Here is a 127,916-nt window from a genome sequence, read left to right on the forward strand (position 1 = left end):
CAAATGTGACTGAAAATATTGTTGGTCAAATTAAATCAATATATTATGTCTGTCCAGCAACCAGATCCAGAACATTTCAGCAAAGAAAGCGTTAGAAGCTGTAACTAGTTAAAAATATAACTTCAAGTGCAATCCTGCTTTACTTGGATTCTGGTTAGCAATTGGGATCAAAGGGGCAAACTCTTATCACTAGAAAGCAAGAAGAATTTTTCTTTTCTAGGCAGCATTCCACTTGAGGATCTAATCAATCATCAGCTTATACTCACCACTTGCCCTTAACAAATCTGGGCAGACTTACAGACAACCTTAGTATAGATAAATCTATAGGGGAGTCCATGACAGAGACAAAAAGCAAAGCAAGTTTTTTAAATCTAAAAATACTAGAACAGCATTCTTGGAGCTAAAGGCATGATTTAAAATAGGATGATGCCTATCTCTTTGGTGTCTTGCCACACTATCAAACACAGAAATGCAAGTCAGATGTTCTTCCTCCTTCTTCCACTCTAACCCCATACTAATTGGCACAGCAGATGTTAACATTCACATGAGATGTGGCAGAACCTGGCTGGAATCCCCTTTTCTGGTCTGGAGCAGAAAATTGCATGCAAGTCTCCCACCTCCCAGAAGCATCAGTCTGAGCTATTTGAGGACATCGCTTTCCTGATCACTCCTGTTGAAGCAGTTCCACTGTGTGTAATTAAATATTCATTGCTGTGTAAGTTTGAAATTGATGGTCTCTGTTCCAGGGGATTCTAAACTATTAGGTTATTTGCAGTAGTCATCTAGTGGACTGCATGGCACAGGAAAGGCAGTCAAGGAATTGTCCAGTTTGTGGACCCAGCTAAAGCACAGGGGCTCAGCAGCTCAGCACTGAGAACTCACTTGCAGTCACTGGCATCTACTGAGATATTAGGTGCCTAAATTCTTCTGAGGGACTAATTTGGGTTAGATTCCAGGAGGCAGCAAGAATAAATAACACGCTGTGAAGGCAGTGTTACACTATAAAGTTTTTTACTTAGTCACACGACACTGTCCTTTGGGACTTTTTTTGGTTTTGTTCTTTTTTCCTAATAAGGTATGTGGGACTTTCTTCTTTGAGAATACAGTACTGTTTAGGATATCAAACAGGAAATTAAGTCTTCTAGTTAAGGTGAAACCAAAGAATTTTTCCTGTTGACCAATGGACTCCAGAGAGAGTTTCTATTTAAAAAGAAAGGGCTGGAAATTCCGGCCACCTTAAAATAGATGCACACGGTCCTTCTGCTTTAAAAGCTACTGGTTACTCTCTGAGACTTTTAAGACTAGAAAGGACTTTGAAAGGTCATTTGCTGCAGTCCTTTGCCCTGAGGCAGGACTAACTAAAATGTTTTTGTTCTACCTCCAGAGATGGAGACTCCAAAACTCTCTGGGTAACTCAGGCTGATGCTTCACAATCTCTACTCTTAAGAAGTTTGTCTTAATATCAAAATGAACCCTTGGTGTATTTTCAGTCCTCTACATCTTGCCGTACCCACTATGACCTGGAGAAGAGATTGTTCTCTCTCTTTTTACAACAGCTTTTTACATATTTGAACATCGTTATCATGCTTCCCACCTCATCTGGTTTGCTCCTTTAGGCTACACAGCACCAGTTTTTTCAGCCTTTCATTGAAGGGCACATATTCTGCACAATGACAGGGACACAAAAATGAAAAGAACGTTTTTTTCCTGCTTTTCTGCATGATCACATTAGCATGATTAAGCATGCCAGTTCAGTTACCCTTGAATTTCCCTTTGGTTATCTATCTTTGAAACTTGCTAATTCGTCTCCAAAGTAGGAGTATATTTAAAGATCCATACATTTCTGTGTACGTTGCAATCCAGAGTTAAACAAGTAGGGACTTCTGACTCTCCCTCACATAGCAGTATCTATGCTTAGGGGTATAAAATGTCTAGTACAGGATTCTTTTTGAAAATCTTATGCTCAAAATATTTCAATCTAATTTGGCTAAATCTCCTGTGTTCTTTACCACCTCAGCAAAAGAAGCAGAATTTATGCAGTTAGTGCTTTAGTTCCACAAAGAGTTGGCAAAAACATAATGGCCGAAATGAATTTCCACGGCCCCTAACCAGGCACCTTTTGCAAGTATGAAGATATTTTACACATGACCAAGTTTGCTGTCATAACCAGAACGTGACCTATTCTGGCTCATTTTCACATACCCTCTAAAATTTTGCTATGTGAGGAGCCCCATGGAGTTGGGCTCTGTACAAAATTGTTGGGTATTACAATGCTTTGGATTTCATTTCCAGGGGAAACATTGCTTTCATCAGGATGAAATCTGTATTCACCTAGTTTAGATATATGATCTCTGTGCATCTGTTTCCTTTATTCTGCTGTCATGCTAAGGGTCTGCTGAGGAATTCTCTCTTTCCTGCCTCATCCTTATTGTAACACGGCAACAAACATGCAGCTTATTTCTCTAAATGGATGCCCTTTTCTGTTACCAGGTCAGGTCCCAAATGCAGTTATTAACTTTTACGGGATCATTAAATCACTGAAAATGTTAGGAGTTATGACTTCAAAAATCACAAGAAGATGTTAACATTAGATGTCAACTAAGCAGAGTGCTTGCCATGACAGCTTTGCCACTTTACCCATTTTCTCATATTTTGTTACAAGATACAGCCAAGCCATTACCAGAAAAATTAATCTAATTGTGACTTGTTTAAAATCAGTTCTTTCCTGGAATTAGTCTTTAAAAATTTTATTTCAACATAACTCTTATGCTCTTTGTGACTTCCTCTTTCTGAATCATTTAATGACTTTCTGAATCATTAATCAGCTCCTCCACTGTTGGGACATTGTAGGCAGTCAAAAAAGGTGCTGACCCATTCTTTCAAGGCATAACTCCTGGTATGCCCTACCACTGCTGCCATCCTCACAGGGTAGCCAACACACCATGCTCCACTAGATATCATTACTCTGCTGGCAACAGCACAGCTACAGTAGTTATAGAAAATAATAACAAATAAGACAGAGAAACAAATGAAATAGAAATATCTTTAGACTCAAAATTAAAGTTTTCTCTTGAAGATCAGTTACAAATGGTCGACCTCCTAGGAAAGAACCCCTTCGCTAAACACACAAATTGAGACACTGTTGTTCAAAGCAGGTTTCAGGATGTGTACAGATGGGAACTCCAGCATGAACACTGCTCAGTGCCAGAGGAAACTCTTTATAAAATATCTTATCACTAAAATAAAAACTTAATCTAAATTAGATAATTAGATATCCATAATACTAAACACCTTAAACTAAGCAACATAAGTACTTCTATCCCTAACTCCAGGGCATTGTTTTGTACGTAAATATATTCTAAATGGGTTATGAGAGTGAATCCCACTGTGCGATAATCTAGATGAACAAAATAAAGGAGGAGGTGGCTACTGGGAAACAGGCATCACATTCTCTAAATCTCACATACCCGTATGTCCTGCATGCCATTCATTACTGGTGGGATTCCTTTCACGTCAGAGGCTTGTCAACATCGTTCATGTATTGATCCCACAACTAAGACCCTACAGATGTAATTATTTTGTGGTCTATCTCTGCCCTGAAGATGATCAGCATCAGTTGTCAGATGACACTGGTGAACCAGTTTGTTACCAGTATAACTTTGGATTCCAAACAATTTTTGGACCTTAAGCCTAGACAGGGATCTAATCTGCCATTTGTATCCGCATCATTTGAGATGCCATGTGACTCATCAACTTGGAGGTAAGCTCTGTGACCCAAACTGGGCACTGGTTCCTTTGGTACCTTTACCTACACCAGTAGTCAGCCTTGCTGCATTCTGATTAATTAAGGAAAAAAGAAAAAGAAAATAAAAATGGAAAACGTTTAACAGAAAGCCCATTTGTATGTAAATAAAGCAAACAGCATGTGCCACAGTAATGGAAAAATGTTTGTAAGAGCACAGTGCTAGAGGGCTGCCAGTGGTCACATAGCTAAAACGCTTCCAGGACCTGGCACGTCAGTGACAATGTTTATCATAAACCAAAAAAACAGCCCAGTTCATCAGAACAGTCAATCACTGAACATGACCAACATCTAGAAAGTCATTCTGAGGACGCACAGGTATGTTGCAGTTTTAGATATGGTGGCATTTGACATAAGTTCATCTCAGCTACCTCTCTGCACACCCACTAACCTGCCAAAGCTCTACTTTTGTAGTGGCATTTAAACAGCCACGTTAAAATACGCAGAGCACTGCTGTAAATGCACTGTAACTCCAGACTTATAGATATGTCATATTTTGTCCTTTACATGCAATGGCTTTACGTGGACACAGTGGTACAGATGTCCGGAACATCAGCAACACATGTCAAAATTAACTGTGCTTCTAGAAACCTGTTTTTCTTTTTCCATCTGCACATCTGTTACTCCAGAGTGAAAGCAACTAAAGATGATGCTGCATCACAAACACCGCCACTGGTACCACAACACTGACCTAATGCCTTCCCACCTGCCCCTGGGATTAGCAGGGCTGGTGACAGCCAGGCAGACAGACAGCAGGTTTCTCTCTGGGTGTTCAGGATTACATCATCATAGAGCAGATATAGGATAGACTGTAGGGAGACAATCCTAATAATTAGGAAGAATTGTAAATACATGGCAGGGACACAGCTAGAAATCACAGCTGATTACATATGGGATGCAAGTAGGAATCTAAGATGAAGCAGGAAAGGACCTGACCAGAAACCAGTCTGAGAAGACGACTGATACAGGAGAGGGGAGTCCCAACAGATTCGCAAAAAAGGCCTGTATTTTCATGGGAACATGCACTGCTATCACTTGAAGATTGAAAATGCTGACTAAACAGAACCATGAGGAGATTGTGCAGGCACCACACTACAGCTCCACCCCAGTCCAGCACCCCAAATTCACTGATGGACACTTCTCAACTTTGCCTTAATGTCAGAGCCAGACAACAGCACTTTGACCTCCTCTGGGAAAGTCTCCTGTATATCTACACAACCACCCTCCCTGAGGCCAGTATAAGGATTGCCTTGAGCATAGTGGCATTTGGCTCTTTTCAACTAAGTGACAGATTTCAGGATTTCAAGGCCCTGTTCATCAGTGCACTGGACAAGTACCCAGAGCACTGCTGTAACTGCACTGTAACTGCTGATACCATCAGGTTTACTCTGCACTGCGGTGGACTTTTCAGCATCCTAATTGTGGCAGCCTTACATGCACAAGTCTCATTACACTTTCATATGTCCTAGAGTGGCTCCACGTGGAGTGCCTAGAGGCTGAAGAGGGGTAGTTACCCTGCCACGAGGAGTTAGAGACAAGTGGGTGATCTGGATAGCGAAGCAGGTCCAGGACCAGAGCCTGCAGCTTCAAGATGTGGCAGAAAATTGCAGATATTGATGGAGGCTCCATGGGCTGGTATCTGATCCATGGCAATATGGAGGCCGTATGAGAAAAAAAGCATAAGTAAGTAGGTAATGTATTAAAAATATATATATATATGTAAATTAATGGATGAAAGTAAGGGATGCTACTGCAGCACAAAACGCAACAGGTCTTACAGCTGCCTGTATGTTTGATGGTCAGTTTTCTGCCTTAGTCTGACCAATGTCAGTATAAGGTATTTCCCATGCCATTCCTTTAGGTAATACAGCTAAACACAGATAATTCTGGATATCTAGCTATAGTAAAAAAAAAAAAGGCGCTTCCTTGTTTACAACAGGCACTAAATCAAGCCTTAGCTTATAAAAGGGAAGAGTCCCTTGGAAACTAATATATTGAATTTTCCTCACATTTAGATGGCTGGCATAACTCATTCATTTCAACAGAGTTACTTTTAATTTCTACCAGTGTATGTGTAGTCGAGTTGTAATAGGATGACGTCTTCTTACCACAGGACTCAAACTAGATCTTCCAGACAGCTGGTAGCATCTAATGGCTGCCTGTGGCATTATGCAATGGCTGCAGTAACTTTCGGTTCCATCGGTGTGTGGAAAGAATGAAAATAGAGAACTGAAGATGACTCTGGTTTTGACATGTATAGGAAGAAGCCCAAACCACAGGCTACGGTGTGTTGCATGGTGGTAAATCTCAGGAAAAGAACTTCCTATTATCTAATATGGAAGGAGAATGGAAAAGGAAATATAATACAAACAAGTTTGATACTTTATGAGGTGTTGACCTGAAATAATTCCAGGACCTAAATTTAAATTGAAAGGTATATTTGGGATTTGCTTTTATTAATTGGATAAATATCAATATTCAGTTTTCCCATTTTTTAAGTTTAAAAAAAAAAATGAAACAGCACAAAGATTTTACTGTCTTTCAGAAAGCTAGACTGTTTAAACAGCTGCAGCCGTACCACTTCAAATAGAAGATAAAATTTTTGCATGATAAACAAAGTGACAGTGGCTTCACATAGGCTACAGCTGCAAAAATTTGGGTTTCCTCCTTCACTGTTAAATGAAGGTGTCAAAAATAATAGCCAAACTGCATATACGGACACAAGTCTTTCTCCCTATCCTTCACCTGCCTATTAAACCTCAGGCTATCTCTTTTCTTGGGTTATACTTAAATTTCTGTCATGGCCTCCAGCATCCTTGGTGTTGAGGACAGAAATACATCAGAACATCTAAGCTTTTTTTGGTCAATGTTACTTAGGGCTCATCAATTCAGTTGTACCTTTAAGCCCCCAAAGTCCTATGCTAGCCTTGTGCCTTTTCCCTAAGGTGCAGCTGTCTAGCCCTCAGTTTCCTTGCCACTCCTCTCCTGGAAGAGCAGGACCAACAGCCCTGTACATCCCTGTGTAGCACAGCTGTGCCCAACCCTTAGCCCCCTCTGGTAAGCCACCTATGCCGCTCTGCTTTGTCACACGACTGCATCAGCTGCCCTTGGAACAGCACAGCCTATTTCTGCAAGAACAGTGGGTCTGCTGCTGTTGTAGAAAATCGGATTTGTTGCATGCACACACACAGTCTGGGTGTGCAATGCACACACAGTCAATGTGATACTCCTTGAAAGCACTGGAGCTACTGTTCAGGCCTGCTGTGGCCACCCAGTGAAGCATGTGCATGCTTGAGGAGGACACCAGCAAGGAACAGGCTGCCACTTCCAGAAAAATTGGTGCAAGCTACTGCCAGCCACCTTCTTCCTCAGGAGTAACCTGAGAGCACACAGGGACTGAGACAAAGAATTTTTCTGGCAGCAGAAATAGCTTGAACCTGGCCACCTTGAGCTCCTCAGCCTCTCCTATCTGATGTGTGCCCATCTTTTTCTATCTCGGAAACCACCGTGTGCAGTTCTGGATGACAGTCAAGGAGACAGCAGGTTGTGTGAACGAAGCTGTGAACTGAGATATACCTGCGGCAAACAGGAAGAAGAACGTTGGATGCTTTGCCTGGTCTTGAGGGCATCTGCTTCTCACCTGGCAGCAGTGCATCCTTGCCAAGGACCCTGTTTTGCACAGAAACTTTCCACTGATCCTGCAGGACTGCCCCTGGAAGAAGAGGAATTTTACCAGCCTTTCCTTGAAGTTCTTCATTTTCTCTTCTATGTCACAGGTATATTCTAGGACAGAAAAGCTGTGGGCTTGGTAGAAAATATACTTGTACCAAGCCCACAGATTTTCTGTCCTAGTAAGCAGAAGGGATCAGCAGAAGTCCTGCCTTTCAGGACGCATTGCTTACAGCACTTGGTTCCTCACATAGCATCCACCTTTACCCAAGGGAAATAGCCCAGATATCAAGCACCTTTATGAAGCACATCTAGATGTTTGCTTCTCCACTGTGACAGCCTGGCATGCATCTCTGCTCTCTCCCCACAGGGAAAGGCAGTGACTCTCTGTGCCTGCCAAATCTACCATGATATATGCCACCAATGCATCTCCTAAAAAGTGCTCCACAAAAAGAGCTTATCCCCCGCACTGCTGCACAGAGGGAGTTTGCTGGAGAGGAAACAATAGGCTGTTTCCATAACTGTTGGAAACTGTTCCATATGGCTTTTGCCATAACTATCTTGTTCCCTGCCTTCTCAGTAAAATGGTCTCAAGAGGTCTACGCTAGAGTGGGAGCAACAAGGCTAACACCAGTGAGATGAAATATAGACAGGGTATGTCTGGGGAGCAGCTGAAGTTGATGGTATCAGGTGAAACAGGGTCAGAGCAAGCATTCTGGAGAGACATGGGGAGAAAGTGAGTTGAGTAAACAGCAAAAGATGACAACTGATTGTGTCATGTTTCTGTGGCAATAGCTAACAGAGACGCTGTAGAAATGGACAGACCGTTGCAAAAAAGGAGAATCAGCTATACCCCTTGACTGGGACAATTTTAGAGGATGTAGACTGCCCTGCCATCCTGACAAAAAGCCCTGGGATTTTGTGTCTTCTCATCTTACCAACAAGATGCAGTGTTCACCCATTAAGCAGCAGTGCCAGGCGTGTTTACCCTGCTTCCACCATTTCATGACGGGGAGATTCAGATCTCAGTTCAGGCTCCTCCACTGCTCCTCTGACCCAGCAGCATATCTTCCTCTTCCTTAAAAAGATGTAAGAACGATTTTCCCCCTTCTGCCCCTTAAAAACCACACATCTGGTCCCTCTAACCAGAGCTAGCAAAGTCCCTCCATCTTCCCACTCCACCAGTTTTCACTTCCCCTCCAGGGCAGGGTTTTTTAATCGTCTCCCTGTTCCCTCAGCACTGGTGGTACAGGCTCTTCTACCCCCAGATATTCCACTCGATGTGGCTGAAAAGGAAAGAGAAGTAAGACACTGTGCATGGAATCAGTCTGTGAAGCTCTCACATGCTGCCTCTTCCTCCAAAATTGGCATGACATACTGGCCACAGTTTCCAGGAGTGTTTATATGGAAGTGGTTTGGTTTTGTCTGGCTACTTGCTTGTCATTTTCTTGCTCTGTTTGTCTGTTTTCTCCACTCTAAATTGTCATCCTAAGCAGAGGTTTTACTGTAGTGATGCGCACATCTTTTTCTGACCACTATAAAGCCATGCACAAGCTGTATCCCTTTCCTCCCCAGTCTGAGCTCTCTTAAGGCCAGGTGCAAACACGAACATTAACACACTGCAGCAGAGTCATCTTAGTGTTACAGGAAGTTAATGTTTGGGTTGGTTTGTTTGGGTTTTTTTGGGTTTTTTTTTTTGTTGTTTTTTTTTTTTAAGCTGACCTTGCATAAGGCCCTTCAAAATCAGGGAACAGTTGCTTTATTTCCTCTCACCACAAGCTAAGCAAGACTTCTTCTTTCATCTTCTTGCAGGATATGCCAGCTCCCTGCCCCTGGATGCCATGCACCCAGAGATGCTGCTGAAGCCCCTGGCATGGCAAGGCACCACAAAGTCACTGGGCACTGGCCTGGCACTGCAGCTCTGGTTCACTGACTTCACAAGAAGCTGCCAACAAACACCCTCACCACAGATGCCATTTCCACCAAGTCCCTCTTGCTTTCTTTGCACTTCAGGTTGGAGTTGTCCTCCCACCAGAAACTGGGGTACCAACACCTCCCCAGGGTTCACCACCAGCCGCTGCGTGTTTCAAAGTGCAGCTTTTCCCCTCACTGACCCAGAGGGCCTGTGGCTGCCTACAGGGCAGTGGACCTACATCTGTACATATAGAATGTGGAGGAACAAAACTATGTAGACATTGCCAAAAAAAAAATTTCAGAATACCAAAACATACTAAGCTATTATAAAAGCAATTACTTATACGCAAATTTTACTTTCATTTGTAGTTTGAACTCACAGTGAAGTCACTAAGACTTTCCCAGCAATCAAGAGCAGAAGTAAGCCCAAAAATAATTTAAAGTTTTCAAAATTCAGAAGAATCTAAATTCCCAATGGATTAAACAGGAGAAGCTCCACTGAATTCAACGCTTACGCACTGATGCATGAGAAAACTTGCTGCCCATATTGCTTAAACCTGTGGGCTGGCACTTATCTGAATCATCAGAATCTAAATGTAAATTTTCTGTCCGGCCACTACTGAGAACATTCTAGTTCTTAACACCATGATAAACAGATCTAACCCAGTGATCTCTCCAAAAGCTGCAACGAGGAGCCACAGAGGCTCGGGCCTCCGCACTGTAGAGATGTTTTCCCACCTCAGAGACTCTCTTAGGAACAATTTTTGATGGCACATTAACATCATGATTTTTCTTTATTGATTAATGTATCAATTCATCTTCTGTGCTATTTTTTTTCTCTCATATGAAACTCATACAGAGTAAGAACGGTCCCTGAGGGGGAAAAAAAATAAAGCAACCAAACAACAAAAACACCCCCAAACGTAATCCTTGTTGCCAAGTTAGTACCTTTAGAAATTCTGCGTCTGCTTACTGTTAATAGGGAAACTATTAAAACATTTAGTCAAAGATCAGGAAGCAGCAGTGGCTACTTATGAACTTTGCCATAGCAAACTAATAGATTTAAATGAAAATGTGACTGGAAGGTATGTTTTCTATCTCAAGTGAAATGACCTGACCAGGAAGTCTCATCAGAAACAAAAGTATTCTACTCTCTGGAACAGTCAGGCGAGTCTGATCTTGTATACACTGAATTCAGTGGTAATAATTCCAGTATGTTCCCTGGAAGCAGAAATAGACCAAATCTACTCTCCCTAACTGTAAGCAAAAATAAAACCTTTTTAGTGAAGAATCATTGTTTTAATAGAATGCCTTAAATTCTACTGTTGTGCACAAAACATTAAAAAGCCTGTGGAAGAGAAATTTTCATCTCCCCTACCTTGCCAAAAGGCAAAAAAAAATTCCCAATTTTGGATTGGTGAGGATTGCCTCAGCGCTGGCTCTAGGGAGCACAGCCATAGGGTAGGAAAGTCCATTTGCACAGCAGACAATACAATGAAATGCCCAGGTTTTATTCTGAACCATAAATCACCACTTACATAAACACGCAATTTTACTGAATTACACCCAGGTCTCCTCCAGCTCCCAGAAGAATATGAATGAGGCTTACACAGCTCAGTCAGCCTGAAGTTTTGTATTGCATACCAGAGAGGCACAGCCCAAAACTTTACCTTTAGACCTTCCTGAAGCTATTGTGCTGCCAGGATCCTTTAAGAGTCTGCAAATGCTAGCACAGGTGCCCATAAGTTGTCAGGCTGCTTAGTTTTTAATCTTGCATACTTTTTTTTTTTCCAAAACGTTGTCTCAGCAAGTCATTGTGGACATACCATTCAAATTATAGGAAGAGCCACAAGTATTTGTCTTCAAATATGCCCTTAATTCTGTCCAATTTAGCTGGCAATAACATCAACAATATTATGTAAGGGTAATACGGCAGCCTATTTCATAGAATCATAGAATGGTCTGGGTTGGAAGGGACCTTTAAAGACCATCTAGTTCCAACCCCCCTGCCCTGGGCAGGGACACCTTCCACTAGACCAGGCTGCTCAAAGCCCCATCCAGCCTGGCCTTGAACACTTCCAGGGATGGGCCAGCCACAGCTTCTCTGGGCAACCTGTTCCAGTGCCTCACCATCCTCACGGCAAAGAATTTCTTCCTAATATCTAAGCTAAATCTCCCCTCTTTCAGTTTAAAACCATTGCCCCTCGTCCTATCACTACACTTTGTGATAAAGAGTCCCTCCTCATCTTTCCTGTAGGCCTCCTTTAGGTACCGGAAGGCCGCTATAAGCTCTCCCCAGAGCCTTCTCTTCTCCAGGCTGAACAACTCCAATTCTCTCAGCCTGTCCTCACAGGAGAGATGCTCTAGCCCTCTGATCATCTTCATGGCCGTCCTCTGGACCCGTTCCAACAGGTCCATGTCCTTCTTATGTTGGGGGCTCCAGAGCTGACGCAGTACTCCAGGCGGGGTCCCACCAGAGGAGAGTAGAGGGGCAGAATCACCTCCCTCAACCTGCTGGCCACACTTTTGATGCAGCCCAGGGTACCGTTGGCTTTCTGGCCTGCAAGCGCACATTGATGGCTCATGTTGAACTTCTTATCAACCAACACCCCCAAGTGCTTCTCCTCAACCCGTTCTCTGGCCAGCCTGTATTTTGTGCTTGGGATTGCCCTGACCCAACTGCAGGACCTTGCACTTTGCTTGGTTGAACTTCACGAGGTTTGCACGGGCCCACCTCTCAAGCCTGTCCAGGTCCCTCTGGATGGAATCCCTTCCCTCCAGTGTGTCAACCGCACCACACAGCTTGGCGTCATTGGCAAACTTGCTGAGAGTACACTCAATCCCACTGTCCACATCACAAACAAAGATGTTAGACGGCACTAGTCCCAGTACCAACCCCTGAGGAACACCACTTGTCACTGGTCACCACTTGGACATCAAGTAGTCCAGTTTTGTTTAATATCTTTATCAATGGTCTGGATGAGGGGATTGAGTGCACCCTCAATAAGTTTGCAGACGACACCAAGCTAGGTGGGAGTGTTGATCTGCTTGAGGGTAGGAAGGCTCTACAGAGGGACCTGGACAGGCTGGATCAATGGGCCAAGGCCAACTGTATGAGGTTTAATAAGGCCAAGTGCCGGGTCCTGCACTTGGGTCACAACAACCCCAAGCAACGCTACAGGCTTGGGGAAAGAGTGGCTGGAAAGCTGCCCAGCCGAAAAGGACCTGGGGATGCTGGTGGATGGCCAGCTTAACATAAGCCAGCAGTGTGCCCAGGTGGCCAAGAAGGCCAACAGCATTCTGGCTTGTATCAGGAATAATGTGGCCAGCAGGAGTAGGGAAGTGATCATGCCTCTGTACTTGGCACTGGTGAGGCCTCACCTCGAGTACTGTGTTCAGTTCTGGGCCCCTCTGTACAAGAGGGACATTGAGGTGCTGGAGCGCGTCCAGAGGAGAGCTACCAGGCTGGTGATGGGCCCGAAGACCAGGTCACATAAGGAGAGGCTGAGGGAACTGGGCACGTTTAGTTTGGAGAAGAGGAGGCTGAAGGGAGACCTCATTGCCCTCTACAACTACCTGAAAGGAGGTTGGAGAGAGGTGGGTGTTGGCCTCTTCTTCCAAGTGAATAATGACAGGACCAGAGGAAATGGTCTGAAGCTGCGGCAGGGGAGGTTTAGGTTAGATATTAGGAAGAATTACTTTACTGAAAGAGTGGTCAGGCACTCTAACAGCCTGCCCAGGGAGGTGGTTGAGTCACCATCCCTAGAGGTATTTAAGAAACATGTAGATTTGGCACTTCAGGGCATGCTCTAGTGGCAGAGATTGTATGGGTTTGGGTTTTTTTGTGTGTGTATGGTTGGACTCGATGATCTCAAAGGTCCTTTCCAACCATGAAGATTCTATGATCTAGCCAATTCCTTATCCACCAAGTAGATCCAGTTCTCTCCAATTTTAAAGACCAGGATGTCATGTGGGACAGTGTCAAATAGTCCAGGTAGATGGCATCAGTTGCTCTTCCCTTATCCACCAACACTGTAATGCCATCATAGAAGGCCACCAAATTTGTCAGGCATGATTTGCCCTTAGCGAAGCCATTGCCAACAGGAAATTCATTAGGCACTAGCTATTGTTCTAACACCAAATGATGAAACTTTTCCTCAATTCCTATTCAGCCTTTACGAAGGGAATGCGTCTGTGGTCTTGGCAGGTGCTGTGTGTGCTGTTCCTGGTCCATGGAGATCTCCATGGATCTGCTGTGCATATAAATTCACGTTTATAAGACAAGGAGCTATAGATCGTATGGCAGAGAAGCAAACTGATACTAATACCCAAAAAAATGTGTGAAATAGGAAATAATTCCTACACATCACATTGCCTTTTCAGTTACCACCATCAGAAAACTTGTAATCAGTGTTTCATTTTTACTAATCTCACACATGCACAACAAGAAACGCAGAGGATTGGAACCAGTTATGAAGAGAAGCCAGCAGAGTCCCTAAGGATTCAGAGTTATCCTCAGGGCTAGGCTAGAGTTATATGAAAGGATAAAGTCTGGCTTCTTCCACTCTACCCAAATTAAATCCATCCAAATACCAGTAATAGGCTATTTAATCTCAAAGGAAAACATCGAGAGATAAGAGAGAACAGACGTTCAGAATGACCGTGCTTACGCTGCTCATGAAGGGATCAATCCTGTGGCTGCATTCCCAAGGCAAGGGCTTCTGGGGATGAAGGAATTCCATGGAGTGACCTTTAGCTTCTTGATTCCTGAAAGAGATAGAGGGAAAAGTCAGCAGACTCTTCCAACACCAGTGTTCCCTCCTCTTTATAGCAACAAAGATTTAAGGGTTCCTGCCCTCCTGCAGATGAGAGCTCCTCAGTACTCAGAAGCCTCCCCACAAGCAGAAAGGCAGAATTTCCTGTGCCACCTGCATAGCCAGGGCAGCTGTTCCTGCAGCAACCCCCCCCCCGCCCTCCACTCTGCCTCCCTTTCCTCCCATCACAGGGCAGTAAAACTGTCACATTCAACACAAAGGTTTATAGGATCACTCTACCAGCGTATGGCGGTTGGTCTGTCTTTCATGCGGTTGGCTCTCTGACCAATTTCAAGCAAATCTGACAATAGCATACCAGCCAAAGAAAAGACGTTCTCCAGGTTGAAGAAAAGCAGACAAGGAGAAGGGAGATTTTATAATGAAGAAAGGGCTACAAGTGTGGATGCCACTTAGACATTGGGGAATCCAGGCACAAGTCATGACTCAGCGAGACCGGCATGCCATTAACTCTGCTGCTTGTGCAACACTTGACAGACATGCCTGCAGGAGCACTCAGCCCTTTGGTTATTTATCTGGGGAAAGTGGGCACATCACCAGTACAGGAAGTCAAAATCAGTTATTAACTGCATGGTGTTTTCACACCTGGAGAAACTTGCTGTCATCTTTAAGATTACTATGCCACCATCAGATTGGCTTGAAAATGCCCAAAGGCTGGGTAGGAAGCTGTTGGGAAAAGGGGGCGAGTAAATAGCAAACTGTATTAGTCACTAACCTAATTCTGTTTAGACAAAAATTACCAAAATATAACAAAAGTAACTGGTAAAAAGTAAAACTACTTCTAGAAGTGTTTACTTATGAAGCAGCTTCTGTAAACACAGAGCTTTCTCTGAATCCAAACATAACTAAAATTTTTTCAGGGCAGTACAAGGTTCTTACGCAAGCAGAAGATTGTTCAAGAGTTCTCCGTTTAAAACATGACAGCATCAGGGAAAGTCATACATTGTACGGTAAATATTGGATTGCACTCTGTAGAAAACTTCTTTCTGTTTGTCAGGCTCCTGCCTTCCTCTACTTTTTCTGCTCAGACATGCAGTAAATAATCAAACATATAATCAGCTCTTTTGAGCCTTTAAGGAAGTTTATGTGAAGGAGAAAGGTTATTATAATGAATCAGTAAAAACAGAGAAGCAGTGTGGTTATCCACCATCACGTCATGGCCATTCCAGCATCTGTAGGAAAATTCATATTATGGTTTTGTAACATAAGGCTTTGGTAGCAACAGTGCCTTAAAGTAGCCCTGCTCAGGCCTGCCAGCTGCTTACTCCTGGCACAATGGCCCCCGTCACCATGCCAGACCATATCAAGGAACAGCTTTGACTTTAAAAAAACAAAAAAAAACAAAAGGTAAACCAAAGATGACCTTTTCTCTTTTTTCCCCAGAGTTGTTTTTCCAGGGCAGATCAACTTCCTGAGGTGGCTTGCAGGATAGCTGGGAAAACACATGGACCAGCGCTCCTGAAAGAGCAGCAACATGCCCCAGTTGCCTGGGGCCTGGAGCAAGAACATCTTCACTGATATGACATTCAGGGCTCTTCCTGCTGTAAAGCTACAGCCTTGGGCTCCTGCTTGAATATATGCAAAAGCCAGCTGTGGCCTTCTATTGTCAGATCGAGCATTCCACTGGTGGATCAAACAAACTGTTGATCCTTTCTAGAAGCATCCCAACATCTCCAAAAAGTTTTGCTGGTTTGCAGCTGTACCCCAGGATTTATGAAAGTAGGTGCTGCCCAAGTGACCAGGGGCTCCCCTGCGTGTGTTTCCATCAACCCATTCTTTCCCTCTGGTGCCTTCTGCTCTTCTTTAAACACAAGTTTATGCCCTGTGCTTTCCATTTCAATTTTTCATGCAATTTCTAGTCATTTACATCCAGATCTTGACCTCAGATTTCTTCTATGACTATTGCTTGCCTCAGTCCCTCTCCAGCCCCTGGTTTTGCATCCAGCATGCCATGTGACAGCATAACCATCAGCTCCAAGCTAGAACCTCTCCCTCTGCCCTGCAGAGGCTTATCCTTCTTCTGGATCTCATCCCACACCATGAGCCCCACATGGGAACCCAGTGGAGCTGACAGACCTTGTTAGCAATATGGCAGGACACCTCCAGGTGTCTGGGGGCCTCAACAAGTTGTAGTGTCACACAGTTGGCTCAGCATGTGGGCCAAAGGGGGTTGGCAGAGAGCAGAGCCCAAGGTGGGATCAGGGTCTAGGACAGCATGGGACACCAAGGATGGCTGCACACAAGGGGAAGGCATCTTGCCTGCACTCCTGGGAGCTTAACCACATCCTGAGTGGGACCATGGGTCCTGAAGAGGCCCCAAGGACTTCATGAGAGAATTTGAGGGCTTTCAGGGATAGTTTGTCTACCTAGGAGGAGGGGGAAGGATTTATGGGGGAGAACTGTAAGGAAGGGAGGAAGAAATCCCTCATAGATAAAGGCTGGGCTTTTGGGAATCAGAATAACCTCAGTTCCCCAGTAACCCCAGGAGATAACTGAAGGGCAATATAAGCTGCTACATGACTAACAAAAAGATTGTCCTTCCACCTATTTATCTTTCTCATTACTTTCTAGCCTCACAGCTGGAAAAGGTTCACACAAAAGAGTGCTGCTGCTCCCCTCTCCTAGCCAGCTCTGGCCTGAGCCTCTTTGCCTCTGTGCCTGCTCAGCCTCTGGAGCAGTGCTGCATCCTCCATGACAACTTCCAGCCTGGCCTCACAATACACTCTGGTCCCAGACTTCATTTCTGCCCCACCACTGGAGCAGGTCCCAGGGCTCTACCTCTCACCATGCCTTCCCAGCAGCCTTCCTCCCTGCCACACATACTCTAGTTGCATGCTACTGGCTTCCACTGCCAGCTGGATGGTCTTTGTTGGGAAGAGATGCAGACACAACACAGGCACAGCCCCACCAATAGCTTAATGAGCAGTGGTTTATGACAAGGATGCAGTATATACCAGGACAGAAAGCATCCTCATTAACCCTCTGGGGACACTTTTCCCTGTCCATGTAGCCATGACCCATCTGCTCTTGTCTTGGGCAAGTCCTGCCTGCAAAAAGATACTTGTGGAACCTTCTTTCTCCATTGCATCTGACTCCTCTGCTCCTTGGATCCCGTGTTATCAGTCCATCTTGCTCACACAAGAGGTCCAGCCCAAGGATCACAGTACCACTAAAGCTACAATGAAACTGTGCACGTTCCAGAAAAGCAGCATTCACTTTCCCCCAGACATACTCTGCACAGAATCAGCACTGGTCAGGACCGATCAGTAAGTGCCAACCACCTCAAAAGATGGCCCAAGCAGAGAACTGCAGCACTTCGAGCAAAAGTAGCAGAATGACGTGCTTTATTTCTCACTTCAGGAGTATTGTCAGCCTCAGCCAAAGCTGGATGACCACTAGCAGCTGATCTACGGCCACAGAGCCCAGGCACAGAGAATTGACTGGAAGCCACTCTCTCAGACCACGACGTGGATTGAATGATTCTGTGGCTGCCATGAACCAGAACACATGACAAGCGCCCCGAGGTCTTGCACACAAGCATTAATGGGAGCACCATGGGGCGAGACAATGTTGAAGACTGTGTGAGATGCAGTGCAGTGATAATAAGACCCCTGGAGCAGTCATCTCTTCACCTCTCCAAGATCTGTACTTATCTCTGCTAAAACCTCCAGCACACACTCTAACACAATAGGATCCATGATCTAGTGGACCAACAGCAGGCTGCAAGACATACCTCGTGCCTGAGCATCGGCAAGACTCCATCTATGATTTAAACCAACACTGTAGCTCTGCAATCTTTCTGTATTGCATACAGCCTAACACTGGCCAGCAACATATTTTGCTCTGCGCAAGATCCATGATCCATGCTGCAAGGGTTGCTGCAGCATTCCGTGGTAGTTCTTGGTAGGAGGTTAAAGGGGAACATTACTTTCACAATGACAAGATGCAAATTATGACTAGCTCTGACATTGCTTAGAAAAGCTACTTCCTGAGACAGTAACTGATCTGAGAAAGAGAAGGCTGAACCATCAAGAAAACTGCCCCAAAATCCCCGCAAGGGAACAGACTGAACACCAGGAAATCTATGATATAATACATTCCTAACTTATCCCAACGCAAAATCATTGTCATATGTTCTTGTTTACTGGGACAAAAGGAGTCAAATTCAACTACAACCACACCTTAAACTGTCTCAAAACTTTTCAACTGGCAGGTCTGCCATGCACGCTTTATAAGTGCTCGTAAGAGCACATCCTCACTGATCTCTGGACTTTCACATGGTATGCAGATCCTGCCATATCTTCTTCTAGCTACCCATTCTCAACTGTGGCAAGCCACTCAATCATTCAGTGAGCATTCTGTTTATCCCTCCAGGAACTGAGTTGCAGATCAGATCTTGGGTACTTTACGCTTATTCAGCCTGCATTAACAGGCAGGAATTCCAAAAGGGAATGCCTGGGTTTGCCAGGAACGCTGCCACAGGCATCAGAACAGTCACTGTTCTTGTACTGTGACACTTCTGCCCTGCACACATATGTCTCAAAGCCATAGAGCCTCACAAACAGGATGTTCCTGGTTGATGTCCTCTCTTGGTCGAGTAGGAGGGCTTGTTCTTCTACCTTATCCAGCCTTAGAAAGGTATTTGTATTGTTTCAACTCTCTGAAACAACACAACAAAGCAGATGGATGACCAAACCCATGGTTTTTAATTAATTAATTGGTCAGTATATCTCCTGGTATTGTCACTGGAGCATTACCACAACATCTTCATCTGTCTTCTGCCATAGTCCCATTTTGCGACACAGAGAATGGTGACTTGTGGTAGTTGCCCCAGAACTAATCTTTTATATTTTTATATAATTTTGGGACAATGAGAGGATCTAGGTAGGGAGCAGAGATAGTGAAAATGTATTCCACCTATTATACTTCACTGGCACTCAAGTATCAAGTCCACAGACATATTTAAATAAACATCAAATTACTATTTAGCTACCAAACATCTAAATTATTTCAGTGAAGGTCTAGGTGCCTAAGTTCCTCTGTGTGTCTCAATTAAGCTTTTTGAGACAGACCAAACTTATTATTTTACCAAAAAATAAAAGAATAAGGCTACAGATTTGTGTTGGGGGAGAACAAGAAAAGGCAATGAGACCAGAAAGAGGATATAATTTATAACTAGATGCTCTTATCAAAGCAAAGAAAGATGACTTAGACTGTGACACGCGGGTCTAAAACAAGTATTGGGATTGCTAAATCAGGAACTTAAAAGTTCAGAAATTGTCGGTCTAGCTCATCTACATGTGGGCCAGCGGCATTGGGAAGGGCTCTGCAACCCTTGCTGTTCAAGCACACGCACCAGCACCGAGCTGCATGCTGGAGAGTTTCTGGGATATCCCAGGCCACCAGCTAGCCACAAGGCTAACAAGGGTGCACTGCTCGCCCTTTGGCTAGGTGGGAGAATGCGCTAGAGAAAGCAGGTTAGATGTTGTGCCAAGGCCATGTCCCAGCTCATCAGTTCCCTAAATAGATGGATGAGGAAAGCCTCACTGTTGGATAAACCCTAGACCCCAAGACACCTTAAACCAACACCAAACTCAGGTCAGACTAAAGGTAAAATGGAGGTAAAAGAGCATTTGTTCATCGCATCCAAGATAGACAGAAATCTGTAGATTTTACAGAAATTACTGAGGGAATCAGAAAATCCTTGTTCCGATATCCAGATGATTTGGTTTTTAAATGTGATTAAAGTATATTGCCCCTGACTGAGTCCAGATGCACCCAACCAGTTCAGCATGATCATTAGTTTGGGGTGACTGTTCCCAAAAATCTTTAAAACATGCTGAGCGTATTTAATGACGTAAACTCCACACCATAGTTTTCACAGGCCGGTGGAAAACACCCAGGTTCTCTCAGGACATACCAAGACATGTTTCAGAGACAGGAGGGTTAAAAAAAAGAAAAAAAAGGCAAAAGAAAGGCACATTTTCTCTTCTTCCCACCAACCACAGCATTAAAGTCTCTTCATCTCACTCCTGTGTCTTTTTCCTCCCTGCCATCTCATCTGACTCTTGACTCCTCAACATTCAAATCAAGCTTGGGGAACCAGCTCACAGTCCCTTTGCCCTTATGAGTCAGAAAGGACCGAGCATGCTTGGCCACAAGAGACCTTCAGAAAATTTTGATCTATTTTAACAAGCTAGAGCTGAGCTACTTGTCAGTGGCCCAAACGTGGGACACTTTTCTAATGAAAAAAGCAACATGCTTGTCACAGATTCAAAGGTCACCCTCTGCTGATATTTGAGGCCCTAGTCTGACACACAAGGGCAAGAGACCACCTGAAAGAAGGTATCATCAAAATAGTTTTAGCATTGCAAACAAACTCATTCTCAATCTGTAAACTTATCCCTTTTGTTTATCTGTTATAGGACTTAATCCACTGTCCTTAACTATTCTCAGTTTTATCCTCCAAATCTTAGGGAACAATTAAGATTAAGGTATTTGGAGCATTGTATTTTGTGCAATGACTTTATAAGGGATTAGCTCATGACTTTTACTGTTTAAGGTTTATACCAAAAACAAAGCCATCAATTTTGCAGTGCTGCATAGTTTGGCAAGAAATCACGTGTCCTATGTAAAGCTGTGTACAAAGTGTACAACATTTTGGATGTCATTTCTGACTAGGCTCTTGATGTCCTTAATAACGTCATGCATGTTTGCACAGATATGTATATATTCTATGTGTATATTCTTGCTGAAGTACAATTGCTTTTGGTGTGTGGTCTGCAGAGCAGAACTGTTGAAGTTTGGCCTCAGTGCACGCTGTAAAAGCTTCATGTCACAGAGCAACTACGACGGTAAATGGTCGTCTACACAGTCCTTCTTGACATCGAAGTGTAGAACCCCTAATAATTTTCTCAAACGAAATCTGAAGACATTTCCAGCTTTCAGCAGAGACAGTTTACAGTATTTAAGCAAGAGGAAGGTCAGACAGATTACACTTGACACTGCTGGGAAGTGACAGATGTTTTTGAGAAGAAACAAAAAAGGTCACTTAAAAAGCCGCTGAAAGATTCCCATTTCTTTACTACATTGGTAATAAAATGAGGTTTCAGAAACAGTCACAAAATAGAACAAGGAATTTCCCAAGATTTTAGGACGTCTTGTCCATCTCTCTCCCTGTTCATATTCAAAAGCAAATATACGTTATGTAACAGAAGGGAGACAGTTATAATATATATCATTAGCCAGCAGCACATTTTTAGCAACCGAGTAAGAAATTGTAAGTGCAGAGGAATAGCACAAGAAACCTGCAAAATCCAGTCAGTAGAGAAAGTGACTTAAATTCACAAGAGACTATTGTTTCCATCTTTCCAAACTACATCAAATCTGTTTGCCTAAATCACATCAGCACTCACATAACACAGTTGGGCTCTCTTCCAGCCCACTTGGTTTTTCCTTATCTGAAATGGAACTACTAGCTTTCCTGGTTTACTAGTAATTCTATCTATAGTTTACACATGTTTTCCCTTCACATAGAGGCACAGTGAGCAGTTCACCAGGAACTGAACTGAAAGTGGCCATGAGATAAAAGGAGGGAGGTAAACGTGTGGACATGGTAGAGAGTGGGAGTTCAAGCACAGGTTAACAGTGAGCTGCTGACAGGGCAGAAAGATGCTCCACGCAGCATACAACAGATCTGTGCCACTGGCTCAAATCAGGCACGAGCTTCTGTTTTTTCCCAGGACTTTACAGAATTGAGCAAGAGGAGAACCCTGTTAACATATGCCTGTTAACACTCACTGTTTTAGCGTAGAATCATGAACCCATATGGATCCTAATGGGTGTCTCTGAACTGCTGTTTCTGATGATGGTGACTGAAAACCCTCCTGAGAATCATCTTCCAGCCTTTCATGATACTTACCCTCACACATTTTACTAATACTTTACATTTCCCTAATGTCTAACTGCATCTTCCTTCATTGCAGTTGAAACTTACTATTTCTATCCAACTTAGGGTAAGTATACAGAAAACAAAAAGCTATTGCTTCTGTCTTTGAAGCAGCCCTTTATGCATTTGAAAATCAGTATGTCTCCCCTTAGTCTTCCTTCTTGATTAAGCAACTCCAGAGTGCCATTTTTTTCCACCTTTCCTCATAGATCTTGTACCCTAAAAGGCTCCATATTGCTATTCCTTTTCTCTGAATTATTTCCAATCAGTCTACATTCTTCTAAAGCCATGCTGCTTCAACTTGACATCATGATGCAGCTAACATTTTGCTAGTGTCAAGTGGAAGACGTTGATCTATGCTGCAAGCTATGCTCTGTGTTTATATGACCCAGCACTTGTTATTTGCAAAGTAGCCGCACTGTTGAGGCATTTTCATGTTTCCGCCTACTCAGTCCTTTTTCTGCCATTTAACCACTTGTTCCCCACCAAAACCTGCGACAGACTGGTTGACTTGTTATAAAATCATGTCCTATTTTTACCAGATTAATTCTTCAATTTGTCAAGATCATTTTGAATTCTACTGTCCTTCAATTTACTGAAAATATTACCGGACACAAGACATGCTCTTGAAGCACCTGTTTCTTCCACTTTATCCATCCTGTAGTAGATTAATCTAAACCACGTTTCCCTGATTTGCTGGTCTGAACGGCATCAAAAGCCTCAGTAGAATCAAAAACATCTGAAACTTACCCCTTCCTCCATACTCACAAGGCCAGTTACACAAAGTCTTAGAAGGGAAATACACTGATCTTCTTAGAAATAGTTTCATAGCTTATTAGGACTTGAATTTAAACTAAGCTGACGACTCTTAGTCTTCGGTTCTTCTTTCCTACTTTTCTTCTCACTGATGTGGAGAAAATGCATAACGAGGGTCTGAGCAGTGGCTACAAGTGTGTATTTGGCTCAGCTCGGAAGAATTTTGCAGATGAAGTCACTGAAATCAGCAGTATACAAGGAGATACCAGGAAAAAAAAATGGTTATAGAATTAAAAGTAACACCGTGGTCAGTTTACTGCAGCAACACATGATCTACTGGAAGGTCAGATACTTTACAGGTAAGCAGTTAATAGTTAGTGTTCAAAAGGAAATAGTAGAAAGTGTCATTCAAAAGCGCATGAATATTGTTAAAACAATGTGAAAGATGTTTCTAAACTATAGTCTAGAAGTGAGTTTAACAATTGGAGGACATCCTGTCATTTCCAGGAAAACAGAAAAGCCTACTTTATCTTTTTTACATATTCCTGGCAAGAAAAAAATAAATCATATTCCAAACTTGTTTTCAATTTAAGTAACTAGAGAATCCTAAGTAGATACACAGAAAGAAAAAAAAAAAGGGGGGGAGGGGAGGGGAGAAAAAGGAGCAAGTGCCTTTTTAATCAAGAAAATTATTGGCTAGTTATACCTGTTCTGAAAGGTGATTTTAGTGGGCTGAAAAGGATCCCCTTCAACTACCTATAAAAGTGCTTCAGTCATTACAGTTAAGTATGCTTATGACATGTTTTTTTTCATCCAGACAACCCTCTCTAGCTTCCTGCTATTATGACAATGGAATATTTCCATTTTCATCCATCAGTTCTCATGAAATCATTGAAGAAGTTAATCAGTTAAAAGATCAGTTAATGTACAGTTAGAATCACCAAAGTTGGAGAGGACCTCTGGAAGTCACCTGCTCAGGCCAGGGTCAGCTTCCAAGTCAGATCAAATTGCTCAGGGCCTTGTCCAGTCGAGTCCTGAAAATCTCTGGTTCATATTATTATTCCAGTAGTTATCCACATGACAGCATTTCTTGAGGAATGGCTGTTGCAATCTCATGTCAGTTGGCTTTACCATGCATACTGCATGTGGTACAGCCCTGGTCCTCTCACACTAAATGCGACCAAAGCCATGACTGCAGCATCAGCACTCTATTTACCATGTACTTTTATATTTTATTCAAATAGGCACTGCTAAAAGAAATGCTGCCAGTATATATGACATGAACTGAAATGGTTAAGTAGCAACCAATTAATTTGCGGAGTTTCTTGTCCCATAGTATCTTATTGCTTACAGAATCATCCATAAAAACCTTCCAAATGGTATAAGAACTACAGCTTCCACACATATTTATGGTACTATTTAGTGAAAAAAAGAAACCTGTGGGGGATAATGTAGAACAAGGAAGGCGAGATTTGGCATCAGTAAACTATTTCAAAAGCTTTGTAATTTTTCATAAAGAGCAAGGAGAATTTTGCAGCACGGTTATTTGGCAGACATGTGCCCCCCGGGGGGAAGGATAGGTTCTGGAGCACCTCACTGGTGGAATGGAAAGTATGAATGCCTCCGAATGCTGACAAAGTACACGTAGGAGTGCAAAACAATTATATGTCACTTAGTGAAAGTCCACAGGCCTACTTCAGTTTCAATCACCTGACGTCAGCTAGTAGAAACAAGTCTAACACGCAGGTCTTCCGGTGACTTTAATGGCACTGCTGGGTGGAAGCGTGGGTAGATAACTATTCTCGTTAGTAAAATTTCCATTCATCTATTCAGCTTCAAGAAATGGGAATCCCTTATAAATTGAGAGGAATGCTCCCACATTCTTTCCCTTGTGTTAGGACATGCAGGCATAAGGCTCAGAGCTCTTAGATTTGGTTTATTTAAATTCTTTCTTCTCTGTTGGTCCCTGTGTAGGAGGGAGAACCTGACACGTATAGTATTGATGTATATGTTTCTTGGAAAAAAAATTATGAATGGAGACACACTACAGCTAATCTTACCACTATTTTCAGCCAACTTGTTTTATCTGATACAGATTCATAACAAAAAAGAAACCTTTCAAATAAAATAAAATTTAATAGAAAGAAAAATGCAGAACTAATTTCAACATTCAAAAACCATTATATTAATTTAGACTCTTTTGAGAAACAATCCTATTCTTAATATATTCACTCCTGTTTGATTCTGTTACCACTTCACATGTTTAAAAACAAACACCCTGAAAATAAAACGTACCACAAAGTAAATAATCTCATGGAAGTGTTTCCTGCAAGAAGACGAAGAGTTACAGCCTGCTTCAGCTCATCCAATTCCCACTTGCAGCCATGCTAATTATTCTTTTTATGTCTAAAAATTGCTTTGTTGTCACCACTGAACACCTCTGCCATTACTAAAACCAAAAATGCATGCAGTGCAATGAAGCATCCAGCTAGGTTTACCATGGCCCAGCTTCCCCTAAAGAGTAAAATGAACCTGCTGATCCTGCTTCCAGCCATCCATGTCTGCTTCTTGCTCTTGCTGTTCCCAGGAGTCCAGTTAGATGGATGCGCACTGGAATCCCTGAACTGAGTTCTCTCCCTCTTTGCCAGTGCTTACTGGCTGACAAAATATCCCATCATTCCACATTCATAGCATAATCCTTACCAGTATTGCAATCGTGTTAGTCCTCAGCTTGTATTTGCAGCGAGACAGACTCTACGGAGGCTTTCAGCCTTACAGCTCGCTCCCAACCATAAGGCATGGGGAAGAATATGGGAGGATTGCATGCCATTTTAGGAGGGATTACCATTTATTAAAAGCTCAGCGGGAGAGTGGTACTGTCCTGGTGACATGTTTTCACTGCCATCATATACCAAGGTAATATTCCTTTCCCAAAACAGCAACACTGGCATTTTCTGTAACATCAAGGTGCTATTTCGAGATGGTAGGTGGACGCTCCACCTCCAAAATTATCCCATAATGAACTTCAAATTTTTTACCAGGCACTGGTTCTCAGTGAATGCTACAGACAATCATACACAGATACAAGAACTACCAAAGCCTAGCTCAAGGTGACAGTTATGTTCTTGTTATATGATGGGGCTAGCTCCGCAGTAATTCAATTTTCCCCAAAAGATTTTGTATAAGTACATCAGATGGTCTTGTTTGGCCCCCATTTATCTCAGCCACTATTAAAGTGATGTTCTGTGACTGACATCAAAGAGGAGAGCTCAGGATCATTCCTACACAATTCCTAGAAATGCCTCAGCATTGGCTGCCATGCAGGTACATGTTTTGCAACATCAATAATGGGCATAGTGCAAACTGCCTAAAGGAGCAATATGGAAATGAAGCACCAGTCTCAAGATCACCCAAAGATTTTGGCTGCTCTGGGGCTGGCCAGCTCAGGTAGGACATAGGTCTTCGGCAATTTGGACCTACACAATGGAAGGAAAATGCCCGTAGAGACCACCTAAGGAATGGAGAAATCCTGTTTCTCTGGGAAACTGCTCTGAAGGGAAGGGTAGAAGAGGAGTTAAAGCATTTTAAGGGGAAAAAAACCATAGAGTATTAGTTTCTGGGATAAAACTTGTAATGTTTATATGCATTTTAGCTGTAGAAGTTGAAAGAAGAGGAAAAGAGAAAAACCTAAAAGCTTAATGCTAGACACAAAACCTAACACCTGAGAAGTGGTTTGAGTCCTGAAAGTAGGTGTCAGAAGCACAGATGGTGAATACCTCAGCTAAGGAAATGCTACATGGCTAATACAGGAATCAGGAAATATCTAATTAATAACCTTATGAGAATAAACACTTATCCTGACTTCAAAAGATACTTTCCTCTGTACATTCCAGTTACTCAGCTCTCACCAAAAAGGAAACCTTTAATAGTTTAACAAAGGCATGAACACTGAAAGAGACAACTTAATGACTCACCAAACACTTTGAGATCCCAGAGAAGGGCATGTCCCTAGAGGAAACATCTGGACAGATCAAGGGCTTTTTACCTTGTTTGGTTCTGGAAAACAACCTTTCAAGCCTAGCTTCTTCCCGTAAGAAGACAAAAGTCTTCTTAGCAAAAGACTAATTTTCCCAAGAAGTATTAGCTTAGTTATATTTGGTGAAGAAAATAAATATACGTGTTACAATATGTGAGTAATACAGAGAATCTGTCAGAGATAAACATATGCCAGGGAAACTTCTTTATTATTATTTTTTTTTATTATCAGAATTACTTAATCTTAAGAACAAAGGGAGTTGGTTTTGTACAGTGAAAACTGAAACAAAATTATTCTCACTTTCTAAATCTCAAGACTTACTGGCCAAATTGCTCTGTCTCAGCTCAGACTTGATAACATTTAATACTGTTACCAAGAAGAAATAGCTGAGTGCACCATGAATCTTTGAAAGCTACAAATGAAGCAAATGCACACAGATTTCTCTGATTTCACAGTCTTCACTTCTCAAATGAAATTTAGTTCAGCACTGACTTACAGCTCTCCCCAAATGTTGTTTATACTGGACTGACCACTCTGCAAATATTTTCTGTGATTTGGTCCCACTTATTTTGCTGTTTCTCACAAAAGAACACTAACATTTCAGTTGTCCCTGCTGTCCCTGCACCAGGAGATGTCCACTGCTGTCAGAGTGGAACTGGCTGACACATCAGGAGAGCACCTGCACCACCTTTCTCATCATATCAATGGGTATCACTATAGAAAAAAAACCCACTTTATTCTTGCGCTCAACTTGCTTGATAAATGGCACCATGGATTTTTCAGCACACTGTGATGAACACCTGGCAAATCTCAGGCCCCCCTGCAAGCTGATAGCAATGCAGACCAATTATTCTTTTAAAATTTCTCCCTGGCTCCCTCTTCTCGCTCCTGAGTTTACCCTGTAGTTTGCTTTGAGAGAGAGCATAACCATTCAAAAGAGCACTTCAAACTTGAAACCAGTCATCTCTACTGTATACACTGCACGGGCATACATTCATATGAGTAGGAGAAAGTCTGGAAATGAAGCAACTGTTCTAATGAGTTGGAAACTATGGGTTATTGAACTGGATAATAAAAGAACATCATTTCCGAAAAAGCAGCTTTGAAATACACAGTTGGAGTTCACACATGGAGTCGGCTACAACTTCCCCAAGCACTTGCTGTGCTCTGGGGAAAGCTTCGTCACAGAAACAGGAACTTATATGGTATTTAGTAAGTTAAAATATTTAGTCACAATACAGGTCGCTGTTTCATGCAGGACTTGCTCAAAAATATTGTGTTCATTTACAGTCCATATACTTTATTATTTAAATAAAGGCATCCAGTTTGTCAGTAAACATTGCCTTTATAGGAAAATGCAGTAAAGTTTAGCTTTTCCTGTATTTACATAACAGCCTGTCCACTGAGACTTGTTATTGGCTTGCGTGAAACCATTAATAGCATAAATCATCCTCTACTTAAAAAAACCACATATTAGCCTTGAATACACTCATCGTTCTTGCAACAACACTATCACCAGGGAGCCAACCTACAGAAAATGAGCTTCCAAAATGGGCCTGCAAGGACCACAAGAAAATGAATACAAGATTTTGCATCGCCAAATAAAATTAAACAACACTGTAGGGAACTTTGTTAATCAAATAACATTATAGTCTGACAGTATATATTTCTGAGTAAAAGTGGCATACTGCATCAATGTTTTGCCAAGAGGAAAGCAAATAGAAGAAAGACGCTACTAAAACATACCTGAGACTATGAGCCTGGATCCAATGGTCTCATATATATCCTACATGTCAGCAGCCTTGGAATTTCCTTAAGAAACAGAATAGGGAAGTAAAACTCTGACAAAAAGCATGCTTTTGTGATCATGTCTAGAATGTCACCTGGAAGTCAGACAGACATCTGCTGTGTCTTCTGCAATTGTGAGACCCTTAAATGGAATATCAATGCCAAAAGCTTTTGATGTCACTAAGTAGGAAAAAATGGGACATGCTAAAAATTTAAGAATAAATGTGTGCTATCGGTACTTATGCTTTTCGTTTTCCTTGACACCCATTCTGATGGCCAGTGATGGAGTCTGCAGAGTCCTTATGTCCATGAGATAACCTTGTTTAGGGGTAGAGGAAATTCTACAGAATTACACACGAATTCTATGCAAATACACACAAATAATATTTTAATTGAGATTAAGCATATGAAAACAATGCCTTCAGGAAGCAATTGCTAATAAAATAGTGATAGCAATAGTGGTGACAAATTCATTGCTAGGAAATCATTATGGCAAAACTAATGAACCGTTTACCATACAAGATTGTTTTCTAATAAATTGTTCTCTCCACAGACAATTATTTTGAAGTAATTGTTACTCCAGAAACAAGAGGGGGGAAAGCTTGCTGCCCTCACTACACTTTGCCTTTCCTTTCAAATGAACATATTAATAAAACTTTGCTTACTCTTAATTTCATAAAACCACACAATTTGAATAGCCTTTTGCACAGGTCCCAGAGTAGAAATCTTTTATGGCAGTAGGGTGTTCAGAACACCTCTTGTACTTCTCTCAAAGCCAAGAATAAAAACATTAAAAAGACAGGAACCAATCTGTATGACAGTGCCAAATGTAGTCGTAGTATAAATCAGTAGTATTGTTCTGTCTTTTATACCCAGACTAATATACCTCTAAATCAAGCTCATGTGAGTTATTTTAACACGTTCATGAAAAATAGAAAGACCTACTATGTTGTTGAACTCATGGTTTTTCACCCCAGAAGCAGAAGTAACTCTCACATTCCAACCCACATGGTTTCCACTGCACGTTTGGCATAAGCCAAAGGCCAGGGTGAGATGCCCATGCCATTTGGTCCATTGTCATTATGTCCGAATGAGGAAAGAGTCAGCCTGTGAGTCCTAGCTGAAAGGCAACAGACACCATGTCCACCAAGAGGCCAAGGTGAAACTGGCAGCCAAGTGCAGAAGTGCTTCTCCATTATCTTAGGGATAAGTGACATTTGAAAACTTAATCCATGCTTGGTTTGAACTAATGTGCTTGTTCCTGAGTGGGAACAGAGAAGAGCACTCAAACAGTCATACCAGTGTACTGGATGTTAATTGCTGCAGTTTCCATTGCCCATGTTGGAAGGGGCTTAAAATATCCTGAACCACTGCCTGTCCTCTCACATGTTGCTCCCAGTTGGCTTCCAGAAGGGCAGCATGAGGCCAAAGAAGGTGCCAAGAGATGGACCAGAAAGACTAACTACTTGCATGATCCACAACGCAGCTCAGAAGATCTGGCCCAACAGGTCTCCCTATCGCTTAAAAAAGAAAAAAAAAAAAAAAAAAAAAAGAAATGCTTGAAATCGTTTGCTCTGGCTAGCTGTGGTCCTTCTACAAAAGCAGGCAATTCACTCATTTCACCCTCAGGAGGACTTTGGAGGCTGAGTGCTTGTGTATTTTCTGAAGAGAGCCCCAAGTTCTTGCAGGCAACTGAAATGTTTCCAAGATACACACCCACCTCACTATTCATGGATGCCTTGGAATTAGAGCTTTCCACAAAAATCTGGTTAGTTCAAGAAACACCGTCTTCCATGAAGGACGTGTTCACCTATTACTAGTGGCACAAGTTCTGACACAGTAAATGAAATAATTTCCAACTTTTTTCTGGAAAACAAGTCTGACATCCATAGTTAGACAGCCACCTTCCCAGCAAGGAGATGCGTAGGCATAAGTTGTACAGACCTCTGCTGAAGTCCTGAATAGTTTGGGTTTCAGGCAGCACATAGTAAAGTTCGCATCCTTTCTTCTTCCAAAAGGCACATGTTTAATTTCTAATAGATTGAAAGAAACTTATTCCTTTTCAGTTTCTTACTAGCCCTCCAAAGATTCAGAGAATGACTTAGATGGATGCAGAGATTCAAATCTTTAACAAGAGAGAATAGAAGTACTTTACATTTAGCATGTATCAAACGGTCCAGCTGACACATACAGATAAGTGTGTGCTCATTGTTTAGGTGAGCACAGTTCCGATATATTCTCAAAACACAACTGCTTCACCTTTTGTGGATTTCTTCCAGCTCTGCTGTCACTGCACTTGCCTGAACACACTTTTGTGATAACTCTGTCTCTGCTTAGGGGAGAGACCCATGTAAATCAAAGACACTATGTTAAATAAGGGATTGAAAGTATCTGAACAGGAAGAGATTTATATTCCGCATTTCTCTGAATTAGAGTTGGTTTTGATATGACCATCAATGTCAAAGGCCAGATTTATCAGAAACTTGGCAGAAGTTCAGATCTGAAGCCTGATTCAAAGTTGAAGCTGACTACCCTGTTTCCTCCAAAGCTGTTTCTTTCCTCTGCTTGTTTTAGTTCATCCTAGACAAACAAAGGGTCATAAACTTTTAAATTATGAATCTCACAGAAAGAAGATAATTCATATTCATGTCATCCTGCGCCTTTCTCTGTAAGGGAAGGGATCCAGGACTTGAATTTAACATTCAGTCATTTTTATCTCTGACTGCTTTAGATGTTTGTTCTCATTAGGGCCATTGAGAGCTTTAGGCCACAATAATCTGACCTCCTATATATGACAATCTATGCATTTCACGCAGGTTGGTGCTAGAATGTCACTCCTTTAAGACAACCCTTAAAATAGGTGCAGAGAAGAGGAAAAAATCAAGGGTGGTCACTGCTAATTGGAACGGTGGCAGCACAAGGCAGCTGCCCAGGCTAGAGAGGTTTGTGGGTGCTGGTAGCAGCACAGGGATCCCAAGGTACATGGGAGACTGCATGAAAGAAGAGAAAAGTAAGAGAAAAAATAGAAGATAAAATTGTCTTCATCAAAAATTGTCTCTACTATTAATTCTTTATCTCATTCTCAAAGCTCCCTTGCAATCCCCTTTCACTCTCTCAGCTTCCTTTTTATTTCACCCCAAACATTACTTCCCTGCTCCCAGCCTTCCTTCCCTTTTTCCTTTTCTTCTGACCCTCTTCATGCTACTGCTAAAAAAATAAATTTGGAAGCCTCCAGCTTTCTCTGTGTAGGAACATTCCAACTGGCCTCCCCCACTAAAAAGATTTTTGGCTGCTTCTGTCAACCAGGAGTTTCCCAGAATATAAAGACCTGATTAACGTGAGATTTGAAAGTCAAGTATCATTCATACCTACATTTTCAAGTCAGATCTAAAAATACTATCAGAAGTTATTATTATGCTTCCACAGCAGTGACATTCCCTAATTTCCCATAATTATAGCTAAGCCTCATGCAGAGAGGGTATAATCACAGTAATAAAACTGTTGAAGCATTCACTTAGTAGGACTAAAATTGCAGTTTCAAGAAAAATACTTGTGCTTCCTGAAAATTTCAGGCATCAATTCTTTTAACAGGAACATGTCATGAAAATAATTTTTACATAGTAATATTATCAGTTTCATATTGTAAGTTAGCATCTTCTGGAATGCAGAAACAAGAAACATTTCTGCTCGGCCTATTCCCTGTTAATGTCAAAGACTGAACCTGACTTCAGGCAAAGCTGGTACAACAAAGAAATCCATTAATAGAAGGAAGCTCCTCTCTAATTGATGCAAAAATTAATTTGTGCTTTACTGTATGAACTGGAAAAAAAAAATGTGTTTTGCAAATGTTTGTTACCTTACCCATGCCCTCTCGTATATAATTAACCACTGCTCTTATTTTTCAAAGGAATAAGTCACATATAGCGAGAATGAATTTGGAATTGGAGATAGATTCTACCATATTATATCTATCCAGGATGGTCCTCATCATTATTCACTGGCTCTCATTTCTGTCTCTGCAGACACTACAGTTTCTAACAGTTAATACTGTTTTCCAGGCTCTGCTTGCTTGAAGCCTATTTCTAAGGCAAAACCCCACCCTAACTCCTCCTCAGCAGATACTGAGCTCAGCGTAATCTCTACTGGCCATACAAACTCTCTCTTGCTGCATTACCACAGACGTTTTATGATGTCTGTGGTAATGCATCATTGCATCATGACATTATGACGTCAGCAGGCCCCCTTTCTAGATTTTGTTTTCTGCAGCTAACTGAGGTACCAGACGGTGCTAAAGCTACCTCGTGTTTTGGGGCTGCAGTTAGTTTGAGAAAGCAGTGAAAGCCATTTGATTTCAGAGATCCCAGTTTTCCTTTTATCTTCACAGGTGTTACAGTATCCAATAACAAACTTTGCTCTCCCAGCCCTAGCTTCTCAAATGCTTTCCCTGAACTCAGCTTTTTACATATACTGCAGATATTACAACATGTCCAAGAATCAAGCATAAGGTATTTGTTCCCAGGTGCTCAGGATCCTGCTCTACCTGACAATATCCAGCAGTAAAACTTCCTCTCTGGGCCTGGGTTTCTTCAACCATCTCTCCAACTGCAACCCTAATTTACTCATCTCCGTAGCCAGAGATTAAGCAATCTCAGTCATTACCAGACCTAAATAAAATATTTTCTGAAGTAGTCAGTCAGCCCTTCGTTTCCAGAGTTTCCACCAGTAAGCCTTCCTCACCAACTCCAGCTGCCTCAAACACTAAGCCTAATCCCAAACAGCACACTATCCCTAGGTCTAACATAGGTATCTCAGCTGGCCGTTGAACTGAATGTGAACCTTTCTTTCCCATTGGTACAAGTTCAAAGCCTATCTTTACAGGCAGTACAGGCTTCCTTCTCACGTGAGCGAGACAGACCTGAGGGGAGAAAGCTACACCGCTATCAGTCAGGCAGGGTCTTCTAGGAACACATATGTAATGGCAGCAGATCCAACTTTCAAGGGTGAACTTTGAGAGACAAGAGATGGGACAGGAAAGGGGCCAGCTCATATGATGATGTCAATGTTAACTTTAGACAAATGATATAATCACAGTGTCCTTCCGTTCATGGAAAGGCGGAGAAAGAAATGCTATTCAGAACTTGGATGACAATAATTTCACTTCCTCATCAAGGTTCACGTTGCTGATTACATTTTCCCATTATATTTGGCGAGCCAAGCTTTTGTACTGCACTTGAAAGAAAATGACTGAATGAAAGAACATTCATGCTAGGAAACTTCCTGTCAAGTCATTAATGAAAAAAAAAAAAACAAAAAACAAAAAGCCCAACGAAACTTCATTTCTGAGACTCACGTTTTTTTAAGAGAGTTTGTTCTACATTTTGGTTATTTACCTGTCATGGCTGGGACAGCAACCACAATTTTATAAATCTCTCCTGATGTTTTTCGTAAGTTGTAAAACATCCCTTCCATGTTTTAGCTAAGCTAAGTTTAACTGCCAGTAAGTTAAGTTTCAGTACATTAGCCATTAAATTAAAATAGATTTAAATATTAATTTAATATTATAAGGTACAATATTAATCTCAAATATTACTATTACTACAATATAACTATATTTGTATTAATATAATTACTATAATTATTAATTTATATACTAAAGCAATACTTTAAGTATTATTATAAATAATATAGTATTTAATATAACATATATTATATGTCACAAAGGTTACTCATTTTTATAACAGTTAAAGTAATTTGTAGTCTGCTTGGCTTCCTTCCCTTCTTTTTGCTAAAATTAATTGTTCATGACTCAATCCATCACCTCCATCCTTCCTGAACCCAATAGTGAAAGCAAGCTTGAATTTTAATTCTCCACATTCATTTTTGGTTTAAGACTATTTTTTTCATTATGGTGAATCTAAGCCAAATTTTTCAAGAAATTTCTCAGCAATCTATGTATTGGTGCTTCTATATTCAGATACAGTTTAAATCACATAGTGCATTTTTTTCCTGAGTACACAAACATTTTCCAAAATTCCCTCTTGTAAAGACTGATGAGCAACGTCTCAAGGTTGCCTTCATAGATTCCACTAAAGTGTCTCATTCAGAGCAGGAGTCTTGCAGGGGATCTGAAGGATCTTCTGTAGGAATCATGTCCCCTTGGCTATAACAGGAGTATTGGGAATCGAACTCATGCGTGTAAAAACTAGTCTTTGCAACTAACCCCTTACAGCTGGATTGCTGTGAAAGTAGCAGACAAGATAGTCTTTTTTTTTTTTCAGATCCAGAACCATATTTAAGATGTCCATGTTGCATACAAAACAATTGCATGTGGGAAGTTTTAACTGCTGAACCCAGGTAAACTGATGCATACAAATCCTATTTACGTGTACTTTCATTCACAAATACAAAGTTTAATTAATATCCTAGGACATAAAGCCCTCCAGTTTACATGCAAAAGGAAGAGCCACCAAAGTTTCTCATTTGATCTCTCCCTCAGTTAATTCGCTTGCTCCCACCATTCCCTTCTGAGAACGTCCCCTGATCTGTTTCGTGCAGTCATGTCACTTCCATTTCCTCCCAATTATTTCTGAATATTTCCTCTAAAGACTCCAACATGCCTTCAATTCTCCAGTATCAACAGTGCCTGAGCCCATTTATACCTTATGTCTAGTAAATCATAAGATTTACAAACTCAGCTCCCATCTCTAGTCTACAGATCTACTACTGAACACTAGGTTTTGACCCAACAAAAGCTTTCTTCTATGTGTCAAGCATCTTCTTATAGATGTTAAGATGACATCTCAAGCCCAGCAGAATCTAAAAAGGGCTCATAATTCCCTTCCAAATATCCTTTTTCTCAGGCAGAATGGACAAAATGCATTGCCATTACCAAAACCTTCACGACACTATTTCTGACATTGCCTTGTCCTTAAGTCCTCATATTGAGGCTATACCTAAGTCTTGCCAATTCTTTTCATACAACGCTACCAAGACATATCCATTTTACATATCTAAGACTTGCTCCTCAGGTAGTTGTCTCATCACTGTAATGTCTTTCTCCTTAAAAAGAATATTCTTGACCTTTTCAGATGTGGCCTACATGCTATTTCAAAGTTAATTCCTTTTCTCTGTTTGAGCTTCTCAGTCCTCTTTGCATCTTTCCTTTGCTGTAGTACATCACACATAGACCATTGATCTTTGCCTTCAAGACTTTTCATAACACGATCCGTTTGTATTTGCCATCTCTTATATACTATCAAGGTCAGATTTAAACTTTCACTGCCAGTGATGCTTGTTGCCTAATCATCACACTTTTAAACTTCTGCCTTTGTGTTTATATCCACTTTATAGCCACTTTGCACTCAAACTTGGAGGATCTCTCCATTAATATTTGCAAAATGAAAGTTACTATTCTCTTTCAAGTAAAAAAACCTTCCCTTGATGCAATACTTCCAGAATCTTGGAAAAAAATTGGCATATTATGACCACAGTCCCTTTTGGTGATCACTACTGCCTTATTGTCTCTGCACATAGGTCCTCCGGACACTTTGGGGGTTTTATACCTGAACTGCAAGCTTTGTGAGGCAGAGACCCTTTTTCTCTGTGCTACAATAAAAACAGAACTCCTCTGTAACTACAATTTCCTGGCATTGCAATAATATTGCTGTTAATAATAATAATAACAAATGAAATGCAAACCAGAAGATTTGTTAGATGGAAAAGAATGAAGTCAACCAAATAAAGCATTCACAAGATATATCTCTACTCACTGAGCTTGAACTAAGGAATAATTAATCCCTTCGTGTTGAGACAAACTGGGGGTTTTTTTCCATTTAAAATTCTCAGTCTTCCATGGCCAAGAAGTTGGATGTGATACAAAAGGAAGACTTCGGATGCAATCACACGTGATCATAAAAGAGTTGCTTCTCCACAGCAGTAAATTCCTCTAGGAGCTATCCTGTGAGAGCATGGTAAAACCCTGTTTCACAGTTCTTCAAATAAGCAATTATTGATAATAAAGGTGAAGGAACAGTAGATTTGTATGGAACAGAAGTAATTTTGGTACTGGAATAGGTGATATTCTCCAAAATAAGGGGCATTCAGGAGCTTTATTTTAGTTGCAGGGTGCAATATCCTTTATTTTATACATATCTGAAATCTGATATGAGAGAGAGGAGAATTTTCTCTTAAATGAAAACAGCCTTTGGGGACTAGTGCTTGTTTGGTTTGCATTTTTTAGCTGTGACCTTACTTGCGAGACATTGTGGTTTTGGCAACTACATTATTGCTAAGCTGTTCTGGAAATTCTAAAATCTTTAGTCTGAAAGGGTTATTTCTGCATTATTTTATTTTACTAAGGCGAAATTTTCTAAAACAATAATTTCAAGATAGGAAATGAGTGTGTATGACAGACACGCTTGTAAAAATTTTAGGATTAAGGAGCGTTATGGTATGTCTTCAATACTAACACAACACTGAAGGAAGACAACATAATAAAGTACAAAATACATATCTGACAAAAAACTAGAATTGTTTACTGCATCATGAATTAGGATTCTATAGTAGCTAAATATCACAGCAAATAGCAAGTGAGTCTTGCTTTTTGACGCCTGTAGATTTTGGAAATGAATGCTTAATTTGGAAAAAAGGATTAATCAACAGAACTATATTTATTCCTGAAAGAAAAATGTGCATTTCTTTTTCTAAATAAATGTGCTCACAAAAGGTAGAATCGTCTGATATGCAACAGGTCAAAATAAGAAAAACAGAATGGAAAGGGGAAAAAGCAGCTTTGGTTACATTTTTACATGCCATATGTAACAAAGATTGAAAAACAAGGGACGTCTCTGGAATTGGTGAGACCCCTTGGAGATTGGGAACTGGTACAATTACACTGCTCACGTTTTCTTCTGTGTGCAACACTGCCTGTGGTGTTCTCCTGCAAGATGTAAGGTTTTAAACCCCAGGAGATAGATTAGGATTGCAGCCATGAGATCCATAAGCAGTGTTTCCCACAGGAATTCTTCCAGATTCTCTCCCCTCAAGCTTCACTTCCATTTCCCAAGCTGCTTTTCTCAGAACTAATTACCCAGTGGTAATTAACTGGTGGATGAAAAGCTCAACATAAGCCGGCAATGTGCACTCGCAGCCCAGAAAGCCAACCGCACCCTGGGCTGCATCCATAGAAGCGTGGCCAGCAGATCAAGGGAGGTGATTCTGTCCCTCTGCTCTCCTCTGGTGGGACCCTACCTGGAGTACTGTGTCCAGCTCTGGGGCCCCCAACATAAGAAGGACATGGACCTGTTGAAGGGAGTCCAGAGGAGGGCCACGAAAACAATCAGAGGGCTGGAGCACCCCTCCCATGAAGACAGGCTGAGAGAGTTGGGGTTGTTCAGCCTGGAGAAGAGAACGATGCTCTATTTGACCCATCTTACTAATGGTCCACTGCATGCCAGCAGCCTAAGACCAGAAAGGCATTGAGATATACCAAGTACTGGTGACTTCTCCAAGATATATTTCTATCTTCCATATGTGGAGTCTTTATTTTGAGACAAGTGGGTGACAATTTTGGACAAGGCAAGGCAAAAAGGAAACTTAACAGCATACACATCAGGATTAAAGTACACATATGTCAAGATCAAAGCTCGGGTCCTTTGCAGGTGATTCATTCAAACCCACGTTCTGAAAAACTGCACTGATCTTGAGATCTCAAGTTCCCTGAGCTGCCAGGAACCCTCCAAGAGCTGGCTGTGAAATTCTGCTCATGAAATAGCCATTTCTCACTGTTTTGTACTGCATACTCTAACTGCAAGGGTAGAAGAATTTATTGATTTTTTTTTTTAAACAAAAATTTACTACTGGGAAATTTTTGTTTAAAAAAACTCCTACAGCTTGTGCACTGAAAACCATAGCAGGAAATGTAACATAAAAGCAGCACAGTCAGTAAGTACTCTAGTCAGGGTGAAAACAGATGACAAGAAATGGCTTAGATGTAGTTTTTATGTGCTATACCTGCCAAAGTTCCCACATTGGGTTTCACAGGTTTACGCTCATATTTTCCTTTAAAAGATATTTTCTTCTTTCACTGTAAAAGAAGCTACACTGTCATCAGAGGAAACCAACCAGACAGAGTACTTTCTCTATAGTCAAGCTCACCCTAAAGTCAAACTGAAAAAAAAGTTACACTGATAGTTTGGCTCTGTAATTTTTCCCATTTAGTTTATAATAAAAACAGGTATTACAGAGTTTCTTTGTTCCTTGTGGTTGCTGAGCTGATAAAGGCTAGAGTCTGTACTTGGGAATTTGCCAGTCTCTATAGCAAATGGCTTTACGTACAATCTGGTTTGTGTGAATTGTTCAGATATCAGTGTTAAACATGTCTAAATATGTCTAAACATGTACTTTGATTTTTTTATACTTTAGCCTTTACCATTGTGAGCTGATTCTCATTTATATTTTTAATTTTGTAGCTTTGTGTTTCTGTGCAGTGTTCTGCACAAAAATCTCAAAAATCTGATCAAAATTCAACCTTTATTATGTTTTTTGCACTTAATGGGACTACTTCATCATCATTAAGAAAAAGTTACACACTCCGGGTCTAATTGTGATCTATAAAAAATTTCCCACTGTGAAATGAGGTTCAGACTCAGAAGGTCAAATGAAACTGGATGCCCCAGCCTCAGGGAGGGGAACCATCCCTCCCAGCTTAGCAGCCCCTCAAAAAAAGCAGGGAAGGGGAATTGCCCATGGGACTGCCTAAAGCATGCTCATGCCATTGCCCTGATGAGCTCTGGTCTCCAGCACGGGAAAGGAGGAAACACGCTGCCCTATTTTATTCCCTCATGTCATCGTCCTTCCTTGTATTGTGACTGGACTACCCCACATGTCATCCAGAGATGGGAGACACCTCCTGTGGCTGCTGAATTCAGGGCCATAAGGAATTAATTGCCTGCCTGGAATCTGCATGCCAGATGAGGGGGAGGAAAAAAAAAAACCCTATTTCAACTCACCTGTGGGTGAGTGGATGTTTTTGGCTATATCCCATTACAACTCACATGTGCTGCTAGCTCATGAGTTGATCCCTCTACAACACCAGCACATACTTCAATCACCAGACTCTCATGAGGCACAGAAGGGATTTTCTCGTATGGGAGAATTTGTGGACTACAGTGAAAACATCCCAGCAGCACCGGCCTCTGGTTAATTTCCATCTGTCAGAAGTTTCTAGACTTTAGAAGTTTCTAATGCATCTGGCAAACTAACAAACAAACATGCAAATCCATTATAAAACTGAAAAACCTTCTGGGGCTAAAAAACCTATGCTTATATCAAACCAAACCTTCTTAAAATATAACACTTAAGTTCTAAAACATTGAAAAAATATTTTTAAATGTTTGATAAAAATCACAGTAATTGTCTCTAAATGAAAACCAAGGATTGATGTATTCCACCCTCTGGTTTAGGGGGTGGAAATGATGCTGGGTATTCCAATACATGAGGCACAGACGGTCTGCCTGATGCAAGAGACTTCCCTCCAAGTTTCCTGCAGAACAGAGAGCTTCCTGTAACAGTATGTTTATCTGTGAGAAGCTATCATCTTCTCAGCAGTACCTCTGACAAAGACAAACCCTTACTAAAGAGAAACTGAGCCCCGCTAGGAAGACAGTGAGTGGGTCATTGCACCATTCAGCACTGATTCATCTTAGCCTTGACTGGTATCTGATAAACTACAAATAACCTGAGGTACATTTTAACACTTTCACTCTCATTATATTTGTCCAGATCAAACATAGGGAAACAAAATGTGATAAAACTAATCCTAAAAAAAAAAAACATCTTCTTTACTCTCACAAGTGATATTTCAGCACTGCAAACAAACATAACACAGAATTTTGGGGGTACACAAAAATACATTTAATTTTGGTTTTATTCATTACTGGGGACCAGATGCTCCAGTGTAGTTCAGAACTCTCTCTCTCTCCATCTCATGACTTCCACTGTTTTCTCTAAACTCTTGGCTCACACTGCATGATCTCTGCTTATCTCCGCCCCCTGCGTCTCACTTTATCCTCAGTGGAAAAAAAAAAAACCTGTAACACTTCTAACAAAATTAGCCTGCTCAATCCACCTATATACTAAGTCCTTGTCATTTTCCATATTCCTATGAGTCACTATTTTAACCACAGTCTATTTTCAGCAGGTCTGACCTCCCTTCCATCCCTCGTTCCTTTTCCTTTATGTACAGGGCACACCCTGATAGCCAGTTCCTATCCTCTGCCTCCAGGTGTTGTTATCTGGCCTCATAATTTTACCAGACAACTTAGAAAGATAACAGAAGTTTGTTGACAAGCTGCAATCTAATGTACATAAAACTGAGAAGAGAGTTAATGTATAATGGAAAAGGGAAATGAGTTAAAAGACAAACTCCTAATAAAAACCCCTAAGAATGTGCCATGCCAGAGTGCCAATGAACTGTAATGCAGACCATGGGCAAGACTATTCAATAAAGAGCTATAAAAAAAACACTTCTGTAAAATAAGAGCTGCAATCCAACTGTTTACTTTTATCCAGGCATGCTTAACTTTTAATCTAAATCAATCCCCTCTTTTCCCCCGCGTGCTTTTCAGAGCTAGCAACCACTTCCCCAATTAACCCCATGTAAACTCTCCAACTCATCAGTCATCCAACATTAGATGTCACAGAAAGTGTTTGCTTCCACACTACAAACTGGCAGCTTCAGTAAAACTAACTAGAACAAGTACATTAATTAATGCACTTCTGCTTTTGACAACAAAGAGAAGAAACCCTTACTAAGTAGCTCACCAAATGGCTCGTTTAAGCTCAAAAATAATGAGGGGGCTATTGTGAAAGGAGTAATGAAGTTCAGATGTCTGTTGCAAAGTATTCCTAAAAAAGCAAAAAGAATATTACTATATTTGCATCCTCAATAAAGCTTTTAATTCCTCTTATTCTCCTGTCTCCTCACTTGAAGCTATGCCTTTTGTCTACCCAAAACCAAGGGAAGAGTTGGAGACTGGCTTCTCTTTGAGCCTTCAGGTTCAGCCCACAGCTAAATTGCAGCCGTTCTTTCTGTCTAAGACATTTCCTACCCCAGCCAGCCGGCCAAAAATCCTATCCATGTTCTCATGTCTCATTGCGACATCCTTTTCTTGGGAGTTATTAAGCACAGTCTTGTCCTGCTCCAATACACCTAGTAAGGAGCTGCAAAGATCAGCATGCTCATCTTTTCTTCATCACACCCTTCCACTGCTGGCCCCCATCGATACCACATGAAAATGAAGCTCTTTTTCTTCCTTTTCAAGGCCTTTTCTGCCTATCTATCCACCTACACAGAAAGACCAGCTCCCAGCTCCAGCCTATTTGTCACCACTGTCAGTCTCAGGAAGCCATCTCTTGCAAAAACTCACGCCTGTAACGAGCTGCCATTAAACCAAAGCATTTTGCTATCCTTTTCTAAGGACACACAACTCTTTTCAAGGATACACAGACAAGAGTGCTGAATAAAATTGCCTCCCTATCTCCTTCCAACACCTTGGACCTTCCTGTTACCCCATGCTTCACATTCCATGCGTACACTGTATTCGAGGGGGTGTGAGAAGGGGAAGGGAGGATGTTGTAGGTACCGTATGTTTACACAGTCCCAGTCACAACACAGGTCTTCATCCATGAGCGCAGTTCCTAGACACTATGATAATAAACAAATAGGAACAGCATGCCCGGTAGAGACAGGCTTCTTGACCCAGGCTGCAAGCGCCGAATCTCTCTCCAGCACAGTGCAGATTTCACATACAATTGCTAACTGCTCTCCTTCCAACCTGGTTTCCCTGAAGAGGCCATTCCCAGTGTCCCCAGCACTGAGCCCCGCTCACACCCACCACACAGGAGCAGTCAAAGCTGTGACAAAGCTCCCAGGCAGATGGGGACTTGGAGCAGACCCCTGCACTGACGCTAGTAGGGCTCCTCCTGGCTGAGCGGGTGTCATGAGCTCCAGCACTTGCAGTGAAGGAGGGAAAGTTCCCCAGTAAGTGATCTCCTATTGAGATGACTGGGCTCCCTGCCTTATGCATGCTCTGCTGACAGGCTGCAAACAAGTTCACAGGGTGTAGGGATCCTGCTGCAGACACTGGGGGAAGGCAGCTGGCAGAGCTACATCACCAAAAAGGAGGAAGAGTGGTGCCGCTGCATCACATTGCTACAGGAGTGGGGAGAAAGGGGTCAGGATTCCTCTCAGGGAGCATTGCCAGCCAGTTTTGTAACTCTGTGAGCAACACTGTCATAGTTGAAAAAAAAAAAAGTTCATCTACCTTCTAGCAGAAAGTAATGTAGAAATCTCTGCACTTGGGCAGGGGGGGGTAGTGGTCCTGCTGGGGTTCATTGCTCTTCTTCCAGATGTGAAGGCTGAGCACTGGTAAGGGTGAGAAATACTGGGGGACAACGGAGAACCGGAGAAAATTCAGAAGCTGCCTGTCTCCCCCAAGGAACTTCAGTGCCTGGCACAGACCAGCACTAAGCTGTCTGCTTCAATTTTGGGTTGTAGTTTTGGAGGCTGGCAGGGACTTCCAGAGATCACCTAGTCCAACCTCCTGCTCACAGCAGGGCTAGCTTCAAACAGCCCCCACAGACCTCAGGGAGCTCCTGTCTCTGTGCCAACAGCTCATGGGTTTCAAGGCCTGAGCTGAAGTCATATGCTTGTAGTAACAGAAACAGAAGGTGGCTTAAACCAGACAACACACCATGTGAAAGTCTATACTGCCATAATCAAAGGGACTGGGGAAACCTCCATCGTATACACACATTTGTTCCTCCACCCTTCTGCCTTCTCTGCATCTTCAGCCAGATGCAGTTCACTATCTGCTGGAAAGCTAAGCAGCCTCTTCATCTGTGTGCAAGAATAAAAGGACAAAGAGCCAAGAGTCATTTGCACAATGAAGACATTGTGTCCCAGACTTCTTCAATATCAGAACTGCCTGTGAAGGAACTGGGGGTGGGGAGGACATCAAAACCCTCGGTATGGGAAGCATTTGAGTTGACATTCAAGTATAAACAGCTTTGCTCTATTAGACTTTCTGCCACTAGAAATGATTACATCAGTCTAAATTTGAATACACTCTGACCTAGATTTTCAGAAGCCCATAAAGAATACGGTTGTCCAAATCCACTTTCACAGGTATGTACTGATTCACTTAGGATTTGCTGTTCTATCTGTTGAAAAATAAAAGAAAATAAATTTTAAAAGTCAATGTATGCAGACAGTGGGTTGAGAGCTGGACTTTGGGTGAGGACACAAGTGATCTGATCAGGGAGTAGGAGCAGTAGGATTTTTTTCCCCCAGAAAAGTCTGGGAATTTATATCTTACGTCACTGTTTGAGTATCAGCAGGAATGTTGTGAACAGATTGATCCAACAAAGTCAGTTAATTTCCTGGTCCTGCTGCTATGCTGTTATTAGGCAGTATTAACTGATGTTTGGGCAATGAGTCATCTCATACTCCTTATCAGTAATATGTTGTTTTTCCTTGTCAATATCTCTAAGCTTGTCTGGGAAAGCAAAGTATGCTGGGAACCTTATGTGAATCTTCTGCTGTTCCTTTGGGAAGTTACCTGGCAGACCTGGGCCCCATGCTAGGTACCATCAAAGATCTTCCGTTGTCTTATAATGATTTATGTAATAATACATTAGTGAGGAGCCATAAAAAGCCTTATTTCCCAGAACATGAAGATTTAAAAGTATCAACAGTTTTCTCCAAGAAGTATGAAGTCAGAGTTTTATAGTGACAAGGAACTTACAAGTGAGATGACGGTGCTGATCTATTTTCTTTGACAAATATTTAGTATCCCCTTCTAAGTTTTTAATATATGAGAGGAACATTTCTAATTAAACTGAGTTGATAGGAAACACATCTCTAACGTCTAAGGGAGAAAATGCTTCTATGTGCACTCAAAAATTACTCACCGTTGTAGATAACTTCTTATTGTGTCATGGACACCCACAAGAAGGGAAATGAGTGTTATCTTAGGCAGTTTAGCAGTAATTGTAACCAACTGTCACAAGCCTCTTCCCCACCCTCACTGGTGATTCAGCAGCTCACCTTAAGCCATCTTCCTCCTCATTCATAAATCACAACCTATAGCCCTGCTATTCCAACCTGCTTTCCTTCCACACCATGCTCAGTTCCACTCCCTGTTTGTGGTTTCCTTTGGTTCCACATCCCCCATGGCTCAGCTGGTTTCCCCATCAAAATACTCTATCAGGATTTTGTCTCCCTTCTCCCTAAGGAAAACAGTAGCACTTAAAGCTACTAAATCTTCCTTCACAGAAGCTTTTTTTTTCTTCTTCTTTATTCTGTGGGGCTTTTGTTTGTATAGAAAATAAAAGACAATGATGCCAGGAGACAGAGTCTTTCTTCAGTCTCACATTCAAAAGATCTTTAAAAGTTGTGGAGCATTGTTAGGAGTCTCAGCTCTGATTCTGACCACACTTTTTGCAGAAAGTGGTGTCACAAGCAGCTGAACTCTATGTAACTTTTAAGTTCTTTGGAATACAGGCCACCCTCCCCTTCAGCCCATTTCCAACAGGCTGAGGCTCTACATCTGCTTAAGCCAGCTTTGCCGAGCATGATACTGGGAGTTTCTTTGCTCAATCTCACCCTCATTCGTGCGATACATAGAGATTACACTGGCCTTCAGAAAAGAATAGAATTCAACAAAAGACTTTTTTAGACCAAACTCGTACAAGCTTTAGTGACCTCTTCAGTAAAGAGCTAACATTTAGTTTCAATTCTGAATTATATGTGATATTTTCTATGGGATCTAGCACCTATGGTTATGACTCCTGTCAAGTTAGAAGACACGTAATCAGAACAGATTAAGCAAGCAGGAATGAAATCGCTTTGTATGTGACAAAATAATTATTGGGTATAAGAAAACCCACAGCAATTAGGGTATAAAAACCTTCAGAGCATATGTAAAAAAAATACACCAGGGATGATTCAGATGCAAAATGCCGAATAGTCAACTGCTTTTAGGAGTGTCGGGATGCAGGTTTCTACTCTTGCTGTTAGAAAACAGAAGCTGCATTTACAGGCTTTGATTCCAGATAATCCCCAAACCCAAAATAATTCCCAAGTAAAATGAGAGCCCACTGGTAGGAATATCATTATTTTCTGCATCTCGTTGATGCAAATTCAACATAGAAATTGTGCACAGTACCCTCACAACAGACTGCATTTTTCATTCCCTGGTGACATCAAATCATCCATCCAAATAAATTACAGGATTAAAATATTCAGTAAACCACAAGACACACTGTCAGTAGCCCAACTAGCAAGAGCTTTTCATTAATTAGGTTATTAGATAAAATATTCATAATAATATGCAGAAAATAGATGTCTGGTGTGCCTTCCTGGTTGCTATACAACACTAAAAAGATAAGCCAGGGTAAGGCAATATAAAGAAAGGAAAATGTACTATCTTCTGATATCAGAGTTGAAACACAAGAACATGTCCTCCAGAGATGATGTCATGCATCAAATGCTTACACAGCAACTAGGTGATTTTTTTTTCAGAATAAAACTAAACTGTTATTACTGAAGAGATGCATATTTGAATCACTAAAAACAACTAGGAAATTTATATTATTATTCCTGGGGTTAAAAATCAATTTTTTAAAGTAACACATCTATATGATTAATTTCCATTTTTCAAAATTAAATCCTTTTAGTTTTGTTTCCAAATTAAACTAATAATTTTGGATTAACACAAAACTTAAAAATACTGAGAAACAGATAATATAGCTTCCCTTCTAAAAATGGAAAGAAAAATACCCCACTTGGTTTGATTCCAAATGACTGCTTTTCCAAGTGAGGCAATTAAAGTCACAGAAAGCTCTGTTTTTTCTGTGACGCACACAGAAAAGAGCTGTTTCTCAAGAGCTCTGCACATCTGTGTGCCCCTTCCCGTGTAGTCCCCAGAGGAGGGAGACCGAGGCTCTGCCCCTGCGGAGGCAGGTGGAGACACCAGAGCACTGCACTTCATTCCAGTCTTGAACGTGTCCCCCTTATAAGCAACTCTGCTGCTATCAAGCTGTCTCCTGCAGAGCCGCCATGAGTTATGGCTACACTGCACTGTGGGTTCTGAGAGGACATGGGAGTTTAGATTAGAAACAGCAGACATTAAGGAGGAGAACAGTTTGAGGACAAAGGAATAAGAGTCTGTAGAACTGGTTGTTGTGAGCAATGTCGAGATGGTACAGGAAAACAGTACAGGATGGGATAAGATGAAAAGAAGAGAGAAAAAAAACCCACCCAAAAAGCAATAAGATATTTTTAGCAAGTACTTTTGAAATGAAGTGCCAGAGATTTGCATCTCAAGGAGGTCATAATGTTAAGTCTGTTTTCACTTCAGATCAAGTTTTAGATAAATGTAATTTATCTAAATTATTACATTAGATAAATGCAATTTATCTAATTCTAGTTTATTGCAGAATATTTGCATGTCATTAAGCTGATACGTCCCAGTATCAGCCAGCTTTATTCTCTTAGTCCTCAGCTCTCGCGACTGGGAAAAGAGCAGGGAGACAGGCTCTTTCTTTGTGCAACCCTTAGAAAAAGAGATCAAACTGGATGCTAGGCCCATTTTGTGCTCAAGCTGCAGCTTCACTGTCCAGACAGAAAGCAGGTCCACCACTAGAAGCTGACCCCTTGCGAGTTTCTTTCTTCTCAATCTTTTATCCAGACTGGTTAGTTTTCCTACACAACCCTAGAAAAATCACAGAGTCTTCAACATCAGCATTGCACAACACTCTTCAAAGTTGAGTCTACCCTTTCCATTCCACCGGTGGCCAACCTGCATCTTTTAAAGGAAAATACTTGTACGCGATAGCAGTCTAGATCTATGCAGAACATATGCAACTAAGATTTAGCATCTGTGTTCCTCATTACTTCCTAAGGGATCAGGAATAAACATCAATCAAATGAAGTCCAGCCACCCAACAGCCTCAGTACAGTTTGTATTTTCTTCAGTTGTGCAGATCTCCATGAAAACCTTTCCATTATCCCAATTTCCAGAAAAATGTTCCAAAACATTCTCATGAGTGAGACTTTTTTTTCTTAAAACAAGGCTGACAGCGGATAAAAATAAGACTCCCAAAATCCTGATATATGAAAAGCTTTGACACACATTATTATATTGTCCTCGGCATGTGATTAGAAGAACTGTGAACTAGCATCGCTTCTGACTGTTGACAATCTCTCAATTTTCGTTCCCTTAAAAGGAGGTACAGTAAAAAAGTTGATCAAGAGCCAGAAAACTTTTGGAGACGAAACTACCATTACAGAGTAGTATGGCCACAAAAAAAAAAAAAAAGGTGAGGGAAAAAAGACACACCCAAGAGAAAGAGAGAATGAATGAGAACTACAAGTACAAAAATATTGTTATTCAACACAGAGCAATTCTCCTTGCTGCAAAGACGAAGATAGTTAACCTTAGCCAGTGTTTAGACTACTCATTTCCACAGATTTTGTTCTACCTTCACAGTGCTGCTTGAGGTCTAACACAGGATTTCACATGGACAGGAAACTCCCCCTTTACCACAAGAAAAATTCCTCTCTTCCTGTCCTTATAGACTGTTATTCCCCTTTTGTACCACAAAGTTGAGAAAACCCCAGAAAACATTTCAGATCCTTGTACTTTTGAGTAAGCTTTTTTCCCCCCTCCTTCCAGATTCAGATGTTAGTTGCAGCTCATAGGAAACATTGCTAAAGTCTTCATCAGCACTTCCTTTTTTTCAGAGGGGAGCTTTAATCTTCATCTTGACATGCTGCAAGCCAAAACTGAGCTTGTACGTGGGAGGAAGGATTAGGGCCTGCTCAGGTTGGTTGTTTTTTTCCCCCCATTCTTTCCATTCCAGATGCAAAACAACTTACATCAGCTGGGATGACACAACTCAGATCAATGCGATACCTGCAGGTGACGGGGAATGCTCTCAGAGTATTGCTCAAACAAAGTAAGCGCAGTTCTTTTCAACGATTCTCCAAAAGAGGAAGCGTTTCTGGAACTGGTAACACGATGTTTTAGCCAGCTGTCACTCAAGCTGGCAGCAGAATGGTAAAGAGAAACTAAATTAAGAAAAAAAAGGAAGAGAGGAAAAAAAAAAAGCACTGGAGTGTTTTCATTTTCAGATACGTTCCAGGGCTTGTTCTCTCTGTGATGTGCAGGGATGCACTAAGCCACGTAAGAGCAGGAGAAAGTGAGTATGGGGAAAGAGCTGGAACTACCCTATGGAAGGAAGCTTTCTGGAAATAGGAATGCAGAACTGGGGGGAACAGCTGAGTTGGATGAAGCTGGGCTGGTTTTGCTAGGGTACAGGATTCACAGATATTTGTAAAATCATGTGTGGAAGGGAGTGGACAGTATGGATTGCCACAAAGAGGCTGGTGGCCAAGGTACACAGTTTGGGACAGACCAATCTGTTTGGATCTACAGGACAGTCACACAGGGGAAGAAAAAGCCAGATGAACTGAACCTACACATAGTTTCTGACTCATCAACTCAATTTTCAAAGACCTTACAGTTTCAGAGACAAATAAAAGCAATTTGCAATTTCAGGGAAAATTCTTCATAGCAATTCCATCTCTACTTAATGTGGAGTACCTTTCTTCTCCAAAAGGCTACCTCATTTGGTGATTAACCTCTGCTCCCAGAATTTTTAATGGTTTACATTACTATCATGCACTCTTGGGTCTTAAACTCATCTAAACTAGATAATTTAAGAGAGATGTGATTGACCTAGAAAAAGTTTACAATAATGATACTCCAAACATTTTTTTCATGGTCAGTGATGATTAAAAATACAGAAAATTGCATATTCATGCAACTAAACCACAAAATTTCTGTGTCTTCACTTAGAACTGCTGCCATTCTATAGCAAAACTTCATTGGCTACAATTATCAGTCTTAAAATAATGTGGGCTCTGAAGTTCACAGGAGTCCTTCCAAACTTGGTTTTAAGACAAAGATTATTTAGTCAAGGTTGAAATTACCTTTCTCAGTGAACATCATGTAAACTGCAACTCTCCCAGTGTTTTTAGCCACTCAAACTTCCACTGATCTTCCTGGTCACATTTCTGTCTTGTTCCACCCTCGGTGTGGTTTCAGAAGTTGAGCATCCCTAGGCATGTTATTTCTCTTTTTCTTTTCCTTTTTTTCTTTTTTTAAATTTCTTCTTTTTTTTCTCTCCTCTTTTCTTAAATCAGCCCTGTATTTTTTATTTAGCCTCACTGGTTGAGCTTCTTTTTACACAGCATATTCTTACCGTAAATACATCAGCCTTTTTGAAGACCAGCAGCAAATACATTAAATCATTCAAGGGCACTGTGTCTATAATTCATTGCACTATTTCAGTTAGCTAATTCAAATAGGTTAACATGCAGTGAGAGCCAGAATAAGTAACACAACAGCATAGTTTTACCAACTGCCAGTCCTCTTTTTGCAATGAAAGCTAAAATAAGAAGATTGCTGGCATAAAAGACTCCTGGTACTATAACACATCAAACAGACTTCCAGAAATAAGTACAAATAGGTGTTTAGTATGCATAGAATGTCTGCCATACAAGCTACCTTCTAGAATTCACTCCATGCTTCCCGCCACTTGCTTTTCCATGTGGTCAGTCTGCCATCACTTCTTCTCCAACAGCCCCGACCAGCATCTCTTGCAAGAGCTGCTCTCTTTTTGAGAGCAAGTAGGGGGTCACAGCTCTGGAGTTCACCTTCTTCTGAAGAAGAGTGACACTGCTGAGCTCATCATTAGGTCTTTTCTACAGAGCTGTTCAGTGTGTCATGAGTCGGCTCCCTGGTTTTGACACATTTCTCTTCACCATTCTCAACATAAAAAAAGAGGGGCATAGTTCAAATCAAAGAAACTGCTTGTGAGTTGTAAATCCTTGTTTCCTGTGAATTATTGTCTTTATGCATTACACACTATGACCACAAAAACCACAGAACCTCTGCCATGTCCCCCCGATGCAGCAGTATCTCCAGCTACCTCCAGGTTTTCTATACTGCTCTACAAAATCCTCAGTCCTCTCCCATGTCCCCAAAGCTCACTACCCACCCACACCACAACGTCACTCCTCTGTCTCCTTTGGCCTTTAGCTAAGGAACAGACAGTACAGACTGCCATTAATCAGAGCTGCATATTTGCGCAGGGGCCAGCAGAGTGACACAGAGCGAACCCCGGGTTGGTTCCTCCTTGCCCCTTTGTAAACGGGCAAATGAAATGGTGTAAATATCTCTCGCCTCTGCCCAGTTAGTGATTTTCATAAAACGTGAGAGCATTATCTTTGGGACCTCTCCTACTTTTTCCAGTTCTGCTGAGTTGAGTAACAAGTCCACAAATTACTGGAAGACAGTAACAAACGCTGCAATTGCGTAATGGTTGTTTCTTTCTGAAATGCAGGAAAAAATGACACTATCACCCACCACACAAGTATCAGCTGCCTTGTTCTCTGTCAGCATCTCTTGACTTGGGGAAAAACCCTTAGGTTGCTCCTGAGATTGAGCATGCATGCCCACATCTCCCCATCAGTGCTCCCTCATGGTGCCCTGTGGAGAGGTTTGCCTCTATCAAACCACCAGCCACAACTCTGGTTTGTTGTCATCTACAGCTTTCTTATATAAAAACCCGTGGTATATAAGCTGTGGTATATGTGTGTGTATATATATATATAAATACTGAAACAAAACAAGCAATGGGGCTTTGTTTATATATATATTGAAATTATTTTTATATATAACAGCTATATATGCACTATCATGAGCTACATCACATATTGCTGGACAATCACCAGAAGTGCCACACATCCATTTCTAATAATCTCATCCTGGAATTCCTACCAACAGAATGAAAATGCAGTTCTTCCCTGAAAGCCACTGGCAAAGGTAGTTAGGCTAAACACCAGTTACCTTTGTGTGACTTGAGTCCAAGCCTTGCTTTGGATCCTATATTAAGTTTTTTCTATGCTGCTGTCAGGAATTTTTACATTAAAAGGCAGAAGTAGAGCAAGTGCACAGCTGTAACAGCATAATTATTAGAAAACCCTTACACAACACTGGATTTTACACATTTGATCACGTGTATTGCAACAAGAAAAACGAGCTTCTAAATCCCTCTCTTTGCCACAATCAGCTAGAAGTTTAGTAGGTGTTACATTTACATTAAATAATAAAGATTTGTAATAACAGCACTGGGAAATAATAAAGCTCCACTACTTTTTTTGTTGGCGTGTTACTGCTTTGTAGGTAACACACACCCTTCAGGTTTTCAGGTATCTGAAAGGACCAAATACTGCCAAGTTAAATTTAGGTGTTTCTATTGAGAAAGTTGTGATTAAATTCTTCTAACAAAGAAGTGAATACAGCTTTCACAAAATACACATTATAGATTTCTTCACTCTTACTTCACAATTGCACTGCAGCCAACAGGAAGGTGTAGGTACCAAGAAAGCTGTTTGGCATAGCAGGGTAAAGCATACAGTTGAACTTTTCTGCTAAAATGCTTGGAAGGAAAAGAGTGAATATGTACATTCCACTGCTACCATCATATTTTTCTGAGTTAAAAACCTCCTGTGGTTATAAATTTAGTTCTTATTTCTTACTCTCAGACCTAGTGGGAAAAATACATTAGCTCAGAGCAGATGAAGAACGTGTATATTGATGGATTTTATTCTTCATTTGGCTTTTCTGCAACTGTAATAATTAGAAACATAATTCATCCTCAGGGAATGCTTAGGCCTCAGAAGAAAGTTTGGCAGCAAGAAACAGGTGCTATAAGTCATTTCTGAATGCAGAAGGTCCGTACTATGCCTCTAGCCTCCTAAGAGACAGCTTTTTCCTCTGTTCGTAGAGCACCTGGAACCTGGAGTTTGGCCAGGGTTTCAAAATTATATTATAAATTTGAAATATTCCTATTATTATAAATATAATATATATTATGTATCATGGATATTATATACAATATTATATATATTTATATTATATATTTGAAATAGTGCTAACTGCAAATTATTAGGCTCTATCAGGATGGTCACCATCCAGAAACGATACTGGTGCTAGTACATGAGTGCTAATTTATCCCATTACCCTATGATTAAAAGCTCTGAGAAGAGAGCAGGGAAACAGTAAACTGAATAGGCAAAAGAAATAAAACAGAGAAGCAGCTTGTTATGCTGATAAGGCTGAGTGCATGTGCCTTTCCACATATAACATGGTCTGCTCTTTTGTCATTTGTCCATAGCTTTCACAGAAAACCAGTGCTGTTCTGCTAGCTGTGCCAAGTGTGGAGGGAAATTAAATTCCTGCTTCTAAAAAATTATTCAATTACTCAAGATACAAGTCTGAGTCACAAAAGGAAAGGAGAAAAAAAAATATCAAAAAACACATATAGCATACGGGCCAAACTATGCAATTAATTTCCAGAAAGAAAAGGACCCAGAACAGTAGGTTCAGGGCCACTGGTGGGAGGGGGGTTTTGGTTATAAACGCAGTGTCAGGATTTGCTAGAAAGCAGATAAAATAGTAGGCTATCAGACATGGTACTTGCAAAAGAGCGTGCGTTGCTACGCACACTCACTGACTGCCAGCCAGTGACTTCGCTTCAGCTTTCTGGCTTGGGAAGCGTGCACACTACACAATACAAAATGGAGGCGTCATAAACCGGAAAAGCAATTCCCCACAGGCGAGGCGCAAGCACCAGACCCTGCAGCGTCCAGGATGAGCCATGGCTGTGGAAACAGAGGAAAGGCACTAGCTGGAAATAATCAACCCCACAGAGCGAGTAATTAAATATCCTTTTGCTTTCCTCACCACGTTAGTGTGAGGAAACTAACCTCACCACGTTAGTAACAGCTACTAAGCCGTTACTACTCACTTTCTTAAGGCTCCAGCTTTGGTTTGGGCATGGTCACGCTGGAGAACCTGTGAGGTCCTCAAAGGCCACATCCTGCAGCTCTGTGGTAGCCCAGGCAGGCCCCTCACAGGGCGAGCCCAGGCCCCTCACAGGGCGAGCCCAGGCCCCTCACACACCCGCCAGCCTCCCCTCAGGACCCAGCACTTGCTGTGCAACCATAGAAGAAACCACACACTGGAACATTTAAGCTTCCCCACCACCCACAAACACACTTACCACACAGCAGAGAAGCCCAGCGTGAGTTAAGGTCCCTTCAGCAAGCATAGCAAGCCAGACCAACACCTCCCTGAAGCAGGATTCAGGAGAGGAAAGCCCTCTCTGCCCCTCCTTTGGGCTGGGATGAGCTGGGCAGGAGTGGGCTCCAGAGAGGCAGGTGGGAGGGTAACAAGAGGCAGGTGGGGAGGTAACGAGAGACTCCCCCACAGGGGCAAAGCCCTAGAGAGAAAGCACCTGATGTGCAAGCCACCCTGCATGGAGCCGAGCAGGAGAGTTAAAACGCTTGCCTTCTCAGACGGAGTTTTCCAGGACAGGTTGTGAGGGATAAGCCTCCGTTTGCAGCAGGATGGGTTCTCAACAGATGGAGGCACGAGGGAGCGCTCATCAGGTTGCCCGAGCCTGGCAAAGCAGCTGGCAGTACTCCACCAGCTCTTTTAAGAGAGGAGGAGGAGGGGAGGAGGCCATCAGCAGCTGCTCAAGGGAAGTATTTTGGGGTTATCAGGAAAAGAGAATACAGGGGAGAAGATCGCTAGGATTTTAAAAAAAAAAAAAAAAAAGAGAGAGAGAGAGAGAGATAAGGCAGCTGATAGGCATTTGCTCTTGCCGTAAACTCACCTGACCAGCTTACAGGTTTTGTAAGCTGCAAGAGTCAGAGGGCTCACACAGTATTAAATTATTCCAGCCCTTAGCTTAGGTATATATATGTGTGTGTGTATACATACATATATATATAATTATTTCCTACGTTCATTTTTCTGGATAGCTTGACAAATTCTGTTGTGTCAGCTATTTAGACTAGCTCCAGAAGTTTTGTAAATAAAACATTTAAAAGGGCTTTGTAAATACCCAAGTGTGTTGTTTCTTAGGGGTGTAACCTTCCACAGCTTCTGTGAGTGTTTGAAGAGGTGTGTAAACAACCTTACGTCCACATGATTTCTAGCAGTGCTTTTTCATATCCTTTTGATAAAGAGAGTAAATCTTGGTCACCTTAAAAACAGATTTTCTATAGATTAACCTAGATTTTGGGCTACTTAATCCCCTGAATCGTTTGCTGCTTAGTTCTGAGGACAAATGAAGGTACCTGCCACCTAAACTCTCCCTGGAAGTATAGGTAACGCATCCCTCCAAATCACTTCTCTGTAGTACTGAAGTTTCTCTCAATACACTGAAACCAGAGCAGTCATGTTTCTGCCTGCCTGGCCTACTAACCATCCAGCTTGGTTTATTAGCTTTTTGGTTTCCCACACGTAACACCCGTTATTACAAAACTGAGCCTGGAAGAGACACTCCAGTCCATGTGCCTGCAGATTATTTTTTTTAAAATTAATCTTATGCCTGATGACATGAAAGTATGTTTGCATTTATGCTGACCAAAGGCGGAGTTCCCTCTTGCAGGTTGCTGTGTTTTGCTGCCGTGGGAATTTCCAGAACTGGATAACAGAAAGGAAAAGCCGTGTGCCGGTGCAGAGTCTGTACCAATCCAGCAGTGAGAACCCGAGGGCTGAAATCATCTCCCCACAGTGGGGAGGATATATCAGAGCAGCGCTCCATCCGTACCTGATGAGTGGTGTGTGCTGCACCGTGGGACAGGGATGGAAGTGCCTGCAGACACAGGAGGTTCCTTCACCTTTCTCTTTTCGCTCCTCCCTCTGTCCACACCTACAGCCTTGATCATGGCAACCTTTGCAGTTTGGGGGACAAGGTGATTAGTAAACTTCACAAATCTTCTTTTTAAAAAGAAGAACTACTGTAAAGAAAGAATTAAAAAAACTCAGCATTGTTTTCCACAGCTAAAGGGCCCTCTGCATTAATTCTGTTCCCTTTAAAGTCTGGAATGCTTGTGTTGGTTGGTTTTGGGGAGTGTGGGGTTTTTTTCTGTGTCCTAAGCAGCTTCAGATTTCCATAAATTAGAAACACATTGAAGTTTTGGAAAACAATTGTCTGGCAGTTGTTTTTATGAGAAAAACATACTGCAAACACAACTGCAGACTGTGCTATACAAAGACCTTTCAGGTTGGATTGGACTGAGCAATGCAGGACCAGCCTAAATATACACATCAGCCAAGGCCAGCACACAAAGCCAGGGTCTTAGACGCAGGTTACATGTAAATGGGATAGTAAATTCGTACTGATTAATCTTTCAACCAAGGTAATCTGGGAATAAATCCACACTAGTTTTGTATATTGAGAGAGTCCAAGATGACAGATTTTTTTCAGATACAGAACTGTAACTGGTTCAAAAGGGTGTAGGCAGGTAATAGTGGAAGCTTAATACTTGTACATGAAAGCAAGAATAAGTAAAACTGCAGAAGTAACTGCTTGAGTCCACTAAGCTGAAGCCACATCAAAGAGTTATTCACTCCTTCCAATAACACTGAGGGGCAATGGATGACAATTAAGTGTTCTGTCATTACGAATTGCTTCAAAACTAATTTAGAGATAGCATAGTCTGATAGTCCAAAGAGATACTAGTTTTTCATTTAATCCAGGTAACACATGATATTAACTGAATCACTAAATCCATTAATGACATAGGTTATTTTTCAAATCATAAAAAATCATAGCTGTAGACGGTGTTGGTTTTCCCCTGTAAAGTACTTGCATTTGATCAACACGAATAAGGACAAAGCCTTCCAGAAGTGAATATTGACGCAGTGTGTCTCTAAACTTCATTTGCTCTCTCTGAAGCACCTGAGGAGCACACTTTCCAGCAGCACTGAAAACACACCCACTAGCAAAAAAACGTCCCTTTGCAGTGCTGTATACTGTTATGTACTCAAAATTGCCAAACTGGGTATCATTTGAAAAATCTAGCCCACATTTCAAGAGAAGTATAGTGGTAAATTGCCAGCAAGAATTGGGAAACTCCTGCAATTTGTAAGATCAGACAGAGTTCAATATTTAACCATGTGTCTAAGGACTAAGATACAGTTACAAAGAGAAATGCAGAAAATCTTACTTCTTTGACCTTTGTTAAATTAGAATTTTTAAAAATACGAAGTGGACAATAGCAGCATCAAAAATCTCATTTAAGAGCTTCAGGGGTCTGTGCAAACTCATCTCAAACACGCTCTACTCACAAATGACAACAGATTAGTTTTTGGCAGATTAGATGGGAAGTCTGTGTAGCACATCATGTCACAACATAATGAGGAAGGAAGCCAGGAGAACTTAGGAACAGAACAGAGAAAGTTGGTTTTGGTTTTCTGACATAGACCCTTATAATAGAGTGTCTTGCCATCCTCTTTGTCTGGTAAAGACTTGTGGTAAAAAGCATGAGGAAATGCAAATATATTAAGTAACATCTGTAAAATCCTGTTTTAAAATCTCAGCACCATCAATGCACAGAACTCACTGTGCTTTCACACTCAATGGTACAGTATACGCTGAACTTTCAATGAAAACAGGAACAAAACCAACTCTTATTTGCTTTATCTTCAGTATATGTTTTTGTCTATTTTTATTTTTTTTTTGTCTATATTTTGCTTTTCATCTAATTGCAAAGACCTGAAGTTACACGTTTGTCTGGGTCGTCTTCTTGTGAGTTTTTCTCATACATACACCTAAAGTTACATTATAGGACACTGTTACAGAATGTGCTTCAAAGTACACAAAATACACCAGTGGTTTCATGGTTTAGATCCTAAATTACCTTCAAAGCATTGGAGAAACAGGGACAAGGGATGCTAGAGCTATGTCATGATAATGAAATACAGATATTTCTAGCATGGAATTTAATAAGCCATTCTGGACATGCAGTAGTCAAATTTTCATTTGACAACTAGTTTATTTATTTATTTATTTATAGCATTCCATGTTCATGCAATAATAAGCCTTTAAACTGAGATTACAGGTCTGATTGGCAAGAGGTTCAGTACAAATATAACCTGGGGGAGGTTCCATATTGGAGGAAATGCATTTTTGGTGTGCGTCTGAAGTCATGCAAACGCCGAGGATGTGAAGGAGAGGAGCAGGCAGGATCATCATGCAGTACATCACCTCCTTACGTCAGCACGTGGATCATCCTCACCCCTGTTACGCCACACCGTCAATGCCAAATGAGACTATCAATCTCACTTGACTCGACAAGAGCAAGCATAGTTTTGCCTGCAGCTGACTAGGACTCTGGCACAGGTTGCCCAGAGAGGTGGTAGATGCCCCGTCCCTGGAAAAATTCAAGGTCAGGTTGGATGGGGCTCTGAGCAACCTGATCTAGTGGGAGATGTCCCTGCTCATTGCAGGGGGGTTGGACTAGATGACCGTTAAAGGTCCCTTCCAACCCAAACCGTTCTATGACACTTTCTTCAGTAGTAAAGTATTTGTTACATCAACTCTTAAGCTTCACACAAAAAAGCAGAATAGCCCCTGTGGGTTCAGCTACAACCTTTCTTGTGGGATTTGCTCGTAGGCTTCCTATAGCAACATGTCCAAGTACCAGTTAGCCTTAACCTTGCTTATTTAGAGAGCCAGTAGTACTTGAAACAGACTGCTACAGTGTATAGTTACAACATACAGTTAAAGTTTAAGGTATAACTCATTGAAACCACAGAGCACCCCCATCAGATGCTCAGTATTTGCCAAGCTGAATTAAGTGGGATTTCTAGAACTGAGAGGGAAACTTCGTGATACCTCAAAATGGCTAAGCAGCTCAAAGAAATCAGAGCCTGTATTTTGCCTTCTGCATTTGCCAGAAAAAAAAAGAATACTTCCTTCTCTTTGCAGCACACCCCAAAATACTTAAGATTATAATCATCAGAAAGATCGGGAATTGTGTTTTCATCCAAATAGATGCATGGCAAAAATTCCAGTTTTGTATTCTTTTAAGCCTCAGTTTTTGCTCTCAGGATGTGTCATGTTCTTACCACTGAAAAGAAGGGTTGCCCTTCTGTGGTATCCAGAGAGCAAGTATTAAGATTGCAGCATTTCATACTGTTCAGGAAGATGTTTACGAAAATTATTCCCTGTTATCGAAAAGATGCAGTGTCCAAAAGTGCTGTTCCCGTTATAAATTCATATTGTTGGAAATACTAAGGGCTCTCTCTTCTCCTGGACAAACAGCCTCTGTAAGGTCACACAACCCTCTAGACATAACATAATGACAAAGACATTTTTGCATGATGATGCACAAGCGTTCATTACACACACTCTCTACGTTATTTGCACTTTCTCTGTTCCCATCACTATCTTGAGAAGTTCATTACTAATGCAGGCTAGAAGACTGTAAGCATTAAAATGTTATGTAGTGGACACGAGAAGTCCATACGGATCTCTGCTGAATGAGACATGGAAGACCTCCTTCATGCTTATTTTTTTCAATGTGGCTTCTGTGAGACTTCATGGCAATGTTTTACATATAACTGTTCTTCCAGCAACATGGAGCTGGCTTCTTCTATGGTTTAGGATCCTCAAAGGTATGATTCTATTCCTCTGAAATCTGCTTGAAAGAATCATCTCTTTTGTAGAAACACTTTTTACATTCCTTGCCAGGTTTTTTGCACGCAAGTAACAACTAATTGATGTGGTTGTGAAGGACAAATGCTCCCTTTTATTAAGAGGCTGCTTAATGTTCTGCTCTCACGTCATAAATTTAGTGAAAATTATTGAAGCTTCTCACAAAGCTAATAATAAAATTTCACTGTGGCTTTTCAAACTGCGTTCTTCAATATTCGGTTTCTACAAAATGGAAAACTACTTTAAAATAGTTATTCTGGAGAAAAAGTAAATAGTTCACTTTTGAAATAACATAACAATATTTTAATAAGAAAAGTCTGAAACTCTGAAACTCAAATGACACCTATGCAAAAGGAATCATACCTGTTCCTAATATGAACAGAAAAGTGAATAAAATGAAACAGAATATAATTTTAAAAGAATGACCATATTTATTTTCTATTAAAAACAGATAGTACATCAAGCTTTAAAATATAAATATCAAGATTATTGCACAGTTAGCCAACTAGCTTTGTTTGGCAGCAATATTTAACATCACTGTGCAATAGTATGCTCTGTCAGATTAAACTCCACAAAATCCATGATGTGTACCTTTTCTGTTTACATCATAAATCATCCTACAACAGTAAGATAATTGTTCTGGCGTATGTATAAAACATCATACAGTAATACAATACATGCTTTATGAAAGCTGGAAAGAAGGAAAGAAGAGATAACGTCTCTTAATGCTTCCCTTACACCTTTGACTCAAACAAATTTAAGCAACAGATATTTACCCTCCCATTTGCAGTCATTTAACATAGGCAGTTCAACAATACATACAAATACACATATATTAAGAGGATTTGTTATAAATAGCTATTGCTTTCATAGGCAGCTTCAAATATACAATCTTCTGAATGTATTTGAAAAAATAATGTCCCAGTACAGTCTATAAAAAAATAAGAGTTCATCCACAGGTAAATATCCTTAGTTAGAATGTGACTCTGTGAATGTCCCGAAGAGTTTGTCCCAGTGGGTGAAGTAAGGAGCATAGTTTGATTTGAATTTCAGATGATGGAGATCATGATGTGGTGCTCCTCCATACAAACCAAAAGGCACAAGTCTGTGAGTTGACCATGGAAGGTCGTATCCTGAATGGTCCTCCACTGACAACCAAATGTTTACAAGGAAGAAAATCATTTCTGTCAAAGGATGGCATCCGAGGAGCACTGGGTTGATAGCAGCAAAAAAGCCCAGTGAGAGCAATTCCCACACACCGGAATACTGTGTAGTAAGAGCAAATGTTGACACATGCTTGTGATGCACCTTGTGGAAGGTCTTGTAGAGCCAAGGCACCTTGTGATGAAGCAAATGCCACAGGAAGTACTCGAAATCAAACAGAAGCAGGCAAACTACTACTTCCAGCAGGACTTTAGGCAGCTCTGGAGCTATCACTGGTAGATTCATTGGTCTCCAGTACCAGTGGAGAAATGTCACCGGGAAAATAAAAACAACATGGTGATACGCACTTTGAATAATGCAAGGCACCATCATTCCAAGAGTCGGATAGTTCTGCGGCTGGATTTTGTATTTTCTCAGGTTTGGTAGTCTAGTGCTTAAAAAGTCCAGTGCAATATATGGAAGACAGAAAGCCATGTATGCTGTAAAAGAAAACAGCACTGGAAAAAAGGGTGACTTGATCAATGGCTCCTTTGCTGTGATAAAGTCCCAAAGAGACTGGAGGCACAACCTGTCCCGCAGTCCATCCATCGCGTAGCTGAGCAGCACGCTGTCTGGCAGGCTGCAGTTCATGCTGATTGCAGTCTGAGAGGTCTGTAAATCCTGCAAGCCTTTATCTAGCCTGCTCGAGGGAAAGCTCCGCCCATCAGAAATCCTTACTTAGTAATACGTAGCTTTAAAGAGGAAGTTGCCTTTCCTGTTATACAGAAGCGGTATAACGCATTAAATCTCAGAATAGAATTAGCTGGCCAGGGTAATCACTGGTGCTCTACAAGAGACTTGCACGATAGGAAAAATAAGCAGAAATGCAAACTCTAACACTGGAATTCAGAGAAAGAGGGTAGGAACATTTTCCACTCCACTTGAAAAACTTGCACACACTTGAAGAACTGCTGTCTCTTTCTAATTTTAAATTGTGTCATCATTTGTTAACCTCTTGCCTTTATAGGTAAGGAAATACAACCTACCATTGATTTTTTTTATGTGACTGCTACCAAAGATGTATATGTACCTAAACTCCAGTTCTGACCTGTGGATGTTTGGTGGGCAATGGATGTGTGCTAACACACTTTTTCTTAATGGTGCCTTGGGTATACAACAGGCTAAATCAAAACCTTAAGGAGACCTACACTGTACTTCCAGTCTGAATGTGGTGGCTGTGACTTATCTCCATCTACTTTTGAGGTCACGTTCTCCTTTATGCTCCTGTATCTTCTTGACATGGCAAGATCCACCTGACTTGACTAGATGCAAAATTGAGCCAACAACTTTTGAAGAACAAAATATCCCCCAGTTGCTGGGATGAATACAAGGCAAAATCTCATTATGCTTCCAAACAGATACTTAGTGACATTATTACAGTATTCACTCCACATCTCAACAGCTCGTTGAGCAGTATGACGTGGAAATCATTCTTTATTCAAGTATCGAACTGACTTATGTAATTAAAGATCTGCTGGTTAGACCTAGGTCCTTTAAAGGATCTCCTTTGACCATAGGCAAGCACACAGCAGACAGAAGCTAGCAGGCTTGACTCCCAACATTTCTATTTTGCTAACTGTATTTTAGGGGTAAATGATGGAGGTTTTGATTTAACCCCTAAGACATCACTTCTTTTGTGCTTTTAGAAAGAGACAAACAAAGCTTTGAACATTTAGGGAAACAGAGCTTGCCATCAGCTTCCTATGAACTCACCTCTTTTGTAGGTACAGCACTTATTCTAATATTGGAAATGAGCTCAACTTCCTGGATGACTTTATTAGCTTGTTCAGACGATTTTAGTTCTTTGCTATTCAGAAAAGAAATATGATGGGGGGAAATGGAAGACAGAATTTCCTTGCTTCTCAATAACTAAGAATGATTAATTAGCAGTGATCTTTTCTGAACTATGCATGGACTTCTAATACGTTTGCTTTCAGTCTCAACTATCTTCTCTTCAAGAGATTCTGCTCTGAAGGAAGTGCAGATTTTGCTCTTCTTAGACTTCAAGGAGTTCATTGAAACAGTAACATTATCTGTGCTGTCATTCAGGCAATCTGAAGTTATTTGTTGGACACAGGTATGATACAGCCTTCAAAGACTCTACCTGTTGTGTATACATTTTAGAAATAGATTCAGTTTTTCTGCTGTTGTGAGACTGTTCTGTTGAACTCAGTTAATTCAGAATGTCAAACGTAGAGAAACTAAAACCCAGTGAGAGATGCTAATTTAATGAATGAGGATCTATAGCCAAGAGCTGCATTTCAATCTTCTGATTGTATTTTATTTTGACCTCTATTTCACAATAAGGACATGAAAAATGCATTTGTAACTCAATCACCGTCTGGGTCAGAAAATATTCTTGTGAGAGATGCTTTCTGTTGATTTATGTAGTTACAGTCAGAAATTAAGCCTCCCAGGTGGGATATGTGAATCTCTATTTTATATAGAATTATGCAGGGACCGAATTTATTCTAGAATGTATTCCAAATCTGCCTGAAGAGAGATTGACAGAAATTACTCAGCTGCCCTAAAGACACTCCTCCAACTAATTCCTAATAACCACGTGAAGTCTCAAGAAGCTTTAGAACCACTGCTGCCTATAAGCTAAAATTTAAAGAATGGGCATTTTGCCTGCAGATTAGATCATAGAGAAATATGCTTAAATCCCTTAAGGAAAAATAATGGAATTTTGCAGTCTTATTACTAGTATATCCCGCAACATAAAGCCAAAGCAAGGCACAAGGTAAGCACCACTTACCTGGGAGCCTCCTGTTGCAGCCTGGATCTGGGCTGGGCACACTGCAGGGCTGGCACCCCATCTGCTGGGCTCTGCGGGCTGGGCTACCCTGGCTGGCTACCGAGGCAGGCTCTGCAAAACCAATCTTCATGCATCAGAGAGGACAAACCCTTATTCTCCAGAAACTGAGTCCGAGCTGTTTGGCTCTGCCACCGCAAAGCACTTATCACGTCTTTCCACACTCCAGTTTCTTTGTCAGCGCAAGGTACAACGTGAAGAAAAGACAAAGTACACGCAAATCCTTTCTGTGCTTAATTCAGCAATACAACCCCAGCCTTTTTCGCTCAACTGGCGATGCTGCCAAACTTTCCCATGTGTTACAAGACTCTAAATGGTTCTCAAAAAAAATCAAGACTCCTGCTACAGAGTTTAGGTTGAAGGGCACATAGTTTGGAATGAGGCCCCGCAAAGGGTCTTAAATAGATTCCACATGAGCACAAGACGCAAGCACCTACCCCCGGCTGCGCAGTTAGGTACAAGCTATAAGGTAAACAGCAAAACACAAAGCGAGTAGGAAAATGAGGAAAAAGTAGCAGGAGGGAAAACCAGGATCAACACACTTAAAACTAATGTCACAGCAGCAGAGGCAAAAGTTCTTTTTACCTCCTCCTCTTCTCCCCCGCTGTATGGTAGGATTACTGTTGGACCGGAGATAAGGCAACGTCCCAGTGCATGCTGAGCCTTCTACCAGAAAAAAGGTGCCGGGGAAGAGGGTCTGTAACTCGTTGAGGGCGGCAGCAGGGAAGCAGGACAGTAACCAGAGCAAAGGAAGCAGAGACAGCCCCTTCTCCCGTTTTAAAAGAAATTGTTACCGTGCTGGGGAAAAGCACAGTACATCTGAGGTGCTCGCATCCTAACTCACCTCTCTCCAAGAGCCCGGGTGCAAGGGGACACCGTGGCCAGCGGTGCCCACAGCAGCTCTGCGCGGCTGCGGGTCTTTACGCCCCCCCGCGCCGGGCGACAGCCCCGCTCCGCGGGCAACGGCGCCCCCCAGCGCAGGCACCGCGCCCGCGGCACGGCCCCAGAGAGGCTGCTCCCTGTCAACCTGACAGTTCTCGGGAATTATTCCTTAGCCGTTGTTAAAATTTTCAGGGGTAACAAAATACACACAGCTTTGCAGCAGGACCTGTTACACCTACAGGCTGGGGGGAAAGAGGGAGGTTTGCGTATTTACGTCTTTTCAACCTAGCGTCTCCTTAGGTTTAGGCATGCTGAGATCCAGGATCTGAATCCAAAGGAGGGACATGAGCCTCTGCTCCTCACGTCCCAGGTAAGCAGCCTGAACCCTTGCACCCATGGCTATGCTGGGTACATGAAGATGAAGAACACATTCCTCTTCCATTTTGATGAAAAACCTTAGCCTAAACACAAAATACTTTTCTTAACAGAACTAACATATTTCTTCATCAAAGTATTTTCATACCAACGCTCCACCTGCCCAACCAAGCTTCACTGAAAAACCTCTCCAGCCAACACAGAAAGAAAGCTTAATTGAAGGGTTTTTAATGAATTCCTAACAATGCCTATGGATGGAAAGCTGCCAGTGAAGTAAATTGTTAATTCTCAAGCTTTACCTTACCAGGTTCAGTTTTCAAAATAGCAACCATCAGTAAAAGATCCTAAAATTCTTTCATTCACAATTCATAATTCTGTAGTGAGAAACTGATTTGCATCTTCTACAAGTACACATATTCATAATTTCTGGAGGAGTCAGAATACAATACAGATACCTTTCAGCTCAGTATCCTCAGAAAATAAGACTTAGGCAATCATTACAGGTGTGTTACAGGTGTGGCTACTGTCCATCCAGCATTCTTAATTTTTTATTTCATTGATGATTTCAATGAAATCTGACTGCAGGGTAGCAATGTCAGAAGGGTTTTATTCATATAAAGTTATTCGAAAATAGGCAACGAGAGAAGAGATGCCATTATTAGCACTCTCACGACAGGCAATGCTGCAGCATTGAGAGGGCGAAGACATTATAAATGCTTTCATTATAGGAAAATCTTCCACAAAGATCCATGTTTTATCATATATCAGAAAACCTGTTCCTCCATCAAGGTTTCTCTCTTGTATCTTCTAGATTAGAGTAATTTGTGACTTTTCCTGGTATTAATGTTTACTTTTTTTGTACGGCACATTCACCATAAAGAGTAATTGATAGAAAACTGGCTTATTTTGTTCCCAACCTGCCAAAACTGTTTCTCTTACGGGTCCCAAGGGCGTAGGAGCTCTGTTTTACCACCACTTCCTCTGCTGAGGTGCTTCCATGTTGTTTGAGTTGATGTGTAAACCTTTGGCAGTATTTATCGCTAGCTACAGAATCACTAAATAGTGTAAAAATGCTCTGCATTGAGCTAGTGCATCATTCAGTACGTGCCACTAACGTACACGCACTCTACCTCCCTGACGCCTTCTGCATGACACGAACAGTGTGAATACACTTGCAGATGACTATAAAAAAACAATTTTCTAGGTCCAAGCACAACATGTGGAAAAAAACACGTGCCCTTACATCTGCATAAGCCCTCATATACCCAATTGTGCTGTACATTTCTAAGTCAAAGCCCTGGCTCGTGCATTCACTTCAGATGCACACAGGTCTGTGAGTCTGGCAATCCAACAGCTGAACAGGGACTACTTTCTTCTGGCTTTCTAGCATAGTTTGGTCATGTCACTAAAAGCTGAGACTACGGCAGCAGCAGGTGTCTGATGCCCTCTGTTGTGCTAGTACATTTTTGTATTACCCAAAGGTGACATTCAGCCAACTTTCAACATCGTATATATATACACCTATAACACCAAGATGTCTATAGAACAGGCACTATGTAAGATCTGCTTTGAAAAATACACCATTCATCACTGCGTGTTCTTATTAGACCAAGCTTACTGATCTTCTCCTCTGTGTTCAGGGTGTCTTATTTTGCACATTTCTTTCCACCGCCACCTCTCCAAGTTTGTGTCACACAGTGCTTATAACTTTAGCAAGCCAGAGAGGGAACAGCAGCTCACAATTCCCATAGCCATCCCTGCTCCAGTGAAGCAGAGAAGCTCCATAATGGCTTTTGTTTAAAGCTTCTACTGTTCTGGCTTTATTTCCAGGCACGCTGGGGGTTCATCAGCTGACAAAGCTGGCAACACATAGGATTTATTACACCCTGCACATCTACTGTATTCAGAATGTACAGAAAGGTACAGCCTCAGCATATTTATTATTGAAGATGCCAAAGGTCAGAATCACGTTTAAATGTACCACAGCAATTATTAGTTCCCTGCCTTACTACGTGATTAAACGCTATTTATGAGATTACCAGGCAGTCTGTTAAGCAATCCAATTATCCAAGGTTTAAGAACGTGATACAAGAAGCTTTCCACCATGGCAGTGGTTTGAAAGGAGCCTCACCTGAAGGCTTAGAAGATGACTCAGTCTCGCGAGCAGTTATTTACAATTGGTACCTTACTTAAGAGTCTCAGAAAAGTCCCCCAAGACAACATGAATGACCTTTTAGGCTTAGGAAAAGCCTCTTTCAGGACAAAAGTAAAATAGAAGCTTATTTGGCTGTTTTACTTTTTTATTGTGCTTGTTCTGCGGATGAATAATTGTGAAAAACAGCCTTGGCTTTATGGATTCTGTCCCAAAGATTCACACGCATTCATAAAACAAGTGAAACACAACGCATTGCTCCAAACTCCAAGCAGGTCTCATGTTTATTGAAATATCTCAAGCTTAACAGACATGATGCACATGGCTCTTGCTGTATCACATACCCTGACAACTGCTAAACTAGCGACTTCAGATTCCTACAGAAACTTCCTTTCAGCACAGCAAGGTGAAGCAAATATGGCTGCTACAAATATAAAGCAAACTTAGAGGTCCTGCTAGGAATCATAACTGAAATATCATGAACCACTTTTTCCTTAAACAAAGCCTGAGGATTCCCTGAGTCTGAATTAGGAATAAAAAAAACGCCAAACAAACAAACTCCAATTTATGGCTTATGCATCATTTTGCATTTGATTTTTTTTTAAACACAAAAACGTTCACCTCAGTTTAAAATGCACTATTTTCTATGCCATGTAGAAAAGGCTTTTTATCCTACTGGGATTACTGACAGAAATCTGTGTTGAATGCAACCATGGCACAGAATTCATCACTTGGACAGAGGCAGCTGACTCTGGAGATGGTTCATACATCTACAGCTGGCATGGAACTTCTGTGCAATTCAGAGGAGCCAACGTCCTCGGCATAGTCAATGGAAAGAGCAAGGCACCTATGCCACAGGCAATTACAGCTCCAAAGTCAGACCCCTGAAGCAGATGTGAATCCTCTCCTCCATTAAATGGGGGCTTAGCCCCATTTTGAAGTGGAAACTGAGACAAATGGGAACTGCTGTTAATACTGGCAGGCTTCACCAAGGTGCTGTATGGATCCCAAACACAATAGTGGCAAGCACCATATAAGCAGCTAAACAAACAGATCTTCAAAGCAGCAGATGATTAAGGGGGAAAGCCCACACAGATTAAGTGACTTGAGCTATAGAAGTAATGCTTTGGCTCTTCCCTCACCAGTAGTATAATGGGGCAGCTTGTTTTCTAGTGGTCAGTGCAAAAAAAAAAAAAAAAAAAAAAATAGCAAAACCACGAGTCCGTTACACCATTCTCCTTGAAAGCCATAACCTATTGACAAAGCTAACTGAAAGTGGTATTTCTTTTAACTGTTTCTCTTGTTCCAGGAATGTGCAAGGACAAATAACAACCCTTATCCATAGCTGGTATGTGAAACATGAAAGGCTTCAGGGACACCATTAAATCAATAGAAATGAAGCAATGAATCAGTCCCAAAACAGAAGTTCTCAACTGCCAGTGGTGATCTTCTCTGGCTTCGTGATAGTTCTTCTGGGCAATATTGAAAAAGAAAGTCATCTGGTGTAGCTGGCTTGTATGTGACAGCTAAAATAAGAACGCAGCAAAAAGCCACTAAGTGCTTTTTAAAGTACCAGCACCAAATGGGTCACTGCAGTACAAGGAGTACTTCTGAAAGGTATTCAGAAATGGCAACGTACTGAGAAATGGCAGTGGTTTATGCACAGTGAAATACTTACTGTTTTAATTGTCAAGCACCTGAGGTGCTGAATGGACTAACTTGTCTTTCAGACATGTCACTAAATTTATATGCACATGACATACTCCGTTTGTGCAGAGTCACACTGCTGGTTTTCTGAGTATCATGCTACTGTGTGCAAAATCAGCAGGATACAATGAGGATTTCTGCAGAAGAGAGAAATAATACTAAGAAAAACAAACCAAATATGAATCCACTTCAGTAGTCATTGCTGGCATTTTAAAAATGCATCATAAATAAGCAAGGTAACATTGTTGCCAGAAAAGCACATACTCCAAAAAAGATGGAGACTAATACTGGTGAACTAATACTCTGAAATACTAAGCCAGTTTAGACATACTTCCTAATCATGTTAATTATTTCATTATACATGCGGTAAGGCGCATCAAGGCCCCAGATGAAATCCAAATGTTCCCATTCTGGAATGTTTTTGTGGTAAACCAAGTTTGTGATCTGAGTGAGCAGCATAGCAATATCCTTTGGGTCTGCCAGCCAGTCCTGTCCACCAGTCCACACCGCGGTTGGTACAGTCATCTCTTTTATTTTGTAGAAAGGCGGAGTAGACTGAGGAGAGGGAAAGGGAAAACAAAAGCATTAGAAAGAACAAGTCTTCAGTGTGATACTACACTGCAGTGTAACACACTAGCAAAGGCAAGAAGAATGTGTCCGATTCTCATTTTCTCTTCCTCTCTTGGGCAGCTAGAGGTGGAGTCGTGACTCAACAGAAAATGTAACTCCAAAAGTCATGCAATACTATAGCACGCAAAGCGGTAAAGATGTGGTTTGAGGAGTTTACAAGACAGCAGGGTAGCAGAAGTCTCAAAGAATGCATCCCATTCAAGTTATTTCTAAACCCTAATCAAATAGCAGAAGTGATTGCTACTCTGAAAGTATGATACTGCAATCTTTCCCAGTCACAAGTGACAAGAAGCAAAATATTTTTAGTATTGCACACAGCAATTTAGAAACAAACACCCGTGAAGATTAAACAGTCAGAAGATAAGCAATACACATGAATCAACAGTCTGTGCCTTATTGTGAGAAGTGCAGTGTGATCTCATGATGTAGGCAGGCAGGACCACCCTCGAGAAACAGTGTGCCATCACAACTTCGTGTCCGAGAGTGGGCTCTGTCCCGACTTAGGATATCTCAGAGCTCTATAGTCCTGTGCTGCCTTTTTTTTTTTTTTTTTTGAAAAGGCAGTCTGGTTACTGGGCAACACTAGTGGCTCTTTAGCATGCAGCATAAACACGGTACCCAGAGAAGTGCCCAAGGGCTTTTTTTTGTGACACTCAAGAATTATAACATATCCATAAAAGATGTATACCTGGTTGTAGTGAGCCATATTTGCAGCCTTGCTTCCCCAGTCATAAGCTTTGAGCTCCCCAGTCTTCACAGCCTAGAAATACACAAATATTCACACATACAAAGAAGAACTGCAACACTTCTATTGCAGGAGTGAAAAAAAAAAGTATAGGTCATCTGGAGAACCGGCAAAGGCAACTGACACAAGAAACAGTGAAATGCCAAGAATTAACAAGGGCAAGTGTCACTACTTTGCCCAGTGTAACAGGAGTGGGAAACGTTAACATTCAGTACCATTGGACTTTGCCCCTTAAGACTTCACACTCTTTCATAGCAATGGTAGGGAAGATTAAGGAAAACAGTTCAGTGTATCGAAAGCCAGGATGTGGCAGCTCTGTGCTTACTTCTGAAATCTTCACCTTGCTGTCTAAGTGTCCGTGAATATGAATACAGCATGGAGCTTTCCTAGAAAGTCTACTCTCTATGATTTACCACCTATTATTTTTCAGAAACAGAAGTCTATATAACAGGGATCTGGAAAAAAAAAGTCTTCATTAATTTCTTTCCAAGCCACCGCTTGAAGAGCTATGTACCGCAGATCACATTGCTTCTGAATAGATGACCAGTTAGAAGATCACAAGTAGCACCGACCACTGCTTCCATGGCAAATGTCTTCTCATCTTTGGCAGCCTGCTGAGCAAGCTTCAGGCACAATAGCATTACAGGCACGAAACAGTGCCCTGAGGTGAAATTCAAAATTCACTAATAAACTAGAAAATGAAGCCAAACAGAACAGAACAGAAAGCCTGCTGCTTTTCACTGGCTAAAAATATAACTTGTAATCAAAACAGGGTTTGCTGAAAGGGGAGCAAATACTTGTTACAGCATTTCTGAGTTAAGGTATTCTGTTGTATTGTTTGTTGGCCTGAAGTACTTACCGTTACCCTGTCTTCAAAGAAATAGGGGAGAGGGGTAAGCCACCGTAAGTCAGTATCATCAAAGCAGCTGCAGTGAACAGTTGCCATTCTGAAAATTGGCAGTTCCAGAATTTCACTTGGGCTATGCTTCATACATATTTTGGCATTTTATTCCATTTAAATATCACAGACATCAATATTCTCCAAACAAGCTAGACTCATGGACATTTTAGATTCTGTAAACTCTACCTGGCTCCAGTGGATCATGTTTTGTACAGATGTCCCCGCAGGGCAGTGTGTTGAATACACATCCACTCGGCTCTGCAACAAGATAATTAATATGGTTTACTCCTCACAGTGCAACAGGGCAACCACTACTGTTTCTTGAACAACTAACAGAAAATTTTCCATTCCTCTTAAAACTGTTATAAACAAAAGGTAACTGGAGCCATATATACAAATGAAGTGAAAGGCTGAATGTTTTTGGGATTACTTACAATTAACTGCAGAAATTTAAAGATGAACTTTAAACCTGATAGTGATATCCCTTAAACATTTTTTTATATATTCAGAATATCTTTTGAAAAGTGCTGGTATTGTAAGAATTGGGAGCACATTAACCAATATTTAGATGGAATTCCAGAGAAATGTTGCATTACTTTACACCTAAACTAGTAGCTGTCAGTCCAAAGTGTTTCAGAACTTTATACACTTTTGAGTTCAGAAGTACAAAATACCCAGGGGAAACTTAAATCCTGGCAGAAAAAAAAAAATTATTATCCCCCATTAAAATCATGAAAACTGTATGTGCTGTGCAAGAAAACAGAAAACTGCACTTTCACCTTCATATAAAATACAGAAAGTTAAGATTTTTGCACACAGAATGGTGAAAAAAAAAATGCTAATTCTATCTCACTCCAATAAAAAATCCTCAGTCTTCATCCACCTGTGGGTAAACTGATAGCAGCTTCTACTGATTTCAGAGAGTTAGAAACACTTCAAGAAGCATTATGAAAAAAAGGTGGTCTCATGCCAGTTGCTGTTAACTAGCTTTTAGATAAAAAAACAAGTCCTACAAACAAGTCCTTTGGAATTAGAACCACAGATGAAACCATCAGCAAGGTCAGAAACTGGTCCCGGAGAAAATAATTGCACACGTCCACCAAGAGACCAGAAAATTTCAACAGGTCTCTTGAAAATGGTTGTATCTTTATTCTTCGCTTCATTGCAAAAGGAATTAAATACTTGCACCATCATATTAATTCACTCCTCTTACACGCTCCCCCAACAGATCTAAAATAATGCATTTTAGCTTTCCAATAACATTTTAAAAGGTTAATTCTATCCATCCAAGCTGGGCAACTACATCTATACCACAGAAATATATTAATCCAAACTCAGTATGATGAAGGCAGCATTATTTTTTTTTCTAATTACATGTAAAGGACAATCAGTACAGCCACAAACAGTCAATACTGTGGTAAGAGTTCAAAATAACTCAGCTATTAAGAGTCACCAAAACATACCATATTCAAGTTTCTCTCATTAAAACCACACAGAAGAAAGAATATGTTGCCGCAAAGGTCGTCAAGTATTCTGTGGGTGCAAACGTGGGTAGCCAGCCACTTCAGCAAATAATTCTGAGGGAGGAATTGTTTCTTTCCAAACATGTCCTACAAAATAACAAACACATAGCACAATATGTAGTTGCATAGAATGACCTGGTTTTAGTTTTTATACTGCAACATTCTTGAGGTGATTGTTTCCATTTGCACTGGTGATGGGATGGGTGTGTCATACAAAAATGATTTATCTCCTTATCAACCTTGCGTACAGTCCAATGGGAAAGTCACGGTTAGTGCTTTTGCTACAAATGATGCAGTCCATTAGTCCCACAAAAGTCACACGGGAACCGGGACCATCATTAAAGAATCCCAAGCCTAACCTCAAATTCTAATCAGTTTTAAATACAGTATTTTAAAAGGACTACTACACAGCTTCCTGCCATCAGAATTGTTTAAGGCTTAAGTATTTTAAGCTGCATTTGCTAATGTGAAATGGCCTTGTACCTATAACTTCCTCTCTTCACACCATGTAAGAAAAACAAGTTGCATGAGCTGTGATGGCCACTTCCTCTTGATGGGTATTTTTAGAATGTCCAAGGGTTTGAAAATAGCCCACTGAGAACTTCCTTAAAAGTGACACAGCTCTTCAGAGATATGCCTGACCTGTGGGTTTGTCACTGTCGTGTACTTCTGCTCTCCAGTTTTTTTGCAAGTCACCATGAGAATCAAGTTCCTCAGCACAACATGAACATCTGCACAGGGCACTGATCAGCTACTATTCTCATTAGACAAAGTTCATTACACAAAGAATGGGAGATCACAATTGTTAGCATCACTTTTAGGTTAACTGCCTTTGGAGCAGGGAACTAATAATGCAAAGAGACACGTATTAAATCTGTACAAGGTAAGGTAGAGAAGGGTTTATCCCACAGAACAAACAGCTCTGTGTGGGAATCTCCATGGATGGTGGAAAGAAAAGTGATGGTTAAAAATGACACATAGCAGGGTATTCACAACGTCTGACTTCAGGCACTTACTGCAGCCTGCCCGTCTGCCTGCATTCCCTCTGATGTTAGTGGTGAAAGGTAAACTCCTCCAGAGGATGATTCACAGCATCTAAATAAAGCTGCTGCTCTTAATCACCCTCCTCTGGAGGATCCTCTTCTAACACTAAAAGATTAATTGTGAAACAAATCTGTTAAAGTTCATGATAATTCAAAAGTATTCTATATAAAGCTATCACAGGAGTCTTCTAAAACAGACCAACTATTGAATTAATCATGTTATTTCTGTAGCATAAGTTCTAGAAACATGTAAATGGAAAAACATAATTTTATTCCATCTATTAAGTTGTAATTGTAAAATATTACTTTAAACTGATGCAAATTGTCTCATTAAATAGCAGTAAAGCCAGAAAAGCCACTGCTTACTTCTGTAGCATTATTCTGGAAAAACTGGCCCAGCATTCTTGTCAAACATGTTAATCTAATCACAGCTATTAACATCCTTTGCTATGCGATTTTAAACTAGAAAGGGGAACACCTCATTTGGCTTAAAACATTTACACTCAAATACAAACCTTGAGTAGCAGGTCAGGAAACACTCCCAATTTTACAAGAGGGCTAGTGGCAAACTTGACTGTAGCTACTGGTGCCAAGGCAAAGAACATTTTGATTTTCTTAGCCAGCTGTGGCAAAGTCGAAAAAGCAACGAAAGCTGTAAATAATATAAGAATAATTAACAAATCCCACTGACACAAGTATATGTTGAGTATGCACAAGTGGTTTTAGATTAATAGTTTGACTGTTGTCTCTAGGATCAGTTTAGATATTTTAAATTAATCTAGCTACTATGGAACACAAATTAAATGAGGCAAATCAGAAGGATTTGGGTTTTTTTTTTCTGAAAAACAAGTTTTTGCTAACTAACCAACACTCTTCCAGCTCTTTCCAGCCACAGGTCTAAAAACACCTGAGGCAGGCCTTACATACAGCAAAATATTCTGGAAATAGGAGTCTTTAATCTACATGTCTGATAATTCTAATTTTATTATGCACAGTCCATTAATTTATTCCAATAGAAACTGCACTAGTGGCTACCTGCAACTACAATTTATCATTTCAACAGCTTCCCACTTTAAGTAAACACAGAAAGGTTAAGTATTTTGGTTTTAATGTTGATGAATATTCCAGGAAGTCGCTAAAAACCAGAAGCACCAGATTTCAAAAACTCTATTTTTTCACCATTAAACCACATATGTGGAACTTGGTATCATTTCAAACACGATATATTCTTTTTTATATATATATATATATATGTATATTCTAACAAATATATTCTTTACATACCCATGGTGGTGCCCTGTGAATGGCCAATGTAAAATACTTGTTCCTGGCCGGTCTTCTTCAAAATAAAGTCCACTGAGGCTGGAATGTCATACTTGGCCATTTCATCAAAGCTACAATGCAGAGATAAAAAGTCAGTTGTGTAAGCAAAGTTATCAGTGTGAAACAGCTGCACTGAGCTTTTTTGCACTGCAGATCAGTTGTCTGGACATAAAGAAAAGCTTCCTTTGGATGAAGCAGAACGCTCTGATAACTGAGTCTTCACACCAAGCACCGCTGAAAGCAATTAATGTTCTACTGACCACGTATGAAGGCTGTCTCAGTACATTATATTGGCCATAAAACTCTCCTTTACTGTCCCTACATATGTGACAGCACATGTAACCAGAAAAAAAAAAAAAATGTTGTACATTCACAATGTGACTGAACTAAGATGATGGGCAAAGAGAGGAAGAGAAGCCTGTCTGCAAAGAGCGTGTGCAGTTTCTATAGTTTCTCTAGAAGACAAAGATACCTGAAAACCCAGAATTCTTCTTGCTTCACTGTGAAGTGTGTATGTTTCCTGGACCAGGTGTTCCCTCTGCTGTTTCCCAGCCATACGTCGTAGCCAGCATCTGCCAGCATAAAGCCGAGGCTGTTGTAATCCAAGTTTGTGATCCAGTTGCTGGCATCTGCAAGCAAACCGTGCTGCAGAAACACGGCAGGCCTTGGACCTGAAAAATAAAGCATTTACCATCATAAAGCATTTATCTTCCTGTTCATTTGGAATTGAATGCCTAAGAATAATTCGAGTTACTGAAAGTCTGCTTTAGATTTGCACTTGAAATATTTAATATACTTGACTTAATCTATTAAGATTAGCAATTTGTATACTATTCGGAGCCACGAAATCACGTTTTCACAAAAACCTACTTTTTAGCATTAAGAATTTTAAAGTAGCAACTTGTTAGTTTCCTAACTAGAGCAAAAGACTCCTTGAAGTTCAAAACAGACAGCAAATGTGCAATAAGCAAACATGAGAAAAATCAGAAGCTACAAGAAAAATACAGGTAGCCCTCACAACTGTTTCAAGCTCACAAGTACTCAGCAAAGTGGCCCAAACACAGAGACAGCTAAACTACTTATGACTCTCGCCCTGCTCCTAAACCTGAGGAAGGCATTCCCATTTATGTGCTACTGAGATCTTTCTTTTCCAGTTAAGACAATCCCAAACGAGGGCGCTGAACTGTGGAAATCTCTGCAGCTGGTACTGATATCTCTATGCAACTCCCTTCCACTACCAAAGCGGTGGCAGAACCTGAAGAGCAGTATGGGCAACCAACAAGGGAATCTATGTTTCGAAGGACTTTCTCCTCTTGACTTACATAGTTAAAAGAACCACAGTGAAGACCCAAGTGGAATGTAGGAAGCCTCTCTCCTGACTTCCCCATTCTGAAAGGGCAAATGACACCTTTATGTGGAATGCAGATTTAAAAAATGGAAGGTTCCTGCTTCTACACAAAGAAAGTAAATCAACATATAATCCTTTAGGAGGAACATGACCTTCAGAAAATCCAAAGACCTGACTCTAGATCTTGCAGTAGCACAGGTGTTTGAGGTTTTTTTCTTGCTTTAATAACTGAAATCTGATAACATGCTAACTTTAGGTCAATGCCAGAGATTACTCAGGAATTTACCTCCTCCAATAACACATCATTCTACTATGATACTAAACTCACACAATACTTCCTCCATTGATAATTTAGACTTGGATCTTTCAGCAGAAACAGCCAAATCACAACTCTTTCAGTCACCTACACGCACCATTCCAAGTCACATCGATAGATGTTTTCTGCGAGTTCCACAATCCAAATTAGCAATATCCTTTCCCCCTGGCAACCTTTACACCTGTGACAAGGAACGTTTTCAGTGCCTGCTTTTCACATTTTGTTAAAAAAACCAAACAAACAAACCCACATGTCGTGGCATACTGTTCCTGCAACCAGAGCAAATCTCCAGCAGTGCCAAACCGCGTCTGGAGACAGGACAGTTCAACAGTGCTGCTTACGTCACTGCAGTAATAATTCATTGCCATCTGAACAGTGTGCAGGATTTTCTACCCTAACATTAAATTTGTTTTCAGTAATGCTCACTTTCAGCTTTGATACCTTCTTCCCTTTTACTTAACCAGATCAACTAACTTCTGGTTTTTTTGAAGAACAGGCTCTCCTCAAGCTGCTACTTGCATGTTTCATAAGACAGGAAGGGGAAAACTGATTAACTGCTTTAAAGCTTTAATTCTGTTCTCCTATCAGCCTTCAATTTCTGCCAGTTCCTTTTTTCACTTTACCAAGCAGTCACCAGATCTGCACGTGAATTGCACAATCATATGACAAACTGACTTGGACAATAATAATTTTGTATCACCTCTGATCCTAAAAACCCCAGAGGGGGAATAAGGAAGGTTGGTCGTTAAACTTCCATTTCTGCTATAGAACATTTTGTTCTCTTCACTGCGTGCACCCCCAAGAAGCTGAAGACAGACTTACTTCCACACCCTTCCTACGCACGCTATGCAGCTGTTTTAGATTTTTAGTTAATACTAAAACCAAAAATCATCAATGTTTTGCTTTTACGTTCTCTGGACATTTCCCCCCCCCCCCTTTTTTTTTTTTTTAACTGAAGAACTGTAGGTTTTGTTCCAAAACATCATGTGATACATAATTCCAAGGGATCCTATTCACATTATGTAGGTATTGCAAAAGAAGAAATATGGCATATATATGCTAAGTCAGCAGTGACACATCATTGGTATCTTTCTGAGAAAAGATACCAAGTCTATAAAAACTTAAGATCAACATGAACTTTGAAATCTCCATTCTTCTAGGAGATCATACTTCCCCAAATGTGCTCAGTAATCCTTTTTTTTTTTAAAATTACAGCACTTTGCAAAACATGAACTTGGGGTCGAGGGTGTGGCAAGGGGAATGTGGAGAATTCCCACAGGTCAGGAAACTTCTGTTTGCTTATGTCATCGATGAAGGATTGGACAAAAATCAACAGGTACAAGGGCAGCCTGTCTTTTTCCTGTGGGCTTCTCTGAAATTCTTAAGTACAAAGACACCTGTCAGGTTTGACCGGCCTCGTCCATGCACTGATCTTTACACACCCACCTTGTAAGACACAGCGGACAGTGCAAACATCCTAACTCATACAAAACCGACAGATAAGGCCAGGAAGACTGTTGCTTGGCCTTTGGCAGAGGAGAGGGTTTTTCCACAGGTTCTTGTTCACACCCAAGGCTATAGGACAATCACTGATTTCTTTTGCGAGCTCCATGTTTTTACCTCTCACCCTAGGTTTTTTCAGTCCAAAGGGTTCTGAGGCAGTCCTTCGAAAACATACAGTTTCTATGCAAACAGGCTGCTGTTGTATGCGTGTGACTGTCTGCAGGATATTTTATAAGGGGTGGTGACAAGACTGATACCAAATTCAGCCACTACTGCTCAAATACACTGTTAATTCCATATGCAGTGTATTATCTTATTATATTGTTTTACCTATTTAAGCAGCTGTGTCAAATACAACACCCCAGTAGCATGTACTATTGGTCTGGCTTGTACCTTACCACAAAGGGAGCTTCAGAGAGGTTAAAATTAACAAATTCTTCTTTTATGCAGAAATCAGGCAGTAATTATTTTGTAAACACTCTAGTGGGAACTCTTGTAGTTTAGTTTTATCTCATCAAGAAAGGGATGTGAACTGCCCCTACTTCTGAAAATGGTCATGCATTTTTAACAAACTTAATTGTAATAGAAACATTTTTAAAAATGGGGTTTGAAATAACCCAACAATGTTACAATCAATCTCTTTTCAAAAGGCCTTATTACTTAAAACCCTTATTTTCCATTTCTTAGAAAATCCAGGCCTCTCAGCCCCTTATGAAATCAAACAACAATGAAGGGCTGGTATCAATGTCACAACAGGGCAATGGCAGGAAAATAGAGCTTTCTAACTCCTTCTCCCTTCCTTTACTCAAGTCACTCTACATGTGCCTAATCTGTTTTGGCCATAACATTCACCAATAAAACATTCTAACTGCACAGGTCATATATTTTAATCCTTTTCTGGATTATTACAGGAAGAAAAGTTTTATAAATCAAAGAGAGAGCTTCTTCATGACTTCCTATTTTCCCAAGCAGACATAAATCTTACCTTTGCTCCTCCCACGGCCTTTTCTTCCATAAGGAATTCTGTTAACGGAAAGGATATACCCATCTTCTGTCGTCACTTCGTACTCCTCACTAGGGTATCCCCTGAAGGTAATAATTTGACTCTGAAGAAAGAAAAGGAATCGCCTTGGAGTCAGACTGCCAGCCTCCTCAGTTCATTAACATGTGCAAAGTACTACGGGTTCCTTCCAAAGACTTCGATAGGAAATTAAAGGATGCGGTAGGAGCTCGCCATGCCAGCCGCCTGTTCAACGCAGACAGGCTTTCTTTTAAGACTTATCCCGCCACAGAGTCAGGAACTAGCCAGAGCACAAACCTTACCCTAGGAACTTGGGAGGCTCCCTAGCCTGTCCCTGCCCACTGTCATGTTTGTTACTCACATGCTGCTTACAGTGAGAGAGGAGACTGAAGTGTTGAAAAAATCATGATAACAGGGCAAAACACCAAGATACGAGTTTGGGAGACAAAAACTGAAACTACCGCCTGCTCTCAAGTACAGCAGTACCCTCCGGTACTGGGAGGACACAAGTGCGCAAGCAAAGACAGCAAAAAGCCACTGGCACCACAGCAGCATACGGCAGAAGAGAAGGAGGGAAGAGTTCATCTCTCCTGAAGGGAGAGGCTTCTTTAAAAACTTCAGTTTTATATCACAAGTTTATGCCAAATTCTCTGTTATACAGAGGACACAATCATGTTTAGGCAATGTGCTGAAATGAACCACAAACACAGCAGCTTTAAAAAATGAAGTCACACTCTTTACATGTGTGAGCTGCTGACATTGTCACCTCAGCTCCTAGTTTCATATGCCATTTCTTACTCACCTTTCCCCTCAAACCTTATGTCTGCTGCAGAGCTTTTAAGCGACTTCGCTAACAAGCCAAACAAGAAAATAATAATAAACCCCACTCCATTAATAGGTTTATCTCCTATCTCTAGCTTCATGTTATTTTCATCTGATGCAACTCCATCAGGACAGAGAACTTGCTCTTTCATTGGGTTTATGACACCAACCGTGCCTTGAGAAAATGTAAGAAATGCAAGACATCATTGGAGTTCTACTCATAGGCTGCTGGACAAGGAAGAGAAGGAGCATTTAATTAAACATGCTATTTCTTTTAAATATATCTTTAATCTTCCACAGTGACATTAACATTCCAAAATGATTTTAAGACTAAATTCCATTCAAATGCTACTAGCCTCAGACTAAATGACTACATTTAGTCCTCAAAATGATATTTAGATGATACTGATGACTCAAGCATTTCTTCTCTTATAGACCCTAAGCATCTCTAAAGTGAAATACCTTCTTCTCGCACATGTGAAAAAAATGGCACAGTTGTTTACATGGGGCAGAGGAAAGAGCAACTAACACCAGTTACTAATAGCAAGTATTTTCCTGGAGTCGCCTATTGCAGCAGAAGGAGAACAGAGTTAAGACAGTAAATCCCAAATGGGAAGACAAGCAGCTGTGGGCAAGACCGCGGGAGCGTTGTGCCAGCAGCGCAAGGACGCTTGGTGAGCACGCCCTTTTCTAGCAGTTAAAGAAGACAGCGTCCTCACTAGCAAAAACACAGGTCTGGGTCAGAAAATACGCGAGAGATATCCGCCACCAGCAAGAGGGGACCAAGGAGGACCCGGGAGGAGGAGACGCGACAGACGGCGAGCGGGCAGAGGCTGCACCGGCGGCTGCCCAGCGCCTGGAGTCTCCCGGGGCTCCCCCGGCGGCTGCGGAGGGCGGCGGGCACCGGGCCGGGCCCGCGGAGCCGGAGAGGGGCCGCCCGGACCCCTCTGCTCCTCTCCTCTCCTCGCCCCGTTATGGACCCGGTGGCGGCCCCGGGCACCTCTCCCCTCCCTCCCGGCCGCGCCACTCACGATGTTCATGTTGGTTTCGGGGTCCACATTCCTCCTCCCGCCGGCGAAGGCTCCGGAACCGGCGATGCCCAGCAGCAGGAAGGCGGCGACCACCAGGCCCCGCATCCTGGGCCCTGCGGGGAGGAGGCGGGAGGCCGCGGCGGAGCTGAACCCGGCTTATGTGCCGCCGCCGGCGCGGTACCGCGTGACGGGGGCGGGGGCGGCCGCCGAGCTGACAGGGCGAGGACGCGGGCGGCCGCCCTCCTGTCAGCGGCGGGGCGACAGCCGCGGCCCGGAGCCGTTCTGAGGGAGGGCGGCCGGGCTGGGGCGCCCGGGTGCGTCCCCGCACCCCTTCGCGCCTCCCCCCGCCGCTGACTGCGGCCCGGCGGAGCCCCACCCGGCGGCGGGAGGGGACGGCCCGCCCTCTCCGCAGAGCTGCCGCCGCGCCGGGGACCGGCCCGCGGCGGGAGGAGGGCGCAAGACCGGCGGCGCGGCTCAGGCCATGCGGCGCGGCCTATCGGCGGCGGCGGGGGCCGCCCGGCCCACCCCGGCGCCGGGGCGGCGGCCGCCCAGCCCCGGCGCAGCCCCCGGTGCCCGGCAGCGGGCCTCGGGCTGCCTGAGCCGGCGTGATTCAGCGTTTCTCCGGTCATGGCTCGCAGTGCCGCCCTGCCAGGGTGGGTTTTATGTCCTGCCCCGGTGCCGCCGCGGTCTCCCGGGAGAAGGCGGCGGGGCGGCATGGAGGGGGTGAAGCCGCCCCCACCGCGACGGCGGGAGCGTCCCGGGGGACGCCCTGCACCTGCAGCCGGGGAGGGGCCGGGCCGTGGTGGGGCTGCGGAGCGCCGTCAGCCATCGCTGCTGTTCTTACATGGGCGGATCGCCCAGCCATCGCTTTTATCGCCAGCCCAAATATATCGACTCTGACACCGACGCGCTGCAGTCCCTGCAAAGCTGGTCTGTCTGCATGCTCTGAGGCAACTCATTGGCACTGCGTCGCATAGCTGCAGAGACGCGTGCCGGTGGCCAGGGGACGTGTGGCCACGCTTGTGAAAACTTGGACCAAATTCAGTCCTATAATATAAACATTCACGTTACTAAGTCCAGGTCCATAGCAATACCCTCAGAAGAATACAGAAACCTGATACAAATACACAGTGGTAGAGCAGGAGTGTGTCAAGAACAGAAATGTTTCAGTTTCTTTAGAAAGCAATGAAGATTTTAATGGAAAAAATCACTGAAGTTTTCATAGCATCCCCTTGTTTTGATACGTGGATACATCACTCCATATAGGTGACTTTATGCGACCCTTTGCGTTCCTGGATCCTGTTTCTTAGGGTTATTTGGTTTTAAAGAACCTGGGTTGCAAAAATATTGCTCAGTTATTCACTTGGGTTTTCTGCCAAATTAATTACAAGGTACTCTTCACACCTAGAGGATAACCCAGGTTATAAAATGCTACAACTGCTCTTGTCAAACATAGTAATTATATGCTAAACTAGGCTAAATTGAAACCAGCATAAAATACGGTATTTAAGGCGATCCTGTCATTTACCATGGTATAGTTCATTTGCATTATTTTAATAATGAAAACTGCATTTCAGGCAATTGTTTGGCTGGGTAATGATAGGAGGGGAGAATTCTTTGTTAGCAGGTATCCATTTCAGCTCCAAGAAAATGCACAGATACGAGTTTTTCTCCCTAAAATGAGTAATTATTTTTGAAGCCATTCCCTATTCTTGTATATGAACAGAACACTCAAGTAAACAAAGTCTTTGTATTAAATATGAATGCAGTTGTTGTTTCCTGCCCATTTCTGGACAAGTGTTTTCCAAGAAGCTCTTGCTTTTGCTGCTGCGTGAGGCGGCTCTCCCTGATACCAGTCAGCCCAGCTGCAGTTTCCCCCTCCAGTGAAAGCAGCGGGGCTGTAGAAGTATTTCGGAGTTTTCCTGTGCTGTGCCAAGCCAGCCACAAAGATGGCTGCAGACAGGCATTGCATAACTGTTCTCTTATTTTCCCTTACTCAGTTTTAAGCACTTCCCCGCGCTTATTTTATTCAATAGGCATTTGTGTCAAAACAAAGCATAAAGATGAAACTACATTTATAAAAATACAGATACTAGGGCAAATTTATGCATTCCAGAAGGAAAATTCCTGCATTTTCCCAGGCTAGGTACCAAGCAATGTACCAAGAAAAACAGACACCAGGGACGGAGGCAGAGACAAGAAACTCATAGGTACTTAGCAGCATTGTAAATCATTAGTGCCCACATTTGATTTTGGCCTTGCAGGAATCTTTTTTAAATACATTTTTCTCCAGCTACCTGCAACCTTTATTTTCCAGAAAATACATTAATCCATGTAGATACCCTAATTCTTTTTCCTTCTGAATTCACTGCCTCTTTTCACCACTTATCAACGTTGCATGCTGCTCAGAGTAGTAGCTGTACTAACCTTTATCCTGAGCTCTGAAACATCAGCTCCAACAACAAAAACCAACAACCCCCTCCCCCCCAAAAAAATCACTTAGATGAGACACAAGAAGGGAGGGTGTGTTACTAAGGCTCTCCAATTTCTTGCAGAAACCAGAAGGTCTCAAGTGTAAGATTGTTTGTACGCCGGAGAGAATCGGAAAAGTGAAAAAAATGGTGGGTTGGGATAAAGACATTTTAATAGGCAGAGCAAAAGCCGCGCACACAAGCAAAGCAAAACCGGGAATTCATTCCCTGCTTCCCATGGGCAGGCAGGTGTTCAGCCGTCCCCAGGAGAGCAGGGCTCCATCACACGTAACGGTTACTTGGGAAGACAAATGCCATAACTCCAAATTCCCCCCCCTTCCTTCTTCTTTCCCCAGCTTTATATACTGAGTGTGAAGTCATATGGTATGGAGTAGCCCTTTGGCCAGCTGGGGTCAGCTGTCCTGGCTGTGTCTCCTCCCAACTCCTTGAGCACCCCCAGCCAACTTGCTGGTGGGCCGGTGTGAGGAGCAGAAAAGGCCTCGACTGCTTAACAACAACCCAAACCACCACTGCGCTACCAACATCGCTTTCATCCCAAATCCCAAACACAGCACTATACCAGCTCCTAGTGAGGAAGTTAACTCTATCCCAACTGAAACCAGGCACCCTTATATGCATTTTTATTTGCTTATTCCTACAAAATATGGGGGGAGGGGACTCAAATTCTACAGATATTATGAAAGGACATCAGACAGTATCTAATTAAACTCTCACATTTTTAAATGGAATGGATACAAGAGTGGGGAGAGGTTCTGTGACGTTACTTAAAAGATCTTGTTTACAGGTAAAAGGGAAGCAAATCTTATATAGTTAGGTAAAGACAAGATTTTTTTTGTTAGTATAGTGAAAACAGTCTAATGGAAGAATTAGTGTAGATCTATTACAAAAGCAGAAAGAATAATAATGTGGTTGAAGCACTTATTTACAGGAAAAGTCACAGTAATAGTAATATTATGGTTAAAATCATTACACACGCACACACGAGCGTGCGTGGACACTTCTTAGTTTCTATTTCTTCCCCTGGAGGTCGCTGCTCTGGGCGCCCAGATCAGCAGCTTCAGGCTGCTGGAGGCAGTAACACCAACAACCATCAGCCACCGGCGTCCGTCCTCGGGAGACACATGGTGCTAATAGTGGTGGTTTCTTCTTCCTCTCCCCAGGGTCCACTTTGGGTCATTTTTATTTGTTGGCAAATGCACTTTTACACCTTTTTTTTCCTCGCTGGTTTGCAGCTTCAGGTTATGTCTGAATCGCCTATATGTATATTTACATATGTTAGATACTATTTCTTTGATTTCTTTATTACCTGTAAAATCAGTGTTATGAAGCCAGGTCTGCATCTTTGGTTTTGCTTTTTTTAAAAAAAAAACTAAGCATCAGCGAGTTGTTTATACCCATAGATGCTCCGGTACCTGTCCTGGTTTGAGGTAAAACAGAACCAATTTTCTGTTTTGTAATTTTACTTTTTAGTTGGGCCTCTTCTAACTGACCAAAGCCTGAAATTAACAGCTTATTGTTCAGAAACTGCTCACTCTCAGAGTGTTAAGACCTGACTGTGCCAAGGGATGGTATGCACAGAGGCTCCTGCTTATACTTATGGCTATAACAACCAAGGCCAGCTCACTTCATGATTTGCCCCGTTGGAGGGTCAGAAGCAGAAGAGCGCAGAGGGGTCGCACCTGTGGGGAGGAGCGGACAGGGCAGGTGACCCAAAACTGACCCACAGGGTATTGCATCCCATCTGCCTCATGCTCAGCATAAAAGCTGAGGGATCAAAGGGTCAACTCTTTCTTCAATGGCTGACGTCCGAGGAGGACCCTGTCTGTTCTTCTGCTTTTGATCCCGATCCAAGCATTCCTGACTCCAGATCTGGAATCCTGCTTCTGTCCTTCGCTGACTCCAGTCTGGGACTTTTCCCTGGTGAGGCGATCGTCATCCTGTGAGCTGGATACTGTTTTTTATATATTGTATACATTATTATTATTATTATCATCATTATTTATTAATATTTTCATTAAAGTAGTTTAGTTCTTTTTCTAAACTCATAAATCTCCTTATTTCTTCTTTCTTCAGAGAGGCAGGGGCACGGCCATCTGTCATTCTGATTGTCCAATCCGGCCAAAACCGGGACAGTACCCAACCCCTGCCCCATCCCTTGATTAACGTGATGCCCTGTTATGGCGTCGCTGATGACAGCAACAGGCCATAAGTTTGCATGGCCTCGGGCCAGCGGCTCACCAAGGGTGCTCTGTTTGAGCTTGCCCTGACCCGCCTGCAGCTTTGTTTTTCTTGGCACAACCCCGATGGCAATTTCTCGAACTGACTGTATCTCACCTGTTTCACTTTCATTTCTCTCGGGGCAGTACAACCACAGTTTCACAGAGAGAGCAGCGACAAACAGTCGTTCCGGGTGGGGTGAGATGTTTAGTGCTCTTCCAGAACGCCGTGGCATGGGGAAATACAGGCCTGGTACAACAGCAGGGACCTTGCAATGGGGAGACACGGGACGAAGGAGTGGAGGCAAGGGGCGGTAGGACGTTGTGGGGTAGGAGTAGGGGGATGACACAGTACCAACAAAACAGGACCCTAAAGCATGGTACAAAACTGTGCAAAGATGCATCAGCAGAGGCAGGAGGGGAAAAGGACCCTTCCCTATAGCCCGTGCATGATAACCAGCTCAGCCTATACTGGCCCGAAATATTCTCCGCGTCCTAGATGCCTCTGGATTTGAACAAAGTAAACGCTGGGAGTTACTAGGAGCTGTTGCCACATTCTCCACAACACAACATAATGTGTGGCACAGAGCCAGGCTGAAAAAAAAGCAGTTTACTCACTCCTAGGTTTCTATTCCCCTACTGGCGGCTATTCCAGCTTCTTTCGCAGATTCAGGCAGAGCTGAAGTTTCACTTTCTGGTTCCCGTTAAATTACTCACAGACCACGTGAGGGTTGGAGCACATAAAAGGGAAGGCATAGCAACGGAGAGCAGCGCTCCTTTGGCTTCAAAGCTACCTTAACCTAAGTGGGCAGAGAAGGAAAACCATGAGGTGAGCAACCCAGTCTCTGAAAGGTGCTTTTTTGCTATGCCACAGGAAAATAATGCTTATTATTTACTTAAACGTAAGCAGGGAGGGACTATGGGGATCCAAACAGCAGAAAATATTTTGCAGAATATCTACTGGAAGAATCAAAATAAAATAAGGGTTCTATTGAATATTGTAATTTTATCACTTCTCCGACAAGGGCCAGCCCTGTGAGCAGAACTGGCCATCAGGAAAACTGTGTGTGGGCAGTTCGGGGGTGACACCCAGGCTGCAGCCGCAGCTGGTGCCCGGCTGAATGGGTGCCTGGGGCTGATGCATTTGAGAATTTACTTTCTGATCTCTACTACTGCCAGGACCAGCAAAGAGGGCAGCACAGGCTCTGGGCTGCCCCTTGGAGCATAAGCTGTCGGGGGTCGGGGAGGGGGGATAACACGTTCTGAAGACCGTCACGCATGCACAGAGCTGTGCGCGCACGCAAATGGGGCAAAGCCAAGATGGCAGGACAACTTTGGAAATCGCGTTTAACGGTTATGTGTTGAACTAAACTAAACTGTATTTAATTTGCGTCACAAATCTGTTTTTGTGACATTCATGAATATTAATTTTCCACAAATGTCTTCTCATTAATTACTCTCCTCTGTTAGTTTCTCAGCCGTGGACATTAGACATTGTCAGGGTTCTCGGCTGAGGCAATAAAACGCCACATTTTTAATTGAACTGGTGATTTGGGAGCCAATATCTGTTCTGTGGTATTCACCGGTAGCCAAAGATTTCTAACAAGATAGTGACAATAATGGGAACTCGCTCTCACTTCCTCTTCATCCCAGAAGAACTGTAGTTACCTCACACACAGCTTTCTAATTAGGAACGGCTGTTAATACCGACGAAAAACCTCAGTTAGGCAGAAGAGATTATTTGAGAAAGGCGAAGAAGTCTGTAAGACAAACTTATACATTAACAGCACTTTTAAATACCATTTTTGTCTGACTTCTTCCAGTACCTCTGGGTCAGATGGTTTGGGTGGGAAAGTGTATTCAGTTTTGCTTTCCCCAGTGTCCTGCCCATTGTCCCAGAACCTGTAAGAATTGCTGACGGATTCCTCCTTGATTTGCCTCCTCATAATTTTCAGTCTTTCCACTCACTCTTTTTTTTTTTATCCAAAAGATGCCTCTTTTTTTACATGATTGTGGAGCTGAGCGGCAGCATGCGTGGTACCACACAGGCTGTCAGACCCTCTAGGCTTTAGAGGAGGGGGGGCAGAGAAGTCTTTCTAACAAAGAAGGATTTGACTGAGAAGCCTTGATTATAAAGTCACGTATAATTCCTTCTTTAAGGGAGGGCACAATACGGACTAGGGTGTTACCTTCTCTGGGCTGTAAAGGTTTGTCCTTGATAGTTTGTGTGCTAAAAGCTGCTCTGCATGTCCACACCGGGACACAGGCAGGCAGTGGCAGGAGGGGGACCCCAAATGCCACCCTGCCCCGGCTGCTCCCAAGCTTGTTCCCAGAGCCATCAACCCATCCCCACGCACAGTGAGGAGCTCAGAGGCAGGAGGGCAGGCGGGGGCTCCCCCCGGGGCTCAGGGACACGAGCTCCCACCTGGCCCTCCCAGGGGACCCCCATGGGCCAAGGGGATACCCCATGCTAGGGGTCCAAGGGAGCGCAGTGCTTAAGGATGTGGGACACCTTATGGGATGCAGGGAAAAGCATTTGGGGATTGTGTGAGACATTATGGGATGTCTGGGGAAGGGACCAAAGGCAGGGAAACGAGTGACCTAGGTGATTTGGGAAGGAACAAATGATTAAAAATAGAGAGGGACAAAGGGGTATTATGGACCAGGTGTATGCAAACAGGGTCTGGTCAGTGTGCGTGCGTCTAGGGGTGAGGAGCCTGGGTAGAGAGAGGATCCCTGACCAGCTACGGGATGTCCAAAGCCATCTTCTGGGGATCCACAGGGTCAGTGAGTGAGCGTGTGGTGGGTACCAGCAAGCGCAGTGGGGTTGCATCCTCAGGGGTCCTGTACACCCATGCGCCAGCAACTGGGGAGACTGGTAGGATCCAGGAGCCAGCTACTGGATACATTAGTATAATCATAAAAACGGTACTATGATCTAACAAACAAGGATTTACAAATGCAGGAAATGCAAAATGAAATTTATAATCCAAACCATAAAATATACAGATACATGGGAAAGGCACTGTATCATTTTCTCTATATTTTAGGGGAAGCTTTGTTATTTGATTACCTCTTTTGGGTAGGCTTCAGCAATTGTTCCTGGCATAGGAAGTATGCTCCTGAGGCCCAGAGCTGTGCCAGCTTTACCAGAGAGATTAGCCCTCCTCTTTGACAGCCAGACCACCAGCTCTGTTGCTATGTAAGAGATGCCCTCATATACTGGCAAGGAGAATTACTGAAATAATTATTCCGCTCTTTAGACCAATGGCTTCCCAGAGCTTTGGCTTGTTTGAAGTATTGTTGACTTGTGGCACTAGGTGAGGTATTGCCTGGTTTTGAAGTACATCATGCCTGGTTTAAAAACAAGAGTAGCAAAAAGCCAGTGGAGTGTAAGTACATTTTTCTTTGTTTTCTTCTAGTACCATTTCCATGAATTCCTTGAAGAGCTCCCTGCTGAAGCTAGAATGTCATTTTACATGGACCTTGCTGAAGCAGGATGTGGATCTCGGACACCTAGAAGAAACAGTAGATGATCAGATCGAGTTTTTCATAGAATCCAACATCACAAATTATAATCTACTAGCCTATGTATGCCACCTAAAGGGTTCAAATGAGGAAGCCCTGAGAAATCTCCAAAAAGCTGAAGCAGCAGCTCAAAAAAATCATCCAGATGAAATTGACTGGAGAATTCTTGTTACCTGGGGGAACTATGCCTGGATCTATTACCACATGAAAAGATATGAAGAAGCTCAAACTTATATAAACAAAGTGGAAAACAGCTGCAAAAAGCTTTCAAATACTGACCAATGGAAGATTCAACTTCCGGAGATCTATGCTGAGCAAGGATGGGCATTATTAAAGTTTGGGAGAAAATACTATGAGAGAGCAAAGGATTGTTTTGAAACTGCTCTGAAGAATGAACCCAATAACCCAAGATTTAATGCTGGCTATGCAATAGTAATGTATCGTTTGGAAGACTTCTCTCTCAGACAATGTGAAGAAATAATCCCGTCCCTTGAGCTCCTGAAGCGTGCAGTGGAACTGAATCCAAAGAGTACTTTCATTATGGCATTACTCGCGTTAAAACTTCAAGACGTAAAGCAAGCTGATGAAGGGGAGAGGTACATTGAAGAAGCAATGCAGATAACCCCTGATCTTCCTTATGTCCAGCGATACGCCGCTAAGTTTTACAGAAGGAAAGGAGAAGTGGACAAAGCGGTGGAGATTTTGAAAAAGGCCCTGGCAGTGACACCAAAATCTGCCTTTTTGCATCACCAACTAGCACTCTGCTACAAAGGAAAGCTGTATCAATTGAAAAACACTACAAGATATCCACCTCAAGAGCAAGTGGAGGAAGTCATCCGACTTGCCATTTTTCATCTTAAAACAGCGATTGCCCAAAAGGCAAAATTTTTTACTGCCCACATTGAACTAGCAAACATGTATGCAGAAGGAAAGAGGTATGAAGAAGCAGAAGAGACATTTCAGAAAGCGTTTCAGATAAATATTCTATTCGATAATGATAAACAAGAATATTACTACCGTTATGGCAATTTTCAGCGTTTTCATATGAAATCGGAATCTGAAGCCATTAGGTATTACCTAGAAGGGCTGAAAATTGATAAAGAGTCTTATGGAAGAATTGCGTGCAGAAATGCTCTCAAGAAATTGCTGGAAAAAAGAATTCAGAGAGGTTTAGAAGACGCAGCAGATTTTGGTACACTTGGACTTGTTCATAAGCTAAGCGGTGAAAAACACAAAGCAATTGAGTGCTACGAGAAAGCCATTGCACTGTGTCCCAACAATGAAGAATATCTGAGTGCATTATGTGAGCTACGACTTTCCATCTCAAGCTAAATCTCCCCAAGATCCTTCACGCCAAAAAAAACCCAAACCCAAGGACATTTTAGCAGACTTTCAAAACCACTTTTTTTTTTTTTTTTTAAGGTTGATGTTATAACCGGATGAAACATCTGGTGGCATCGCTTTCTGGTGATAATGTAGAAACTGCAGATTATGATTGTTCATTTGTTTGTTCATTCACCCACAGAGAGCGTGCTTGGGAAGACTAAATAGCAGTTAAGATATCTTGGTCTTCAATGCTAATGCTGGTATAAAAGTTGCGTTTAAGTGATGATCTGCAGAACAGAGAGCTTCTAATCAAATGATATCTAAATTAGATATTACCGTTTACTGAGCAAAAGATAAGGGAATCATTGTAGTATTTCATCTATCCACTTGAAAGCCACGTTATACACAAATGGAATTTCTGATGCTTTTTCATATGTTTAAAAAAAATGTATTTTTTAGTGTTATTTAGAAGATGCTTTTGTTGAAGACTTGTTTGGTTTACTAGCTTGTATGTTGTTTAACTATGAAAAATAACTACTGTTTGGCTAGTTCCCTGGAAAGCTTAAAAAACCTGTATTAAAGAGCATTGCATCCATCAACTGTCACTTCTGGTACCTCTCTGCTGACCAATCCTCATGTTAGTAGATGAAAGAAAAGGAAACGGCCATTTGAAAAAGTAACAGGGATAAAGTTTTGGCAGGATATGAAAGGGTCAGGAGGTAGCCCCATTTATTTTCCCAAACTCTCAACAAAGGTGGCTTCAGTAAGTGTTGCACCAAAGAATTAAACTGAGCACAAAATGACGTCGGTCTAATTTACCCAAAATCACACTCTCAGGAACCGCTGCAGCAAACATCTGGAGAGGAAGGAAAGGCAATCTTTGAGGTGCCAAAGAGACATCTATCTGTGGCCGTGCTTGTGAAACAAGCCAGGGATAGAAAACGCACACAAGAAACGTACTGAACCGGACACGGAGGGCAGAGCGCTGCCAGAGCAAGGAGTTGCACGAGCACTGGAGAACAGGGCCACAGAGAGCAAGGGGCTTGTGGGAAGTGGGGTGGGTGCCCACAGAGTCTACATGAATGGAAGAAAGGGCTGAAAGGACAGAGAGGACGGGTGGAGGAGGTGATTGTCTTCAGTTGTCCAACTAAAAGTCAGTATTCTTTACAACAGGCTGGCCTAATTCCATAGCATTGTACCTTGGTATAGCAGTTCATGGTGCTCAGGGAAAACTAACGCTGTACTTTCAATACACTTCTGAGCACTAGCCAGTGGTGTAGAATGAAGCAAACTGGTGACAGAGCCCATCAGGAGGGATGTGGCCTTTTGTTCCCAGCCATCCTGGAGCATTCCTGCCCCTACCACAGCAGTCCCATGTACAGACAGGGTGACAGGCCTAAAGGAGTGTAAAATATGATGCCAGACCACAAAACATCAAGAAACCTCCCCCATGTCAGCTCTCCCTCAAAGAATATTTCATAATACAAGTAAAAGGATCAGGAGTACATGATACAACCACACCTTCTTCCTAAGAAAGGGCTGGGGCAAAATCCATTCTTGTTTTCCAGCCACCCGCCAGCTTTTCTCTTACAAAGAAAGGTGGCCCTACCTAGGAAAAGAGTGGGGAGGGAGGAGAACAGGAAGGACTGGGAGCAGGACTGGCACACCACTGCTGAAAGCTGGTAGGAACAACAGTAGGGTTGAAGTCAGGAAGCTGTGGTGGCACATCCGTGCTCCCCTCCACGCCCTGCCACCAGAGCCTCTCCTGCCTCACTCCTGGAAAACGAACCTTGCAGAAATAAGGAGCAGCAGTAAAATATTTTGAGAAAAATGCGAGCCTGAACTTTTTAGAACAGTCAGAGTGGCTCAATCTTCACCACAGCGAAGAAACTCACCGTGAGGTGCAGAGATGCGAGAAATCTGTTTCTTGCACTTTACCTTCTTCAGTCTCTGGAGGTTCAGGCTGGGCCGCGGTGCTGCCTGGGGATGCTGCGTGCAAACTCTGCCTTCCAGTTCTTGCCCAGTGTCTTGTAAATGGGGAGAAATGGTCTTTCCCACAGGGTGGTGCTGCTGCATTGCCTGGCGTGGCGGCACAGGGAAGAGGCTGAGCTTCAGCTTCGGGAAGCGGTAAAAAACAAATCCACACCTTTTGCAGTCTCCAAGTCCAATGGGCAAAACCAGAATCACACAGAGGGTGAACCACCTCTCATTCGCACCCAAGTATGAAGACATCACTGGAGCCTACGCTGGCGATGCAGGGAAAAAGGGAGTGAAGACAACCCTGCAGCATACATTAATGAATCAAAAGCATCTTCTAAATTATACAGAAAACTACTGGAATACACCAGAACGGTCACTTCGTAGAGGGAATTATTTATTGAGGCAATCCTGGCTAAGGACTTTGTTGTGCTGACCATGAAGTACTGTTACAGCTTAACTAAAACAAGCTCTTCCTTCTCACATAAATTCATAACACTTTAGAAAGCAAACAAGGAACTGTTGTGGCAATATGAAATATATTCACCATATAGTAGCCCAGAAAACCTTTGGTTTTCAGGAGATAAATTGTCATCCAAGTTGGCAGAAACGTTTCAGGCTCAAAAATTTTTTTCTGAAAACAGGGTTATTTTTCAGCAGGAGGTACTTGATTTTTCCAATGCCGTTTTCACACAATTTTTCAAGGTACAATTTATTAAACGTTCCAAAACTGACCTGATAAAAACTCTCACTACAATGTAAGCAATTTCAAAAGAATGAGGATTTCCTCATGTCAAACCTCATGCAATGGAAACAGATGGGATACCTTCAGCGGCTGTAAGCAGTTGCACTTACTAACAATGAATTCCCCTTCACTGCACAGAATAGAGTATTATCCCAGGCAGGATTCACCTGAGATAGGATCCCTCTGTTTCTGCCTCGGGCAGATGTTACTCCAGCCAAGTGAGGCCACGCTGCCCCGGGAAGCCAGGCAGGCTCAGCCATGCAGTGCCGCATCCAAGCTCGTATCCCCCAGTGCTCAACAGGGCTGGTGGGAACACGCAGTGTTAGCTTGGCAAATTGTGCCCAGCTAGCCCAGAGTTCTCTGCCCGTCACTGCACCGTGCCATGCCAGGAAATATCCTCTATGGAGAACAGCCTGAATATTATAATCTCTGAAAAAAAACAAAACAAAACAAAAACAACAAAAAACCCAAACCATTGTAGATACAATAAAACATTTTTTTAAAAAATAGTATAATCCAGAGACGTCTATAATACGCTGCCTGAAGCCTTTCACAGGGCAGGATGAAGATGAGGTGTTCAATTTAGGTTGTACGGACCAGGGGGTAGAAGTTTGGCATGAGACTTCGCAAACCTTGGATTTTACTGTCATTTCTTCCACTCGCAGGTCATTTCTTGTTATGCTTCCTTCCTTCTCTGTTTCTCCGTGGGGAAATTCATGACAGGGCTGATATTTCACAGTGTGTTTTACACACAGAAAGCATCATTCTGGTATATAAGCTTTTATCCGTTGGCTTAATTCAGCACAGAAACAGTGTTAGAAAACCCTGAAATCATTCTATCGTTCCCTACAAAAGATCTGTGTATAAAACTAGTTGAATGTTTTCTGCTGAATTAGATATTTAAAACAAGAAATACTGCCTTAATTATAAGTTAAACACAAAACAGAAAAGCCTATGAAAAAATATCTTGAAATTTAAAAAAAAAAATCCAAAAAACACTAATAACATATTACACAGTATGATTTACTAGGATAAAAATGCATATAGTATTATTCTAACAGACTTCTATAATATGCAGTTATAGCATGAACAGCTGCCGACATGTCATGATGTGGTAAAAAAATACAATTAGATTTTTGTACAGTAAATGACAGCACTAACTTACAACTTGTTGAAATAGCTTATCTTCTTTGTAGACCACACTATTCTCTATTTTTTGATATAAAATTTTGCATTAAGATCTAGAACAGTATCTTCATCACTACTAATGAATAAAGCCACCGTTTTTTCTTCTCAAATGTGCCTATTTTTCCTAACTCATTAAGAAACACTCATGGATAATTTTTGTCTTTTTTTAAGAATGTATTTTAAAATCAAAATTAGGGCCCAGGACTCAGTTGCCACGCAGAGCGGAACAAAAGGTTATGTCATCAGTTTTAAGCAGTTTTTGCACTCCCATGTCTTAATCTGTGGTCTGTGCACATAAATCGTGCTACTGGCTCTGACCACACTTCTGAAGCAGGGCAATGAGAAATGCTTTGTTTGAGCACAGACAACTGAAGTCAAACAATTTTAATACGTTGAAATATGCATGAGTAATAGAATTACTTGACACACATACTATTCATATATATGTAAAAATACATTATACCCCTATGGCTGTACTCTTGATCTAAATAAAATTTGTGAACGTCAGTCTATTTTGCTTTCCCCTCTGAGGCACAGACGGGAGCAGGACGCCATGAGCAGCCATTTAATACATTGCAGATGAATAACAAAATGACTAGTTCAACGTTGATAACAATTATTCGAACTCTGATCAATTTGCTAATGAACAGAAAGCAACTTTATACAGCATCAAAACACAGAAATTATTTGCATTTCCGAATGTGAAAATCCTGCATCGATGACTTTGGAAATGTAGTGGGAAACATCCCATTATTTATTAGTTCACCACATCAGTAATTTACCCCATGAGCTACATTTGGTCCGTAGCTCTGGTTGAGCAGCCAGCTGTAGTATATTCCTCACACAAGTAGCAGGAAACCAGCGGTGAATCGCAGCTGTTGTGTTCTGGCCATCCAGGACAAGTGACCTGACCAGCTCGTCAGGTGTCACAAATGACTAATTTGCACATTCTGAAGATACAGTTCCCAGGTCCAAGAAGAGACAGACTTGCCACTGGAATATGCAGAAAAAACTTTGTCTGCCAATGTCCTCTTTACTTATCGCCTGTGGAGTGGGCAGTTTCTCAGTCATCTGCTTGCACAGACTCTAAATTTCTTCAACAGCTGCTGATTTTACAGGAGGAAGAGGCTCTGTATTCGGAAACAACCAAGCCTCTCCTCTTGTCTCCCGGGCTGCGTTCCAGCTTCTTCAAACTAATGCAGCTAAACCAGGTTTGTCCATCAGCACACCTAGTCCCCTGGCACAAATTTACTCCTCTTCAAATAGTAGATGAGCCACAGCACCTCTTCTACCCTCCCAGACAAGGATCAGTTGGAGGATCATACCTGGAATGTCAATGTTTAGAAATTCAAGCTTTAAAGATCTTCAGGAGAAAAGCAGCAGCCACCTCAACATTTTGCTGTAGGAGGCTTGGGAAAGTAAGTCTAAAACCATACTTGAAATTAAATTGCAACTTATGTACAAAATTCAGGCACACTGTAAAAATTAAAGCTGCTCCAGAGATACTTTGAGCATAAATCACAGTTTCCTGTCAGATTTTCTAAATAAAATGGCTTTGGCATTTGAAATAGTTATTTGCAAAGAGTTTAACGCAGACTGATAAACGTGGAGGTTTTTTGGTGGTGATTAGTCCATTGAAACATAATAGACCAGAACACCAAAAAGCTTACTGTTGTTAAAGTTTATTGTTCAGTTTTGGTGACTGATTACTTTGTAGTCTTTTTTTTATTATAGCCAATTATCATCTTTGAGATTATCTGTGGAGTCGACATACTGCATTTCAAATAAATCTGTGAACATTTGTATCTGCAAACTCTTTATTTTCAGTCTAGCTTTCTTCTATTACTGCATTAACTTGATATTATTGTTGCTGTATGTAGATTTTAGCCAACTAAAAACACGAAAGAAGAATCTAATTGAGAGATGCCTTGTTTCACAGGAGTACCATCAGTGTAACACTACAGAGCCACCTCCATCTCAGTCACGGCTGTGCAGTGCTGAATCCGGACGGCGCTTGTCATCTGTTGCCGTAGCTGTTTGTATCCACAGCCAAAAATTCAACATCCTTTTGGTCTAATTCTGCTGCGACAGAATAAGCTATTGCTCCATTTGTCCAGATGTGCTGTTTGGTGCCAGTATCATTGGTGAGCGACCGCAAGTGTGTTCTTTTGACTTTCTTTGCTAGTCTTGCAAAGCACAATAATGTTGAACTAAAAATCATAGAAAATCCACACAGGAGGAATGATGCAGTATAGCTGCCAGTTGTGTCCACAAGCCAACCTGTAGGAGAGCAAATCATGGGTTTTTAAAGGCCCGTCAAAATTCTGATAATTTACAAATCCCATGATCAACAGGAGTTTTATAAGCTTCTGGAGTTATCACATATAAATACAATCAAACAATACGGGTTTACATCACCGTCACTATACTTTTACCTCCTGGGGCAGGGAGGCATTTGTCCTCAGCAGGCAGATAAGATTTTGATGGGCTTTTGTTTAGCGGTCAAACCCACGAGAAAAGGCACAGCAGTCATCACCACAATCCTAAATAAACATCTTTCAACTGCATGGATTTAACTCGCAGTCTTTAGACATGCTTAGAGAGCCCTGAGATTAAGTACGCTGTGCATGAGATCCTCATACAGAAACATCTAGTGAGCTATGCCCTAGGCTCATGCATCACTTAAAATAATTCCATTTTGCAATGGTTTTGGCTATGGCAAATTAAATTAAAGCCTTCAGAAGCAGAGATTAATTGGGAATTGATGTGAATAGAAGACAAAATAGGCAAGGCATGGCTGTTTGAAAAAAGATCTCTGTCCTTCCACAATATTCAAAACTGTGTCAAGTTCTTTCTAAAGAATAATAGGAGTACGGCTCTCATCCTTACTTTACTGTAATCGAACTGATGGGGAAAACGACGGTTAGATATTACAGCGATGAGCCCGTGACCAAACAATAGCAAAGCTGACTCACCCACCTGTTCAAAGCAGGCTGGAGTTGAAAAAATCAAGTCCCCCGCACAAAAAAAAACATGTTGTAATGAAACTCTCTTTAGGTTACATTTTGAAAACCATGTAATTTCACAGTGAAACCTTTTGTTCCTTCTACTTGCACGATTTCTGAGCTACATGAAGTCATGATGTAACAGCTCTCAAAAGCCTCATTCTGTACTGGTTTGTTTTTTAAACTTCAACTTGGTCTATACATAGAAATCATCCCATCAAGACAGGGAATAAGTGGGATCTAGATTCTTATGAAGGTCTAGGTGTGTTATTTTCCTGCCCAGGGGCTACATCCACATTCAGCGTGCATTTGCTGTCCTTTCTCTCCTTCTACATCACACCAATAGTTAAATCTGAAGTAGTGATAAGAGTATAGGAAAGTAATTTGTGACGAACCTGCAACAGGTGGGCTCACTAGATATGGTATGGCATGCAGAAAATACACAACCCCCAGTGCTGATGATAACGAAGAAGTTCCCACTACATCTGCCGTCACGACAGGGATGAGCGTTACATAGGCTCCATCAAAGTAGCCAAAGGTAAATGAGAAAGGCACAAGCAAGGGGAAGTTTTGGAGAACTGGCAGGAAAAGACAACAGAGGCCATCCATTCCCACAGCAAAGAGGTAGCAAAAGTGCCGATGCTTCTTCAAACACCTGCAAATTTCAAAACAGAAAAGAAAAAGATTATCGCTGAACACAGCATCTCGGTTTCTATGCCCTGGCATGCAGCACTTCAGTCTCTTTTATATACCTCAAATTTAAGTCAATTTCCATACACAGTCTTCAAAATGAAAAGCTCAACACTGACGAGCCCAGGTAGGGAAAGCTGCTCACCTACAGCTGCAGAAGCATCTGGTAAGCAGCAGCCCATGCTGCCTGCAGTGTTCTTCGGGCTGCCCTTAGTGAGGGGAGCCACTCCACTGACAGGATTTTGCAGCCTACTAAAGTTTCAATGTTCAAAGCAGTATTCCATCAGGCTTTACACCCCAGCTCAGCAAGGTGCTCCCAGTATTATGCAAAGATATTACAGTATACCTCGCTCAGTTGTCATCCTTCACATCAGCCTTTAAACACCGGAGTTATCATCAGAAATTCCATTTCTCTCTGCCCCACAAAACCAATAACTGATTTTTTCCCACAAACTGAATAAGCACAAAGAACACGTCCTTTAGAATCAAAATCCTTCTAAATTTAGCCAGCGTCTACTGATGTTACAGGTGCTGTACACAGATGGTTGAGTGAGCTGAGTTAGCAAAGCATGGTGAGCTCTTACATACTAGAAAATACGTTAACGCTTTTAGGTCTGTCCGTCTGAGTATATGCTTGGCAGCACTGGGCCAGACCCTTGACCCTTTTCCGTAACTTCTGTGCCTCCCCAGCAGCACAAAAGAGATGGAAAGGCAGAGAAAGCAGAGTGAGATCCTCTAGGAAACGGGTACAGAGGATCGCACTCAAACAACTTCAGGCAGGGTGTTACATTTCCACTTTGCACAAAAATATAATTTCTTCAGGAAAAAAAGAAACGGAACCAGCAGAATTGAACAAACTCAGAAAAAAAAATAACATTAAATAGTAAGCATTTCTGATAGTTAGACTGTGTGTTGGTTTGTTGTGGTTTGTTTTCTTCTTTTAAATGTTATGCATGCTACAGAAGAAGTCCATAATGTTAACTTTTATGTGTATTACACCTCACTTGCACCCAGCCTCCCACCAGCTAAAGCGTACACGTGCTTAGCTGTAAGCCATTACCTTCTATCTGTTAGCCATCCAAAGGTGACATTACCAATGATGTCTATGACACCAAGTATGGACATGAGGAAGGCCGCCTGGTGATGACTCACTCCAACGCTCAAAGCATAAGGCACTAGATAGACGAAAAGAGGGCTACAGCCATATGCCATAAATAAAACTGACACTGCCAGCACCATGAAGCCTGGCATCAGTAAAAAGTCATATTCCTTCCATGAACAGTAGCATAAACATTCGTGAGACCATGCTTTGATTAAAGGTGAACAGACGGACATTCGTTTTAAGTCTTGTTTCTGTGCTTTGGGGACATAATCCTGTTCAAGAAACTCAGGAGCAGTTTTACGGTCCTCCTTAAGAGCAATAGGCCGCATCAAGGCACCACAGACACAGAGGTTTAAAACAAAACCTCCCAGGATGAGTAAAGCTCCACGCCAGGAAAACTGCTCGATTAAGAGCTGGACCACAGGGGCAAGGATGAAGGTACCAATTCCACTTCCTGACATGGCTATTCCATACGCCAGCGCTTTTCTTTTGTTGAAGTATTTGCCCACCATCGCAATGGCTGGAGAATAACAGAGTGCAAACCCAAGCCCTAGAAGAGAAAGCACAGTGCAGATGGCTTAATACTAAGCACGACACATGGGAAGACATTAAATTAAATCACATAACCTACTTTCATTAGCACAAACAAATAGGAAGCTTTTTCTGGTGCTGTATCAGGCAGCCCAGTCACGGTGTGAAGAGGACCAGGATGACTCCTTTCTCCCACTGTCGTGGTCACTGACTTGACAAACCTAACGGATCATCATTAATCCAAGATAACAAGGCTCAGAAAGAAGTGATGGGGTTTGCTTAATAACAAGAATGAGGATGATTGATGAATAAACATCAGAGAAATGGTGTGTTAGCCTCTCCTGGATGCAAGATGAGCCCTTGCCCCAGGGTCTGTGCAGATGCTGGCACTGGGCACACTGTTCTGATGAGGCACCACTTTGTGTTTCGGTCTGTTGCAACCCTGAACATTAATTTTCAGGTCTCTGAAGCACAGTACAAAGAGTCTGTCTCTGTTACTGATATTCTACAATAAACCTTTTTTAGTCAGCTAAACAAACTCCACGCAGCAGCTGCTTGGAGTCCTGACCATTTTAAATCCCTGCCAGTAAGTAAAGAGGGGGGAAAAACCTCAGAAAACAAAGCCATGTCCAATGTAGTAAACAAATATCCATCTTTTGGACTGGGAAAAACATTGTGGTCTCTGTTGCAGAACCAGAGAGCAGATTTTAATCACCAAATGGTTGCCCTAACACTAATATGTTTCTGATTCAGCCGCAGAAATGAGTTCCTGACTAGGTTTTTGGAGCATGTCCTACATCGAGGGTAAACCAGTCCCCACTGCCTTTGGCAGAACTTGCCAATAGAGGAGATAATCTCCCGGTGCCGTAACCAGCTTGCCACATCCTCCTCAAAGGCTGCACTGTGCCGAGCGGGCACAAAGCCTGCCAGGAGGGGATAAGTGGATTAGAGGGACTGCAGGCGGTGGATGCCCGCTCCGACACCCCTCAGGAGGCGAGGGGAGCAGCAGGGCAGAGAGCTGGGGTTGGACTTGTGTAGGCAGCAGAGCTGGAGCCCTGAGCTAGACATCATCACTTGAGAGCTGTGAAAATCATACTCTATTTCGTGTACACGCCACTTATTTTTTAGTGAGTTGGCAGGGAGAAATAGGTCCCCAAAAAGCCAATAAATGTCATGTGAAAAGTGTAAACAAAAAGTTTGTGGCTGAAAACATTTTCATACCTCTTAGAAGGAGCTCTCTATTTATTGCCATTCCCCCATCTCACCTCTGCTTCACTCCTCACAGTTTCAAGTCCTGCAGCCCTGAACATTCACCAGTTACGCTCCCACCTCCTCTCTGGGTCCAGGCACCACCTCTAGCCTTTACCAACTGTTCACCTCTCCATTAATCAATCCCACAGACTAGAAGTTCAGTCCTTATTGAACTGGCTCTTTAGGACCCCATGTACAAAGTGCAACTGCTTTTCCACCTCAGTATTCCCAGTGGTTCTCACTAAGGAAGCCTCAGTGGCATTAGCATGGTATGTGGCACAGTCCCTCAAGTTACAAGGAGCCTTTTTATTTGTAATGAACACATTTGTCAAAGATTAACATTGTAATACAGGAGTGACATGCACTACAATAAGGATTTTATTTTATTTTTTTTTAAACAAGTAAGCTGCTGGCAGCATGTGAACTGCAGTAATTCCACCAACTTGTTACTAAACAGCAGGGGACCAAGTACAGGGGCTTATATCACCGTGGCTACCAGGTCAGTATTAATGAGGAAGGAATGTCAGTGTGACCATGGGCACTTCTCAAGTTCCTCTGTGCACACCAAAGACAGGGAGATAGGACAGAGCGAAGACATTTGTCGCCACCATACCTGAACACAAATGGAGGAGCTGCTACAGCAACACTACCAACCAGGAGATTGTGTGCTTTTCAAATGGAATGTAACGCAGACAAAAATAAGGTGCACAGCTGAGGTACCGGCTATTCACCCAGTGCTGCTCGCCCCACTTGCTCTTATGTTATGGTTTAAACTTTTTTTTTTTTTAATATGCAAATATTTTGGGGCAGTTTAGAACTCCTACCATAACAAACTCCTCCCAAATCACAGGCAAAAAAGGAAACCTTTTTGTGTATCACCTACAACAGAAGTCCTTCCTGACCTCCCATAATTTCACAATGTTTTCCAATCTTTAACAGAAGTCAGAGAGTTGCTTTTGCAGCATGCTGCGTTTGGGCTGTATGAGATCCAACGAGTGCTGCAGCCCTTGCAGGGGCAGCCAAAGCCTCTCATTTACAATGAAGGGAACAGGTCTGAGTATCTCTGTCCATCAGCAAGGTGGCAATATGACATGAAGAAGAGATCACCCCTCTTGAAAGGGAGGACCATAATTTTTAACGTTCTCGTGTTGCTGTCATGGCAGGAACAAAGGGGCTGAATGCCTCCTACCTGTAAGGACTCCTAATGATAAGTAGAGATGTTCCAGGCTGGTGGCGAATGAACTCAAAATTAGTCCAGCAGACGCAAGCAGCCCTCCTAGCATGATACCAACTTGGCAGGACACATGATTACTGATTAAACTCCCAAGCGGGGCTTCAAAGAAACAAATAAAGCTGGTAGTTAAAGGCAGGTCCTCACACACAGTTCGTTGCAACAGTCATCAAGGAAAAGGAAGCAGTAGGTAAGCAGGAGAAAATGGTGATCACAGCTACCCAGAGTGGTCTCCCAATATCCCCCCCATCACAACAGTGGGAGCACCAAAAAACTTCTAAAAATACTTTTCCTGAAAGCGAGCTAAAACTGAAATTTACATTAGCTTTCTCAACAGCCTTTTCAGCAGGTCAAAGTCACTATGGGAGACACCTACTCTGCAGTTTTTGGGGTCAAGAGAGGCCAGAGCAACAGCCCACAGTGTTCATTGCTCCACGCTTACGACACTGAGACCTTTCCCCACCTGGAATTTGCACTTCAGCCCTCAGTAACTTCAGGTGTCAGACCCAAACAGGAAAGATCTCACATCTTTTGGACCATCTCCAGAGCCACTACCCCTTTTCCTGCACTTCTCCAATGTTGATGGCTCACAGATCACCCTGCTTCTACCATGGGGTGTTGTCACCAGCCCTCTCCCTCTCCGTTACCTGCAATACCAGGGCAAGGTTACCCTTATTTCTCTTTTTTCCCCAAGATATAGCCTGGCTGACACAGTAGAGTAGCTAATGTCTCATTCCAACTGTGTCCCTGTGCCTTTGTAGCAATTCTCAGGGATTAACCAACCCTCTTCCACAGGATTAGGGCATGGATTTTCAGCTAGCTATACAGTTTTAAAGTAAACCCATGAGAAATTCGGTACAACTTCTGTATTGATGCATGTCATTTTTAGTAACACTGAACTTTCTTTTAAGGGAAAAGACTATTTGTAAACACACATGTTTGCTAAAAGGAGGATGACTGTGACTTGAGCCGAAGGCAAGATGTACATCCTGTGCTGTGTCTCAAATATGATTCCAATAAAAAGGCAAAAGAAACAAGTACTCCGTTAGTAGCTCTCAAACATGACTTGTCCTACTAGACCTCGACAAAAGTACATTTCTGAAAACTTAGATCATTTGACAATACGAAGTTCTGCTTCTTTTCTACAGTATGAAGACACTCCCTTCCTGCACAACTGCACTGGGGGAAGCAGCTTGGATATACCATACCCCAGAGATACATCTCTCTTTCCAAGCTGACTCCACCAACTTGTGAACACAGTAAAACCAGATGGAGCTGAAAAAAATCAGCAGCATTAGTCTTAAAAGGGTAATACACACCACAGAGCATCGTAGCACAGTCGACAATGGAATGGATCCAAGCTGTTCTGGCATAATCCTGCCCAAAGTACGCCTGGAACTCCACAAAGAAAATGGAGATGCACCTAGGAAAGAAAACATGAATGCTGACCTGTTGAACATGGGATGTTTGCCTCAGAAAACACTGGTCTCACTCTTCAGGTATAAAGAGTACCCACTTGAAGGTCCTCTCCAGCTCCCAGGAAAATCAAACCTGTGATTTGCTTAAATCCCAACGAGATGGGGAAATTTTTAAACAGTTTCTAAGGGATATTGGAAATGAAGGGCTACCTTAATGCATGAGGGACAAGACATGAAATGGTGTGTGCAAGTTGAGTAATTCCAACAGTACTCTGTGTAAGGCACCTAGGCTAGGGTGATTCAACCAGAGAAGAGTCCTTGCTTTGCACTGGCAACAACTAAATCATACATTGGTGTCCAGCTCTTATCCCAACAGTGGGATTAGACAAGTAGGCTGATTTAGAACCTAATTCGGACAGATAATTACTCCAGAGAGATTATGAATATTATCATACTGCATGTTTCTCACCGTGGAATCTGCTGCTAGGTTTTTATAACTCATTTTTCAACTGAAATGAAACTGAAATTGTAATTATCACCAGGAATGATTGCCCACATCATGATGTTGCTTCCCAGGTACAGAAAGCCTCCGCTCCCCAGTTCTTCCCTGACCTGGTTGCTCGCTAATGGTGGTATTCACATCTGCACAAACTGGCAGAGGGCAGGGCCAGCATAGTACCTATAGAGCCCACACCACCTATAGCTACGTGTTCGTGGATGCACAAGTGCAAAGCAAGTGAAAAGCAACTTCTCGTGAACAGAGAATGAAAACACAGCAGGAGCCCATGGACCTTCCAACAGTTTATTAAAATGCTTCCAGGAGAGGTTACTTTGCTCTGCCTAACAACTGTAACTGTTCTACCAGTCTCTGCAGGGGAACGGATTAAAAGGCTGCATAGTTTCATTCTGGTTTCTGCATCAGCAAGAGACCCCTTTTCCCCCCCTCTCTTTTTTCCTCCTGCAAATCAATAAAGGACTACTTTCTTCAGCTTTTTCTTGCATGTACTTCATTCTTCTATATACTCTAGATATGTGCCAGCCATTAGATGATTTCTTGGATGTGACACATTTCACACATGAAAAAGGAACTAAATCCACTAGGAAACCTCTACTGTTATTATGGCATTTGTACGTTTCCATACATAAACTAACACTGTGTCAATGTTCCCACACCCCTTTTATGCTGTTGACTCTAGACTTTAGACCCCTAAACCTGGCAGCTTCATTTTAAAAGTAGTATAAAATTTAGGTAGGAAACATTGTATTTGCATTATACTGACTGTCCAACAAGATGCTGTCTTCGTGTTCCTCACTTAACAGGGTGCTTATCTCTCTGCTTAATATAGCTTAAATGTCCATGTTCACACACACCAGGGTCCTCTGCCTCCAGTCGACATCAAAGTCGCCCAACAGCAGCTGTGGAAGCCATCTCACTCCAGATGTATACATTGTGTTTATGCAAGGCAGCAGTCTATTCCTGTTCTTTCTATTTTTGAGAAAATATTTTCCGCATACTTTGGATACCAGAAGGGTATAGAGAGGGGCCTCCTCTCTGGGTCATGGACCTTCTCAGTAAGGATAGTGCCTGCAATGCTTGCAGTAGGAGAAGCGGGTATGTATAGGTTTCACGGATAGGCTCGGGAGCCAAACAAATCCACTGGGACTAGCAAAAATGAGAACGGCTGTGGGGTCAGAGGGACACAGTGGACCCGAAGAGTCCCTGGCATGATTCCTCCCTCCCCGACCAAACCACTAGAGCCTTAAATAACGCTGCCTGCCCCAGGCTTTGATTCTGCAAGGAATCACAGTGAGGGTGTTGAGAGATAGGGCAGCTGTCAGAGGAGGCGAGACTAAAACCAGAGGGCTCATAATCCCTCAGCCGTCCCCACAGCCTTAAGGATTTCAGGAAGCTTTTAAAAATGTAGCAGGAGAGAGGTTTGTACCTATCCAGAATAACCCCTGCAGCTGTGGGACATCAGGGGAGATCCCAAATCCTCCTCCTACAAGGGAAAAAAAAAAGGAGTAATGCCACAAACAGGTCAGAAAGACAAAGAAACAGCCCCGTTACCTCGTCACAGCCCTGGTACAGATAGTGACAAGGAAGCAGCCGGCAACGATCATCCACCCCCAGCCTCCGTCGGGAGGGCCAGGGTGCCGGGCTTGCTGGGGCGAGGCCATGGCGCAGGCTGGGGCGATTCCTCCCTCCTCCCCACCTCAGTGGCGAGGGCCGACTCCGGCCGGCACGCCGAGAATGGGCCAGGGCTGTCCGGCACATGGGTTAATGGCCATCTGAGGGGAGAGAGAGAGAAAAAACAGGCAGAGAGGGAATCAGGGCACATTGCAAGAGCTGTAACCTGCATGGCTGGGCGAGGACATACTGCTCCGGTATCATTCATTTCAGAGTAAATTGCCCAGCAGTCACACCTTAGCACGGTACCCTTTTCTCCAAGAAATGCCGTACCACATACATGTAAGTCACATACTTTATCGGTGCCGATTGCTGCAGCTCATTTACCTCCAGTGGGCCCTCCCCAGTCCCTCTCCTGAATTGTATTTTCAACTACAGTCTCCATTCAAAGTAGCTCTTCTTCCCTGTACACAATTTAGGGCAATTTTTTTGTTTGAGGGAACACAATTTTCACCTTTGTATGAAAAGGGAATATTCACTGCAAAATCAGAGCAGATACAATGATGAAATGACCGCCTTCTTCTCACAAGCCCCATCTTAGAGGAAGGCTGTGATCCGGTGACTCCATTTTCTGAGCGTGGAGAACTCACTGAAGGTGAGATCTGGCCTGTCCCCCTCTTCCAGACACTTATATCAAAGTAGCATCTGCATCCAGCCCATAGCATGGGCTCTAAATGCACACCAAGTGCTGCAGGACACCAGAGGGGACCAAATGACACCCAACGGACCCTAGATGAGTAACGGAGTCCTGTGTCTTGGAGTACCTTTGCTAATGCTGTGGCTGTCACTGGCAGCATGGGACCAACAGCCCTTAGTGCTTTCTGCAGGACAGGGCTGGACCGAGGGACCAGAGACACCCCCTATTGCTCAGCGCAGGGACATGCGGTGCTGGCTGTCAGTGATGGGTTTCAGATCATGTTTATGCCATCAACAGCAGGCACCTAGCCCCTGGATGAATCAAAGGCTTAAGAAATTACAGAACTATCTGGGATGTCTTTTGGTTTTGCTTGGAGAGAAACCTCAAATAGCTTCTACATCACCCGTTACGACAGATGCTGAATATGCAACATTCCCACTGACAAGAACCACTGGCTTCCCAGGAAACGTTCCCTGTTACAGCACATAGGAAGGCTGCTTACAAAATTATTTCAAGAAAATACATACACATTGCCAAACTTAAAAGTGAACAAAGTTGGAGAAAACAGGAATTACAAAACAAACAAAAACCACAACATACTGAAAGTTTATCTGAATTTCTACCTGGCTGTAAATAATACCCTGCACAAGAGAATCAGTGGACTCATTTTAAAAAGGTTTGATAGTCTTATTTAAAAAGAATAAGAAGCATTACCCTCATCTACCAGCTTGGCTTTCAAAGCCCAAGAATTGCAGCTGATCATACAGGGCATGATGAAGCCATATATGCTAACACAACAAGCCCATAAATGTTAAAAAGAGAAAAACCAAGTGCAATTTTCAAAGACCTGTGTTAAGTTCAAAAGCCTGTGGCTGTGCTGTTGTAGGAGGCACCTGAACTGCCATGGGAAGCAAACAGCGAAGAGAACCATTTGTAACCTCACAACAAAATGTGTGCTTGTCAACACTTTTGAGCGGTGATTTAAGGTAACCATGTTTGAAACGGTGTCCTTGAAAAATATCAGTGAATAAAAATATCCACAAAAGATGCCAAAACTGTATTATACTGCCATCCAGTTACAAAAGCTAAACAAGCTACCATGAAATACATGCTCCTGGTCTTTGTGTACTCCTCAAGTACCATTTATTTGTGCCTGTGTGCTAGTCAGCCTGTTAGTTATCACACATTTTACTTTAGGCCAAAAATGCTGCACACTATCTGGAAATAAAAGTTACTGTCCTATTTTCTGTCTTTGCATAATAGGCTTTGCTAATATTTATTTATAAGTAAACATTTATATAAAGCTTTCTAATGATTCAGATCCCAAAGCAATGCCCACGATAAGAATTAGAATACGTACTAACAATATATGTTATTCTCTTCTCCATGGTCACAAACATCTGTTTCTTCGTAAGTTAGATTGTATTAGAAATTCTTTGAAAGGTCTGTGTTATCTTCTATGTTTATGTGGAGCCTAGCACAATAGGGATCTCCACTGCAGCATGAAGTACTATTACAATGTAATCTGCACTAATGAATTAGAAGAGGGCTCGGGTATGATAGAGAGAATATCTCTAGTGACCTGCTTTGCTTGTCACTTCTGTGGCTCTTTGGAGAGATACACAGTGCTCCGCTCTGCCTGATTATGTATATGCTTCACTCTCTGTGTAACGGCTAGGCCACATCTCAACTGGGACATCTGACATAGCTGCGGTTTGGATTATATAGCAATGGCCATAGCAGCTCACAAAGATCAAACAAGAATTCAGGGCTGGGGTTACAACAGTTTTTGTAAGCAGCCACCGAACCCGGTATCTCATGCATAGAGGCTCCTAAGTGAGTTTAAAAGGTCCCAGCTGGATGTAGTCTTTACAAGTTCATTTCTACAGAGATTAGAAAAGCCACACAAAGCAAATGAGATCTGAATGAGTTTACGATTTCAAACCTCATCTTTGAGGTATTCAACTGCTAGGGCTTATGTACATAAAAGATCAATGAAAGCTCTGGAATGGACACCAGGACAGTTTGCCTTTTGTGACACAACTTTCTTATACCCAGCCAAAAATGCCAATGCAGCTGACAGGGCTTTCTGAGTGGCTTCTGCAGCTGCCCACATGACCCCAAGGACATCACTGGCCTCTTCACAAGCTGTGTGATGCTTTGCTTGAAGTGTAAAGTTCATTTTTTGACCCTACCTGTTTGCTTCAGGACAAACATACAGCATTGCCAGAGTACCCGCACCGTCCTTTCCTCCCGACTATGTTCTGAAACAAACTCTCTGACACAAACACAAGCAAATTGAGGGGGGGCGGGGAAAAGGTACAACAGGTTGGCTAATGCAATACCATAAGAAAGCACGTGTGTAGGCAAGTATAGCATTATTCACAAAACCTATGAGGGAGGCTGAAAACGCCTGCAGTCAAAAGTCAGTCAGAGGATGCTGAGCACAGGATACAGAAGACACATCCATGGACTTGCCACTTGACACACACCTTCTGTATTTGCCTTCCAGCATGCGCTGCTAATTTGTGAGTAGACCATACTTCTTGAGTGTTGCATACATCCAGATGACAGACAATTTTGCAGGGTTTATGTTACATGTTGAGTAAGTTGACATGAAGTAATGACTGATTCTTTATTTTTAACTAATAGGGTCAATTATACATCCCTTTCTGTATAGCTCCAAGCAACGACTGTCTTATTAATATGTCAAATGTTGGATCAACAAGTTGTCTGATGGCTAAGGCAGTGGTTACATGATTCTTCATGCTGGATCAGTGAATGACCAGATCATCAAACAGCATAATTTGATGCAAACCACCACCACATCCCTGTCTACTTAGATAGAAAATAAAATTCAACACTTTTGTGGGTGTCTGCGTCTAACCTAGCCACAAAAAAAAAAGCTGATATCCAATCTAGCACGAAGCCACAAAGAGATTATACCCTGATTTGGCAATAAAGTCTCCCATTACATTATCCTACCAAATTCACGTGAAGAAGCAGAGCAAGTACCAGTGCTTTGCACCATGTGGCCACCACACTTTGCATCTAACACAAAGGGACTCAAAGGTGGATTTATTGTATTACTGCAAGTTTAGTATTTTATGTTCAAATGCCTGGATGATTGAATAGTGCATGAAAATCCATGACCGCTACCTGAATTAACAGGGCACTGAAAGTTCAAATAATTTTGCTCAAGGGTTTCCTGGCAATCACAAGTAATGCCGTCTCGTGGAGTTTGCACATTAGACATCCGAGAGAGATCCTGAGCAATTCAGATGTACCTCTGAAACACTTTTGCAGAGTCTTGGCAAGGCAGGGCTTCTTATTTTGGATCTGAGCAGTGTCTTTCACAGGCCCTTCTGGAGGGATGAAGGTTTCATTTCAAGTTCTGATTATTAAGGGTGGAGGAGGAAGTTCCAGGAATGGCAGAAGGGAAAACAATAACCCTACAATAAGCAGAAATACACCCAAAATCTTTCAGAGGAGTCAACAATTTCCACATACAGAGCCCTAACTATTTTAATGCACATACAGCAATAGCTGGGTGCCATGACCTCAGCCTTGATCTCTGGCCCAACTTTCCAGGCAAGCTTCAGATCAGGCCTGAGACCCTAGTTAGCGTTTTAGCTGTACCTTAACATACGTGGGAAGAATTTCATGACAGACCAGGCTAAGCAAACATAGATTAGGTATTTGGTTACATGATCACTTGCTGTTATTTTCACAGAATGCTGCCTGCCAACCTACATGAACAGCCAACATTTAAAGAGGTTACGAGCAACTGAAAATGACCACGTTGTAAGAAATGCCTGGTCGACACAGAAATAGGCCACTCCCCACAGTAGGATCAGTGCAACCTCGTCTCCTTGACTTCACGCTCGCTTCAAGGGAGTGCCGTGCCTGTCATAGCCACCAAAGTAATAGGCAAGTTAAATAATTACATTTCTTGTTGCTGCACATGTCTAATAAGCACTAATGGCATTTTATTCCGAGGTTACAAAACTTTCTTTGCTTACACCTTGGTGCTGTTTTCTAATAATCCATGTCATGGATTATACAGATTGTGGACTCTGCAAATGAAGTTGAACAGGCAGAAAGCACGCCCTCTGTCTGAGCAACCATGTCCTCCCCTTCCCAGCCCTACTTTGGTTTGCTCTCATGTTGCATCTTTTCTTAAACTTTTTGGTGCAGGATAAGACTCTCATTGCGTATCTGCTCCACATTTAGCACTGTAAGGCCCGATCCCTACTGGCAGTGCATAAAAGCTCCTGCTGCTTCACCAGGCTGAAGGAAAGCACGGTTAAAAGCAAAGCTCATGAAAGAGCTCTGCAACCTTTGCTAGATAATTTTCACTTGAGCATTAGGTAAATGTGCTTTCCTGTGAGTTCAAAGAAGACGTTAAGTAGGGTGAAGGTGGCAACAAATTCTGCTGATCCCTAAGAAAGCCTCAGTTACCCAGCATGCCCTGAGAGCTCACTGAACAGTGACTGTGTTCCCCAGGTTAATATGTTAGGTTCTAATTTGGCAGGATAAATAGGCTATCAGTTACTTCAGCAGCCGTTTTTGAGAACTCTGAAAACAACTGCTCCTGAGAACATCCCCCTTACTTGGTCTGCTCAGCCAGCAGAAAGGAGTGGGTGAGGTTACTAAAAAGGCACAACTATAACCTTGCACTTCATCACGAGGTCCCTTTTGCCGAGGAAAGGAGCACAGAAATCCACGGCAGCCTAGCAACTGGCCGGCACAGCGATGGGAACTGCTGACCTTTTAGAACTTGGCACGCAGCCAGCAAAGCACTCGCTGCCCCCTCCCAACTGCCCCTCCTAAAGATTTTCTTCTTTAAATAAATTGATTCAATAATGATAATCTCAACAGTGTGAAGCAAAGAAGTGAAGCATTTGCATGACAAAGGACGGAGGAATAGCAGGTACAGTCATGCTGCCCAGGGAACCAGGGAGTTGCTTTTTTTCCAACCTTGTTCAGCTGCTCCGTGTACAGCGTTGATGCACCTGGGCAGCTCCATCATCTCAAGAAATGCCACCCCACCTTCCAAACAGTTTGGATGCTTTCTGAAAATGCTCCATTTGTAGGAAAATACGGCTCCAGATAGAAGAACCGGCACAAGGTCAGGTTTATGTCACAGCTGCCCCATGGCAGGAGCATGCAGCCCCCAGACCACACCGGGGGTTCTCATCCTGCTACTTTCTGCTTCTTCACGCTGTCCCAGCTACACAAAATTAAAACAGCTGTGCATGAAGATGCCTCTGCAATTTTTTTGCAGAATTCCATGGAGGTGTTTTGTGCAGTTTATCCCAAAGGAGTTGGCCCAAATATGTATGCCAGCATAAATAAGCACAGAATCCACTACTTATTTTTAACCTGTTTGATTAATACAGAGATGCACATGAGAGAAGAATGAGAAGGAGATTTCTCTAGAATTTTCTTTCTGGATCAGTGTAAGATACATACATACACATAAACTCTACGTGCCATTTGCTACCTTCATGGTGATGATCGGTCGGGCAAGACCTGAGAAACTCGTGACAGTCTCTGTGTCCTGAATGCCAGGACACACTCCCAGAACAGGTTCATTTGCACCAATGAATTTAAACCCTATTTTTCTTGTGAACAACAACATACACAGCTTTCAAAGTCACTTTGAGAACATTCGTGCAGATGAATTTTATGAAGAACAAGTATAATGCAGCTTAAGCATAGCTGGAGAAAATTCATTAACGCTTAGAGTGAAAGGTAGTGGAATTGCATATATTTACTACATTTACCACCCTATTCACCTAGCTCTAGGGAAGTCTTAATATTTTTCTATACCCTATTCATGCAGCTCTGGGACAGTTCTACTATCTTTCTTGCTTTTCTTATCTTAAGATTGTACCAAGCACCAATTATTTGTAGTCATTTGCCACATTCAATCATGTTAACCTCTTGCTTTAATATGCTGTTTTCTGTTCCCTTTTCTCTGACTGCTGCATCTTTAATTAAAAAAAACCCCAAAACTAACAAAACAAACAACCCCAAAAAACAAAACAAAAACTCCCAAACAAACACAAAACCATAAAAACAGAAGAAAAGAACTATGAATAAAAAGAATAAAAAGGACACAGAAGCAAAGTATAGAAGAAGGGGAGAGAAAGAAAAATGTTACCTAACAAAGAGAAACATTTTATGTACTATGTGACAATGGATCGTAAGAAATGTGTAAGATTAAATATTCAACATGTTTTGAAAGAATTAATTTTTTAGGTCTTGAAGGATCAAGGATGGCCTTATCTGTAACAATCCGCGGTAGAGAAATGAGCTTAAACCAAGCAGCAGGTTAAAGGGAAGACAGAAAACTGGCAGAACACTGATTATCAACTAATAGCCATTTACCTTCTTGTCACAGGTTTCTCTAATTCCCCAGCATCAGGGATTTTTGTTCCCCCTGACCCGTGTCCTCCCCAGAGGCTTGCTAGCCCCTGAACTCATTTCCTACATCTCATCAAATACAGTAGAGCACATGTAAGTGGGACGCAGTATTTGATATGAGCGCAGAAGACACCGACAGCTGCAGAAGCTTCTGCCAACTGGATTGTCAAGAAATGGCACTTTTTCAGCCTCTTTTTGCTCCCTTCCCCGCCCCCAGCAGTTACATCCCATGGTAGGGGCTATAGGCAGCAGCCTGGCAGGCAGCTAAATTCCAGGTTGTTCTTAAATACACGGGAAGTAAAGGCTCTTTAATTCTGTACAGCTCTTGGGATTCAAAGGCTATTTCTAATCTAATATATTTTCTCCAACAAAGAGCTCTCCCATTCTGCACCCAGATATTTAACTGGAAAATTACCGCCTGTTTTTATTTCAGCAGGGGCTATTTATCAAGAGCTGTATGATTATGGCTTTGACTTGCTTAAAAACAATGCAAGAGGTCCTTTCCAATCCTATGTTCCTAAATAAAAATAAGTCCACTGAGATTCTTAAGGCTGCTACTCCAGATCCTCAGCTTGCTTTTCTGCTTCGATGTGTCTGTCCAGCCTCCAAACCAAAGTTCATGCTTTTCTGAGAAGGCTGTCAGGTTGGTCCACTGAAATTTTTCTTGTGCAAGCCAGTAGCCCTGAGGATTATGTGTACCCATATAAGCAGGATATACATTCAACTTCTCAGATCTCCATAAATTCAATACCTCTCCATCACTGTTACAAATGGTTAACAAGAACCACCTACCTGAAAGTCCATTTTGGGGATTGTACAAGAACCAAAGTAAAAAAAAAAAAAAAATTAAAAACAAACAAACAAAAAACAACCTGACTTTTAATTGCTGTCACAGCACTAACATAAGCAGCATATTAAGACAGATTGTAATAACTTTTTCCATTTTTTTTCATCTCTAATACACCTGGATAAATCCGGATGGTTTACTCTGCAAATCTTTAACCTCTTTTATATTTTTAAGGAGGGGTTTCCCTATTATACAAAGTAAGAGCAACATTAATAACCTATTTGTATTCTAGTAGTACTTTGGGACTTCTAATCAGACAGTGTGTGCCACAGTGCTAGGCACCATACAAATATCTAATAAAACTTGCCCGCCATCCAAAATGTGTCAAGATAGAGAAGCAGAATCGTGTGAGAGTCCAGCTTATTAACTCCCATCGCTATGCTGAGCAGCAAATGTTCTTAATTTGCTTCAGTTTGTGCGTATGAGGGAGGGAGATGGTTGTTGAAGAGGACAGACCGAACAGAGCATAGACGTGGGAAGAAGAGAAGCAACATGGAAACCAAAGGGATGTTAAAACAGCTGGTAGAGAAGGGAGGTGGCAGAGAAGGGCATAGGTGAGCAGGGTGGCACGGAAGCGGGGCAGGAGTTGAAAAAACTCCCGTTTACCAAGGAGCAAAAATACTCAGAGCAGAAACATGAAAAAGATGGTAAAAAGAAAAGGTCATAGAACGGCACAACATCCGTTAGTCACTCCCCTACTGAGAAGCGTGTTGCTGGGAGAGGAAGAGCCGCGCTGGCCTCCCACAACGATCTCTTTGCAACACCGACTCCTTAATTTGTCATATCTGCCAGAAACTGCTAAACCAAATGGCATGGGTAGAGCCCCAGCAGACATAGTTACTGTCTGCTGAGTTGGTAGCACTCAGATGAAAAATGTAATATCAGCTTCCCTTTTCTCTGGAAACTATTGTATGGGGCAAACAGAAAAACAACAGCCTGACCGAAGGGGTCTACAGCAAAAGGGTAAGGAAATTATAAGGGAAACCTTTTGATCATTTAACATAGTTTCTGGCTAGGTTAGTCCTTAAATAATGCATGTTAACTATAAAGGGTAAAAAAATTGCAAAGGAGTATTTTTGTAGGAAAACTTCTTTGCACAGAAATCTTGACTTAAACCTACTTAGCCCCACCTGGAAATGTGCATTTTCGATAAGCATTCTGAAAGGTTTTTAGCCTAGCAAGCACAGCGCTCACCATTTCACTTTTCACTGTGATGGAAGTAATAGGGGGCTCAACTACTTTCCTTGAGTACACCGCTGTGACTGAAAACTGAGCTGAGCCCGTCAGCATGCACACCCTGAGCAAGGTTATGGTCACGTGTGTTCCATCAAACACGTATCTTCTCTGTGAAAGGAGAATGCTACTAATTGACTAACTGATAGCCAACAGCCATGTCGCTGGGGGCGGGGGCACGGTAGCATCACTGTCGCCATTTTAACATCTTTCTTTCCCCTTCCTGCAAACAAGCGAGAATAGCCAAAAATTGTTACAAAAAAACATCAGGAAACCTTTTGGGTAGGAAACGATCAGTCTCTGCTGTTCAATAACTGCAATTATACAGCAAGAGTTCTAAGAACTTGTTTTGGAATTTGTGGTGTTGAGGGGTTGCTGATGACTTATCGGTATATAGTGAGAGCATAAGAGAATGTCAGAATTGGCTGATGCTTCTTGTTTTTCTAGTATCTCTACATTTTAAAGTTTTTATACTTTTTCTTAATACTTTAATATTTAGACTTAATAACTATTTTTAACACACGGAGGGTAGGCAACAGTTGTGGAAGGTTTTTTTGTTTGTTTGTTTACAGAGCTACCTATACTTTTATTGATTTATAATTACATTGCATTTATCTGTTCCTTTTGAGATGAAGCAATTCTCGTTTACAGTTAAACTTAAGTATGTGATAGTCCAGTCATTTTCTGAATCATCAGGCACTTGTTAATATCCCATTATATCCTTAAAGAGGTGTTAACATACTACCATAATTGCTTGGAAATGCTGAAAAAGGTTTTTATTCAAAGCGGTCTTCCTCTGACACTTTTCCTATGTCTGGTATATTCATTTTTCCATCTTGAGGAAAATCTTGCCCGGAGAAAGAATACCACTGCAAAGCTGCCATGGAATGTGTGGGAATAGGACATTTTTTCTTAGACCATTACACAGTCTGTGGAAATCACTATTCTCCCCTTCTTTTACAGTTTCTGCAGCCCAGATTCTGCTTTGGTAACAATGACCCAAAAATCAACCTCTCTTGGATTAGCTGGAGATGAGCTGGGTAAAGGAGACACCAAGCAAATACTCTTCTGATCCCTACAGAGAAAATTAGGATATTATCAGGCACCCCAGTAGTGCTCAGGCACCAACAGCACGGCTGTGTCTGGATAAAACCAAGGGGCTGAAGACTATGGAGATGTGTTCCCGCCCACACCTGGAAGTGCCAAAGGCCACCCAAAAGCTGTGGTTGCTGACAGCTTTTATGTTTCATCTCTGAAAAGAAATCAATGCAGACGGACACCAGTTCCACCATACCTCCCCGGTGGTGGGTCACAGCCTGAGGAAGTGCTGGTACCATTCTGCAGTGTCCTGGGAGAGCTGCCACCCAGCGCTCAGACATCCCTCCACACAGGGGAAGCCAAGAAAGCAGGAGGCAGGACCATGGAAAACTGATATGCTCTCACCTAGAAATCTCAGGGATGTACTTACGGAAAACGTACTTGTACTTTGGGGTCTTTCACAGTTGCCATCTTTTTAGCCCTTCCAATTATTCAAGTTATGCAAAACTGATTTGGTTTATAATGTCCTTGAAGTTCCTGGCTGGTCTTAGTAAAATGAGGAACTGCACTTAAACAAAGACATCTTTCCCCCGTTCTTGCAGTGTTCAGAGCATGAGTAGCATTGTCGGGTTTTTAACAATTCACACAGAAAAATACTTTTCATTGTTAATTTTCAAAATGAGAATCTTACACTAGTGCTTTCTAAAGGAAAGTAGATTACTATTTTAGAAAACAATTTCTGCACCTACAGAACAAGCTATCCAGAAGATTGCCTCTATTTATCTGATGTTCTAGGGCTGCTGCTAGCGTCAATTCATCATCTTGTCCTTCAATATGCAAGGTTTGTTTGCAAAAACTAATCAGGCATGAAAAGGCAAGGCAGGTTATTTCCTTTCATTCACACAAGCTTATGTTCCGAAACAAAGCTATTAGGATACTTAATGCCATACGTGCTCTTCTACTGGACAATACGTACCACATGATAGCAAACTGTCACTGTGACCATTATTTTTCTTGGGAGGTTTTCAGCTGAAACCTTGAACTCTGTAAAATTAAGATAGCCTTACTATCATTTCAAAGCCAACTATTAATTTTCCCTTTAATAATTATAATACATAATCATTGAATACACAATGGTGCAGTAATATAATCCCCAGCAGAAATGCAAGAAAAATCTCTAAATACTGGAAAGACAACGGTTTAAGACAAAAACCAGGATGTCTGCTGTTTCCTGAAACAGGCTTCTGACAGCAACTACCGATGAATGTTGCTTTACAGGGTTAGGTATTTATAAGAAGTCATTCTACAGACCACATTTACTCTATTTAAAAAAAAGTATAATATCATATATTTTATAAATATAATATATATATTATATATAAATAATATAGCCATAGGCACACACCAATGAACACTTCTCTGTACAAGAAGGCTTGTACAAAGCTTGCACACAAACTTCAGAAAATAACAACAGGGAAGCTACTAAGTTGGGAAGGAAACATCAAATACTAAAATGAAAGACAAGGAAACAGATGGAGGGCAAGAGAAAGAACTCTTAGCATGCCATAAAAAAAAAATCTCTGACCAGGAATAACGTATTTGACAGCATGCACATCGTGAAAACATACATCTATTTTAGTGAAATCACACACTGAGTGTTAACAACCAACCAACACGTCTTGGGCAGATCAGCACATTCTTCACGCTCAGTCTTCCATTCAGCCTCACCAAGCCGTACATATTTCAACTAGATCCTTGCTTAATAGCTTATTTTAGTTTTTAAGAAATCTTTAAAGCTTCAAGAAAAGTGCCTCAAATTCCCTTTGCTGAGTGAATGCTGGTGCAGCTGCTTGATTACATCATTTTCAAGAATGATCAGCAGGAACTTTCCATGCTGCTTAAGGGTGTACCTTCTGCTAATTAATATTGCAGCTCAGAAATACAGTTTCTCAATTTTATGTTAAAGAACATTTCTCTCGATAGAGAATGTTTTTGTTTTGGTAAATGAAACACGCCAAAAAGAAATTAAATCTACCTGTCCTGTTAGGTATATTTTACCTTTGCTCCCCAGATTTCTGGCTATTTTAATTCTTTAGAAGTTAATTTCCATTTTCATTTTCTCTGGTGTTCCCATACAGCTCCTCAGCTTGTATCTTCTTGGCTCCATAGACACACAGAACTGTCAGCAAGCAGAATATTACAGTAAGTCTTCAAACATGCTGATGTTCACATTTAAGGAACTTACGGAGATGTGATTGGAGAGAATGCTTAAAAAAAATAGACAACCACAAGAAGCCTGGGATTAGCTTAATTTATAAAAAGCACAAGATCAAGGACTCTGCAGCAAAGGACCCAAGAGTGCCTCTGGCAGAAAAACTAACCTGCAGTTAGGGAGGGCAGAAATTTTACAGAAGAGAAGTTGGAGTTACGTTAGGAGTAATGAGACAGTACGTAGGAAAACAGGAAACCGCTTTCCCCAGATTGTATCATGTTTGTCTTTTCTCTTCAGCAGCTACACTGAAAAGGCAGACAGCTACAAAAGAAAGAAGAAAAGAGCCCATATGGAGCAGCAAGACAAGATGTTAGGGAGTCATCTTGTTAAATGTTAGACAGTAACGATAAGAGAGCCCATAAAAGGTGAAATTTTAAAGGACTTGAAAAGGGAAAAAAGAGAAAGAGACTGATGCTAAGAAAAAAAAAAAAGAACTAGAAATTTATCTAAGAACTGGTCATAAAAGAATTGATAAAAATGCTCCATCTCTTCCTCCTATTAAACCCAGTCCCAATTACAGCAGCTGAGAGCAGCAGAGCATTTACAACCACAGATCCATCCCAGCCTGCCAACTCTCCTGTAAAACACCCAAACACTTCTATCAGCAGACTCGCAAATGGAAACACTTCAGAAGCAAACTATGCAGGCACTGCTGCTTCATGGGATCCTACAGACCAACTGCAAGCCATTTATCACAGCATCCTGAACCACTACATTAGAAAGTTTATAAAAACAAACACTAAGAAAATCAGGAAAAGATTGTAGAAATAAGTATAGGCTTTCAACCTGGTACCACGCGCCCATAGGAGTTATGAGGAAGTTTTAAAAAAATAAAATAGTAGTCCTGGCTCTTCTATCTCAGCTTCCTTATTGACGGTACTGGTCAAGGAGCCATCATGAAGAAATGCATTTGCTAGCTGTTCAGATTGGACAGTCATACGACTACGGTTTGGTCAAAGTCTTGCCACATGTCAACCTGGGAACCAAAAAACAAGAGACTTAAAAGGACTCAACAGTTATCCTCTTATCCTATTATTCCAACCAACTTTGTAATTGTCCCTTAACTAGATCCCATTATCAATAATCCTTTTAGTGGAATCAGTTTCACTTTAAACAGCTTATTATTACCTGGATGACAAAAGAAACAAAAATAACTCAAGAATGATCAGACAACAAAAATTATGTCTAAAACCAACACTTATATCTTGATACACAGAGGATAATATTCCTTAAAATCTTCTCTAGGTGAAATTAAGTTTTTTCCATGAAAGAGAACAGGCCCTAGTGATTTTTTTCAAGAACACCTTCTATTTATAATGGAAATTCACCCCATCTAAGTAATAAACTATAACTATTATGATAGCATTATTTAGACCTCACCTTTGGAATTACCTGAAAGAGTAACCTGGAGTATCCCAAAGAACAGTTGTTACAGGGAACTGTTAGTTCACCCATAAGTTAATCAACACCATAATACCAAAAGGATAATCTTGATCTCACGTTAGAACTGATAAATAAAAATTAGGGTCAAATTAAATTTATATCTATTTCTCAGTTAAGAGAGCTCCAAATGCCGCATCCTTAGATCATTTTTCTTCTTGAGCAGGCATTTCACGTTTGGCATTTGATAAATTTTAAATTACTACAAATTTTCAAAGTAATCTGAAGAAAAAATACTAATAAATCCAGCCAACTTTTAGTCAGTCCTCAAGTGCCAGCTGATTTCCTTTTCCTCCTTCAGAGCCACCCTCAAACACACTCCACTTGTTTCACACATTATCCTGCCTGTTGCCACCATGACATCCTCTGGGTTTTTTCCGTTTTTTCCCCACCCATTTTTTTTTTAGCACTTCAGTGCCAGCTGCATATTCTTTCCCTGTCAGGAGGCATTGATACACCAACAACATCATTCACATGCTTGCTATATTCTCCAGGAGCGGTAAAACTAACTTTTTTAATTTTCAAGGAGTTTGTCCAAGGAGTAGCTTTGTGTACCAGGTTTTCACAACTGTCTCCTAAGATTTACTTTCTCATTTGGAGAAAAGTAAAAGAGTAAAGTTGCCTAACTAAATGAGTCCTCTGCAAAATACCTTTGCCAATATGCCTGAGATGCCCATACGACAGCTCTTATTTGAAGTATTTTGTTATCCCATCCTTTCCGGCAAACAAGTAGAATTTGGAAACTGTTACAAGTGTCACTTTACCATTAGTCATGTGTGAGCTGTTTCTATGTAGCGTGCACCATAAGCAAAAGGCAGAATTACATCATGTGGGTTGCAACTCCTCAGAGATTACTCTCCACTCCATTAACTTCAATAAGAATAAACTAGTGTGGGGATAATTCTGTTTATTCCTTCCAACTTGCTACTTCATCAGGCTAAAATAAATGGACACTGATAGAATGAATTCTGACCACAAATGAAAAGGAGAGGAAACACTGGCTGCATGAAGAGCAGAGAGGATGAATTGAGCAGGGCATGAATCACAGTTCATCCTAAATTTCCCATTCCCTCTTGCGCTCCCTTGCTCTATTGCCCTACATACTCTGCATCTGGATCCCTAAGCAAACCCAAATGGTAACTGTTCAAAGCCTGGGATCCGTGCTGCGCACCACTGAGCTAAAGAACAGGGTATCGAAATAACAGTCTTTGCTTCTACAGGAAGCCAGCTCTGGCTGGGATGCACAGGGATCTCTCTGCTACAAAGCTTTTTTGCCCTGTCAACTTGTATTGCAGGCACATGTCAATTTGCAAAAATGAAAATGAAATTTGACCAATTTAACTGTTCTCCAATTACATCCTGCTTTGACTCCTGAGATTCTCACATATTTAGGGTGGAAGCCAGGTCCTTCAATACATAATGACACAAATTGTGTATTTTTGCTGAGAGTTTGAGGGCCCTTTGTGATCAGCTGTAATGCTGCATTCAGTACATTCTTCATCTGATGCCAATTTCCCTGCTGTCATAAAGTTGTATTTTATGGCAGCTGCATTTCCCAAATTAAATACTTGGGCCACTTCTAATACAAAATATCAGATGCACAGAGAAATAGTCTGAACCATTTTAGATGAGGAAACAGAAAAAATTAATTCTATACATACTAAAGAAAACAGATTTTATACAAAAAGCGCCAGACCAGATGCTACTGGAGCACAGCACTAATATCAATAAAGTGGAGAAATTACCTGGTCTTTGTAATAACTCAGTCCCTTCAAGAGGGGAAGTGCTGCTCCTCTCAGCTGGCTCTCCTTGTTCAGCTGATTTCCATTTCGATATTCTCTCTGCCCACAGGAGGACTTTTTTCAGTCCCTTCAAAAAAGGTACTTCTGCTTGCTACTGCTGGTATTATGCTATAGCTGCCCCAAGGACCATTTAGACTAATTACAGAAGTTTAGCAAAGAGAGAAAAAGGGAGTCAACAGGCAGAGGGCACTTTATGAAAAAGCTTCCCAAATGTCTATTGCCTTTATCCAAAACAAGTATCATAGAATCATAGAATGGTTTGTGTTAGAAGGGACCTTAAAGATCATCTAGTTCCAACCACCCTGCCATGGGCAAGGACACCTCCCACTAGACCAGGCTGCTCAAAGCCTCATCCAGCCTGGCCTTGAACACTTCCAGGAATGGGACAACCACAGCTTCCCTGGGCAACCTGTTCCAGTGCCTCACCACCCTCACAGTAAAGAATTTCTTCCTAATATCTAATCTAAATCTACCCTCTTCCAGTTTGAAGCCATTACCCCTCATTCTATCACTACATGCCCTTGTAAAAAGTCCCTCTCCAGCTTTGTTGTAGGCCCCCTTCAGATACTGGAAGGCTGCTATGAGATCTCCCCTGAGCCTTCTCTTCTCCAGGCTGAAAAACTCTCTCAGCCTGTCTTCACAGGAGAGGTGCTCCAGCCCTCTGATCATCTTCATGGCCCTCCTCTGGACCCAGCTCCAACAGGTCCATATCCTTCTTATGTTGAGGGGCACAAAGCCGGACACAGTGCTCCGGGTGGGGTTTCACAAGAGCAGAGTAGAGGGGCAGAATCACCTTCCATTGGCTTTTTTCTCTAAAAAATGAGAAGCTGCCTCTAATGAGAAGTGTAACATCATCAGCACATTCAAATGGGAATACCACATCAAAACAATTCCTTAAGTGCCAACTCAAAACATTAGGTTACAAACTTAAAAGTTAGCCCCATATGATGAAAAAAGGCAGCCCTTATGCACCCACCTAGTTCAGTGCCACAATGCTTTTTAAAACCTACTACGGATATTTATTGAATGTCGACACTGAGTCACGTCTGTATAGGCAAGGCTGAGTGTGATGCTCCTGGCCCAGGAAATTTCAACTTCAATAGCTGAGAGACTGGATGCAGCGTGACAAAAAGGCGAAGCTGGCACATGCCTTGAAAGTGGAACCATTTTCAGTTTGACTCGTCTTATTTCAGCTCTTCCTTTCAGAGTTCTGTCAGTGACTTTTATAGGGAAATAAAGGTGATGAGCTTGAAGGGCTGATCACAAGGGCCTCCAAAAGAGAGGAACAAACACAAAGCCAAGAAATTACCAATCCAAATACCTCAGTACCTTGGGGAAAGCATACGAGTAATGCATATGATTTCACGTGGGATCACATAGCCCATCACAGCATCAGCAAATGAAGACAGAGCAGAGAGGAGCTAGGACACTGACCACAGACAAGCAGTTCACAGCCCCATACTACCAGCTTCTCAACTGTGCACCAAACGCAGGTTGCCTGAACAACACCCCTCTGTCGCAGGAACTTGGTATTATCAAACACATCAACTTGATGAGATAAGCCCTAAACTGGACAGAAGGAGGAGGTATTTGCCTATGTCAATGGACTAAATTAAGAAGTTTTATGTGGTCTTCAAGAAGCTCTCAAAGCCAACCAAGTTTGAGATGCATGTACACTGAACACTCTAAGATATGACTTATTAAGTACTGTAACAGCCCCAAAACCACTGTGGCCAGCAGGAAAACCATTTGAATCAAGAGGGACAAATTAATTGAGAAAGCTAACAGCACCATAGACTCCGAGAAACCCCTAGGGAGGCAGGGGAAAGATCCCACTTCCCACATTTGCATTTCGCATCTGGGAAATGTGAGTCATCACATCCACATTGGGAGAAATCCAGAAACTGCAGGAAGGAAGGAAGCTTTGAATTAAAAAGAAAAAAAAAAAAAAAAAAGAAAAAGGTGAAAGACAGGAGACTGTTTCCATCTTGAACAAAAGGAGAGAAAGAGGTCAGCACTGCCCTGCTGAGTACTGGAGATGAGGAGTTAAATTCCCAACTTAAAACCTACTTTCAGGTCCTATTCAGAAAAGGGGATGCAGGGGTTTGGTGGTTGTTAGCTACAACATCGCCTCAATTTTTGTACTCAAAACTTGCCTCTAGGATCTTCTGCAATGGCTGGGAAACACCTTTCCCTTTTCCCTTTTGAACTATCTGAAGACAATGTTTTCTTCTTCTATTTGTCTCCTATCTGGAACTTTGCTTCCAACTTTGCAATCAAGAACTGAATTTTCTTTTACCATATTTTCATCTGCATTCTCACCTAATACTTAAAAATAACTCAAGAGAAGCTTCCAAACATTAGGTACATGCTTATCCCAGAAGAAATGGAGTATAAATTATGTGTGTAGGAAAGGATACTGACAAACTGAGACAGCTGAGGAATCCCAGAAGTTTGGTCATGTCTCTTGGCAAGCTATCTTTATCATTTGATGGTATCACCAAGTGTCAAGACCAAAAGACACATTTCTCTTGACACGCACAGGCCAGCTCTCATCTAATAGAAGGAAAATTTATAATTCCCAGTCCCTCATAGATCACACAATAAACTTGTAGAGTTAGAAAGAAAAGGGTGACAAATTAGTTCTCCATAAATAACCTACCAGTGAGTTAAAAGAACAATAATGTACATTATAACTAACTATCCACATATGGCCTAGGGCTGCACATTATCATTATTTCTAGACACTGTTATGACAATCCTCTGGCAGCAACAAATGTACTTACCATTCAAGAACAAAGTTCCCCAGAAACTGAATAGATTCTTGTGACAACCAGAACAGTTAAAGAAAATAATGTTCAATAGTAAAAGGAGCCCAATTTATCTCAGATGTACTGTTTTTACATTAATTTTAACTCTACTCACTTATACGGTATTACCCAACTTACACTTCGCATCAACTTGTAAACCTGTTTCCTGGTGTGTGCAAGTGTGGAGGTACATCCACAACATAGACCAGACATAACACATAAAAAAGATGTTGCTTCATTCTTCTCCGTTATTCACGTAACACTCCAAGACAGCATTCACACCAAAGCCCAGAAAACCTTAAAATAAAACACCAGAAAAGGAAAGAGAGACCAACAGTCCTTCAGTGAAAACAGGTAACATTGTATAAAAGCAAATATTAAAGACGACTTCATTTACTGCCTTCTCACTTCATTATCCCATCAAATGAAACAAGTAGAAACTAATAAATATGACACATAAAAACAATAACAAAAAGTGCTGCTCCATTTAAGTCCCGAGGAAAAGCATCAAGAATATACTGCTTTGTGGATAACCTGCAATTCTCCAACAATGAACTGTAGCTGAGAAACAACTGTTCAATGGCTTTTGTATTATACGCAAAATAAATGATAGTTATGCTAATGAAGACTAAACTCATCCCGACTCACTAATAAAATACATTGTCTCATTCCCTTAAGCCAGTTCCACAATTCTCAACTGCTGCAGGCTGTGGGGAAGAAATCTGACACAAATTGCTGGCTAATCTTACCACTGAACAAGTCATCTTGCTGTCAAAGCGAAGACCTGTTGCCTCAGGGGCCTGCACAGCTTAAAGTGCTGCAGAGACAAAAGTGATGGATTTTTCCTTTACAGCGAAAGGGAAGATGCTGTATGTGCCTCCCGGCTATACCTGCATTCTGCAGGATCCTGATCTGTACCACCACGGTGTCTGTGATCGTGCCAGGCAGGTGTCAGCAGCTGGGCATACAGCCACGCTGAAAACGGAGAATCCTTCCAAAAGCAGAAGGAGGGGACTTTAACTCCAAAGATTTCATACTCAGATCATAGCTTGCCCTGCATGTAGTTACATCCGGCATCCTACAAGCCTAAGAGAGACAAGGAGACAATCCACAAAAAGAAAGTCTCCATCCAGGTATCTTCATCCAGAGCAGTACTATATACTATAGGTATATAGTCCTAATAGCAACAGTTTTTCCACTTCCCACATCATAGCAAGTGCAGACAGCTCCCGGGAAAGAAAATAATACTATCTTTGCGGTTCAACAAGACAAATAGAAAACACCTTCATTTTCAGTGAAGAAAAACTGAATGTTTTGCCTGGGTGCCTTCAGTTTTAGTTTTAAAGAATTGCACCTTTCCAAATTTCTCCATACCACAGGCTGTGAGCCTATCGCCTGCAGGCAAGCTGTAGCTTGCATTTTTACTGCTCACAGATACATCAATATATGTCAATTACTGCAGGCAACAATATAGTTCATGAAAGATGTATTTGGCTTTCCTAAGGCCGCTAGCAAAAATCCTCTTTCCTCTTAGAAAGTATAGATAAAATGAAGATTTTTTTTTTTTTAAAATCTACATGAGACTCCACGAAGATAATCTGAACTGCAGTTGCAAGTGACCCACCATAGGACAAACAGCAAAGGTAACATATTTTTTTTATTTTAGGCTAGAAGAAAAAAAGTCTGCGATTTTTCTCTGTTGAATAAAGACTGTAATAGCAAGTAATTACTCCTTCAAGTTCAGTGACTAAGAAAGTGTACCATCATCCTCTAAATATGCACACATGCTATGCAGAAGTCAATGTAGTGTTTTCTTACTGGTTACAACAGGATCATAACAGAGAAACAAGGTGTCTAAAGTAAGAATGAGAACAAGTCCTAAAACAATGCACAAAAGCATCAATGGTTTCCAGACTGAAATAAATTCTAGCAGATTATAGAAAGTTTACACTCCCCTGACTTTTCAGTCTCACCATACGAATTAAAACAGTGCTGTTCGCCTAACCGCTTGCCTAACCATTCAGAATTTAACAGCAGGTCTATGTTAAATTCAAAAGTATATTTAACATTATATGTATGTGTAAAAGAGTAAATTGCATGTGGGTGACAATTACACTCTTCACGATTATAGGTAGCCTCTTAGGGTTGGTTTAATCGTTCCTTTTAGAATTTTAGGCATCCACTTATACAGCTGAACATAATCTGATTAATAAAACTCATACCCTTATGATGCCTAGGTCTATTTTCCAGGAAAATGGTCCTTTGAAATGCTTATACTGCAAGAGAGAATAGTATAGGAAACATGTCCTGAAGTTAGGAAAACACATTGCTATACATCATGAAGGTAAAATCAGGTGAAAACAGAATTGCAACCGAAATACAGAATCAGTTCTTCGTGTATACAGCTAATTGCATGTGCACACAACTGCATTAAGATATCTGAGCATTCAGCTACATTTTTCAAGCAACTGCCATAACCACATGCCATCTACTGCTAACCACAATTTGATAAGCAATTACTTCTTTCAGCAGCAGCAATGCCGGCAGAAACAGCCCTTACCTCCTGCTCCCTGCCACACGTTCCTTCCTCCCAGGCCGCTTTCTCAGCCCTGACACAGCAGCCACACAGTCAGACAGATTAGAGCTAAAAGTAATGGATAACCAAGGAAGAAAAGGCACTTTTGAACCCGCGGCAGGTCCCCAATGCACTTCCCCACCAGCCCCACAAATGGCTGTACTAGTACAGCTCAGAGGGTGGCAGGGGGCTGCTTACGCAAGCACAGCTCTCTAAGGAAACGCGTGCCAAATTTCTCCCTGAGGAAGTGATTGTGTTTGCACCAAAACATCTGAAAAATCTTCCCCCCCCTGTGCCCAGCCCATAGGATCTTGGCCTGGAAGGGATCCCTGGGGGTCTCCTAGTCCCTTCCTCACAGTCACAGGCAAGAACCAACCCAGCAACTCCACTCAGCCAGGAGATCTACTGCAGCGAGCCACTCGTTAGGCAAATAAAATACAGCTTGAAGCTTAAGTCAATGTGCAAGATAGGGAAAAAGAAGGTTCCTCAGGTTTGCCCCCTTTACATATCAGTTAAATCAATTCTGATAAAGCTTTGTAAAATTAAGTTGCGCACTGTGCTATGTCGTCTTTCATCGTCACTTTCCAGCCCGAGTTTAAAGGCAAAAGTTAATGATTGATTTCTAAAGGCATTAATATGGAAACCCCTAAGGGAAGCCCAGAGAAACCTTCCATTAAAATACAGCTTCTGTTACACAGTTGCAAAAGATGGAAAAGTAAAAAATATATTTTTATTATATTTACAATGCAAGTAAAAAAAATGTAAACCGAAAACCAAATATTGAGCTACGTATAGCTCAGAAAATAAACATGAAAAGGCAGTGACAGCTAATGATTTGAGGTGAGTAATAATATGGCCCTAACTGAGGCATAATAGAATGACTCCGAACAAAATGCAATGCTGTTTCACTTCATTAAGTTTCATGTTATCCTCCAATTTCCCAGAGCTAACGGAAACGTTCCCTCATTGCCACTGCAGGAGTGGACTTACAACAACAAACAGACCCAGCTACCCCAAACAGCTTGTTAACTTAATGAAATCAATTCACTATATCACACAAACCCAAATTCACTCCAAATACCTAATTAACAACTTACCCCTAGAAATATTAAAGAGAGCACATCAATAGATGAGCAGCAAATTATCAGAAAGTTCAAGGTAAGGGTAACACTTGTATTTTGGCGCTTTTTTTCTTTTTTCATTGAACAG

The 127,916-nt window shown here is 41.9% G+C and overlaps 4 protein-coding genes and 1 long non-coding RNA gene across 5 annotated transcripts; 1 reads left to right on the top strand and 4 right to left on the bottom strand.

Annotated features, from left to right (window-relative positions):
• Window positions 1-7,406: 7,406 nt before the first annotated feature.
• On the bottom strand, window positions 7,407-54,615 carry LOC141745197 (uncharacterized). Its single transcript, XR_012587700.1, has 4 exons — window positions 53,943-54,615; window positions 14,056-14,152; window positions 8,410-8,549; window positions 7,407-7,514 (listed from the first exon to the last, which is right to left on the bottom strand). It is a non-coding gene; the product is annotated as an uncharacterized LOC141745197 (long non-coding RNA).
• Window positions 54,616-59,683: 5,068 nt separating this feature from the next.
• On the bottom strand, window positions 59,684-63,483 carry CH25H (cholesterol 25-hydroxylase). Its single transcript, XM_074590215.1, has 2 exons — window positions 63,355-63,483; window positions 59,684-61,311 (listed from the first exon to the last, which is right to left on the bottom strand). The coding sequence occupies exon 2, from the start codon at window positions 61,185-61,187 to the stop codon at window positions 60,363-60,365; it is 825 nt and encodes a 274-aa protein (XP_074446316.1). The 5' UTR covers window positions 61,188-61,311; window positions 63,355-63,483; the 3' UTR covers window positions 59,684-60,362.
• Window positions 63,484-67,086: 3,603 nt separating this feature from the next.
• LIPA (lipase A, lysosomal acid type) lies at window positions 67,087-81,095 on the bottom strand. The gene is made up of 9 exons (XM_074590214.1): window positions 80,734-81,095; window positions 78,845-78,965; window positions 75,165-75,363; window positions 74,654-74,763; window positions 73,885-74,021; window positions 72,267-72,413; window positions 70,990-71,061; window positions 69,846-69,917; window positions 67,087-69,082 (listed from the first exon to the last, which is right to left on the bottom strand). Exons 1-9 carry the CDS (start codon window positions 80,836-80,838, stop codon window positions 68,849-68,851), a joined length of 1,197 nt encoding a protein of 398 aa, XP_074446315.1. The 5' UTR covers window positions 80,839-81,095; the 3' UTR covers window positions 67,087-68,848.
• Window positions 81,096-86,152: 5,057 nt separating this feature from the next.
• LOC141744921 (interferon-induced protein with tetratricopeptide repeats 5-like) lies at window positions 86,153-90,959 on the top strand. Its single transcript, XM_074591825.1, has 2 exons — window positions 86,153-86,270; window positions 88,864-90,959. The coding sequence occupies exons 1-2, from the start codon at window positions 86,266-86,268 to the stop codon at window positions 90,299-90,301; spliced, it is 1,443 nt and encodes a 480-aa protein (XP_074447926.1). The 5' UTR covers window positions 86,153-86,265; the 3' UTR covers window positions 90,302-90,959.
• On the bottom strand, window positions 88,407-126,830 carry SLC16A12 (solute carrier family 16 member 12). The gene is made up of 8 exons (XM_074591823.1): window positions 126,693-126,830; window positions 105,502-105,722; window positions 103,335-103,438; window positions 101,974-102,117; window positions 98,961-99,552; window positions 97,606-97,865; window positions 92,191-96,485; window positions 88,407-88,957 (listed from the first exon to the last, which is right to left on the bottom strand). Exons 2-7 carry the CDS (start codon window positions 105,609-105,611, stop codon window positions 96,223-96,225), a joined length of 1,473 nt encoding a protein of 490 aa, XP_074447924.1. The 5' UTR covers window positions 105,612-105,722; window positions 126,693-126,830; the 3' UTR covers window positions 88,407-88,957; window positions 92,191-96,222.
• Between the last annotated feature and the right edge of the window lie 1,086 nt (window positions 126,831-127,916).

The sequence above is a fragment of the Larus michahellis genome, chromosome 6 (genome assembly GCF_964199755.1).
Source record: "Larus michahellis chromosome 6, bLarMic1.1, whole genome shotgun sequence".
NCBI lineage: Eukaryota > Metazoa > Chordata > Aves > Charadriiformes > Laridae > Larus > Larus michahellis.

Bases quoted from the DNA above. Each gene is read 5' to 3' on its own strand.
- CH25H (XM_074590215.1), bottom strand. From the start codon at position 61,187: ATGAACTGCAGCCTGCCAGACAGCGTGCTGCTCAGCTACGCGATGGAT.
- LIPA (XM_074590214.1), bottom strand. From the start codon at position 80,838: ATGCGGGGCCTGGTGGTCGCCGCCTTCCTGCTGCTGGGCATCGCCGGT. The intron at 78,966-80,733 runs GTGAGTGGCGCG...TTCTTTCTTCAG, and splicing joins CCGAAACCAACATGAACATC to AGTCAAATTATTACCTTCAG. The intron at 74,022-74,653 runs GTATGTAAAGAA...TATTATTTACAG, and splicing joins TTCACAGGGCACCACCATGG to CTTTCGTTGCTTTTTCGACT.
- SLC16A12 (XM_074591823.1), bottom strand. From the start codon at position 105,611: ATGGCCTCGCCCCAGCAAGCCCGGCACCCTGGCCCTCCCGACGGAGGC. The intron at 103,439-105,501 runs GTAACGGGGCTG...TTTCTTTCCTAG, and splicing joins TGTACCAGGGCTGTGACGAG to GTGCATCTCCATTTTCTTTG. The intron at 96,486-97,605 runs GTTCGTCACAAA...GCTCTCCTACAG, and splicing joins AGTGAGCCCACCTGTTGCAG to GTTGGCTTGTGGACACAACT.